The following is a 144179-nucleotide window of genomic DNA, read 5'->3' on the forward strand; positions in this document are numbered from 1 at the left end:
CCCCCCGGTTACACACTGTCTGATCTCACTGGGCCTACCCCCCGGTTACACACTGTCTGATCTCACTGGGCCCACCCCCGGGTTACACACGGTCTGAGCTCACTGGGCCCACCCCCGGGTTACACACTGTCTGATCTCACTGGGCCCATCCCCGGGTTACACACTGTCTGATCTCACTGGGCACCGGGTTACACACTGTCTGATCTCACTGGGCACACCCCCGGGTTACACACTGTCTGATCTCACTGGGCCCACCCCCGGGTTACACACTGTCTGATCTCACTGGGCCCACCTCCGGGTTACCCCCTGTCTGATCTCACTGGGCCCACCCCCGGGTTACACACTGTCTGATCTCACTGGGCCCCCGGGTTACACACTGTCTGATCTCACTGAGCCCCCGGGTTGCACACTGTCTTATCTCACTGGGCACACCTCCGGGTTACACACTGTCTGTTCTCATTGGACCCACCCCCGGGTTACACACTGTCTGATCTCACTGGGCTCCCGGGTTACACGCTGTCTGATCTCACTGGGCCCCCGGGTTACACTCTGTCTGATCTCACTGGGCACACCCCCGGGTTACACACTGTCTGATCTCACTGGGCCCACCCCCAGGTTACACACTGTCTGATCTCACTGTGCCCACCCCCGAGTTACACACTGTCTGATCTCACTGGGCCCACCCCCGGGTTACACACTGTTTGATCTCACTGCTCCCAACGCCCGGTGACACACTGTCTGATCTCACTGGGCCCACCCCCGGGTTACAAACTGTGTGATCTCACTTGGCCCACCACTAGGTTACACACTGTCTGATCTCACTGGGCCCACCCCCGGGTTACACACTGTCTGATCGCACTGGACCCACCCCCGGGTTACACACTGTCTGATGTCACTGGGCCCCCGGGTTACACGCTGTCTGATCTCACTGGGCCCACCCCCGGGTTACACACTGTGTGATCTCACTTGGCCCAACACCCGGGTTACACACTGTCTGATCTCACTGGGCCAGCCCCGGATTACACACTGTCTGATCTCACTGGGCCCACCCCCGGGTTACGCACTGTCTGATCTCACTGGGCCCACCCCCGAGTGACACACTGTCTGATCTCACTGGGCCCACTCTCGGGTTACACACTGTGTGATCTCACTGGGCCCACCCCCGGGTTACACACTGTCTGATCTCACTGGGCCCACACCCAGTTTACACACTGTTTGATCTCACTGGATCCACCCGCGAGTGACACACTGTCTGATCTCACTGGGCCCACCCCCGGGTTACACACTGTCTGATCTCACTGGGCCCACCCCCGGGTTACACACTGTCTGATCTCACTCAGCACCGGGTTACACACTGTCTGATCTCACTGGGCCCACCCCCTGGTTACACACTGTCTTATCTCACTGGGCCCACCACCGTGTTATACAATGTCTGATCTCACTGGGCCCACCCCCGGGTTACACACTGTCTGATTTCACTGGGCCCACCCCCAGGTTACACACTGTCTGAACTCACTGGGCCCACCCCCGGGTTACACACTGTCTGATGTCACTGGGCCCACAACCGGGTTACACACTGTCTGATCTCACTGGGCCCCCGGGTTACACACTGTCTGGTCTCACGGAGCCCCCGGGTTACACACTGCCTGATCTCACTGGGCCCACCCCCAGGTTACACACTGTCTGATCTCACTGGGCCCAACCCCGGGTTACACACTGTCTGATCTCACTGGGCCCACCCCCGGGTTACACACTGTCTGATCTCACTGGGCCCACCCCCGGGTTACACACTGTTTGATCTCACTGGATCCACCCCCGAGTGACACACTGTCTGATCTCACAGGGCCCACCCCCGGGTTACACACTGTCTGATCTCACTGGGCCCACCCCCGGTTACACACTGTCTGATCTCACTGGGCCCACCCCCTGGTTACACACTGTCTGATCTCACTGGGCCCAACCCCGGGTTACACTCTGTTTGATCTCACTGCACCCACCCCCGGGTGACACACTGTCTGATCTCACTGGGCCCACCCCCGGGTTATACACTGTGTGATCTCACTGGGCACGGGTTACACACTGTCTGACCTAACTGGGCCCCCGGGTTACACACTGTCTGATCTCACTGGGCCCCTGGGTTACACACTGTCTGATCTCACTGGGCCCACCCCCGGGTTACACACTGTCTGATCTCACTGGGCCCAACCCCGGGTTACACACTGTCTGATCTCACTGGGCCCACCCCCGGGTTACACACTGTCTGATCTCACTGGGCACCGGGTTACACACTGTCTGATCTCACTGGGCCCCCCCCCGGGTTACACACTGTTTGATCTCATTGGTTCCACCCCCGGATGACACACTGTCTGATCTTACTGGGCCCACCCCAGGGTTACACACTGTGTGATCTCACTTGGCCCAACACCCGGGTTACACACTGTCTGATCTCATTGGGCCAGCCCCGGGTTACACACTGTCTGATCTCACTGGGTCCACCCCCAAGTTACACACTGTCTGATCTCACTGGGCCCACCCCCGGGTTACACACTGTCTGATCTCACTGGGCCCACACCCAGGTTACACACTGTTTGATCTCACTGGATCCACCCCCGAGTGACACACTGTCTGATCTCACTGGGCCCACCCTCGGGTTACACACTGTGTGATCTCACTGGGCCCACCTCCGGGTTACACACTGTCTGATCTCACTGGGCCCCCCCCCGGGTTACACACTGTTTGATCTCATTGGTTCCACCCCCGGATGACACACTGTCTGATCTTACTGGGCCCACCCCAGGGTTACACACTGTGTGATCTCACTTGGCCCAACACCCGGGTTACACACTGTCTGATCTCATTGGGCCAGCCCCGGGTTACACACTGTCTGATCTCACTGGGTCCACCCCCAAGTTACACACTGTCTGATCTCACTGGGCCCACCCCCAAGTTACACACTGTTTGATCTCACTGGACCCACGCCCGGGTTACACACTGTCTGATCTCACTGGGCCCACTCCCAGGTTACACACTGTTTGATCTCACTGGATCCACCCCCGAGTGACACACTGTCTGATCTCACTGGGCCCACCCCCGGGTTACACACTGTCTGATCTCACTGGGCCCACCCCCGGGTTACACACTGTCTGATCTCACTGGGCCCACCCACGGGTTACACACTGTCTGATCTCACTCAGCACCGGGTTACACACAGTCTGATCTCACTGGGCCCACCCCCGGGTTACACACTGTCTGATCTCACTGGGACCACCCCCGGGTTACACACTGTCTGATCTCACTGGGCCCACGCCCGGGTTACACACTGACTGATCTCACTGAGCCCCCGGGTTACACACTGTCTTATCTCACTGGGCACACCCCCGGGTTACACACTGCCTGATCTCACTGGGCCCACCCCCGGGTTACACACAGTCTGATCTCACTGGGCACGGGTTACACACTGTCTGATCTCACTGAGCTCCCGGGTTACACACTGCCTGATCTCACTGGGTCCACCCCCGGGTTACACACTGTCTGATCTCACTAGGACCACCCCCGGGTTACACACTGTCTGGTCTCACTGGGCCCACCCCCGGGTTACACACTGTCTGATCTCACTGGGCCCACCCCCGGGTTACACACTGTCTTATCTCACTGGGCACGGGTTACACATTGTCTGACCTCACTGGGCCCCCGGGTTACACACTGTCTGATCTCACTGGGCCCCTGTGTTACACACTGTCTGATCTCACTGGGCCCACCTCCGGGTTACACACTCTCTGATCTCACTGGGCCCAACCCCGGGTTACACACTGTCTGATCTCACTGGGCCCACCCCCGGGTTACACACTGTCTGATCTCACTGGGCACCGGGTTACACACTCTCTGATCTCACTGGGCTCACCCCCGGGTTACACATTGTCTGATCTCACTGGGCCCACCCCCGGTTTACACACTGTCTGATCTCACTGGGCCCACCCGCGGGTTACACACTGTCTGATCTCACTGGGCTCACCCCCGGGTTACACACTGTCTGATCTCACTGGGCCCCCGGGTTACACACTGTCTGATCTCACTGATCCCCCGGATTACACACTGTCTGATCACTTGGTCACACCCCCGGGTTACACACTGTCTTATCTCACTGGACCCACCCCCGGGTTACACACTGTCTGATCTCACTGGGCCCAACCCCGGGTTACACACTGTCTGAACTCATTGGGCCCACCCCCGGGTTACACACTGTCTGATCTCACAAGCCCACCCCCGGGTTAGACACTGTCTGATCTCACTGGGCCCACCCCCGGGTTACACACTGTCTGATCTCACTGGGCCCACCCCCGGGTTACACACTGTCTGAACTCACTGGGCCCACCCCCGGGTTACACACTGTCTGATCTCACTGGGCCCCCGTGTTACACGCTGTCTGGTCTCACTGGGTCCACCCCCGGGTTACACACTGTTTGATCTCACTGGGCCCACCCCCGGGTTACACACTGCCTGATCTCACTGGGCCCACCCCCGGGTTACACACTGTCTGATCTCACTGGGCCCACCCCCGGGTTATAAACTGTCTGATCTCACTGGGCCCGCGGGTTTCACACTGTCCGATCTCACTGGGCCCCCGGGTTACACACTGTCCGATCTCACTGGGCCCCCGGGTTACACACTGTCTGATCTCACTGGGCCCTACCCGGGTTACACACTGTCTGATCTCACTGGACACAACCCCGGGTTACACACTGTCTGATCTCACTGGGCACCGGGTTACACACTGTCTGATCTTATTGGGCACACCCCCGGGTTACACACTGTCTGATCTCACTGGACCCACCCCCGGGTTACACACTGTCTGATCTCACTGGGCACCGGGTTATACACTGTCTGATCTCACTGGGCTCACCCCCGGGTTACACATTGTCTGATCTCACTGGGCCCACCCCCGGTTTACACACTGTCTGATCTCACTGGGCCCACCCGCGGGTTACACACTGTCTGATCTCACTGGGCCCACCCCCGGGTTACACACTGTCTGATCTCACTGGGCCCCCGGGTTACACACTGTATGATCTCACTGAGCCCCCGGATTACACACTGTCTGATCACTTGGTCACACCCCCGGGTTACACACTGTCTGATCTCACTGGACCCACCCCCGGGTTACACACTGTCTGATCTCACTGAGCCCAACCCCGGGTTACACACTGTCTGATCTCATTGGGCCCACCCCCGGGTTACACACTGTCTGATCTCACAAGCCCACCCCCGGGTTAGACACTGTCTGATCTCACTGGGCCCACCCCCGGGTTACACACTGTCTGATCTCACTGGGCCCACCCCCGGGTTACACACTGTCTGAACTCCCTGGGCCCACCCCCGGGTTACACACTGTCTGATCTCACTGGGCCCCCGTGTTACACGCTGTCTGGTCTCACTGGGTCCACCCCCGGGTTACACACTGTTTGATCTCACTGGGCCCACCCCCGGGTTACACACTGCCTGATGTCACTGGGCCCACCCCCGGATTACACACTGTCTGATCTCACTGGGCCCACCCCCGGGTTACAAACTGTCTGATCTCACTGGGCCCCCGGGTTTCACACTGTCCGATCTCACTGGGCCCCCGGGTTACACACTGTCCGATCTCACTGGGCCCCCGGGTTACACACTGTCTGATCTCACTGGGCCCTACCCGGGTTACACACTGTCTGATCTCACTGGACACACCCCCGGGTTACACACTGTCTGATCTCACTGGGCACCGGGTTACACACTGTCTGATCTTATTGGGCACACCCCCGGGTTACACACTGTCTGATCTCACTGGACCCACACCCGGGTTACACACTGTCCGATCTCACTGGGCCCAACCCCGGGTTACACACTGTTTGATCTCACTGGGCCCAACCCGGGTTACACACTGTTTGATCTCACTGGACCCACCCCCGGGTGACACACTGTCTGATCTCACTGGGCCCACCCCCGTGTTACACACTGTCTGATCTCACTGGGCCTCCGGGTTACACACTGTCTGAAAACACTGGGCCCACCCCCGGGTTACACACTGTCTGATCTCACTGGGCACCGGGTTACACACTGTCTGATCTCACTTGACCCACACCCGGGTTATACACTGTCTGATTTCACTGGGGCCCCGGGTTACACACTGTCAGATCTCACTGGGCCCACCCCCGGGTTACACACTGTCTGATCTCACTGGGCCCACCCCCGGGTTACACACTGTCTGATCTCACTGGGCCCACCACCGGGTTACACACTGTCTGATCTCACTGAGCCCCCGGGTTACACACTGCCTGATCTCACTGGGCCCACCCCCAGGTTACACACTGTCTGATCTCACTGGGCACACCCCCGGGTTACACACTGTCTGATCTCACTGGGCCAACCCCCGGGTTACACACTGTCTGATCACACTGGGCCCACCCCCGGGTTGCACACTGTTTGATCTCACTGGATCCAGCCCCGAGTGAAACCTGGTCTGACCTCACTGGGCCCAATCCCGGGTTACACACAGTCTGATCTCACTGGGCCCACCCCCGGGTTACACACTGTCTGATCTCACTGGGACCACCCCCGGGTTACACACTGTCTGATCTCACTGGGCCCATCCCCGGGATACACACTGTCTGATCTCACTGGGCACCGGGTTACACACTGTCTGATCTCACTGGGCCCACCCCCGGGTTACACACTGTCTGATCTCACTGGGCCCACGCCCGGGTTACACACTGACTGATCTCACTGAGCCCCCGGGTTACACACTGTCTTATCTCACTGGGCACACCCCTGGGTTACACACTGCCTGATCTCACTGGGCCCACCCCCGGGTTACACACTGTCCGATCTCACTGGGCCCCCGGGTTTCACACTGTCCGATCTCACTGGGCCCCCGGGTTACACACTGTCCGATCTCACTGGGCCCCCGGGTTACACACTGTCTGATCTCACTGGACACACCCCCGGGTTACACACTGTCTGATCTCACTGGGCAGCGGGTTACACACTGTCTGATCTTATTGGGCACACTCCCGGGTTACACACTGTCTGATCTCACTGGACCCACACCCGGGTTACACACTGTCCGATCTCACTGGGCCCACCCCCGGGTTACACACTGTTTGATCTCACTGGGCCCACCCCCGGGTTACACACTGTCTGATCTCACTGGGCACCGGGTTACACACTGTCTGATCTCACTGGGCTCACCCCCGGGTTACACATTGTCTGATCTCACTGGTCCCACCCCAGGTTTACACACTGTCTGATCTCACTGGGCCCACCCGCGGGTTACTCACTGTCTGATCTCACTGGGCCCACCCCCGGGTTACACACTGTCTGATCTCACTGGGCCCCCGGGTTACACACTGTCTGATCTCACTGAGCCCCCGGATTACACACTGTCTGATCACTTGGTCACACCCCCGGGTTACACACTGTCTGATCTCACTGGACCCACCCCCGGGTTACACACTGTCTGATCTCACTGGGCCCAACCCCGGGTTACACACTGTCTGATCTCATTGGGCCCACCCCCGGGTTACACACTGTCTGATCTCACAAGCCCACCCCCGGGTTAGACACTGTCTGATCTCACTGGGCCCACCCCCGGGTTACACACTGTCTGATCTCACTGGGCCCACCCCCGGGTTACACACTGTCTGAACTCCCTGGGCCCACCCCCGGGTTACACACTGTCTGATCTCACTGGGCCCCCGTGTTACACGCTGTCTGGTCTCACTGGGTAAACCCCCGGGTTACACACTGTTTGATCTCACTGGGCCCACCCCCGGGTTACACACTGCCTGATCTCACTGGGCCCACCCCCGGGTTACACACTGTCTGATCTCACTGGGCCCACCCCCGGGTTACAAACTGTCTGATCTCACTGGGCCCCCGGGTTTCACATTGTCCGATCTCACTGGGCCCCCGGGTTACACACTGTCCGATCTCACTGGGCCCCCGGGTTACACACTGTCTGATCTCACTGGGCCCTACCCGGGTTACACACTGTCTGATCTCACTGGACACACCCCCGGGTTACACACTGTCTGATCTCACTGGGCACCGGGTTACACACTGTCTGATCTTATTGGGCACACCCCCGGGTTACACACTGTCTGATCTCACTGGACCCACACCCGGGTTACACACTGTCCGATCTCACTGGGCCCACCCCCGGGTTACACACTGTTTGATCTCACTGGGCCCGCCCCCGGGTTACACACTGTTTGATCTCACTGGGCCCCCGGGTTACACACTGTCTGAAAACACTGGGCCCACCCCCGGGTTACACACTGTCTGATCTCACTGGGCACCGGGTTACACACTGTCTGATCTCACTTGACCCACACCCGGGTTATACACTGTCTGATTTCACTGGGGCCCCGGGTTACACACTGTCAGATCTCACTGGGGCCACCCCCGGGTTACACACTGTCTGATCTCACTGGGCCCACCCCCGGGTTACACACTGTCTGATCTCACTGGGCCCACCACCGGGTTACACATTGTCTGATCTCACTGGGCCCCCGGGTTACACACTGTCTGATCTCACTGAGCCCCCGGGTTATACACTGCCTGATCTCACTGGGCCCACCCCCAGGTTACACACTGTCTGATCTCACTGGGCACACCCCCGGGTTACACACTGTCTGATCTCACTGGGCCAACCCCCGGGTTACACACTGTCTGACCACACTGGGCCCACCCCCGGGTTACACACTGTGTGATCTCAGTGGGCCCACCCCCGGGTTACACACGGTCTGATCTCACTGGGCCCACCCCCCGGTTACACACTGTCTGACCTCACTGGGCCCAATCCCGGGTTACACACAGTCTGATCTCACTGGGCCCACCCCCGGGTTACACACTGTCTGATCTCACTGGGCCCACCCCCGGGTTACACACTGTCTGATCTCACTGGGCCCATCCCCGGGATACACACTGTCTGATCTCACTGGGCACCGGGTTACACACTGTCTGATCTCACTGGGCCCACCCCCGGGTTACACACTGTCTGATCTCACTGGGCCCACTCACGGGTGACACACTGTCTGATCTCACTGGGCCCACCCCCGGGTTACACACTGTTTGATCTCACTGGGCCCACCCCCGGGTTACACACTGTTTGATCTCACTGGGCCCACCCCCGGGTTACACACTGTTTGATCTCACTGGGCCCACCCCCGGGTTACACACTGTCTGATCTCACTGGGCACCGGGTTACACACTGTCTGATCTCACTGGGCTCACCCCCGGGTTACACATTGTCTGATCTCACTGGGCCCACCCCCGGTTTACACACTGTCTGATCTCACTGGGCCCACCCGCGGGTTACACACTGTCTGATCTCACTGGGCCCACCCCCGGGTTACACACTGTCTGATCTCACTGGGCCCCCGGGTTACACACTGTCTGATCTCACTGAGCCCCCGGATTACACACTGTCTGATCACTTGGTCACACCCCCGGGTTACACACTGTCTGATCTCACTGGACCCACCCCCGGGTTACACACTGTCTGATCTCACTGGGCCCAACCCCGGGTTACACACTGTCTGATCTCATTGGGCCCACCCCCGGGTTACACACTGTCTGATCTCACAAGCCCACCCCCGGGTTAGACACTGTCTGATCTCACTGGGCCCACCCCCGGGTTACACACTGTCTGATCTCACTGGGCCCACCCCCGGGTTACACGCTGTCTGAACTCCCTGGGCCCACCCCCGGGTTACACACTGTCTGATCTCACTGGGCCCCCGTGTTACACGCTGTCTGGTCTCACTGGGTCCACCCCCGGGTTACACACTGTTTGATCTCACTGGGCCCACCCCCGGGTTACACACTGCCTGAACTCACTGGGCCCACCCCCGGGTTACACACTGTCTGATCTCACTGGGCACCGGGTTACACACTGTCTGATCTCACTGGGCCCACCCCCGGGTTACACACTGTCTGATCTCACTGGGCCCATCCCCGGGATACACACTGTCTGATCTCACTGGGCACCGGGTTACACACTGTCTGATCTCACTGGGCCCACCCCCGGGTTACACACTGTCTGATCTCACTGGGCCCACTCACGGGTGACACACTGTCTGATCTAACTGGGCCCACCCCCGGGTTACACACTGTCTGATCTCACTGGGCCCACCCCCGGGTTACACACTGACTGATCTCACTGAGCCCCCGGGTTACACACTGTCTTATCTCACTGGGCACACCCCTGGGTTATAAACTGTCTGATCTCACTGGGCCCCCGGGTTTCACACTGTCCGATCTCACTGGGCCCCCGGGTTACACACTGCCCGATCTCACTGGGCCACCGGGTTACACACTGTCTGATCTCACTGGGCCCTACCCGGGTTACACACTGTCTGATCTCACTGGACACACCCCCGGGTTACACACTGTCTGATCTCACTGGGCACCGGGTTACACACTGTCTGATCTTATTGGGCACACCCCCGGGTTACACACTGTCTGATCTCACTGGACCCACACCCGGGTTACACACTGTCCGATCTCACTGGGCCCACTCCCGGGTTACACACTGTTTGATCTCACTGGGCCCACCCCCGGGTTACACACTGTCTGATCTCACTGGGCACCGGGTTACACACTGTCTGATCTCACTGGGCTCACCCCCGGGTTACACATTGTCTGATCTCACTGGGCCCACCCCCGGTTTACACACTGTCTGATCTCACTGGGCCCACCCGCGGGTTACACACTGTCTGATCTCACTGGGCCCACCCCCGGGTTACACACTGTCTGGTCTCACTGGGCCCCCGGGTTACACACTGTCTGATCTCACTGAGCCCCCGGATTACACACTGTCTGATCACTTGGTCACACCCCCGGGTTACACACTGTCTGATCTCACTGGACCCACCCCCGGGTTACACACTGTCTGATCTCACTGGGCCCAATCCCGGGTTACACACTGTCTGATCTCATTGGGCCCACCCCCGGGTTACACACTGTCTGATCTCACAAGCCCACCCCCGGGTTAGTCACTGTCTGATCTCACTGGGCCCACCCCCGGGTTACACACTGTCTGATCTCACTGGGCCCACCCCCGGGTTACACACTGTCTGATCTCACTGGGCACCGGGTTACACACTGTCTGATCTTATTGGGCACATCCCCGGCTTACACACTGTCTGATCTCACTGGACCCACACCCGGGTTACACACTGTCCGATCTCACTGGGCCCACCCCCGGGTTACACACTGTTTGATCTCACTGGGCCCACCCCCGGGTTACACACTGTCTGATCTCACTGGGCACCGGGTTACACACTGTCTGATCTCACTGGGCTCACCCCCGGGTTACACATTGTCTGATCTCACTGGGCCCACCCCCGGTTTACACACTGTCTGATCTCACTGGGCCCACCCGCGGGTTCCACACTGTCTGATCTCACTGGGACCACCCCCGGGTTACACACTGTCTGATCTCACTGGGCCCCCGGGTTACACACTGTCTGATCTCACTGAGCCCCCGGATTACACACTGTCTGATCACTTGGTCACACCCCCGGGTTACACACTGTCTGATCTCACTGGGCCCACCCCCGGGTTACACACTGTCTGAACTCCCTGGGCCCACCCCCGGGTTACACACTGTCTGATCTCACTGGGCCCCCGTGTTACACGCTGTCTGGTCTCACTGGGTCCACCCCCGGGTTACACACTGTTTGATCTCACTGGGCCCACCCCCGGGTTACACACTGCCTGATCTCACTGGGCCCACCACCGGGTTACACACTGTCTGATCTCACTGGGCCCACCCCCGGGTTACAAACTGTCTGATCTCACTGGGCCCCCGGGTTTCACACTGTCCGATCTCACTGGGCCCCCGGGTTACACACTGTACGATCTCACTGGGCCCCCGGGTTACACACTGTCTGATCTCACTGGGCCCTACCCGGGTTACACACTGTCTGATCTCACTGGACACACCCCCGGGTTACACACTGTCTGATCTCACTGGGCACCGGGTTACACACTGTCTGATCTTATTGGGCACACCCCCGGGTTACACACTGTCTGATCTCACTGGACCCACACCCGGGTTACACACTGTCCGATCTCACTGGTCCCACCCCCGGGTTACACACTGTTTGATCTCACTGGGCCCACCCCCGGGTTACACACTGTTTGATCTCACTGGACCCACCCCCGGGTGACACACTGTCTGATCTCACTGGGCCCACCCCCGTGTTACACACTGTCTGATCTCACTGGGCACCGGGTTACACACTGTCTGATCTTATTGGGCACACCCCCGGGTTACACACTGTCTGATCTCACTGGACCCACACCCGGGTTACACACTGTCCGATCTCACTGGGCCCACCCCCGGGTTACACACTGTTTGATCTCACTGGACCCACCCCCGGGTGACACACTGTCTGATCTCACTGGGCCCACCCCCGTGTTACACACTGTCTGATCTCACTGGGCCCCCGGGTTACACACTGTCTGAAAACACTGGGCCCACCCCCGGGTTACACACTGTCTGATCTCACTGGGCACCGGGTTACACACTGTCTGATCTCACTTGACCCACACCCGGGTTATACACTGTCTGATTTCACTGGGGCCCCGGGTTACACACTGTCAGATCTCACTGGGCCCACCCCCGGGTTACACACTGTCTGATCTCACTGGGCTCACCCCCGGGTTACACACTGTCTGATCTCACTGGGCCCACCACCGGGTAACACACTGTCTGATCTCACTGGGCCCCCGGGTTACACACTGTCTGATCTCACTGAGCCCCCGGGTTACACACTGCCTGATCTCACTGGGCCCACCCCCAGGTTACACACTGTCTGATCTCACTGGGCACACCCCCGGGTTACACACTGTCTGATCTCACTGGGCCAACCCCCGGGTTACACACTGTCTGATCACACTGGGCCCACCCCCGGGTTACACACTGTTTGATCTCACTGGATCCAGCCCCGAGTGACACCTGGTCTGATCTCACTGGGCCCACCCCCGGGTTACACACTGTGTGATCTCAGTGGGCCCACCCCCGGGTTACACACTGTCTGATCTCACTGGGCCCACCCCCCGGTTACACACTGTCTGACCTCACTGGGCCCAATCCCGGGTTACACACAGTCTGATCTCACTGGGCCCACCCCCGGGTTACACACTGTCTGATCTCACTGGGACCACCCCCGGGTTACACACTGTCTGATCTCACTGGGCCCATCCCCGGGATACACACTGTCTGATCTCACTGGGCACCGGGTTACACACTGTCTGATCTCACTGGGCACACCCCCGGGTTACACACTGCCTGATCTCACTGGGCCCACCCCCGGGTTACACACTGTCTGACCTCACTGGGCCCACCCCCCGGTTACACACTGTCTGACCTCACTGGGCCCAATCCCGGGTTACACACTGTCTGATCTCACTGGGCCCACTCACGGGTTACACACTGTCTGATCTCACTGGGCCCACGCCCGGGTTACACACTGACTGATCTCACTGAGCCCCTGGGTTACACACTGTCTTATCTCACTGGGCACACCCCCGGGTTACACACTGCCTGATCTCACTGGGCCCACCCCCGGGTTACACACTGTCCGATCTCACTGGGCCCCCGGGTTTCACACTGTCCGATCTCACTGGGCCCCCGGGTTACACACTGTCCGATCTCACTGGGCCCCCGGGTTACACACTGTCTGATCTCACTGGGCCCTACCCGGGTTACACACTGTCTGATCTCACTGGACACACCCCCGGGTTACACACTGTCTGATCTCACTGGGCAGCGGGTTACACACTGTCTGATCTTATTGGGCACACTCCCGGGTTACACACTGTCTGATCTCACTGGACCCACACCCGGGTTACACACTGTCCGATCTCACTGGGCCCACCCCCGGGTTACACACTGTTTGATCTCACTGGGCCCACCCCCGGGTTACACACTGTCTGATCTCACTGGGCACCGGGTTACACACTGTCTGATCTCACTGGGCTCACCCCCGGGTTACACATTGTCTGATCTCACTGGGCCCACCCCCGGTTTACACACTGTCTGATCTCACTGGGCCCACCCGCGGGTTACTCACTGTCTGATCTCACTGGGCCCACCCCCGGGTTACACACTGTCTGATCTCACTGGGCCCCCGGGTTACACACTGTCTGATCTCACTGAGCCCCCGGATTACACACTGTCTGATCACTTGGTCACACCCCCGGGTTACACACTGTCTGATCTCACTGGACCCATCCCCGGGTTACACACTGTCTGATCTCACTGAGCCCAACCCCGGGTTACACACTGTCTGATCTCATTGGGCCCACCCACGGGTTACACACTGTCATGATCTCACAAGCCCACCCCCGGGTTAGACACTGTCTGATCTCACTGGGCCCACCCCCGGGTTACACACTGTCTGATCTCACTGGGCCCACCCCCGGGTTACACACTGTCTGAACTCCCTGGGCCCACCCGCGGGTTACACACTGTCTGATCTCACTGGGCCCCCGTGTTACACGCTGTCTGGTCTCACTGGGTCCACCCCCGGGTTACACACTGTTTGATCTCACTGGGCCCATCCCCGGGTTACACACTGCCTGATCTCACTGGGCCCACCCCCGGTTTACACACTGTCTGATCTCACTGGACCCACCCCCGGGTTACAAACTGTCTGATCTCACTGGGCCCCCGGGTTTCACACTGTCCGATCTCACTGGGCCCCCGGGTTACACACTGTCCGATCTCACTGGGCCCCCGGGTTACACACTGTCTGATCTCACTGGGCCCTACCCGGGTTACACACTGTCTGATCTCACTGGACACACCCCCGGGTTACACACTGTTTGATCTCACTGGACCCACCCCCGGGTGACACACTGTCTGATCTCACTGGGCCCACCCCCGTGTAACACACTGTCTGATCTCACTGGGCCCCCGGGTTACACACTGTCTGAAAACACTGGGCCCACCCCCGGGTTACACACTGTCTGATCTCACTGGGCACCGGGTTACACACTGTCTGATCTCACTTGACCCACACCCGGGTTATACACTGTCTGATTTCACTGGGGCCCCGGGTTACACACTGTCAGATCTCACTGGGCCCACCCCCGGGTTACACACTGTCTGATCTCACTGGGCCCACCCCCGGGTTACACACTGTCTGATCTCACTGGGCCCACCACCGGGTTACACATTGTCTGATCTCACTGGGCCCCCGGGTTACACACTGTCTGATCTCACTGAGCCCCCGGGTTACACACTGCCTGATCTCACTGGGCCCACCCACAGGTTACACACTGTCTGATCTCACTGGGCACACCCCCGGGTTACACACTGTCTGATCTCACTGGGCCAACCCCCGGGTTACACACTGTCTGATCACACTGGGCCCACGCCCGGGTTACACACTGTTTGATCTCACTGGATCCAGCCCCGAGTGACACCTGGTCTGATCTGACTGGGCCCACCCCCGGGTTACACACTGTGTGATCTCAGTGGGCCCACCCCCGGGTTACACACTGTCTGATCTCACTGGGCCCACCCCCCGGTTACACACTGTCTGACCTCACTGGGCCCAAACCCGGGTTACACACAGTCTGATCTCACTGGGCCCACCCCCGGGTTACACACTGTCTGATCTCACTGGGCCCACCCCCGGGTTACACACTGTCTGATCTCACTGGGCCCATCCCCGTGATACACACTGTCTGATCTCACTGGGCACCGGGTTACACACTGTCTGATCTCACTGGGCCCACCCCCGGGTTACACACTGTCTGATCTCACTGGGCCCACTCACGGGTGACACACTGTCTGATCTCACTGGGCCCACCCCCGGTTTACACACTGTCTGATCTCACTGGACCCACCCCCGGGTTACAAACTGTCTGATCTCACTGGGCCCCCGGGTTTCACACTGTCCGATCTCACTGGGCCCCCGGGTTACACACTGTCCGATCTCACTGGGCCCCCGGGTTACACACTGTCTGATCTCACTGGGCCCTACCCGGGTTACACACTGTCTGATCTCACTGGACACACCCCCGGGTTACACACTGTTTGATCTCACTGGACCCACCCCCGGGTGACACACTGTCTGATCTCACTGGGCCCACCCCCGTGTAACACACTGTCTGATCTCACTGGGCCACCGGGTTACACACTGTCTGAAAACACTGGGCCCACCCCCGGGTTACACACTGTCTGATCTCACTGGGCACCGGGTTACACACTGTCTGATCTCACTTGACCCACACCCGGGTTATACACTGTCTGATTTCACTGGGGCCCCGGGTTACACACTGTCAGATCTCACTGGGCCCACCCCCGGGTTACACACTGTCTGATCTCACTGGGCCCACCCCCGGGTTACACACTGTCTGATCTCACTGGGCCCACCACCGGGTTACACATTGTCTGATCTCACTGGGCCCCCGGGTTACACACTGTCTGATCTCACTGGGCCAACCCCCGGGTTACACACTGTCTGATCACACTGGGCCCACGCCCGGGTTACACACTGTTTGATCTCACTGGATCCAGCCCCGAGTGACACCTGGTCTGATCTGACTGGGCCCACCCCCGGGTTACACACTGTGTGATCTCAGTGGGCCCACCCCCGGGTTACACACTGTCTGATCTCACTGGGCCCACCCCCCGGTTACACACTGTCTGACCTCACTGGGCCCAAACCCGGGTTACACACAGTCTGATCTCACTGGGCCCACCCCCGGGTTACACACTGTCTGATCTCACTGGGCCCACCCCCGGGTTACACACTGTCTGATCTCACTGGGCCCATCCCCGGGATACACACTGTCTGATCTCACTGGGCACCGGGTTACACACTGTCTGATCTTACTGGGCCCACCCCCGGGTTACACACTGTCTGATCTCACTGGGCCCACTCACGGGTGACACACTGTCTGATCTCACTGGGCCCACCCCCGGGTTACACACTGTCTGATCTCACTGGGCCCACCCCCGGGTTACACACTGACTGATCTCACTGAGCCCCCGGGTTACACACTGTCTTATCTCACTGGGCACACCCCCGGGTTACACACTGTCTGTTCTCACTGGACCCACCCCCGGGTTACACACTGTCTGATCTCACTGGGGCCAACCCCGGGTTACACACTGTGTGATCTCACTGGGCCCCCGGGTTACACACTGTCTGATCTCACTGGGCGCCTGGGTTACACACTGTCTGATCTCACTGGGCCCACCCCCGGGTTACACACTGTCTGATCTCACTGGGCCCAGCCCCGGATTGCACACTGTCTGATCTCAATGGACCCACCCCCGGGTTACACATTGTCTGATCTCACTGGGCCCACCCACGGGTTACACACTGTCTGATCTCACTGGGCCCACGCCCGGGTTACACACTGACTGACCTCACTGGGCCCACCCCCGGGTTACGCACTGTCTGATCTCACTGGGCCAACACCCGGGTTACACACTGTCTGATCTCACTGGACCCACCCCCGGGTTACACACTGTCTGATCTCACTGGGCCCAACCCCGGGTTATACACTGTCTGATCTCACTGGGCCCACACCCGGTTACACACTGTCTGATCTCACTGGGCCCACCCTCGGGTTACACACTGTCTGATCTCACTGGGCCCACCCCCGGGTTACACACTGTCTGATCTCACTGGGCCCACCCCCGGGTTACAAACTGTTTGATCTCACTGGACCCACCCCCGGGTGACACACTGTCTGATCTCACTGGGCCCACCCCAGTGTTACACACTGTGTGATCTCACTTGGCGCACCCCCTGGTTACACACTGTCTGATCTCACTGGGCCAGCCCGGGGTTACACACTGTCTGATCTCACTGGGCCGACCCCCAGATTACACACTGTCTGATCTCACTCGGCCCACCCACGGGTTACAAACTGTCTGATCTCTCTGGGCCCACCCCCAGGTGACACACTGTTTGATCTCACTGGACCCACCCCCGGGTGACAGACTGTCTGATCTCACTGGGCCCACCCCCGGGTTACACACTGTGTGATCTCACTGGGCACACCCCCGGGTTACACACTGTCTGATCTCACTGGGCCAACACCCGGGTTACACACTGTCTGATCTCACTGGACCCACCCCGGGTTACACACTGTCTGATCTCACTGGGCCCAACCCCGGGTTACACACTGTCTGGTCTCATTGGGCCCACCCCCCGGTTACACACTGTCTGATCTCACTGTGCCAGCCCCGGGTTACACACTGTCTGATCTCTCTGGGCCCACCCACGGGTTACACACTGTCTGATCTCACTGGGCCCACCCCCAGGGTGAAACACTGTTTGATCTCACTGGATCCGCCCCCGAGTGACACACTGTCTGATCTCACTGGGCCTACCCTCGGGTTACACACTGTGTGATCTCACTGGGCCCACCCCCGGGTTACACACTGTCTGATCTCACTGGGCCCACCCCCGGTTACACACTGTCTGATCTCACTGGGCCCACCCACGGGTTACACACTGTCTGATCTCACTGGGCCCACCCCCGGGTTACACACTGTCTGGTCTCACTGGGCCCACCCCCGGGTTACACACTGTCTGATCTCACTGGGCACCGGGTTACACACTGTCTGATCTCAGTGGGCACACCCCGGGTTACACAATGTCAGATCTCACTGGCCACCGGGTTACACACTGTCTGATCTCACTGGGCCCCCGGGTCACACACTGTCTGATCTCACTGGGCCCACCCCCGGGTTACACACTGTCTGATCTCACTGGGCCCACCCCCGGGTTACACACTGCCTGATCTCACTGGGCCCACCCCCGGGTTACACACTGTCTGATCGCACTGGGCACCGGGTAACACACTGTCTGATCTCACAGGGCCCAGCCCCGGGTTACACACTGTCTGATCTCACTGGGCCCACCCCCGGGTTACACACTGTCTGATCTCACTTGTCCCACCCCCGGGTTACACACTGTCTGAACTCACTGGGCCCCCGGGTTACACACTGTCTGATCTCACTGAGCCCCCGGGTTACACACTGTCTGATCTCACTGGTCACACCCCCGGGTTACATACTGTCTGATCTCACTGGACCCACCTACGGGTTATAAACTGTCTGATCTCACTGGGCCCACCCCCGTGTTACATACTGTCTGATCTCACTGGGCCCACCTCCGGGTTACACACTGTTTGATCTAACTTGACCCACCCCCGGGTGACACAAAGTCTGATCTCACTGGGCCAACCCCCGGGTTACACACTGTCTGATCTCACTGGGCCCTTCCCCGGGTTACACACTGTCTGATCTCACTGGGCCCACCCACGGGTTACACACTGTCTGATCTCACTGGGCCCACCCGCGGGTTACACACTGTCTGATCTCACTGGGCACGGGTTACACACTGTCTGACCTCACTGGGCCCCCGGGTTACACACTGTCTGATCTCACTGGGCCCCTGTGTTACACACTGTCTGATCTCACTGGGCCCACCCCCGGGTTACACACTCTCTGATCTCACTGGGCCCAACCCCGGGTTACACACTGTCTGATCTCACTGGGCTCACCCCCAGGTTACACACTGTCTGATCTCACTTGGCCCACCCCCGGCTTACACACTGTCTGATCTCACTGGGCCTACCCCCGGGTTACACACTGTCTGATCTCACTGGGCCCACCCCCGGGTTACAATCTGTTTGATCTCACTGGACCCACCCCCGGGTGACACACTGTCTGATCTCACTGGGCCCACCCCTGTGTTACACACTGTGTGATCTCACTTGGCGCACCCCCGGGTTACACACTGTCTGATCTCACTGGGCCAGCCCCGGGTTACACACTGTCTGATCTCACTGGGCCCACCCCAAGGTTACACACTGTCTGATCTCACTGGGCCCACCCCCAGGTGACACACTGTTTGATCTCACTGGACCCACCCCCGGGTGACAGACTGTCTGATCTCACTGGGCCCACCCCCGGGTTACACACTGTGTGATCTCACTGGGCACACCCCCAGGTTACACACTGTCTGATCTCACTGGGCCAGCCCCGGGTTACACACTGTCTGATCTCACTGGGCCCACCCCCAGGTTACACACTGTCTGATCTCTCTGGGCCCACGCACGGGTTACACACTGTCTGATCTCTCTGGGCCCACCCCCAGGTGACACACTGTTTGATCTCACTGGACACACCCCCGGGTTACACACTGTCTGATCTCACTGGGCACCGGGTTACACACTGTCTGATCTTATTGGGCACACCCCCGGGTTACACACTGTCTGATCTCACTGGACCCACCCCCGGGTTACACACTGCCTGATCTCTCTGGGCCCACCCCCAGGTGACACACTGTCTGATCTCACTGGGCCAACACCCGGGTTACACACTGTGTGATCTCACTGGACCCACCCCGGGTTACACACTGTCTGATCTCACTGGGCCCAACCCCGGGTTACACACTGTCTGGTCTCATTGGGCCCACCCCCCGGTTACACACTGTCTGATCTCACTGGGCCAGCCCCGGGTTACACACTGTCTGAACTCACTGGGCCCCCGGGTTACACACTGTCTGATCTCACTGAGCCCCCGGGTTACACACTGTCTGATCTCACTGGGCCCCCGGGTCACACACTGTCTGATCTCACTGGACCCACCCCAGGTGAAACACTGTTTGATCTCACTGGATCCGCCCCCGAGTGACACACTGTCTGATCTCACTGGGCCTACCCTCGGGTTACACACTGTGTGATCTCACTGGGCCCACCCCCGGGTTACACACTGTCTGATCTCACTGGGCCCACCCCCGGTTACACACTGTCTGATCTCACTGGGCCCACCCATGGGTTACACACTGTCTGATCTCACTGGGCCCACCCCCGGGTTACACACTGTCTGGTCTCACTGGGCCCACCCCCGGGTTACACACTGTCTGATCTCACTGGGCACCGGGTTACACACTGTCTGATCTCAGTGGGCACACCCCGGGTTACACAATGTCAGATCTCACTGGCCACCGGGTTACACACTGTCTGATCTCACTGGGCCCCCGGGTCACACACTGTCTGATCTCACTGGGCCCACCCCCGGGTTACACACTGTCTGATCTCACTGGGCCCACCCCCGGGTTATACACTGCCTGATCTCACTGGGCCCACCCCCGGGTTACACACTGTCTGATCGCACTGGGCACCGGGTAACACACTGTCTGATCTCACAGGGCCCACCCCCGGGTTACACACTGTCTGATCTCACTGGGCCCACCCCCGGGTTACACACTGTCTGATCTCACTTGTCCCACCCCCGGGTTACACACTGTCTGAACTCACTGGGCCCCCGGGTTACACACTGTCTGATCTCACTGAGCCCCCGGGTTACACACTGTCTGATCTCACTGGTCACACCCCCGGGTTACACACTGTCTGATCTCACTGGACCCACCTACGGGTTATACACTGTCTGATCTCACTGGGCCCACCCCCGTGTTACATACTGTCTGATCTCACTGGGCCCACCTCCGGGTTACACACTGTTTGATCTAACTGGACCCACCCCCGGGTGACACAAAGTCTGATCTCACTGGGCCAACCCCCGGGTTACACACTGTCTGATCTCACTGGGCCCTTCCCCGGGTTACACACTGTCTGATCTCACTGGGCCCACCCCCGGGTTACACACTGTCTGATCTCACTGGGCCCACCCCCGGGTTACACACTGTCTGATCTCACTGGGCACGGGTTACACACTGTCTGAACTCACTGGGCCCCCGGGTTACACACTGTCTGATCTCACTGGGCCCCTGTGTTACACACTGTCTGATCTCACTGGGCCCACCCCCGGGTTACACACTCTCTGATCTCACTGGGCCCAACCCCGGGTTACACACTGTCTGATCTCACTGGGCTCACCCCCAGGTTACACACTGTCTGATCTCACTTGGCCCACCCCCGGCTTACACACTGTCTGATCTCACTGGGCCTACCCCCGGGTTACACACTGTCTGATCTCACTGGGCCCACCCCCGGGTTACAATCTGTTTGATCTCACTGGACCCACCCCCGGGTGACACACTGTCTGATCTCACTGGGCCCACCCCAGTGTTACACACTGTGTGATCTCACTTGGCGCACCCCCGGGTTACACACTGTCTGATCTCACTGGGCCAGCCCCGGGTTACACACTGTCTGATCTCACTGGGCCCACCCCAAGGTTACACACTGTCTGATCTCACTGGGCCCACCCCCAGGTGACACACTGTTTGATCTCACTGGACCCACCCCCGGGTGACAGACTGTCTGATCTCACTGGGCCCACCCCCGGGTTACACACTGTGTGATCTCACTGGGCACACCCCCAGGTTACACACTGTCTGATCTCACTGGGCCAACACCCGGGTTACACACTGTCTGATCTCACTGGATCCACCCCCGGGTTACACACTGTCTGATCTCACTGGGCCCAACCCCGGGTTACACACTGTCTGATCTCACTGGGCCCACCCCCCGGTTACACACTGTCTGATCTCACTGGGCCAGCCCCGGGTTACACACTGTCTGATCTCACTGGGCCCACCCCCAGGTTACACACTGTCTGACCTCTCTGGGCCCACCCACGGGTTACACACTGTCTGATCTCACTGGGCCCACCCGCAGGTGACACACTGTTTGATCTCACTGGATCCACCCCCGAGTGACACACTGTCTGATCTCACTGGGCACACCCCGGGTTACACAATGTGAGATCTCACTGGCCACCGGGTTACACACTGTCTGATCTCACTGGGCCCCCGGGTCACACACTGTCTGATCTCACTGGGCCCACCCCCGGGTTACACACTGTCTGATCTCACTGGGCCCACCCCCGGGTTACACACTGCCTGATCTCACTGGGCCCACCCCCGGGTTACACACTGTCTGATCGCACTGGGCACCGGGTTACACACTGTCTGATCTCACAGGGCCCACCCCCGGGATACACACTGTCTGATCTCACTGGGCCCACCCCCGGGTTACACACTGTCTGATCTCACTGGGCCCACACCCGGGTTACACACTGTCTGAACTCACTGGGCCCCCGGGTTACACACTGTCTGATCTCACTGAGCCCCCGGGTTACACACTGTCTGATCTCACTGGTCACACCCCCGGGTTACACACTGTCTGATCTCACTGGACCCACCTCCGGGTTATAAACTGTCTGATCTCACTGGGCCCACCCCCGGGTTACATACTGTCTGATCTCACTGGGCCCACCTCCGGGTTACACACTGTTTGATCTCACTGGACCCACCCCTGGGTGACACAAAGTCTGATCTCACTGGGCCAACCCCCGGGTTACACACTGTCTGATCTCACTGGGCCCTTCCCCGGGTTACACACTGTCTGATCTCACAGGGCCCACCCCCGGGTTACACACTGTCTGATCTCACTGGGCCCACCCCCGGGTTACACACTGTCTGATCTCACTGGGCACGGGTTACACACTGTCTGACCTCACTGGGCCCCCGGGTTACACACTGTCTGATCTCACTGGGCCCCTGTGTTACACACTGTCTGATCTCACTGGGCCCACCCCCGGGTTACACACTCTCTGATCTCACTGGGCCCAACCCCGGGTTACACACTGTCTGATCTCACTGGGCCCACCCGCGGGTTACACACTGTCTGATCTCACTGGGCACCGGGTTACACACTGTCTGATCTCACTGGGCTCACCCCCGGGTTACACATTGTCTGATCTCACTGGGCCCACCCCCGGTTTACACACTGTCTGATCTCACTGGGCCCACCCGCGGGTTACACACTGTCTGATCTCACTGGGCCCACCCCCGGGTTACACACTGTCTGATCTCACTGGGCCCCCGGGTTACACACTGTCTGATCTCACTGAGCCCCCGGATTACACACTGTCTGATCACTTGGTCACACCCCCGGGTTACACACTGTCTGATCTCACTGGACCCACCCCCGGGTTACACACTGTCTGATCTCACTGGGCCCAACCCCGGGTTACACACTGTCTGATCTCATTGGGCCCACCCCCGGGTTACACACTGTCTGATCTCACAAGCCCACCCCCGGGTTAGACACTGTCTGATCTCACTGGGCCCACCCCCCGGTTACACACTGTCTGATCTCACTGGGCCCACCCCCGGGTTACACACTGTCTGATCTCACTGGGCCCACCCCCGGGTTACACACTGTCTGATCTCACTGGGCCCACCCCCGGGTTACAAACTGTTTGATCTCACTGGACCCACCCCCGGGTGACACACTGTCTGATCTCACTGGGCCCACCCCAGTGTTACACACTGTGTGATCTCACTTGGCGCACCCCCGGGTTACACACTGTCTGATCTCACTGGGCCAGCCCCGGGTTACACACTGTCTGATCTCACTGGGCCCACCCCCAGGTTACACACTGTCTGATCTCACTGGGCCCACCCACGGGTTACAAACTGTCTGATCTCACTGGGCCCACCCCCAGGTGACACACTGTTTGATCTCACTGGAGCCACCCCCGGGTGACAGACTGTCTGATCTCACTGGGCCCACCCCCGGTTTACACACTATGTGATCTCACTGGGCACACCCCCGGGTAACACACTGTCTGATCTCACTGGGCCAACACCCGGGTTACACACTGTCTGATCTCACTGGACCCACCCCCGGGTTACACACTGTCTGATCTCACTGGGCCCAACCCCGGGTTACACACTGTCTGATCTCATTGGGCCCACCCCCCGGTTACACACTGTCTAATCTCACTGGGCCAGCCCCGGGTTACACACTGTCTGATCTCACTGGGCCCACCCCCAGGTTACACACTGCCTGATCTCACTGGGCCCACCCCCGGGTTACACACTGTCTGATCGCACTGGGCACCGGGTTACACACTGTCTGATCTCACAGGGCCCACCCCCGGGTTACAAACTGTTTGATCTCACTGGACCCACCCCCGGGTGACACACTGTCTGATCTCACTGGGCCCACCCCAGTGTTACACACAGTGTGATCTCACTTGGCGCACCCCCGGGTTACACACTGTCTGATCTCACTGGGCCAGCCCCGGGTTACACACTGTCTGATCTCACTGGGCCCCCGGGTCACACACTGTCTGATCTCACTGGGCCCACCCCCGGGTTACACACTGCCTGATGTCACTGGGCCCACCCCCAGGTGACACACTGTTTGATCTCACTGGAGCCACCCCCGGGTGACAGACTGTCTGATCTCACTGGGCCCACCCCCGGTTTACACACTATGTGATCTCACAGGGCACACCCCCGGGTTACACACTGTCTGATCTCACTGGGCCAACACCCGGGTTACACACTGTCTGATCTCACTGGACCCACCCCCGGGTTACACACTGTCTGATCTCACTGGGCCCAACCCCGGGTTACACACTGTCTGATCTCATTGGGCCCACCCCCCGGGTACACACTGTCTGATCTCACTGGGCCAGCCCCGGGTTACACACTGTGTGATCTCACTGGGCCCACCCCCAGGTTACACACTGTCTGATCTCTCTGGGCCCACCCCCGGTTACACACTGTCTGATCTCACTGGGCCCACCCACGGGTTACACACTGTCTGATCTCACTGGGCCCACCCCCGGGTTACACACTGTCTGGTCTCACTGGGCCCACCCCCGGGTTACACACTGTCTGATCTCACTGGGCACCGGGTTACACACTGTCTGATCTCAGTGGGCACACCCCGGGTTACACAATGTCAGATCTCACTGGCCACCGGGTTACACACTGTCTGATCTCACTGGGCCCCCGGGTCACACACTGTCTGATCTCACTGGGCCCACCCCCGGGTTACACACTGTCTGATCTCACTGGGTCCACCCCCGGGTAACACACTGCCTGATCTCACTGGGCCCACCCCCGGGTTACACACTGTCTGATCGCACTGGGCACCGGGTTACACACTGTCTGATCTCACAGGGCCCACCCCCGGGTTACAAACTGTTTGATCTCACTGGACCCATCCCGGGTGACACACTGTCTGATCTCACTGGGCCCACCCCAGTGTTACACACTGTGTGATCTCACTTGGCGCACCCCCGGGTTACACACTGTCTGATCCCAGCCCCGGGTTACACACTGTCTGATCTCACTGCGCCCACCCCCAGGTTACACACTGTCTGATCTCACTCGGCCCACCCACGGGTTACAAACTGTCTGATCTCACTGGGCCCACCCCCAGGTGACACACTGTTTGATCTCACTGGAGCCACCCCCGGGTGACAGACTGTCTGATCTCACTGGGCCCACCCCCGGTTTACACACTGTCTGATCTCACTGGACCCACCCCCGGGTTACACACTGTCTTATCTCACTGGGCCCAACCCCGGGTTACACACTGTCTGATCTCACTGGGCCCAACCCCGGGTTACACACTGTCTGATCTCATTGGGCCCACCCCCCGGTTACACACTGTCTGATCTCACTGGGCCAGCCCCGGGTTACACACTGTCTGATCTCACTGGGCCCACCCCCAGGTTACACACTGTCTGATCTCTCTGGGCCCACCCACGGGTTACACACTGTCTGATCTCACTGGGCCCACCCCCGGGTTACACACTCTCTGATCTCACTGGGCCCAACCCCGGGTTACACACTGTCTGATCTCACTGGGCCCACCCCCGGGTTACAAACTGTCTGTTCTCACTGGGCCCTACCCGGGTTACACACTGTCTGATCTCACTGGACACACCCCCGGGTTACACACTGTCTGATCTCACTGGGCACCGGATTACACACTGTCTGATCTTATTGGGCACACCCCCGGGTTACACACTGTCTGATCTCACTGGACCCACACCCGGGTTACACACTGTCCGATCTCACTGGGCCCACCCCCGGGTTACACACTGTTTGATCTCACTGGGCCCACCCCCGGGTTACACACTGTTTGATCTCACTGGACCCACCCCCGGGTGACACACTGTCTGATCTCACTGGGCCCACCCCCGTGTTACACACTGTCTGATCTCACTGGGCCCCCTGGGTTACACACTGTCTGAAAACACTGGGCCCACCCCCGGGTTACACACTGTCTGATCTCACTGGGCACCGGGTTACACACTGTCTGATCTCACTTGACCCACACCCGGGTTATACACTGTCTGATCTCACTGGGCCCACCCCAGTGTTACACACTGTGTGATCTCACTTGGCGCACCCCCGGGTTACACACTGTCTGATCTCACTGGGCCAGCCCCGGGTTACGCACTGTCTGATCTCACTGGGCCCACCCCCAGGTAACACACTGTCTGATCTCACTCGGCCCACCCACGGGTTACAAACTGTCTGATCTCACTGGGCCCACCCCCAGGTGACACACTGTTTGATCTCACTGGAGCCACCCCCGGGTGACAGACTGTCTGATCTCACTGGGCCCACCCCCGGTTTACACACTATGTGATCTCACTGGGCACACCCCCGGGTTACACACTGTCTGATCTCACTGGGCCAAAACCCGGGTTACACACTGTCTGATCTCACTGGACCCACCCCCGGGTTACAGACTGTCTGATCTCACTGGGCCCAACCCCGGGTTACACACTGTCTGATCTCATTGGGCCCACCCCCCGGTTACACACTGTCTGATCTCACTCGGCCCACCCACGGGTTACACACTGTCTGATCTCACTGGGCACCGGGTTACACACTGTCTGATCTCAGTGGGCACACACCGGGTTACACAATGTCAGATCTCACTGGCCACCGGGTTACACACTGTCTGATCTCACTGGGCCCCCGGGTCACACACTGTCTGACCTCACTGGGCCCACCCCCGGGTTACACACTGTCTGATCTCACTGGGCCCACCCCCGGGTTACACACTGCCTGATCTCACTGGGCCCACCCCCGGGTTACACACTGTCTGATCGCACTGGGCACCGGGTTACACACTGTCTGATCTCACAGGGCCCACCCCCGGGTTACAAACTGTTTGATCTCACTGGACCCACCCCCGGGTGACACACTGTCTGATCTCACTGGGCCCACACCAGTGTTACACACTGTGTGATCTCACTTGGCGCACCCCCGGGTTACACACTGTCTGATTTCAGTGGGCAAACCCCGGGTTACACAATGTCAGATCTCACTGGCCACCGGGTTACACACTGTCTGATCTCACTGGACCCACCCCCGGGTTACACACTGTCTGATCTCACTGGGCCCACCCCCAGGTTACACACTGTCTGATCTCTCTGGGCCCACCCACGGGTTACACACTGTCTGATCTCACTGGGCCCACCCCCGGATTACACACTCTCTGATCTCACTGGGCCCAACCCCGGGTTACACACTGTCTGATCTCACTGGGCCCACCCCCGGGTTACAAACTGTCTGATCTCACTGGGCCCTACCCGGGTTACACACTGTCTGATCTCACTGGACACACCCCCGGGTTACACACTGTCTGATCTCACTGGGCACCGGATTACACACTGTCTGATCTTATTGGGCACACCCCCGGGTTACACACTGTCTGATCTCACTGGACCCACACCCGGGTTACACACTGTCCGATCTCACTGGGCCCACCCCCGGGTTACACACTGTTTGATCTCACTGGGCCCACCCCCGGGTTACACACTGTTTGATCTCACTGGACCCACCCCCGGGTGACACACTGTCTGATCTCACTGGGCCCACCCCCGTGTTACACACTGTCTGATCTCACTGGGCCCCCTGGGTTACACACTGTCTGAAAACACTGGGCCCACCCCCGGGTTACACACTGTCTGATCTCACTGGGCACCGGGTTACACACTGTCTGATCTCACTTGACCCACACCCGGGTTATACACTGTCTGATCTCACTGGGCCCACCCCAGTGTTACACACTGTGTGATCTCACTTGGCGCACCCCCGGGTTACACACTGTCTGATCTCACTGGGCCAGCCCCGGGTTACGCACTGTCTGATCTCACTGGGCCCACCCCCAGGTAACACACTGTCTGATCTCACTCGGCCCACCCACGGGTTACAAACTGTCTGATCTCACTGGGCCCACCCCCAGGTGACACACTGTTTGATCTCACTGGAGCCACCCCCGGGTGACAGACTGTCTGATCTCACTGGGCCCACCCCCGGTTTACACACTATGTGATCTCACTGGGCACACCCCCGGGTTACACACTGTCTGATCTCACTGGGCACCGGGTTACACACTGTCTGATCTCAGTGGGCACACACCGGGTTACACAATGTCAGATCTCACTGGCCACCGGGTTACACACTGTCTGATCTCACTGGGCCCCCGGGTCACACACTGTCTGATCTCACTGGGCCCACCCCCGGGTTACACACTGTCTGATCTCACTGGGCCCACCCCCGGGTTACACACTGCCTGATCTCACTGGGCCCACCCCCGGGTTACACACTGTCTGATCGCACTGGGCACCGGGTTACACACTGTCTGATCTCACAGGGCCCACCCCCGGGTTACAAACTGTTTGATCTCACTGGACCCACCCCCGGGTGACACACTGTCTGATCTCACTGGGCCCACACCAGTGTTACACACTGTGTGATCTCACTTGGCGCACCCCCGGGTTACACACTGTCTGATTTCACTGGGCAAACCCCGGGTTACACAATGTCAGATCTCACTGGCCACCGGGTTACACACTGTCTGATCTCACTGGACCCACCCCAGGGTCACACACTGTCTGATCTCACTGGGCCCAATCCCGGGTTACACACTGTCTGATCTCATTGGGCCCACCCCCGGGTTACACACTGTCTGATCTCACAAGCCCACCCCCGGGTTAGACACTGTCTGATCTCACTGGGCCCACCCCCGGGTTACACACTGTCTGATCTCACTGGGCCCACCCCCGGGTTACACACTGTCTGATCTCACTGGGCACCGGGTTACACACTGTCTGATCTTATTGGGCACACCCCCGGCTTACACACTGTCTGATCTCACTGGACCCACACCCGGGTTACACACTGTCCGATCTCACTGGGCCCACCCCCGGGTTACACACTGTTTGATCTCACTGGGCCCATCCCCGGGTTACACACTGTCTGATCTCACTGGGCACCGGGTTACACACTGTCTGATCTCACTGGGCTCACCCCCGGGTTACACATTGTCTGATCTCACTGGGCCCACCCCCGGTTTACACACTGTCTCATCTCATTGGGCCCACCCGCTGGTTCCACACTGTCTGATCTCACTGGGACCATCCCCGGGTTACACACTGTCTGATCTCACTGGGCCCCCGGGTTACACACTGTCTGATCTCACTGGGCCCACCCCCGGGTTACACACTGTTTGATCTCACTGGACCCACCCCCGGGTGACACACTGTCTGATCTCACTGGGCCCACCCCCGTGTTACACACTGTCTGATCTCACTGGGCCCCCTGGGTTACACACTGTCTGAAAACACTGGGCCCACCCCCGGGTTACACACTGTCTGATCTCACTGGGCACCGGGTTACACACTGTCTGATCTCACTTGACCCACACCCGGGTTATACACTGTCTGATCTCACTGGGCCCACCCCAGTGTTACACACTGTGTGATCTCACTTGGCGCACCCCCGGGTTACACACTGTCTGATCTCACTGGGCCAGCCCCGGGTTACGCACTGTCTGATCTCACTGGGCCCACCCCCAGGTTACACACTGTCTGATCTCACTCGGCCCACCCACGGGTTACAAACTGTCTGATCTCACTGGGCCCACCCCCGGGTTACACACTGCCTGATCTCACTGGGCCCACCCCCGGGTTACACACTGTCTGATCGCACTGGGCACCGGGTTACACACTGTCTGATCTCACTGGGCCCACCCCCGGGTTACACACTGTCTTATCTCACTGGGCACGGGTTACACATTGTCTGACCTCACTGGGCCCCCGGGTTACACACTGTCTGATCTCACTGGGCCCCTGTGTTACACACTGTCTGATCTCACTGGGCCCACCTCCGGGTTACACACTCTCTGATCTCACTGGGCCCAACCCCGGGTTACACACTGTCTGATCTCACTGGGCCCACCCCCGGGTTACACACTGTCTGATCTCACTGGGCACCGGGTTACACACTCTCTGATCTCACTGGGCTCACCCCCGGGTTACACATTGTCTGATCTCACTGGGCCCACCCCCGGTTTACACACTGTCTGATCTCACTGGGCCCACCCGCGGGTTACACACTGTCTGATCTCACTGGGCTCACCCCCGGGTTACACACTGTCTGATCTCACTGGGCCCCCGGGTTACACACTGTCTGATCTCACTGATCCCCCGGATTACACACTGTCTGATCACTTGGTCACACCCCCGGGTTACACACTGTCTTATCTCACTGGACCCACCCCCGGGTTACACACTGTCTGATCTCACTGGGCCCAACCCCGGGTTACACACTGTCTGAACTCATTGGGCCCACCCCCGGGTTACACACTGTCTGATCTCACAAGCCCACCCCCGGGTTAGACACTGTCTGATCTCACTGGGCCCACCCCCGGGTTACACACTGTCTGATCTCACTGGGCCCACCCCCGGGTTACACACTGTCTGAACTCACTGGGCCCACCCCCGGGTTACACACTGTCTGATCTCACTGGGCCCCCGTGTTACACGCTGTCTGGTCTCACTGGGTCCACCCCCGGGTTACACACTGTTTGATCTCACTGGGCCCACCCCCGGGTTACACACTGCCTGATCTCACTGGGCCCACCCCCGGGTTACACACTGTCTGATCTCACTGGGCCCACCCCCGGGTTATAAACTGTCTGATCTCACTGGGCCCGCGGGTTTCACACTGTCCGATCTCACTGGGGCCCCGGGTTACACACTGTCCGATCTCACTGGGCCCCCGGGTTACACACTGTCTGATCTCACTGGGCCCTACCCGGGTTACACACTGTCTGATCTCACTGGACACAACCCCGGGTTACACACTGTCTGATCTCACTGGGCACCGGGTTACACACTGTCTGATCTTATTGGGCACACCCCCGGGTTACACACTGTCTGATCTCACTGGACCCACCCCCGGGTTACACACTGTCTGATCTCACTGGGCACCGGGTTATACACTGTCTGATCTCACTGGGCTCACCCCCGGGTTACACATTGTCTGATCTCACTGGGCCCACCCCCGGTTTACACACTGTCTGATCTCACTGGGCCCACCCGCGGGTTACACACTGTCTGATCTCACTGGGCCCACCCCCGGGTTACACACTGTCTGATCTCACTGGGCCCCCGGGTTACACACTGTATGATCTCACTGAGCCCCCGGATTACACACTGTCTGATCACTTGGTCACACCCCCGGGTTACACACTGTCTGATCTCACTGGACCCACCCCCGGGTTACACACTGTCTGATCTCACTGAGCCCAACCCCGGGTTACACACTGTCTAATCTCATTGGGCCCACCCCCGGGTTACACACTGTCTGATCTCACAAGCCCACCCCCGGGTTAGACACTGTCTGATCTCACTGGGCCCACCCCCGGGTTACACACTGTCTGATCTCACTGGGCCCACCCCCGGGTTACACACTGTCTGAACTCCCTGGGCCCACCCCCGGGTTACACACTGTCTGATCTCACTGGGCCCCCGTGTTACACGCTGTCTGGTCTCACTGGGTCCACCCCCGGGTTACACACTGTTTGATCTCACTGGGCCCACCCCCGGGTTACACACTGCCTGATGTCACTGGGCCCACCCCCGGGTTACACACTGTCTGATCTCACTGGGCCCACCCCCGGGTTACAAACTGTCTGATCTCACTGGGCCCCCGGGTTTCACACTGTCCGATCTCACTGGGCCCCCGGGTTACACACTGTCCGATCTCACTGGGCCCCCGGGTTACACACTGTCTGATCTCACTGGGCCCACCCCCGGGTTACACACTGTCTGATCTCACTGGACACACCCCCGGGTTACACACTGTCTGATCTCACTGGGCACCGGGTTACACACTGTCTGATCTTATTGGGCACACCCCCGGGTTACACACTGTCTGATCTCACTGGACCCACACCCGGGTTACACACTGTCCGATCTCACTGGGCCCACCCCCGGGTTACACACTGTTTGATCTCACTGGGCCCAACCCGGGTTACACACTGTTTGATCTCACTGGACCCACCCCCGGGTGACACACTGTCTGATCTCACTGGGCCCACCCCCGTGTTACACACTGTCTGATCTCACTGGGCCCCCGGGTTACACACTGTCTGAAAACACTGGGCCCACCCCCGGGTTACACACTGTCTGATCTCACTGGGCACCGGGTTACACACTGTCTGATCTCACTTGACCCACACCCGGGTTATACACTGTCTGATTTCACTGGGGCCCCGGGTTACACACTGTCAGATCTCACTGGGCCCACCCCCGGGTTACACACTGTCTGATCTCACTGGGCCCACCCCCGGGTTACACACTGTCTGATCTCACTGGGCCCACCACCGGGTTACACACTGTCTGATCTCACTGAGCCCCCGGGTTACACACTGCCTGATCTCACTGGGCCCACCCCCAGGTTACACACTGTCTGATCTCACTGGGCACACCCCCGGGTTACACACTGTCTGATCTCACTGGGCCAACCCCCGGGTTACACACTGTCTGATCACACTGGGCCCACCCCCGGGTTGCACACTGTTTGATCTCACTGGATCCAGCCCCGAGTGACACCTGGTCTGATCTCACTGGGCCCACCCCCGGGTTACACACTGTGTGATCTCAGTGGGCCCACCCCCGGGTTACACACTGTCTGATCTCACTGGGCCCACCCTCCGGTTACACACTGTCTGACCTCACTGGGCCCAATCCCGGGTTACACACAGTCTGATCTCACTGGGCCCACCCCCGGGTTACACACTGTCTGATCTCACTGGGACCACCCCCGGGTTACACACTGTCTGATCTCACTGGGCCCATCCCCGGGATACACACTGTCTGATCTCACTGGGCACCGGGTTACACACTGTCTGATCTCACTGGGCCCACCCCCGGGTTACACACTGTCTGATCTCACTGGGCCCACGCCCGGGTTACACACTGACTGATCTCACTGAGCCCCCGGGTTACACACTGTCTTATCTCACTGGGCACACCCCTGGGTTACACACTGCCTGATCTCACTGGGCCCACCCCCGGGTTACACACTGTCCGATCTCACTGGGCCCCCGGGTTTCACACTGTCCGATCTCACTGGGCCCCCGGGTTACACACTGTCCGATCTCACTGGGCCCCCGGGTTACACACTGTCTGATCTCACTGGGCCCTACCCGGGTTACACACTGTCTGATCTCACTGGACACACCCCCGGGTTACACACTGTCTGATCTCACTGGGCAGCGGGTTACACACTGTCTGATCTTATTGGGCACACTCCCGGGTTACACACTGTCTGATCTCACTGGACCCACACCCGGGTTACACACTGTCCGATCTCACTGGGCCCACCCCCGGGTTACACACTGTTTGATCTCACTGGGCCCACCCCCGGGTTACACACTGTCTGATCTCACTGGGCACCGGGTTACACACTGTCTGATCTCACTGGGCTCACCCCCGGGTTACACATTGTCTGATCTCACTGGTCCCACCCCAGGTTTACACACTGTCTGATCTCACTGGGCCCACCCGCGGGTTACTCACTGTCTGATCTCACTGGGCCCACCCCCGGGTTACACACTGTCTGATCTCACTGGGCCCCCGGGTTACACACTGTCTGATCTCACTGAGCCCCCGGATTACACACTGTCTGATCACTTGGTCACACCCCCGGGTTACACACTGTCTGATCTCACTGGACCCACCCCCGGGTTACACACTGTCTGATCTCACTGGGCCCAACCCCGGGTTACACACTGTCTGATCTCATTGGGCCCACCCCCGGGTTACACACTGTCTGATCTCACAAGCCCACCCCCGGGTTAGACACTGTCTGATCTCACTGGGCCCACCCCCGGGTTACACACTGTCTGATCTCACTGGGCCCACCCCCGGGTTACACACTGTCTGAACTCCCTGGGCCCACCCCCGGGTTACACACTGTCTGATCTCACTGGGCCCCCGTGTTACACGCTGTCTGGTCTCACTGGGTAAACCCCCGGGTTACACACTGTTTGATCTCACTGGGCCCACCCCCGGGTTACACACTGCCTGATCTCACTGGGCCCACCCCCGGGTTACACACTGCCTGATCTCACTGGGCCCACCCCCGGGTTACAAACTGTCTGATCTCACTGGGCCCCCGGGTTTCACATTGTCCGATCTCACTGGGCCCCCGGGTTACACACTGTCCGATCTCACTGGGCCCCCGGGTTACACACTGTCTGATCTCACTGGGCCCTACCCGGGTTACACACTGTCTGATCTCACTGGACACACCCCCGGGTTACACACTGTCTGATCTCACTGGGCACCGGGTTACACACTGTCTGATCTTATTGGGCACACCCCCGGGTTACACACTGTCTGATCTCACTGGACCCACACCCTGGTTACACACTGTCCGATCTCACTGGGCCCACCCCCGGGTTACACACTGTTTGATCTCACTGGGCCCACCCCCGGGTTACACACTGTTTGATCTCACTGGACCCAGCCCCGGGTGACACACTGTCTGATCTCACTGGGCCCACCCCCGTGTTACACACTGTCTGATCTCACTGGGCCCCCGGGTTACACACTGTCTGAAAACACTGGGCCCACCCCCGGGTTACACACTGTCTGATCTCACTGGGCACCGGGTTACACACTGTCTGATCTCACTTGACCCACACCCGGGTTATACACTATCTGATTTCACTGGGGCCCCGGGTTACACACTGTCAGATCTCACTGGGGCCACCCCCGGGTTACACACTGTCTGATCTCACTGGGCCCACCCCCGGGTTACACACTGTCTGATCTCACTGGGCCCACCACCGGGTTACACATTGTCTGATCTCACTGGGCCCCCGGGTTACACACTGTCTGATCTCACTGAGCCCCCGGGTTATACACTGCCTGATCTCACTGGGCCCACCCCCAGGTTACACACTGTCTGATCTCACTGGGCACACCCCCGGGTTACACACTGTCTGATCTCACTGGGCCAACCCCCGGGTTACACACTGTCTGACCACACTGGGCCCACCCCCGGGTTACACACTGTCTGATCTCAGTGGGCCCACCCCCGGGTTACACACGGTCTGATCTCACTGGGCCCACCCCCCGGTTACACACTGTCTGACCTCACTGGGCCCAATCCCGGGTTACACACAGTCTGATCTCACTGGGCCCACCCCCGGGTTACACACTGTCTGATCTCACTGGGCCCACCCCCGGGTTACACACTGTCTGATCTCACTGGGCCCATCCCCGGGATACACACTGTCTGATCTCACTGGGCACCGGGTTACACACTGTCTGATCTCACTGGGCCCACCCCCGGGTTACACACTGTCTGATCTCACTGGGCCCACTCACGGGTGACACACTGTCTGATCTCACTGGGCCCACCCCCGGGTTACACACTGTTTGATCTCACTGGGCCCACCCCCGGGTTACACACTGTTTGATCTCACTGGGCCCACCCCCGGGTTACACACTGTTTGATCTCACTGGGCCCACCCCCGGGTTACACACTGTCTGATCTCACTGGGCACCGGGTTACACACTGTCTGATCTCACTGGGCTCACCCCCGGGTTACACATTGTCTGAACTCACTGGGCCCACCCCCGGTTTACACACTGTCTGATCTCACTGGGCCCACCCGCGGGTTACACACTGTCTGATCTCACTGGGCCCACCCCCGGGTTACACACTGTCTGATCTCACTGGGCCCCCGGGTTACACACTGTCTGATCTCACTGAGCCCCCGGATTACACACTGTCTGATCACTTGGTCACACCCCCGGGTTACACACTGTCTGATCTCACTGGACCCACCCCCGGGTTACACACTGTCTGATCTCACTGGGCCCAACCCCGGGTTACACACTGTCTGATCTCATTGGGCCCACCCCCGGGTTACACACTGTCTGATCTCACAAGCCCACCCCCGGGTTAGACACTGTCTGATCTCACTGGGCCCACCCCCGGGTTACACACTGTCTGATCTCACTGGGTCCACCCCCGGGTTACACACTGTCTGAACTCCCTGGGCCCACCCCCGGGTTACACACTGTCTGATCTCACTGGGCCCCCGTGTTACACGCTGTCTGGTCTCACTGGGTCCACCCCCGGGTTACACACTGTTTGATCTCACTGGGCCCACCCCCGGGTTACACACTGCCTGAACTCACTGGGCCCACCCCCGGGTTACACACTGTCTGATCTCACTGGGCACCGGGTTACACACTGTCTGATCTCACTGGGCCCACCCCCGGGTTACACACTGTCTGATCTCACTGGGCCCATCCCCGGGATACACACTGTCTGATCTCACTGGGCACCGGGTTACACACTGTCTGATCTCACTGGGCCCACCCCCGGGTTACACACTGTCTGATCTCACTGGGCCCACTCACGGGTGACACACTGTCTGATCTAACTGGGCCCACCCCCGGGTTACACACTGTCTGATCTCACTGGGCCCACCCCCGGGTTACACACTGACTGATCTCACTGAGCCCCCGGGTTACACACTGTCTTATCTCACTGGGCACACCCCTGGGTTATAAACTGTCTGATCTCACTGGGCCCCCGGGTTTCACACTGTCCGATCTCACTGGGCCCCCGGGTTACACACTGCCCGATCTCACTGGGCCACCGGGTTACACACTGTCTGATCTCACTGGGCCCTACCCGGGTTACACACTGTCTGATCTCACTGGACACACCCCCGGGTTACACACTGTCTGATCTCACTGGGCACCGGGTTACACACTGTCTGATCTTATTGGGCACACCCCCGGGTTACACACTGTCTGATCTCACTGGACCCACACCCGGGTTACACACTGTCCGATCTCACTGGGCCCACTCCCGGGTTACACACTGTTTGATCTCACTGGGCCCACCCCCGGGTTACACACTGTCTGATCTCACTGGGCACCGGGTTACACACTGTCTGATCTCACTGGGCTCACCCCCGGGTTACACATTGTCTGATCTCACTGGGCCCACCCCCGGTTTACACACTGTCTGATCTCACTGGGCCCACCCGCGGGTTACACACTGTCTGGTCTCACTGGGCCCCCGGGTTACACACTGTCTGATCTCACTGAGCCCCCGGATTACACACTGTCTGATCACTTGGTCACACCCCCGGGTTACACACTGTCTGATCTCACTGGACCCACCCCCGGGTTACACACTGTCTGATCTCACTGGGCCCAATCCCGGGTTACACACTGTCTGATCTCATTGGGCCCACCCCCGGGTTACACACTGTCTGATCTCACAAGCCCACCCCCGGGTTAGTCACTGTCTGATCTCACTGGGCCCACCCCCGGGTTACACACTGTCTGATCTCACTGGGCCCACCCCCGGGTTACACACTGTCTGATCTCACTGGGCACCGGGTTACACACTGTCTGATCTTATTGGGCACACCCCCGGCTTACACACTGTCTGATCTCACTGGACCCACACCCGGGTTACACACTGTCCGATCTCACTGGGCCCACCCCCGGGTTACACACTGTTTGATCTCACTGGGCCCACCCCCGGGTTACACACTGTCTGATCTCACTGGGCACCGGGTTACACACTGTCTGATCTCACTGGGCTCACCCCCGGGTTACACATTGTCTGATCTCACTGGGCCCACCCCCGGTTTACACACTGTCTGATCTCACTGGGCCCACCCGCGGGTTCCACACTGTCTGATCTCACTGGGACCACCCCCGGGTTACACACTGTCTGATCTCACTGGGCCCCCGGGTTACACACTGTCTGATCTCACTGAGCCCCCGGATTACACACTGTCTGATCACTTGGTCACACCCCCGGGTTACACACTGTCTGATCTCACTGGGCCCACCCCCGGGTTACACACTGTCTGAACTCCCTGGGCCCACCCCCGGGTTACACACTGTCTGATCTCACTGGGCCCCCGTGTTACACGCTGTCTGGTCTCACTGGGTCCACCCCCGGGTTACACACTGTTTCATCTCACTGGGCCCACCCCCGGGTTACACACTGCCTGATCTCACTGGGCCCACCACCGGGTTACACACTGTCTGATCTCACTGGGCCCACCCCCGGGTTACAAACTGTCTGATCTCACTGGGCCCCCGGGTTTCACACTGTCCGATCTCACTGGGCCCCCGGGTTACACACTGTACGATCTCACTGGGCCCCCGGGTTACACACTGTCTGATCTCACTGGGCCCTACCCGGGTTACACACTGTCTGATCTCACTGGACACACCCCCGGGTTACACACTGTCTGATCTCACTGGGCACCGGGTTACACACTGTCTGATCTTATTGGGCACACCCCCGGGTTACACACTGTCTGATCTCACTGGACCCACACCCGGGTTACACACTGTCCGATCTCACTGGTCCCACCCCCGGGTTACACACTGTTTGATCTCACTGGGCCCACCCCCGGGTTACACACTGTTTGATCTCACTGGACCCACCCCCGGGTGACACACTGTCTGATCTCACTGGGCCCACCCCCGTGTTACACACTGTCTGATCTCACTGGGCACCGGGTTACACACTGTCTGATCTTATTGGGCACACCCCCGGGTTACACACTGTCTGATCTCACTGGACCCACACCCGGGTTACACACTGTCCGATCTCACTGGGCCCACCCCCGGGTTACACACTGTTTGATCTCACTGGACCCACCCCCGGGTGACACACTGTCTGATCTCACTGGGCCCACCCCCGTGTTACACACTGTCTGATCTCACTGGGCCCCCGGGTTACACACTGTCTGAAAACACTGGGCCCACCCCCGGGTTACACACTGTCTGATCTCACTGGGCACCGGGTTACACACTGTCTGATCTCACTTGACCCACACCCGGGTTATACACTGTCTGATTTCACTGGGGCCCCGGGTTACACACTGTCAGATCTCACTGGGCCCACCCCCGGGTTACACACTGTCTGATCTCACTGGGCCCACCCCCGGGTTACACACTGTCTGATCTCACTGGGCCCACCACCGGGTAACACACTGTCTGATCTCACTGGGCCCCCGGGTTACACACTGTCTGATCTCACTGAGCCCCCGGGTTACACACTGCCTGATCTCACTGGGCCCACCCCCAGGTTACACACTGTCTGATCTCACTGGGCACACCCCCGGGTTACACACTGTCTGATCTCACTGGGCCAACCCCCGGGTTACACACTGTCTGATCACACTGGGCCCACCCCCGGGTTACACACTGTTTGATCTCACTGGATCCAGCCCCGAGTGACACCTGGTCTGATCTCACTGGGCCCACCCCCGGGTTACACACTGTGTGATCTCAGTGGGCCCACCCCCGGGTTACACACTGTCTGATCTCACTGGGCCCACCCCCCGGTTACACACTGTCTGACCTCACTGGGCCCAATCCCGGGTTACACACAGTCTGATCTCACTGGGCCCACCCCCGGGTTACACACTGTCTGATCTCACTGGGACCACCCCCGGGTTACACACTGTCTGATCTCACTGGGCCCATCCCCGGGATACACACTGTCTGATCTCACTGGGCACCGGGTTACACACTGTCTGATCTCACTGGGCACACCCCCGGGTTACACACAGCCTGATCTCACTGGGCCCACCCCCGGGTTACACACTGTCTGACCTCACTGGGCCCACCCCCCGGTTACACACTGTCTGACCTCACTGGGCCCAATCCCGGGTTACACACTGTCTGATCTCACTGGGCCCACTCACGGGTGACACACTGTCTGATCTCACTGGGCCCACTCCCGGGTTACACACTGTCTGATCTCACTGGGCCCACGCCCGGGTTACACACTGACTGATCTCACTGAGCCCCTGGGTTACACACTGTCTTATCTCACTGGGCACACCCCCGGGTTACACACTGCCTGATCTCACTGGGCCCACCCCCGGGTTACACACTGTCCGATCTCACTGGGCCCCCGGGTTTCACACTGTCCGATCTCACTGGGCCCCCGGGTTACACACTGTCCGATCTCACTGGGCCCCCGGGTTACACACTGTCTGATCTCACTGGGCCCTACCCGGGTTACACACTGTCTGATCTCACTGGACACACCCCCGGGTTACACACTGTCTGATCTCACTGGGCAGCGGGTTACACACTGTCTGATCTTATTGGGCACACTCCCGGGTTACACACTGTCTGATCTCACTGGACCCACACCCGGGTTACACACTGTCCGATCTCACTGGGCCCACCCCCGGGTTACACACTGTTTGATCTCACTGGGCACACCCCCGGGTTACACACTGTCTGATCTCACTGGGCACCGGGTTACACACTGTCTGATCTCACTGGGCTCACCCCCGGGTTACACATTGTCTGATCTCACTGGGCCCACCCCCGGTTTACACACTGTCTGATCTCACTGGGCCCACCCGCGGGTTACTCACTGTCTGATCTCACTGGGCCCACCCCCGGGTTACACACTGTCTGATCTCACTGGGCCCCCGGGTTACACACTGTCTGATCTCACTGAGCCCCCGGATTACACACTGTCTGATCACTTGGTCACACCCCCGGGTTACACACTGTCTGATCTCACTGGACCCATCCCCGGGTTACACACTGTCTGATCTCACTGAGCCCAACCCCGGGTTACACACTGTCTGATCTCATTGGGCCCACCCACGGGTTACACACTGTCATGATCTCACAAGCCCACCCCCGGGTTAGACACTGTCTGATCTCACTGGGCCCACCCCCGGGTTACACACTGTCTGATCTCACTGGGCCCACCCCCGGGTTACACACTGTCTGAACTCCCTGGGCCCACCCGCGGGTTACACACTGTCTGATCTCACTGGGCCCCCGTGTTACACGCTGTCTGGTCTCACTGGGTCCACCCCCGGGTTACACACTGTTTGATCTCACTGGGCCCATCCCCGGGTTACACACTGCCTGATCTCACTGGGCCCACCCCCGGTTTACACACTGTCTGATCTCACTGGACCCACCCCCGGGTTACAAACTGTCTGATCTCACTGGGCCCCCGGGTTTCACACTGTCCGATCTCACTGGGCCCACGGGTTACACACTGTCCGATCTCACTGGGCCCCCGGGTTACACACTGTCTGATCTCACTGGGCCCTACCCGGGTTACACACTGTCTGATCTCACTGGACACACCCCCGGGTTACACACTGTTTGATCTCACTGGACCCACCCCCGGGTGACACACTGTCTGATCTCACTGGGCCCACCCCCGTGTAACACACTGTCTGATCTCACTGGGCCCCCGGGTTACACACTGTCTGAAAACACTGGGCCCACCCCCGGGTTACACACTGTCTGATCTCACTGGGCACCGGGTTACACACTGTCTGATCTCACTTGACCCACACCCGGGTTATACACTGTCTGATTTCACTGGGGCCCCGGGTTACACACTGTCAGATCTCACTGGGCCCACCCCCGGGTTACACACTGTCTGATCTCACTGGGCCCACCCCCGGGTTACACACTGTCTGATCTCACTGGGCCCACCACCGGGTTACACATTGTCTGATCTCACTGGGCCCCCGGGTTACACACTGTCTGATCTCACTGAGCCCCCGGGTTACACACTGCCTGATCTCACTGGGCCCACCCACAGGTTACACACTGTCTGATCTCACTGGGCACACCCCCGGGTTACACACTGTCTGATCTCACTGGGCCAACCCCCGGGTTACACACTGTCTGATCACACTGGGCCCACGCCCGGGTTACACACTGTTTGATCTCACTGGATCCAGCCCCGAGTGACACCTGGTCTGATCTGACTGGGCCCACCCCCGGGTTACACACTGTGTGATCTCAGTGGGCCCACCCCCGGGTTACACACTGTCTGATCTCACTGGGCCCACCCCCCGGTTACACACTGTCTGACCTCACTGGGCCCAAACCCGGGTTACACACAGTCTGATCTCACTGGGCCCACCCCCGGGTTACACACTGTCTGATCTCACTGGGCCCACCCCCGGGTTACACACTGTCTGATCTCACTGGGCCCATCCCCGGGATACACACTGTCTGATCTCACTGGGCACCGGGTTACACACTGTCTGATCTCACTGGGCCCACCCCCGGGTTACACACTGTCTGATCTCACTGGGCCCACTCACGGGTGACACACTGTCTGATCTCACTGGGCCCACCCCCGGTTTACACACTGTCTGATCTCACTGGACCCACCCCCGGGTTACAAACTGTCTGATCTCACTGGGCCCCCGGGTTACACACTGTCTGATCTCACTGGGCCCTACCCGGGTTACACACTGTCTGATCTCACTGGACACACCCCCGGGTTACACACTGTTTGATCTCACTGGACCCACCCCCGGGTGACACACTGTCTGATCTCACTGGGCCCACCCCCGTGTAACACACTGTCTGATCTCACTGGGCCCCCGGGTTACACACTGTCTGAAAACACTGGGCCCACCCCCGGGTTACACACTGTCTGATCTCACTGGGCACCGGGTTACACACTGTCTGATCTCACTTGACCCACACCCGGGTTATACACTGTCTGATTTCACTGGGGCCCCGGGTTACACACTGTCAGATCTCACTGGGCCCACCCCCGGGTTACACACTGTCTGATCTCACTGGGCCCACCCCCGGGTTACACACTGTCTGATCTCACTGGGCCCACCACCGGGTTACACATTGTCTGATCTCACTGGGCCCCCGGGTTACACACTGTCTGATCTCACTGAGCCCCCGGGTTACACACTGCCTGATCTCACTGGGCCCACCCACAGGTTACACACTGTCTGATCTCACTGGGCACACCCCCGGGTTACACACTGTCTGATCTCACTGGGCCAACCCCCGGGTTACACACTGTCTGATCACACTGGGCCCACGCCCGGGTTACACACTGTTTGATCTCACTGGATCCAGCCCCGAGTGACACCTGGTCTGATCTGACTGGGCCCACCCCCGGGTTACACACTGTGTGATCTCAGTGGGCCCACCCCCGGGTTACACACTGTCTGATCTCACTGGGCCCACCCCCCGGTTACACACTGTCTGACCTCACTGGGCCCAAACCCGGGTTACACACAGTCTGATCTCACTGGGCCCACCCCCGGGTTACACACTGTCTGATCTCACTGGGCCCACCCCCGGGTTACACACTGTCTGATCTCACTGGGCCCATCCCCGGGATACACACTGTCTGATCTCACTGGGCACCGGGTTACACACTGTCTGATCTCACTGGGCCCACCCCCGGGTTACACACTGTCTGATCTCACTGGGCCCACTCACGTGTGACACACTGTCTGATCTCACTGGGCCCACCCCCGGTTTACACACTGTCTGATCTCACTGGACCCACCCCCGGGTTACAAACTGTCTGATCTCACTGGGCCCCCGGGTTTCACACTGTCCGATCTCACTGGGCCCCCGGGTTACACACTGTCCGATCTCACTGGGCCCCCGGGTTACACACTGTCTGATCTCACTGGGCCCTACCCGGGTTACACACTGTCTGATCTCACTGGACACACCCCCGGGTTACACACTGTTTGATCTCACTGGACCCACCCCCGGGTGACACACTGTCTGATCTCACTGGGCCCACCCCCGTGTAACACACTGTCTGATCTCACTGGGCCCCCGGGTTACACACTGTCTGAAAACACTGGGCCCACCCCCGGGTTACACACTGTCTGATCTCACTGGGCACCGGGTTACACACTGTCTGATCTCACTTGAACCACACCCGGGTTATACACTGTCTGATTTCACTGGGGCCCCGGGTTACACACTGTCAGATCTCACTGGGCCCACCCCCGGGTTACACACTGTCTGATCTCACTGGGCCCACCCCCGGGTTACACACTGTCTGAACTCACTGGGCCCACCACCGGGTTACACATTGTCTGATCTCACTGGGCCCCCGGGTTACACACTGTCTGATCTCACTGGGCCAACCCCCGGGTTACACACTGTCTGATCACACTGGGCCCACGCCCGGGTTACACACTGTTTGATCTCACTGGATCCAGCCCCGAGTGACACCTGGTCTGATCTGACTGGGCCCACCCCCGGGTTACACACTGTGTGATCTCAGTGGGCCCACCCCCGGGTTACACACTGTCTGATCTCACTGGGCCCACCCCCCGGTTACACACTGTCTGACCTCACTGGGCCCAAACCCGGGTTACACACAGTCTGATCTCACTGGGCCCACCCCCGGGTTACACACTGTCTGATCTCACTGGGCCCACCCCCGGGTTACACACTGTCTGATCTCACTGGGCCCATCCCCGGGATACACACTGTCTGATCTCACTGGGCACCGGGTTACACACTGTCTGATCTCACTGGGCCCACCCCCGGGTTACACACTGTCTGATCTCACTGGGCCCACTCACGGGTGACACACTGTCTGATCTCACTGGGCCCACCCCCGGGTTACACACTGTCTGATCTCACTGGGCCCACCCCCGGGTTACACACTGACTGATCTCACTGAGCCCCCGGGTTACACACTGTCTTATCTCACTGGGCACACCCCCGGGTTACACACTGTCTGTTCTCACTGGACCCACCCCCGGGTTACACACTGTCTGATCTCACTGGGGCCAACCCCGGGTTACACACTGTGTGATCTCACTGGGCCCCCGGGTTACACACTGTCTGATCTCACTGGGCGCCTGGGTTACACACTGTCTGATCTCACTGGGCCCACCCCCGGGTTACACACTGTCTGATCTCACTGGGCCCAGCCCCGGATTGCACACTGTCTGATCTCAATGGACCCACCCCCGGGTTACACATTGTCTGATCTCACTGGGCCCACCCACGGGTTACACACTGTCTGATCTCACTGGGCCCACGCCCGGGTTACACACTGACTGACCTCACTGGGCCCACCCCCGGGTTACGCACTGTCTGATCTCACTGGGCCAACACCCGGGTTACACACTGTCTGATCTCACTGGACCCACCCCCGGGTTACACACTGTCTGATCTCACTGGGCCCAACCCCGGGTTATACACTGTCTGATCTCACTGGGCCCACACCCGGTTACACACTGTCTGATCTCACTGGGCCCACCCTCGGGTTACACACTGTCTGATCTCACTGGGCCCACCCCCGGGTTACACACTGTCTGATCTCACTGGGCCCACCCCCGGGTTACAAACTGTTTGATCTCACTGGACCCACCCCCGGGTGACACACTGTCTGATCTCACTGGGCCCACCCCAGTGTTACACACTGTGTGATCTCACTTGGCGCACCCCCTGGTTACACACTGTCTGATCTCACTGGGCCAGCCCGGGGTTACACACTGTCTGATCTCACTGGGCCGACCCCCAGATTACACACTGTCTGATCTCACTCGGCCCACCCACGGGTTACAAACTGTCTGATCTCTCTGGGCCCACCCCCAGGTGACACACTGTTTGATCTCACTGGACCCACCCCCGGGTGACAGACTGTCTGATCTCACTGGGCCCACCCCCGGGTTACACACTGTGTGATCTCACTGGGCACACCCCCGGGTTACACACTGTCTGATCTCACTGGGCCAACACCCGGGTTACACACTGTCTGATCTCACTGGACCCACCCCGGGTTACACACTGTCTGATCTCACTGGGCCCAACCCCGGGTTACACACTGTCTGGTCTCATTGGGCCCACCCCCCGGTTACACACTGTCTGATCTCACTGGGCCAGCCCCGGGTTACACACTGTCTGATCTCTCTGGGCCCACCCACGGGTTACACACTGTCTGATCTCACTGGGCCCACCCCCAGGGTGAAACACTGTTTGATCTCACTGGATCCGCCCCCGAGTGACACACTGTCTGATCTCACTGGGCCTACCCTCGGGTTACACACTGTGTGATCTCACTGGGCCCACCCCCGGGTTACACACTGTCTGATCTCACTGGGCCCACCCCCGGTTACACACTGTCTGATCTCACTGGGCCCACCCACGGGTTACACACTGTCTGATCTCACTGGGCCCACCCCCGGGTTACACACTGTCTGGTCTCACTGGGCCCACCCCCGGGTTACACACTGTCTGATCTCACTGGGCACCGGGTTACACACTGTCTGATCTCAGTGGGCACACCCCGGGTTACACAATGTCAGATCTCACTGGCCACCGGGTTACACACTGTCTGATCTCACTGGGCCCCCGGGTCACACACTGTCTGATCTCACTGGGCCCACCCCCGGGTTACACACTGTCTGATCTCACTGGGCCCACCCCCGGGTTACACACTGCCTGATCTCACTGGGCCCACCCCCGGGTTACACACTGTCTGATCGCACTGGGCACCGGGTAACACACTGTCTGATCTCACAGGGCCCAGCCCCGGGTTACACACTGTCTGATCTCACTGGGCCCACCCCCGGGTTACACACTGTCTGATCTCACTTGTCCCACCCCCGGGTTACACACTGTCTGAACTCACTGGGCCCCCGGGTTACACACTGTCTGATCTCACTGAGCCCCCGGGTTACACACTGTCTGATCTCACTGGTCACACCCCCGGGTTACATACTGTCTGATCTCACTGGACCCACCTACGGGTTATAAACTGTCTGATCTCACTGGGCCCACCCCCGTGTTACATACTGTCTGATCTCACTGGGCCCACCTCCGGGTTACACACTGTTTGATCTAACTGGACCCACCCCCGGGTGACACAAAGTCTGATCTCACTGGGCCAACCCCCGGGTTACACACTGTCTGATCTCACTGGGCCCTTCCCCGGGTTACACACTGTCTGATCTCACTGGGCCCACCCACGGGTTACACACTGTCTGATCTCACTGGGCCCACCCGCGGGTTACACACTGTCTGATCTCACTGGGCACGGGTTACACACTGTCTGACCTCACTGGGCCCCCGGGTTACACACTGTCTGATCTCACTGGGCACGGGTTACACACTGTCTGACCTCACTGGGCCCCCGGGTTACACACTGTCTGATCTCACTGGGCCCCTGTGTTACACACTGTCTGATCTCACTGGGCCCACCCCCGGGTTACACACTCTCTGATCTCACTGGGCCCAACCCCGGGTTACACACTGTCTGATCTCACTGGGCTCACCCCCAGGTTACACACTGTCTGATCTCACTTGGCCCACCCCCGGCTTACACACTGTCTGATCTCACTGGGCCTACCCCCGGGTTACACACTGTCTGATCTCACTGGGCCCACCCCCGGGTTACAATCTGTTTGATCTCACTGGACCCACCCCCGGGTGACACACTGTCTGATCTCACTGGGCCCACCCCAGTGTTACACACTGTCTGATCTCACTGGGCCAGCCCCGGGTTACACACTGTCTGATCTCACTGGGCCCACCCCAAGGTTACACACTGTCTGATCTCACTGGGCCCACCCCCAGGTGACACACTGTTTGATCTCACTGGACCCACCCCCGGGTGACAGACTGTCTGATCTCACTGGGCCCACCCCCGGGTTACACACTGTGTGATCTCACTGGGCACACCCCCAGGTTACACACTGTCTGATCTCACTGGGCCAACACCCGGGTTACACACTGTCTGATCTCACTGGATCCACCCCCGGGTTACACACTGTCTGATCTCACTGGGCCCAACCCCGGGTTACACACTGTCTGATCTCACTGGGCCCACCCCCCGGTTACACACTGTCTGATCTCACTGGGCCAGCCCCGGGTTACACACTGTCTGATCTCACTGGGCCCACCCCCAGGTTACACACTGTCTGATCTCTCTGGGCCCACCCACGGGTTACACACTGTCTGATCTCTCTGGGCCCACCCCCAGGTGACACACTGTTTGATCTCACTGGACACACCCCCGGGTTACACACTGTCTGATCTCACTGGGCACCGGGTTACACACTGTCTGATCTTATTGGGCACACCCCCGGGTTACACACTGTCTGATCTCACTGGACCCACCCCCGGGTTACACACTGCCTGATCTCTCTGGGCCCACCCCCAGGTGACACACTGTCTGATCTCACTGGGCCAACACCCGGGTTACACACTGTGTGATCTCACTGGACCCACCCCGGGTTACACACTGTCTGATCTCACTGGGACCAACCCCGGGTTACACACTGTCTGGTCTCATTGGGCCCACCCCCCGGTTACACACTGTCTGATCTCACTGGGCCAGCCCCGGGTTACACACTGTCTGAACTCACTGGGCCCCCGGGTTACACACTGTCTGATCTCACTGAGCCCCCGGGTTACACACTGTCTGATCTCACTGGGCCCCCGGGTCACACACTGTCTGATCTCACTGGACCCACCCCAGGTGAAACACTGTTTGATCTCACTGGATCCGCCCCCGAGTGACACACTGTCTGATCTCACTGGGCCTACCCTCGGGTTACACACTGTGTGATCTCACTGGGCCCACCCCCGGGTTACACACTGTCTGATCTCACTGGGCCCACCCCCGGTTACACACTGTCTGATCTCACTGGGCCCACCCACGGGTTACACACTGTCTGATCTCACTGGGCCCACCCCCGGGTTACACACTGTCTGGTCTCACTGGGCCCACCCCCGGGTTACACACTGTCTGATCTCACTGGGCACCGGGTTACACACTGTCTGATCTCAGTGGGCACACCCCGGGTTACACAATGTCAGATCTCACTGGCCACCGGGTTACACACTGTCTGATCTCACTGGGCCCCCGGGTCACACACTGTCTGATCTCACTGGGCCCACCCCCGGGTTACACACTGTCTGATCTCACTGGGCCCACCCCCGGGTTACACACTGCCTGATCTCACTGGGCCCACCCCCGGGTTACACACTGTCTGATCGCACTGGGCACCGGGTAACACACTGTCTGATCTCACAGGGCCCACCCCCGGGTTACACACTGTCTGATCTCACTGGGCCCACCCCCGGGTTACACACTGTCTGATCTCACTTGTCCCACCCCCGGGTTACACACTGTCTGAACTCACTAGGCCCCCGGGTTACACACTGTCTGATCTCACTGAGCCCCCGGGTTACACACTGTCTGATCTCACTGGTCACACCCCCGGGTTACACACTGTCTGATCTCACTGGACCCACCTACGGGTTATACACTGTCTGATCTCACTGGGCCCACCCCCGTGTTACATACTGTCTGATCTCACTGGGCCCACCTCCGGGTTACACACTGTTTGATCTAACTGGACCCACCCCCGGGTGACACAAAGTCTGATCTCACTGGGCCAACCCCCGGGTTACACACTGTCTGATCTCACTGGGCCCTTCCCCGGGTTACACACTGTCTGATCTCACTGGGCCCACCCCCGGGTTACACACTGTCTGATCTCACTGGGCCCACCCCCGGGTTACACACTGTCTGATCTCACTGGGCACGGGTTACACACTGTCTGACCTCACTGGGCCCCCGGGTTACACACTGTCTGATCTCACTGGGCCCCTGTGTTACACACTGTCTGATCTCACTGGGCCCACCCCCGGGTTACACACTCTCTGATCTCACTGGGCCCAACCCCGGGTTACACACTGTCTGATCTCACTGGGCTCACCCCCAGGTTACACACTGTCTGATCTCACTTGGCCCACCCCCGGCTTACACACTGTCTGATCTCACTGGGCCTACCCCCGGGTTACACACTGTCTGATCTCACTGGGCCCACCCCCGGGTTACAATCTGTTTGATCTCACTGGACCCACCCCCGGGTGACACACTGTCTGATCTCACTGGGCCCACCCCAGTGTTACACACTGTGTGATCTCACTTGGCGCACCCCCGGGTTACACACTGTCTGATCTCACTGGGCCAGCCCCGGGTTACACACTGTCTGATCTCACTGGGCCCACCCCAAGGTTACACACTGTCTGATCTCACTGGGCCCACCCCCAGGTGACACACTGTTTGATCTCACTGGACCCACCCCCGGGTGACAGACTGTCTGATCTCACTGGGCCCACCCCCGGGTTACACACTGTGTGATCTCACTGGGCACACCCCCAGGTTACACACTGTCTGATCTCACTGGGCCAACACCCGGGTTACACACTGTCTGATCTCACTGGATCCACCCCCGGGTTACACACTGTCTGATCTCACTGGGCCCAACCCCGGGTTACACACTGTCTGATCTCACTGGGCCCACCCCCCGGTTACACACTGTCTGATCTCACTGGGCCAGCCCCGGGTTACACACTGTCTGATCTCACTGGGCCCACCCCCAGGTTACACACTGTCTGACCTCTCTGGGCCCACCCACGGGTTACACACTGTCTGATCTCACTGGGCCCACCCGCAGGTGACACACTGTTTGATCTCACTGGATCCACCCCCGAGTGACACACTGTCTGATCTCACTGGGCACACCCCGGGTTACACAATGTGAGATCTCACTGGCCACCGGGTTACACACTGTCTGATCTCACTGGGCCCCCGGGTCACACACTGTCTGATCTCACTGGGCCCACCCCCGGGTTACACACTGTCTGATCTCACTGGGCCCACCGCCGGGTTACACACTGCCTGATCTCACTGGGCCCACCCCCGGGTTACACACTGTCTGATCGCACTGGGCACCGGGTTACACACTGTCTGATCTCACAGGGCCCACCCCCGGGATACACACTGTCTGATCTCACTGGGCCCACCCCCGGGTTACACACTGTCTGATCTCACTGGGCCCACACCCGGGTTACACACTGTCTGAACTCACTGGGCCCCCGGGTTACACACTGTCTGATCTCACTGAGCCCCCGGGTTACACACTGTCTGATCTCACTGGTCACACCCCCGGGTTACACACTGTCTGATCTCACTGGACCCACCTCCGGGTTATAAACTGTCTGATCTCACTGGGCCCACCCCCGGGTTACATACTGTCTGATCTCACTGGGCACCGGGTTACACACTGTCTGATCTCAGTGGGCACAACCCGGGTTACACAATGTCAGATCTCACTGGCCACCGGGTTACACACTGTCTGATCTCACTGGGCCCCCGGGTCACACACTGTCTGATCTCACTGGGCCCACCCCCGGGTTACACACTGTCTGATCTCACTGGGCCCACCCCCGGGTTACACACTGCCTGATCTCACTGGGCCCACCCCCGGGTTACACACTGTCTGATCGCACTGGGCACCGGGTTACACACTGTCTGATCTCACAGGGCCCACCCCCGGGATACACACTGTCTGATCTCACTGGGCCCACCCCCGGGTTACACACTGTCTGATCTCACTGGGCCCACACCCGGGTTACACACTGTCTGAACTCACTGGGCCCCCGGGTTACACACTGTCTGATCTCACTGAGCCCCCGGGTTACACACTGTCTGATCTCACTGGTCACACCCCCGGGTTACACACTGTCTGATCTCACTGGACCCACCTCCGGGTTATAAACTGTCTGATCTCACTGGGCCCACCCCCGGGTTACATACTGTCTGATCTCACTGGGCACCGGGTTACACACTGTCTGATCTCAGTGGGCACACCCCGGGTTACACAATGTCAGATCTCACTGGCCACCGGGTTACACACTGTCTGATCTCACTGGGCCCCCGGGTCACACACTGTCTGATCTCACTGGGCCCACCCCCGGGTTACACACTGTCTGATCTCACTGGGCCCACCCCCGGGTTACACACTGCCTGATCTCACTGGGCCCACCCCCGGGTTACACACTGTCTGATCGCACTGGGCACCGGGTAACACACTGTCTGATCTCACAGGGCCCACCCCCGGGTTACACACTGTCTGATCTCACTGGGCCCACCCCCGGGTTACACACTGTCTGATCTCACTTGTCCCACCCCCGGGTTACACACTGTCTGAACTCACTGGGCCCCCGGGTTACACACTGTCTGATCTCACTGAGCCCCCGGGTTACACACTGTCTGATCTCACTGGTCACACCCCCGGGTTACACACTGTCTGATCTCACTGGACCCACCTACGGGTTATACACTGTCTGATCTCACTGGGCCCACCCCCGGGTTACATACTGTCTGATCTCACTGGGCACCGGGTTACACACTGTCTGATCTCAGTGGGCACAACCCGGGTTACACAATGTCAGATCTCACTGGCCACCGGGTTACACACTGTCTGATCTCACTGGGCCCCCGGGTCACACACTGTCTGATCTCACTGGGCCCACCCCCGGGTTACACACTGTCTGATCTCACTGGGCCCACCCCCGGGTTACACACTGCCTGATCTCACTGGGCCCACCCCCGGGTTACACACTGTCTGATCGCACTGGGCACCGGGTTACACACTGTCTGATCTCACAGGGCCCACCCCCGGGATACACACTGTCTGATCTCACTGGGCCCACCCCCGGGTTACACACTGTCTGATCTCACTGGGCCCACACCCGGGTTACACACTGTCTGAACTCACTGGGCCCCCGGGTTACACACTGTCTGATCTCACTGAGCCCCCGGGTTACACACTGTCTGATCTCACTGGTCACACCCCCGGGTTACACACTGTCTGATCTCACTGGACCCACCTCCGGGTTATAAACTGTCTGATCTCACTGGGCCCACCCCCGGGTTACATACTGTCTGATCTCACTGGGCACCGGGTTACACACTGTCTGATCTCAGTGGGCACACCCCGGGTTACACAATGTCAGATCTCACTGGCCACCGGGTTACACACTGTCTGATCTCACTGGGCCCCCGGGTCACACACTGTCTGATCTCACTGGGCCCACCCCCGGGTTACACACTGTCTGATCTCACTGGGCCCACCCCCGGGTTACACACTGCCTGATCTCACTGGGCCCACCCCCGGGTTACACACTGTCTGATCGCACTGGGCACCGGGTAACACACTGTCTGATCTCACAGGGCCCACCCCCGGGTTACACACTGTCTGATCTCACTGGGCCCACCCCCGGGTTACACACTGTCTGATCTCACTTGTCCCACCCCCGGGTTACACACTGTCTGAACTCACTGGGCCCCCGGGTTACACACTGTCTGATCTCACTGAGCCCCCGGGTTACACACTGTCTGATCTCACTGGTCACACCCCCGGGTTACACACTGTCTGATCTCACTGGACCCACCTACGGGTTATACACTGTCTGATCTCACTGGGCCCACCCCCGTGTTACATACTGTCTGATCTCACTGGGCCCACCTCCGGGTTACACACTGTTTGATCTAACTGGACCCACCCCCGGGTGACACAAAGTCTGATCTCACTGGGCCAACCCCCGGGTTACACACTGTCTGATCTCACTGGGCCCTTCCCCGGGTTACACACTGTCTGATCTCACTGGGCCCACCCCCGGGTTACACACTGTCTGATCTCACTGGGCCCACCCCCGGGTTACACACTGTCTGATCTCACTGGGCACGGGTTACACACTGTCTGACCTCACTGGGCCCCCGGGTTACACACTGTCTGATCTCACTGGGCCCCTGTGTTACACACTGTCTGATCTGACTGGGCCCACCCCCGGGTTACACACTCTCTGATCTCACTGGGCCCAACCCCGGGTTACACACTGTCTGATCTCACTGGGCTCACCCCCAGGTTACACACTGTCTGATCTCACTTGGCCCACCCCCGGCTTACACACTGTCTGATCTCACTGGGCCTACCCCCGGGTTACACACTGTCTGATCTCACTGGGCCCACCCCCGGGTTACAATCTGTTTGATCTCACTGGACCCACCCCCGGGTGACACACTGTCTGATCTCACTGGGCCCACCCCAGTGTTACACACTGTGTGATCTCACTTGGCGCACCCCCGGGTTACACACTGTCTGATCTCACTGGGCCAGCCCCGGGTTACACACTGTCTGATCTCACTGGGCCCACCCCAAGGTTACACACTGTCTGATCTCACTGGGCCCACCCCCAGGTGACACACTGTTTGATCTCACTGGACCCACCCCCGGGTGACAGACTGTCTGATCTCACTGGGCCCACCCCCGGGTTACACACTGTGTGATCTCACTGGGCACACCCCCAGGTTACACACTGTCTGATCTCACTGGGCCAACACCCGGGTTACACACTGTCTGATCTCACTGGATCCACCCCCGGTTACACACTGTCTGATCTCACTGGGCCCAACCCCGGGTTACACACTGTCTGATCTCACTGGGCCCACCCCGCGGTTACACACTGTCTGATCTCACTGGGCCAGCCCCGGGTTACACACTGTCTGATCTCACTGGGCCCACCCCCAGGTTACACACTGTCTGACCTCTCTGGGCCCACCCACGGGTTACACACTGTCTGATCTCACTGGGCCCACCCGCAGGTGACACACTGTTTGATCTCACTGGATCCACCCCCGAGTGACACACTGTCTGATCTCACTGGGCACACCCCGGGTTACACAATGTGAGATCTCACTGGCCACCGGGTTACACACTGTCTGATCTCACTGGGCCCCCGGGTCACACACTGTCTGATCTCACTGGGCCCACCCCCGGGTTACACACTGTCTGATCTCACTGGGCCCACCCCCGGGTTACACACTGCCTGATCTCACTGGGCCCACCCCCGGGTTACACACTGTCTGATCGCACTGGGCACCGGGTTACACACTGTCTGATCTCACAGGGCCCACCCCCGGGATACACACTGTCTGATCTCACTGGGCCCACCCCCGGGTTACACACTGTCTGATCTCACTGGGCCCACACCCGGGTTACACACTGTCTGAACTCACTGGGCCCCCGGGTTACACACTGTCTGATCTCACTGAGCCCCCGGGTTACACACTGTCTGATCTCACTGGTCACACCCCCGGGTTACACACTGTCTGATCTCACTGGACCCACCTCCGGGTTATAAACTGTCTGATCTCACTGGGCCCACCCCCGGGTTACATACTGTCTGATCTCACTGGGCCCACCTCCGGGTTACACACTGTTTGATCTCACTGGACGCACCCCTGGGTGACACAAAGTCTGATCTCACTGGGCCAACCCCCGGGTTACACACTGTCTGATCTCACTGGGCCCTTCCCCGGGTTACACACTGTCTGATCTCACAGGGCCCACCCCCGGGTTACACACTGTCTGATCTCACTGGGCCCACCCCCGGGTTACACACTGTCTGATCTCACTGGGCACGGGTTACACACTGTCTGACCTCACTGGGCCCCCGGGTTACACACTGTCTGATCTCACTGGGCCCCTGTGTTACACACTGTCTGATCTCACTGGGCCCACCCCCGGGTTACACACTCTCTGATCTCACTGGGCCCAACCCCGGGTTACACACTGTCTGATCTCACTGGGCCCACCCGCGGGTTACACACTGTCTGATCTCACTGGGCACCGGGTTACACACTGTCTGATCTCACTGGGCTCACCCCCGGGTTACACATTGTCTGATCTCACTGGGCCCACCCCCGGTTTACACACTGTCTGATCTCACTGGGCCCACCCGCGGGTTACACACTGTCTGATCTCACTGGGCCCACCCCCGGGTTACACACTGTCTGATCTCACTGGGCCCCCGGGTTACACACTGTCTGATCTCACTGAGCCCCCGGATTACACACTGTCTGATCACTTGGTCATACCCCCGGGTTACACACTGTCTGATCTCACTGGACCCACCCCCGGGTTACACACTGTCTGATCTCACTGGGCCCAACCCCGGGTTACACACTGTCTGATCTCATTGGGCCCACCCCCGGGTTACACACTGTCTGATCTCACAAGCCCACCCCCGGGTTAGACACTGTCTGATCTCACTGGGCCCACCCCCCGGTTACACACTGTCTGATCTCACTGGGCCCACCCCCGGGTTACACACTGTCTGATCTCACTGGGCCCACCCCCGGGTTACACACTGTCTGATCTCACTGGGCCCACCCCCGGGTTACAAACTGTTTGATCTCACTGGACCCACCCCCGGGTGACACACTGTCTGATCTCACTGGGCCCACCCCAGTGTTACACACTGTGTGATCTCACTTGGCGCACCCCCGGGTTACACACTGTCTGATCTCACTGGGCCAGCCCCGGGTTACACACTGTCTGATCTCACTGGGCCCACCCCCAGGTTACACACTGTCTGATCTCACTGGGCCCACCCACGGGTTACAAACTGTCTGATCTCACTGGGCCCACCCCCAGGTGACACACTGTTTGATCTCACTGGAGCCACCCCCGGGTGACAGACTGTCTGATCTCACTGGGCCCACCCCCGGTTTACACACTATGTGATCTCACTGGGCACACCCCCGGGTAACACACTGTCTGATCTCACTGGGCCAACACCCGGGTTACACACTGTCTGATCTCACTGGACCCACCCCCGGGTTACACACTGTCTGATCTCACTGGGCCCAACCCCGGGTTACACACTGTCTGATCTCATTGGGCCCACCCCCCGGTTACACACTGTCTGATCTCACTGGGCCAGCCCCGGGTTACACACTGTCTGATCTCACTGGGCCCACCCCCAGGTTACACACTGCCTGATCTCACTGGGCCCACCCCCGGGTTACACACTGTCTGATCGCACTGGGCACCGGGTTACACACTGTCTGATCTCACAGGGCCCACCCCCGGGTTACAAACTGTTTGATCTCACTGGACCCACCCCCGGGTGACACACTGTCTGATCTCACTGGGCCCACCCCAGTGTTACACACAGTGTGATCTCACTTGGCGCACCCCCGGGTTACACACTGTCTGATCTCACTGGGCCAGCCCCGGGTTACACACTGTCTGATCTCACTGGGCCCCCGGGTCACACACTGTCTGATCTCACTGGGCCCACCCCCGGGTTACACACTGCCTGATGTCACTGGGCCCACCCCCAGGTGACACACTGTTTGATCTCACTGGAGCCACCCCCGGGTGACAGACTGTCTGATCTCACTGGGCCCACCCCCGGTTTACACACTATGTGATCTCACAGGGCACACCCCCGGGTTACACACTGTCTGATCTCACTGGGCCAACACCCGAGTTACACACTGTCTGATCTCACTGGACCCACCCCCGGGTTACACACTGTCTGATCTCACTGGGCCCAACCCCGGGTTACACACTGTCTGATCTCATTGGGCCCACCCCCCGGGTACACACTGTCTGATCTCACTGGGCCAGCCCCGGGTTACACACTGTGTGATCTCACTGGGCCCACCCCCAGGTTACACACTGTCTGATCTCTCTGGGCCCACCCCCGGTTACACACTGTCTGATCTCACTGGGCCCACCCACGGGTTACACACTGTCTGATCTCACTGGGCCCACCCCCGGGTTACACACTGTCTGGTCTCACTGGGCCCACCCCCGGGTTACACACTGTCTGATCTCACTGGGCACCGGGTTACACACTGTCTGATCTCAGTGGGCACAGCCCGGGTTACACAATGTCAGATCTCACTGGCCACCGGGTTACACACTGTCTGATCTCACTGGGCCCCCGGGTCACACACTGTCTGATCTCACTGGGCCCACCCCCGGGTTACACACTGTCTGATCTCACTGGGTCCACCCCCGGGTAACACACTGCCTGATCTCACTGGGCCCACCCCCGGGTTGCACACTGTCTGATCGCACTGGGCACCGGGTTACACACTGTCTGATCTCACAGGGCCCACCCCCGGGTTACAAACTGTTTGATCTCACTGGACCCATCCCGGGTGACACACTGTCTGATCTCACTGGGCCCACCCCAGTGTTACACACTGTGTGATCTCACTTGGCGCACCCCCGGGTTACACACTGTCTGATCCCAGCCCCGGGTTACACACTGTCTGATCTCACTGCGCCCACCCCCAGGTTACACACTGTCTGATCTCACTCGGCCCACCCACGGGTTACAAACTGTCTGATCTCACTGGGCCCACCCCCAGGTGACACACTGTTTGATCTCACTGGAGCCACCCCCGGGTGACAGACTGTCTGATCTCACTGGGCCCACCCCCGGTTTACACACTGTCTGATCTCACTGGACCCACCCCCGGGTTACACACTGTCTTATCTCACTGGGCCCAACCCCGGGTTACACACTGTCTGATCTCACTGGGCCCAACCCCGGGTTACACACTGTCTGATCTCATTGGGCCCACCCCCCGGTTACACACTGTCTGATCTCACTGGGCCAGCCCCGGGTTACACACTGTCTGATCTCACTGGGCCCACCCCCAGGTTACACACTGTCTGATCTCTCTGGGCCCACCCACGGGTTACACACTGTCTGATCTCACTGGGCCCACCCCCGGGTTACACACTCTCTGATCTCACTGGGCCCAACCCCGGGTTACACACTGTCTGATCTCACTGGGCCCACCCCCGGGTTACAAACTGTCTGTTCTCACTGGGCCCTACCCGGGTTACACACTGTCTGATCTCACTGGACACACCCCCGGGTTACACACTGTCTGATCTCACTGGGCACCGGATTACACACTGTCTGATCTTATTGGGCACACCCCCGGGTTACACACTGTCTGATCTCACTGGACCCACACCCGGGTTACACACTGTCCGATCTCACTGGGCCCACCCCCGGGTTACACACTGTTTTATCTCACTGGGCCCACCCCCGGGTTACACACTGTTTGATCTCACTGGACCCACCCCCGGGTGACACACTGTCTGATCTCACTGGGCCCACCCCCGTGTTACACACTGTCTGATCTCACTGGGCCCCCTGGGTTACACACTGTCTGAAAACACTGGGCCCACCCCCGGGTTACACACTGTCTGATCTCACTGGGCACCGGGTTACACACTGTCTGATCTCACTTGACCCACACCCGGGTTATACACTGTCTGATCTCACTGGGCCCACCCCAGTGTTACACACTGTGTGATCTCACTTGGCGCACCCCCGGGTTACACACTGTCTGATCTCACTGGGCCCACCCCCAGGTAACACACTGTCTGATCTCACTCGGCCCACCCACGGGTTACAAACTGTCTGATCTCACTGGGCCCACCCCCAGGTGACACACTGTTTGATCTCACTGGAGCCACCCCCGGGTGACAGACTGTCTGATCTCACTGGGCCCACCCCCGGTTTACACACTATGTGATCTCACTGGGCACACCCCCGGGTTACACACTGTCTGATCTCACTGGGCCAAAACCCGGGTTACACACTGTCTGATCTCACTGGACCCACCCCCGGGTTACAGACTGTCTGATCTCACTGGGCCCAACCCCGGGTTACACACTGTCTGATCTCATTGGGCCCACCCCCCGGTTACACACTGTCTGATCTCACTCGGCCCACCCACGGGTTACACACTGTCTGGTCTCACTGGGCCCACCCCCGGGTTACACACTGTCTGATCTCACTGGGCACCGGGTTACACACTGTCTGATCTCAGTGGGCACACACCGGGTTACACAATGTCAGATCTCACTGGCCACCGGGTTACACACTGTCTGATCTCACTGGGCCCCCGGGTCACACACTGTCTGACCTCACTGGGCCCACCCCCGGGTTACACACTGTCTGATCTCACTGGGCCCACCCCCGGGTTACACACTGCCTGATCTCACTGGGCCCACCCCCGGGTTACACACTGTCTGATCGCACTGGGCACCGGGTTACACACTGTCTGATCTCACAGGGCCCACCCCCGGGTTACAAACTGTTTGATCTCACTGGACCCACCCCCGCGTGACACACTGTCTGATCTCACTGGGCCCACACCAGTGTTACACACTGTGTGATCTCACTTGGCGCACCCCCGGGTTACACACTCTCTGATTTCAGTGGGCAAACCCCGGGTTACACAATGTCAGATCTCACTGGCCACCGGGTTACACACTGTCTGATCTCACTGGACCCACCCCCGGGTTACACACTGTCTGATCTCACTGGGCCCACCCCCAGGTTACACACTGTCTGATCTCTCTGGGCCCACCCACGGGTTACACACTGTCTGATCTCACTGGGCCCACCCCCGGATTACACACTCTCTGATCTCACTGGGCCCAACCCCGGGTTACACACTGTCTGATCTCACTGGGCCCACCCCCGGGTTACAAACTGTCTGATCTCACTGGGCCCTACCCGGGTTACACACTGTCTGATCTCACTGGACACACCCCCGGGTTACACACTGTCTGATCTCACTGGGCACCGGATTACACACTGTCTGATCTTATTGGGCACACCCCCGGGTTACACACTGTCTGATCTCACTGGACCCACACCCGGGTTACACACTGTCCGATCTCACTGGGCCCACCCCCGGGTTACACACTGTTTGATCTCACTGGGCCCACCCCCGGGTTACACACTGTTTGATCTCACTGGACCCACCCCCGGGTGACACACTGTCTGATCTCACTGGGCCCACCCCCGTGTTACACACTGTCTGATCTCACTGGGCCCCCTGGGTTACACACTGTCTGAAAACACTGGGCCCACCCCCGGGTTACACACTGTCTGATCTCACTGGGCACCGGGTTACACACTGTCTGATCTCACTTGACCCACACCCGGGTTATACACTGTCTGATCTCACTGGGCCCACCCCAGTGTTACACACTGTGTGATCTCACTGGGCCCACCCCCGGGTTACACACTGTCTGATCTCACTGGGCACCGGGTTACACACTGTCTGATCTCACTTGACCCACACCCGGGTTATACACTGTCTGATCTCACTGGGCCCACCCCAGTGTTACACACTGTGTGATCTCACTTGGCGCACCCCCGGGTTACACACTGTCTGATCTCACTGGGCCAGCCCCGGGTTACGCACTGTCTGATCTCACTGGGCCCACCCCCAGGTAACACACTGTCTGATCTCACTCGGCCCACCCACGGGTTACAAACTGTCTGATCTCACTGGGCCCACCCCCAGGTGACACACTGTTTGATCTCACTGGAGCCACCCCCGGGTGACAGACTGTCTGATCTCACTGGGCCCACCCCCGGTTTACACACTATGTGATCTCACTGGGCACACCCCCGGGTTACACACTGTCTGATCTCACTGGGCACCGGGTTACACACTGTCTGATCTCAGTGGGCACACACCGGGTTACACAATGTCAGATCTCACTGGCCACCGGGTTACACACTGTCTGATCTCACTGGGCCCCCGGGTCACACACTGTCTGATCTCACTGGGCCCACCCCCGGGTTACACACTGTCTGATCTCACTGGGCCCACCCCCGGGTTACACACTGCCTGATCTCACTGGGCCCACCCCCGGGTTACACACTGTCTGATCGCACTGGGCACCGGGTTACACACTGTCTGATCTCACAGGGCCCACCCCCGGGTTACAAACTGTTTGATCTCACTGGACCCACCCCCGGGTGACACACTGTCTGATCTCACTGGGCCCACACCAGTGTTACACACTGTGTGATCTCACTTGGCGCACCCCCGGGTTACACACTGTCTGATTTCAGTGGGCAAACCCCGGGTTACACAATGTCAGATCTCACTGGCCACCGGGTTACACACTGTCTGATCTCACTGGACCCACCCCCGGGTCACACACTGTCTGATCTCACTGGGCCCAATCCCGGGTTACACACTGTCTGATCTCATTGGGCCCACCCCCGGGTTACACACTGTCTGATCTCACAAGCCCACCCCCGGGTTAGACACTGTCTGATCTCACTGGGCCCACCCCCGGGTTACACACTGTCTGATCTCACTGGGCCCACCCCCGGGTTACACACTGTCTGATCTCACTGGGCACCGGGTTACACACTGTCTGATCTTATTGGGCACACCCCCGGCTTACACACTGTCTGATCTCACTGGACCCACACCCGGGTTACACACTGTCCGATCTCACTGGGCCCACCCCCGGGTTACACACTGTTTGATCTCACTGGGCCCACCCCCGGGTTACACACTGTCTGATCTCACTGGGCACCGGGTTACACACTGTCTGATCTCACTGGGCTCACCCCCGGGTTACACATTGTCTGATCTCACTGGGCCCACCCCCGGTTTACACACTGTCTCATCTCATTGGGCCCACCCGCTGGTTCCACACTGTCTGATCTCACTGGGACCACCCCCGGGTTACACACTGTCTGATCTCACTGGGCCCCCGGGTTACACACTGTCTGATCTCACTGGGCCCACCCCCGGGTTACACACTGTTTGATCTCACTGGACCCACCCCCGGGTGACACACTGTCTGATCTCACTGGGCCCACCCCCGTGTTACACACTGTCTGATCTCACTGGGCCCCCTGGGTTACACACTGTCTGAAAACACTGGGCCCACCCCCGGGTTACACACTGTCTGATCTCACTGGGCACCGGGTTACACACTGTCTGATCTCACTTGACCCACACCCGGGTTATACACTGTCTGATCTCACTGGGCCCACCCCAGTGTTACACACTGTGTGATCTCACTTGGCGCACCCCCGGGTTACACACTGTCTGATCTCACTGGGCCAGCCCCGGGTTACGCACTGTCTGATCTCACTGGGCCCACCCCCAGGTTACACACTGTCTGATCTCACTCGGCCCACCCACGGGTTACGAACTGTCTGATCTCACTGGGCCCACCCCCAGGTGACACACTGTTTGATCTCACTGGAGCCACCCCCGGGTAACAGACTGTCTGATCTCACTGGGCCCACCCCCGGTTTACACACTATGTGATCTCACTGGGCACACCCCCGGGTTACACACTGTCTGATCTCACTGGGCCAAAACCCGGGTTACACACTGTCTGATCTCACTGGACCCACCCCCGGGTTACACACTGTCTGATCTCACTGGGCCCAACCCCGGTTTACACACTGTCTGATCTCATTGGGCCCACCCCCCGGTTACACACTGTCTGATCTCACTCGGCCCACCCACGGGTTACACACTGTCTGGTCTCACTGGGCCCACCCCCGGGTTACACACTGTCTGATCTCACTGGGCACCGGGTTACACACTGTCTGATCTCAGTGGGCACACACCGGGTTACACAATGTCAGATCTCACTGGCCACCGGGTTACACACTGTCTGATCTCACTGGGCCCCCGGGTCACACACTGTCTGATCTCACTGGGCCCACCCCCGGTTTACACACTGTCTGATCTCACTGGGCCCACCCCCGGGTTACAGACTGTCTGATCTCACTGGGCCCAACCCCGGGTTACACACTGTCTGATCTCATTGGGCCCACCCCCCGGTTACACACTGTCTGATCTCACTCGGCCCACCCACGGGTTACACACTGTCTGGTCTCACTGGGCCCACCCCCGGGTTACACACTGTCTGATCTCACTGGGCACCGGGTTACACACTGTCTGATCTCAGTGGGCACACACCGGGTTACACAATGTCAGATCTCACTGGCCACCGGGTTACACACTGTCTGATCTCACTGGGCCCCCGGGTCACACACTGTCTGACCTCACTGGGCCCACCCCCGGGTTACACACTGTCTGATCTCACTGGGCCCACCCCCGGGTTACACACTGCCTGATCTCACTGGGCCCACCCCCGGGTTACACACTGTCTGATCGCACTGGGCACCGGGTTACACACTGTCTGATCTCACAGGGCCCACCCCCGGGTTACAAACTGTTTGATCTCACTGGACCCACCCCCGGGTGACACACTGTCTGATCTCACTGGGCCCACACCAGTGTTACACACTGTGTGATCTCACTTGGCGCACCCCCGGGTTACACACTGTCTGATTTCAGTGGGCAAACCCCGGGTTACACAATGTCAGATCTCACTGGCCACCGGGTTACACACTGTCTGATCTCACTGGACCCACCCCCGGGTTACACACTGTCTGATCTCACTGGGCCCACCCCCAGGTTACACACTGTCTGATCTCTCTGGGCCCACCCACGGGTTACACACTGTCTGATCTCACTGGGCCCACCCCCGGATTACACACTCTCTGATCTCACTGGGCCCAACCCCGGGTTACACACTGTCTGATCTCACTGGGCCCACCCCCGGGTTACAAACTGTCTGATCTCACTGGGCCCTACCCGGGTTACACACTGTCTGATCTCACTGGACACACCCCCGGGTTACACACTGTCTGATCTCACTGGGCACCGGATTACACACTGTCTGATCTTATTGGGCACACCCCCGGGTTACACACTGTCTGATCTCACTGGACCCACACCCGGGTTACACACTGTCCGATCTCACTGGGCCCACCCCCGGGTTACACACTGTTTGATCTCACTGGGCCCACCCCCGGGTTACACACTGTTTGATCTCACTGGACCCACCCCCGGGTGACACACTGTCTGATCTCACTGGGCCCACCCCCGTGTTACACACTGTCTGATCTCACTGGGCCCCCTGGGTTACACACTGTCTGAAAACACTGGGCCCACCCCCGGGTTACACACTGTCTGATCTCACTGGGCACCGGGTTACACACTGTCTGATCTCACTTGACCCACACCCGGGTTATACACTGTCTGATCTCACTGGGCCCACCCCAGTGTTACACACTGTGTGATCTCACTTGGCGCACCCCCGGGTTACACACTGTCTGATCTCACTGGGCCAGCCCCGGGTTACGCACTGTCTGATCTCACTGGGCCCACCCCCAGGTAACACACTGTCTGATCTCACTCGGCCCACCCACGGGTTACAAACTGTCTGATCTCACTGGGCCCACCCCCAGGTGACACACTGTTTGATCTCACTGGAGCCACCCCCGGGTGACAGACTGTCTGATCTCACTGGGCCCACCCCCGGTTTACACACTATGTGATCTCACTGGGCACACCCCCGGGTTACACACTGTCTGATCTCACTGGGCACCGGGTTACACACTGTCTGATCTCAGTGGGCACACACCGGGTTACACAATGTCAGATCTCACTGGCCACCGGGTTACACACTGTCTGATCTCACTGGGCCCCCGGGTCACACACTGTCTGATCTCACTGGGCCCACCCCCGGGTTACACACTGTCTGATCTCACTGGGCCCACCCCCGGGTTACACACTGCCTGATCTCACTGGGCCCACCCCCGGGTTACACACTGTCTGATCGCACTGGGCACCGGGTTACACACTGTCTGATCTCACAGGGCCCACCCCCGGGTTACAAACTGTTTGATCTCAGTGGACCCACCCCCGGGTGACACACTGTCTGATCTCACTGGGCCCACACCAGTGTTACACACTGTGTGATCTCACTTGGCGCACCCCCGGGTTACACACTGTCTGATTTCAGTGGGCAAACCCCGGGTTACACAATGTCAGATCTCACTGGCCACCGGGTTACACACTGTCTGATCTCACTGGACCCACCCCCGGGTCACACACTGTCTGATCTCACTGGGCCCAATCCCGGGTTACACACTGTCTGATCTCATTGGGCCCACCCCCGGGTTACACACTGTCTGATCTCACAAGCCCACCCCCGGGTTAGACACTGTCTGATCTCACTGGGCCCACCCCCGGGTTACACACTGTCTGATCTCACTGGGCCCACCCCCGGGTTACACACTGTCTGATCTCACTGGGCACCGGGTTACACACTGTCTGATCTTATTGGGCACACCCCCGGCTTACACACTGTCTGATCTCACTGGACCCACACCCGGGTTACACACTGTCCGATCTCACTGGGCCCACCCCCGGGTTACACACTGTTTGATCTCACTGGGCCCACCCCCGGGTTACACACTGTCTGATCTCACTGGGCACCGGGTTACACACTGTCTGATCTCACTGGGCTCACCCCCGGGTTACACATTGTCTGATCTCACTGGGCCCACCCCCGGTTTACACACTGTCTCATCTCATTGGGCCCACCCGCTGGTTCCACACTGTCTGATCTCACTGGGACCACCCCCGGGTTACACACTGTCTGATCTCACTGGGCCCCCGGGTTACACACTGTCTGATCTCACTGGGCCCACCCCCGGGTTACACACTGTTTGATCTCACTGGACCCACCCCCGGGTGACACACTGTCTGATCTCACTGGGCCCACCCCCGTGTTACACACTGTCTGATCTCACTGGGCCCCCTGGGTTACACACTGTCTGAAAACACTGGGCCCACCCCCGGGTTACACACTGTCTGATCTCACTGGGCACCGGGTTACACACTGTCTGATCTCACTTGACCCACACCCGGGTTATACACTGTCTGATCTCACTGGGCCCACCCCAGTGTTACACACTGTGTGATCTCACTTGGCGCACCCCCGGGTTACACACTGTCTGATCTCACTGGGCCAGCCCCGGGTTACGCACTGTCTGATCTCACTGGGCCCACCCCCAGGTTACACACTGTCTGATCTCACTCGGCCCACCCACGGGTTACAAACTGTCTGATCTCACTGGGCCCACCCCCAGGTGACACACTGTTTGATCTCACTGGAGCCACCCCCGGGTGACAGACTGTCTGATCTCACTGGGCCCACCCCCGGTTTACACACTATGTGATCTCACTGGGCACACCCCCGGGTTACACACTGTCTGATCTCACTGGGCCAAAACCCGGGTTACACACTGTCTGATCTCACTGGACCCACCCCCGGGTTACACACTGTCTGATCTCACTGGGCCCAACCCCGGGTTACACACTGTCTGATCTCATTGGGCCCACCCCCCGGTTACACACTGTCTGATCTCACTCGGCCCACCCACGGGTTACACACTGTCTGGTCTCACTGGGCCCACCCCCGGGTTACACACTGTCTGATCTCACTGGGCACCGGGTTACACACTGTCTGATCTCAGTGGGCACACACCGGGTTACACAATGTCAGATCTCACTGGCCACCGGGTTACACACTGTCTGATCTCACTGGGCCCCCGGGTCACACACTGTCTGATCTCACTGGGCCCACCCCCGGTTTACACACTGTCTGATCTCACTGGGCCCACCCCCGGGTTACACACTGCCTGATCTCACTGGGCCCACCCCCGGGTTACACACTGTCTGATCGCACTGGGCACCGGGTTACACACTGTCTGATCTCACAGGGCCCACCCCCGGGTTACAAACTGTTTGATCTCACTGGACCCACCCCCGGGTGACACACTGTCTGATCTCACTGGGCCCACACCAGTGTTACACACTGTGTGATCTCACTTGGCGCACCCCCGGGTTACACACTGTCTGATTTCAGTGGGCAAACCCCGGGTTACACAATGTCAGATCTCACTGGCCACCGGGTTACACACTGTCTGATCTCACTGGACCCACCCCCGGGTTACACACTGTCTGATCTCACTGGGCCCAATCCCGGGTTACACACTGTCTGATCTCATTGGGCCCACCCCCGGGTTACACACTGTCTGATCTCACAAGCCCACCCCCGGGTTAGACACTGTCTGATCTCACTGGGCCCACCCCCGGGTTACACACTGTCTGATCTCACTGGGCCCACCCCCGGGTTACACACTGTCTGATCTCACTGGGCACCGGGTTACACACTGTCTGATCTTATTGGGCACACCCCCGGCTTACACACTGTCTGATCTCACTGGACCCACACCCGGGTTACACACTGTCCGATCTCACTGGGCCCACCCCCGGGTTACACACTGTCTGATCTCACTGGGCTCACCCCCGGGTTACACATTGTCTGATCTCACTGGGCCCACCCCCGGTTTACACACTGTCTGATCTCACTGGGCCCACCCGCGGGTTCCACACTGTCTGATCTCACTGGGACCACCCCCGGGTTACACACTGTCTGATCTCACTGGGCCCCCGGGTTACACACTGTCTGATCTCACTGAGCCCCCGGATTACACACTGTCTGATCACTTGGTCACACCCCCGGGTTACACACTGTCTGATCTCACTGGGCCCAACCCCGGGTTACACACTGTCTGATCTCATTGGGCCCACCCCCGGGTTACACACTGTCTGATCTCACAAGCCCACCCCCGGGTTAGACACTGTCTGATCTCACTGGGCCCACCCCCGGGTTACACACTGTCTGATCTCACTGGGCCCACCCCCGGGTTACACACTGTCTGAACTCCCTGGGACCACCCCCGGGTTACACACTGTCTGATCTCACTGGGCCCCCGTGTTACACGCTGTCTGGTCTCACTGGGTCCACCCCCGGGTTACACACTGTTTGATCTCACTGGGCCCACCCCCGGGTTACACACTGCCTGATCTCACTGGGCCCACCACCGGGATACACACTGTCTGATCTCACTGGGCCCACCCCCGGGTTACAAACTGTCTGATCTCACTGGGCCCCCGGGTTTCACACTGTCCGATCTCACTGGGCCCCCGGGTTACACACTGTCCGATCTCACTGGGCCCCCGGGTTACACACTGTCTGATCTCACTGGGCCCTACCCGGGTTACACACTGTCTGATCTCACTGGACACACCCCCGGGTTACACACTGTCTGATCTCACTGGGCACCGGGTTACACACTGTCTGATCTTATTGGGCACACCCCCGGGTTACACACTGTCTGATCTCACTGGACTCACACCCGGGTTACACACTGTCCGATCTCACTGGGCCCACCCCCGGGTTACACACTGTTTGATCTCACTGGGCCCACCCCCGGGTTACACACTGTTTGATCTCACTGGACCCACCCCCGGGTGACACACTGTCTGATCTCACTGGGCCCACCCCCGTGTTACACACTGTCTGATCTCACTGGGCACCGGGTTACACACTGTCTGATCTTATTGGGCACACCCCCGGGTTACACACTGTCTGATCTCACTGGACCCACACCCGGGTTACACACTGTCCGATCTCACTGGGCCCACCCCCGGGTTACACACTGTTTGATCTCACTGGACCCACCCCCGGGTGACACACTGTCTGATCTCACTGGGCCCACCCCCGTGTTACACACTGTCTGATCTCACTGGGCCCCCGGGTTACACACTGTCTGAAAACACTGGGCCCACCCCCGGGTTACACACTGTCTGATCTCACTGGGCACCGGGTTACACACTGTCTGATCTCACTTGACCCACACCCGGGTTATACACTGTCTGATTTCACTGGGGCCCCGGGTTACACACTGTCAGATCTCACTGGGCCCACCCGCGGGTTACACACTGTCTGATCTCACTGGGCCCACCCCCGGGTTACACACTGTCTGATCTCACTGGGCCCACCACCGGGTTACACACTGTCTGATCTCACTGGGCCCCCGGGTTACACACTGTCTGATCTCACTGAGCCCCCGGGTTACACACTGCCTGATCTCACTGGGCCCACCCCCAGGTTACACACTGTCTGATCTCACTGGGCACACCCCCGGGTTACACACTGTCTGATCTCACTGGGCCAACCCCCGGGTTACACACTGTCTGATCACACTGGGCCCACCCCCCGGTTACACACTGTTTGATCTCACTGGATCCAGCCCCGAGTGACACCTGGTCTGATCTCACTGGGCCCACCCCCGGGTTACACACTGTGTGATCTCAGTGGGCCCACCCCCGGGTTACACACTGTCTGATCTCACTGGGCCCACCCCCCGGTTACACACTGTCTGACCTCACTGTGCCCAATCCCGGGTTACACACAGTCTGATCTCACTGGGCCCACCCCCGGGTTACACACTGTCTGATCTCACTGGGACCACCCCCGGGTTACACACTGTCTGATCTCACTGGGCACATCCCCGGGATACACACTGTCTGATCTCACTGGGCACCGGGTTACACACTGTCTGATCTCACTGGGCCCACTCACGGGTGACACACTGTCTGATCTCACTGGGCCCACTCCCGGGTTACACACTGTCTGATCTCACTGGGCCCACGCCCGGGTTACACACTGACTGATCTCACTGAGCCCCCGGGTTACACACTGTCTTATCTCACTGGGCACACCCCCGGGTTACACACTGCCTGATCTCACTGGGCCCACCCGCGGGTTACACACTGTCCGATCTCACTGGGCCCCCGGGTTTCACACTGTCCGATCTCACTGGGCCCCCGGGTTACACACTGTCCGATCTCACTGGGCCCCCGGGTTACACACTGTCTGATCTCACTGGGCCCTACCCGGGTTACACACTGTCTGATCTCACTGGACACACCCCCGGGTTACACACTGTCTGATCTCACTGGGCAGCGGGTTACACACTGTCTGATCTTATTGGGCACACTCCCGGGTTACACACTGTCTGATCTCACTGGGCCCACCCCCGGGTTACACACTGTTTGATCTCACTGGGCCCACCCCCGGGTTACACACTGTCTGATCTCACTGGGCACCGGGTTACACACTGTCTGATCTCACTGGGCTCACCCCCGGGTTTCCACATTGTCTGATCTCACTGGGCCCACCCCCGGTTTACACACTGTCTGATCTCACTGGGCCCACCCGCGGGTTACTCACTGTCTGATCTCACTGGGCCCACCCCCGGGTTACACACTGTCTGATCTCACTGGGCCCCCGGGTTACACACTGTCTGATCTCACTGAGCCCCCGGATTACACACTGTCTGATCACTTGGTCACACCCCCGGGTTACACACTGTCTGATCTCACTGGACACACCCCCGGGTTACACACTGTCTGATCTCACTGGGCACCGGGTTACACACTGTCTGATCTTATTGGGCACACCCACGGGTTACACACTGTCTGATCTCACTGGACCCACACCCGGGTTACACACTGTCCGATCTCACTGGGCCCACCCCCGGGTTACACACTGTTTGATCTCACTGGGCCCACCCCCGGGTTACACACTGTTTGATCTCACTGGACCCACCCCCGGGTGAAACACTGTCTGATCTCACTGGGCCCACCCCCGTGTTACACACTGTCTGATCTCACTGGGCCCCCGGGTTACACACTGTCTGAAAACACTGGGCCCACCCCCGGGTTACACACTGTCTGATCTCACTGGGCACCGGGTTACACAATGTCTGATCTCACTTGACCCACACCCGGGTTATACACTGTCTGATTTCACTGGGGCCCCGGGTTACACACTGTCAGATCTCACTGGGCCCACCCCCGGGTTACACACTGTCTGATCTCACTGGGCCCACCCCCGGGTTACACACTGTCTGATCTCACTGGGCCCACCACCGGGTTACACATTGTCTGATCTCACTGGGCCCCCGGGTTACACACTGTCTGATCTCACTGAGCCCCCGGGTTACACACTGCCTGATCTCACTGGGCCCACCCACAGGTTACACACTGTCTGATCTCACTGGGCACACCCCCGGGTTACACACTGTCTGATCTCACTGGGCCAACCCCCGGGTTACACACTGTCTGATCACACTGGGCCCACCCCCGGGTTACACACTGTTTGATCTCACTGGATCCAGCCCCGAGTGACACCTGGTCTGATCTGTCTGGGCCCACCCCCGGGTTACACACTGTGTGATCTCAGTGGGCCCACCCCCGGGTTACACACTGTCTGATCTCACTGGGCCCACCCCCCGGTTACACACTGTCTGACCTCACTGGGCCCAAACCCGGGTTACACACAGTCTGATCTCACTGGGCCCACCCCCGGGTTACACACTGTCTGATCTCACTGGGCCCACCCCCGGGTTACACACTGTCTGATCTCACTGGGCCCATCCCCGGGATACACACTGTCTGATCTCACTGGGCACCGGGTTACACACTGTCTGATCTCACTGGGCCCACCCCCGGGTTACACACTGTCTGATCTCACTGGGCCCACTCACGGGTGACACACTGTCTGATCTCACTGGGCCCACCCCCGGATTACACACTGTCTGATCTCACTGGGCCCACCCCCGGGTTACACACTGACTGATCTCACTGAGCCCCCGGGTTACACACTGTCTTATCTCACTGGGCACACCCCCGGGTTACACACTGTCTGTTCTCACTGGACCCTCCCCCGGGTTACACACTGTCTGATCTCACTGGGGCCAACTCCGGGTTACACACTGTGTGATCTCACTGGGTCCCCGGGTTAAACACTGTCTGATCTCACTGGGCGCCTGGGTTACACACTGTCTGATCTCACTGGGCCCACCCCCGGGTTACAAACTGTTTGATCTCACTGGACCCACCCCCGGGTGACACACTGTCTGATCTCAATGGACCCACCCCCGGGTTACACATTGTCTGATCTCACTTGGCCAACACCCGGGTTACACACTGTCTGATCTCACTGGACCCACCCCCGGGTTACACACTGTCTGATCTCACTGGGCCCAACCCCGGGTTATACACTGTCTGATCTCACTGGGCCCACCCCCCGGTTACACACTGTCTGATCTCACTGGGCCCACCCTCGGGTTACACACTGTCTGATCTCACTGGGCCCACCCCCGGGTTACACACTGTCTGATCTCACTGGGCCCACCCCGGGTTACAAACTGTTTGATCTCACTGGACCCACCCCCGGGTGACACACTGTCTGATCTCACTGGGCCCACCCCAGTGTTACACACTGTGTGATCTCACTTGGCGCACCCCCTGGTTACACACTGTCTGATCTCACTGGGCCTTCCCCGGGTTACACACTGTCTGATCTCACTGGGCCCATCCCCAGGTTACACACTGTCTGATCTCACTCGGCCCACCCACGGGTTACAAACTGTCTGATCTCTCTGGGCCCACCCCCAGGTGACACACTGTCTGATCTCACTGGGCCAGCCCCGGGTTACACACTGTCTGATCTCTCTGGGCCCACCCACGGGTTACACACTGTCTGATCTCACTGGGCCCACCCCCAGGTGAAATACTGTTTGATCTCACTGGATCCGCCCCCGAGTGACAAACTGTCTGATCTCACTGGGCCTACCCTCGGGTTACACACTGTGTGATCTCACTGGGCCCACCCCCGGGTTACACACTGTCTGATCTCACTGGGCCCACCCCCGGTTACACACTGTCTGATCTCACTGGGCCCACCCACGGGTTACACACTGTCTGATCTCACTGGGCCCACCCCCGGGTTACACACTGTCTGGTCTCACTGGGCCCACCCCCGGGTTACACACTGTCTGATCTCACTGGGCACCGGGTTACACACTGTCTGATCTCAGTGGGCACACCCCGGGTTACACAATGTCAGATCTCACTGGCCACCGGGTTACACACTGTCTGATCTCACTGGGCCCCCGGGTCACACACTGTCTGATCTCACTGGGCCCACCCCCGGGTTACACACTGTCTGATCTCACTGGGCCAACCCCCGGGTTACACACTGCCTGATCTCACTGGGCCCACCCCCGGGTTACACACTGTCTGATCGCACTGGGCACCGGGTAACACACTGTCTGATCTCACAGGGCCCACCCCCGGGTTACACACTGTCTGATCTCACTGGGCCCACCCCCGGGTTACACACTGTCTGATCTCACTTGTCCCACCCCCGGGTTACACACTGTCTGAACTCACTGGGCCCCCGGGTTACACACTGTCTGATCTCACTGAGCCCCCGGGTTACACACTGTCTGATCTCACTGGTCACACCCCCGGGTTACACACTGTCTGATCTCACTGGACCCACCTACGGGTTATAAACTGTCTGATCTCACTGGGCCCACCCCCGTGTTACATACTGTCTGATCTCACTGGGCCCACCTCCGGGTTACACACTGTTTGATCTAACTGGCCCCACCCCCGGGTGACACAAAGTCTGATCTCACTGGGCCAACCCCCGGGTTACAGACTGTCTGATCTCACTGGGACCTTGCCCGGGTTACACACTGTCTGATCTCACTGGGCCCACCCCCGGGTTACACACTGTCTGATCTCACTGGGCCCACCCCCGGGTTACACACTGTCTGATCTCACTGGGCACGGGTTACACACTGTCTGACCTCACTGGGCCCCCGGGTTACACACTGTCTGATCTCACTGGGCCCCTGTGTTACACACTGTCTGATCTCACTGGGCCCACCCCCGGGTTACACACTCTCTGATCTCACTGGGCCCAACCCCGGGTTACACACTGTCTGATCTCACTGGGCTCACCCCCAGGTTACACACTGTCTGATCTCACTTGGCCCACCCCCGGCTTACACACTGTCTGATCTCACTGGGCCTACCCCCGGGTTACACACTGTCTGATCTCACTGGGCCCACCCCCGGGATACAATCTGTTTGATCTCACTGGACCCACCCCGTGTGACACACTGTCTGATCTCACTGGGCCCACCCCAGTGTTACACACTGTGTGATCTCACTTGGCGCACCCCCGGGTTACACACTGTCTGATCTCACTGGGCCAGCCCCGGGTTACACACTGTCTGATCTCACTGGGCCCACCCCCAGGTTACACACTGTCTGATCTCACTGGGCCCACCCCCAGGTGACACACTGTTTGATCTCACTGGACCCACCCCCGGGTGACAGACTGTCTGATCTCACTGGGCCCACCCCCGGGTTACACACTGTGTGATCTCACTGTGCACACCCCCAGGTTACACACTGTCTGATCTCACTGGGCCAACACCCGGGTTACACACTGTCTGATCTCACTGGATCCACCCCCGGGTTACACACTGTCTGATCTCACTGGGCCCAACCCCGGGTTACACACTGTCTGATCTCACTGGGCCCACCCCCCGGTTACACACTGTCTGATCTCACTGAGCCAGCCCCGGGTTACACACTGTCTGATCTCACTGGGCCCACCCCCAGGTTACACACTGTCTGATCTCTCTGGGCCCACCCACGGGTTACACACTGTCTGATCTCACTGGGCCCACCCGCAGGTGACACACTGTTTGATCTCACTGGATCCACCCCCGAGTGACACACTGTCTGATCTCACTGGGCACACCCCGGGTTACACAATGTGAGATCTCACTGGCCACCGGGTTACACACTGTCTGATCTCACTGGGCCCCCGGGTCACACACTGTCTGATCTCACTGGGCCCACCCCCGGGTTACACACTGTCTGATCTCACTGGGCCCACCCCCGGGTTACACACTGCCTGATCTCACTGGGCCCACCCCCGGGTTACACACTGTCTGATCGCACTGGGCACCGGGTTACACACTGTCTGATCTCACAGGGCCCACCCCCGGGATACACACTGTCTGATCTCACTGGGCCCACCCCCGGGTTACACACTGTCTGATCTCACTGGGCCCACACCCGGGTTCCACACTGTCTGAACTCACTGGGCCCCCGGGTTACACACTGTCTGATCTCACTGAGCCCCCGGGTTACACACTGTCTGATCTCACTGGGCCCACCCCCGGGTTACACACTGTCTGATCTCACTGGGCACCGGGTTACACACTGTCTGATCTCACTGGGCTCACCCCCGGGTTACACATTGTCTGATCTCACTGGGCCCACCCCCGGTTTACACACTGTCTGATCTCACTGGGCCCACCCGCGGGTTACACACTGTCTGATCTCACTGGGCCCACCCCCGGGTTACACACTGTCTGATCTCACTGGGCCCCCGGGTTACACACTGTCTGATCTCACTGAGCCCCCGGATTACACACTGTCTGATCACTTGGTCACACCCCCGGGTTACACACTGTCTGATCTCACTGGACCCATCCCCGGGTTACACACTGTCTGATCTCACTGGGCCCAACCCCGGGTTACACACTGTCTGATCTCATTGGGCCCACCCCCGGGTTACACACTGTCTGATCTCACAAGCCCACCCCCGGGTTAGACACTGTCTGATCTCACTGGGCCCACCCCCCGGTTACACACTGTCTGATCTCACTGGGCCCACCCCCGGGTTACACACTGTCTGATCTCACTGGGCCCACCCCCGGGTTACACACTGTCTGATCTCACTGGGCCCACCCCCGGGTTACAAACTGTTTGATCTCACTGGACCCACCCCCGGGTGACACACTGTCTGATCTCACTGGGCCCACCCCAGTGTTACACACTGTGTGATCTCACTTGGCGCACCCCCGGGTTACACACTGTCTGATCTCACTGGGCCAGCCCCGGGTTACACACTGTCTGATCTCACTGGGCCCACCCCCAGGTTACACACTGTCTGATCTCACTCGGCCCACCCACGGGTTACAAACTGTCTGATCTCACTGGGCCCACCCCCAGGTGACACACTGTTTGATCTCACTGGAGCCACCTCCGGGTGACAGACTGTCTGATCTCACTGGGCCCACCCCCGGTTTACACACTATGTGATCTCACTGGGCACACCCCCGGGTAACACACTGTCTGATCTCACTGGGCCAACACCCGGGTTACACACTGTCTGATCTCACTGGACCCACCCCCGGGTTACACACTGTCTGATCTCACTGGGCCCAACCCCGGGTTACACACTGTCTGATCTCATTGGGCCCACCCCCCGGTTACACACTGTCTGATCTCACTGGGCCAGCCCCGGGTTACACACTGTCTGATTTCACTGGGCCCACCCCCAGGTTACACACTGCCTGATCTCACTGGGCCCACCCCCGGGTTACACACTGTCTGATCGCACTGGGCACCGGGTTACACACTGTCTGATCTCACAGGGCCCACCCCCGGGTTACAAACTGTTTGATCTCACTGGACCCACCCCCGGGTGACACACTGTCTGATCTCACTGGGCCCACCCCAGTGTTACACACTGTGTGATCTCACTTGGCGCACCCCCGGGTTACACACTGTCTGATCTCACTGGGCCAGCCCCGGGTTACACACTGTCTGATCTCACTGGGCCCCCGGGTCACACACTGTCTGATCTCACTGGGCCCACCCCCGGGTTACACACTGTCTGATCTCACTGGGCCCACCCCCGGGTTACACACTGCCTGATCTCACTGGGCCCACCCCCAGGTGACACACTGTTTGATCTCACTGGAGCCACCCCCGGGTGAAAGACTGTCTGATCTCACTGGGCCCACCCCCGGTTTACACACTATGTGATCTCACTGGGCACACCCCCGGGTTACACACTGTCTGATCTCACTGGGCCAACACCCGGGTTACACACTGTCTGATCTCACTGGACCCACCCCCGGGTTACACACTGTCTGATCTCACTGGGCCCAACCCCGGGTTACACACTGTCTGATCTCATTGGGCCCACCCCCCGGGTACACACTGTCTGATCTCACTGGGCCAGCCCCGGGTTACACACTGTGTGATCTCACTGGGCCCACCCCCAGGTTACACACTGTCTGATCTCTCTGGGCCCACCCCCGGTTACACACTGTCTGATCTCACTGGGCCCACCCACGGGTTACACACTGTCTGATCTCACTGGGCCCACCCCCGGGTTACACACTGTCTGGTCTCACTGGGCCCACCCCCGGGTTACACACTGTCTGATCTCACTGGGCACCGGGTTACACACTGTCTGATCTCAGTGGGCACACCCCGGGTTACAGAATGTCAGATCTCACTGGCCACCGGGTTACACACTGTCTGATCTCACTGGGCCCCCGGGTCACACACTGTCTGATCTCACTGGGCCCACCCCCGGGTTACACACTGTCTGATCTCACTGGGTCCACCCCCGGGAAACACACTGCCTGATCTCACTGGGCCCACCCCCGGGTTACACACTGTCTGATCGCACTGGGCACCGGGTTACACACTGTCTGATCTCACAGGGCCCACCCCCGGGTTACAAACTGTTTGATCTCACTGGACCCACCCCCGGGTGACACACTGTCTGATCTCACTGGGCCCACCCCAGTGTTACACACTGTGTGATCTCACTTGGCGCACCCCCGGGTTACACACTGTCTGATCTCACTGGGCCAGCCCCGGGTTACACACTGTCTGATCTCACTGGGCCCACCCCCAGGTTACACACTGTCTGATCTCACTCGGCCCACCCACGGGTTACAAACTGTCTGATCTCACTGGGCCCACCCCCAGGTGACACACTGTTTGATCTCACTGGAGCCACCCCCGGGTGACAGACTGTCTGATCTCACTGGGCCCACCCCCGGTTTACACACTATGTGATCTCACTGGGCCAACCCCCGGGTTACACACTGTCTGATCTCACTGGACTCACCCCCGGGTTACACACTGTCTTATCTCACTGGGCCCAACCCCGGGTTACACACTGTCTGATCTCATTGGGCCCACCCCCCGGTTACACACTGTCTGATCTCACTGGGCCAGCCCCGGGTTACACACTGTCTGATCTCTCTGGGCCCACCCCCGGGTTACACACTGTCTGATCTCACTGGGCCCACCCCCGGGTTACAAACTGTTTGATCTCACTGGACCCACCCCCGGGTGACACACTGTCTGATCTCACTGGGCCCACCCCAGTGTTACACACTGTGTGATCTCACTTGGCGCACCCCCGGGTTACACACTGTCTGATCTCACTGGGCCAGCCCCGGGTTACACACTGTCTGATCTCACTGGGCCCACCCCCAGGTTACACACTGTCTGATCTCAATCGGCCCACCCACGGGTTACAAACTGTGTGATCTCACTGGGCCCACCCCCAGGTGACACACTGTTTGATCTCACTGGAGCCACCTCCGGGTGACAGACTGTCTGATCTCACTGGGCCCACCCCCGGTTTACACACTATGTGATCTCACTGGGCACACCCCCGGGTAACACACTGTCTGATCTCACTGGGCCAACACCCGGGTTACACACTGTCTGATCTCACTGGACCCACCCCCGGGTTACACACTGTCTGATCTCACTGGGCCCAACCCCGGGTTACACACTGTCTGATCTCATTGGGCCCACCCCCCGGTTACACACTGTCTGATCTCACTGGGCCAGCCCCGGGTTACACACTGTCTGATTTCACTGGGCCCACCCCCAGGTTACACACTGCCTGATCTCACTGGGCCCACCCCCGGGTTACACACTGTCTGATCGCACTGGGCACCGGGTTACACACTGTCTGATCTCACAGGGCCCACCCCCGGGTTACAAACTGTTTGATCTCACTGGACCCACCCCCGGGTGACACACTGTCTGATCTCACTGGGCCCACCCCAGTGTTACACACTGTGTGATCTCACTTGGCGCACCCCCGGGTTACACACTGTCTGATCTCACTGGGCCAGCCCCGGGTTACACACTGTCTGATCTCACTGGGCCCCCGGGTCACACACTGTCTGATCTCACTGGGCCCACCCCCTGGTTACACACTGTCTGATCTCACTGGGCCCACCCCCGGGTTACACACTGCCTGATCTCACTGGGCCCACCCCCAGGTGACACACTGTTTGATCTCACTGGAGCCACCCCCGGGTGAAAGACTGTCTGATCTCACTGGGCCCACCCCCGGTTTACACACTATGTGATCTCACTGGGCACACCCCCGGGTTACACACTGTCTGATCTCACTGGGCCAACACCCGGGTTACACACTGTCTGATCTCACTGGACCCACCCCCGGGTTACACACTGTCTGATCTCACTGGGCCCAACCCCGGGTTACACACTGTCTGATCTCATTGGGCCCACCCCCCGGGTACACACTGTCTGATCTCACTGGGCCAGCCCCGGGTTACACACTGTGTGATCTCACTGGGCCCACCCCCAGGTTACACACTGTCAGATCTCTCTGGGCCCACCCCCGGTTACACACTGTCTGATCTCACTTGGCCCAGCCACGGGTTACACACTGTCTGATCTCACTGGGCCCACCCCCGGGTTACACACTGTCTGGTCTCACTGGGCCCACCCCCGGGTTACACACTGTCTGATCTCACTGGGCACCGGGTTACACACTGTCTGATCTCAGTGGGCACACCCCGGGTTACACAATGTCAGATCTCACTGGCCACCGGGTTACACACTGTCTGATCTCACTGGGCCCCCGGGTCACACACTGTCTGATCTCACTGGGCCCACCCCCGGGTTACACACTGTCTGATCTCACTGGGTCCACCCCCGGGAAACACACTGCCTGATCTCACTGGGCCCACCCCCGGGTTACACACTGTCTGATCGCACTGGGCACCGGGTTACACACTGTCTGATCTCACAGGGCCCACCCCCGGGTTACAAACTGTTTGATCTCACTGGACCCACCCCCGGGTGACACACTGTCTGATCTCACTGGGCCCACCCCAGTGTTACACACTGTGTGATCTCACTTGGCGCACCCCCGGGTTACACACTGTCTGATCTCACTGGGCCAGCCCCGGGTTACACACTGTCTGATCTCACTGGGCCCACCCCCAGGTTACACACTGTCTGATCTCACTCGGCCCACCCACGGGTTACAAACTGTCTGATCTCACTGGGCCCACCCCCAGGTGACACACTGTTTGATCTCACTGGAGCCACCCCCGGGTGACAGACTGTCTGATCTCACTGGGCCCACCCCCGGTTTACACACTATGTGATCTCACTGGGCACACCCCCGGGTTACACACTGTCTGATCTCACTGGGCCAACCCCCGGGTTACACACTGTCTGATCTCACTGGACTCACCCCCGGGTTACACACTGTCTTATCTCACTGGGCCCAACCCCGGGTTACACACTGTCTGATCTCATTGGGCCCACCCCCCGGTTACACACTGTCTGATCTCACTGGGCCAGCCCCGGGTTACACACTGTCTGATCTCACTGGGCCCACCCCCAGGTTACACACTGTCTGATCTCTCTGGGCCCACCCACGGGTTACACACTGCCTGATCTCACTGGGCCCACCCCCGGGTTACACACTGTTTGATCTCACTGGGCCCACCCCCGGGTTACACACTGTTTGATCTCACTGGACCCACCCCCGGGTGACACACTGTCTGATCTCACTGGGCCCACCCCCGTGTTACACACTGTCTGATCTCACTGGGCCCCCTGGGTTACACACTGTCTGAAAACACTGGGCCCACCCCCGGGTTACACACTGTCTGATCTCACTGGGCACCGGGTTACACACTGTCTGATCTCACTTGACCCACACCCGGGTTATACACTGTCTGATCTCACTGGGCCCACCCCAGTGTTACACACTGTGTGATCTCACTTGGCGCACCCCCGGGTCACACACTGTCTGATCTCACTGGGCCCAACCCCGGGTTACACACTGTCTGATCTCATTGGGCCCACCCCCCGGGTACACACTGTCTGATCTCACTCGGCCAGCCCCGGGTTACACACTGTGTGATCTCACTGGGCCCACCCCCAGGTTACACACTGTCTGATCTCTCTGGGCCCACCCCCGGTTACACACTGTCTGATCTCACTGGGCCCACCCACGGGTTACACACTGTCTGATCTCACTGGGCCCACCCCCGGGTTACACACTGTCTGGTCTCACTGGGCCCACCCCCGGGTTACACACTGTCTGATCTCACTGGGCACCGGGTTACACACTGTCTGATCTCAGTGGGCACACCCCGGGTTACACAATGTCAGATCTCACTGGCCACCGAGTTACACACTGTCTGATCTCACTGGGCCCCCGGGTCACACACTGTCTGATCTCACTGGGCCCACCCCCGGGTTACACACTGTCTGATCTCACTGGGTCCACCCCCGGGAAACACACTGCCTGATCTCACTGGGCCCACCCCCGGGTTACACACTGTCTGATCGCACTGGGCACCGGGTTACACACTGTCTGAACTCACAGGGCCCACCCCCGGGTTACAAACTGTTTGATCTCACTGGACCCACCCCCGGGTGACACACTGTCTGATCTCACTGGGCCCACCCCAGTGTTACACACTGTGTGATCTCACTTGGCGCACCCCCGGGTTACACACTGTCTGATCTCACTGGGCCAGCCCCGGGTTACACACTGTCTGATCTCACTGGGCCCACCCCCAGGTTACACACTGTCTGATCTCACTCGGCCCACCCACGGGTTACAAACTGTCTGATCTCACTGGGCCCACCCCCAGGTGACACACTGTTTGATCTCACTGGAGCCACCCGCGGGTGACAGACTGTCTGATCTCACTGGGCCCACCCCCGGTTTACACACTATGTGATCTCACTGGGCACACCCCCGGGTTACACACTGTCTGATCTCACTGGGCCAACCCCCGGGTTACACACTGTCTGATCTCACTGGACTCACCCCCGGGTTACACACTGTCTTATCTCACTGGGCCCAACCCCGGGTTACACACTGTCTGATCTCATTGGGCCCACCCCCCGGTTACACACTGTCTGATCTCTCTGGGCCCACCCACGGGTTACACACTGTCTGATCTCACTGGGCCCACCCCCGGGTTACACACTGTTTGATCTCACTGGACCCACCCCCGGGTGACACACTGTCTGATCTCACTGGGCCCACCCCCGTGTTACACACTGTCTGATCTCACTGGGCCCCCTGGGTTACACACTGTCTGAAAACACTGGGCCCACCCCCGGGTTACACACTGTCTGATCTCACTGGGCACCGGGTTACACACTGTCTGATCTCACTTGACCCACACCCGGGTTATACACTGTCTGATCTCACTGGGCCCACCCCAGTGTTACACACTGTGTGATCTCACTTGGCGCACCCCCGGGTTACACACTGTCTGATCTCACTGGGCCAGCCCCGGGTTACACACTGTCTGATCTCACTGGGCCCACCCCCAGGTTACACACTGTCTTATCTCACTCGGCCCACCCACGGGTTACAAACTGTCTGATCTCACTGGGCCCACCCCCAGGTGACACACTGTTTGATCTCACTGGAGCCACCCCCGGGTGACAGACTGTCTGATCTCACTGGGCCCACCCCCGGTTTACACACTATGTGATCTCACTGGGCACACCCCCGGGTTATACACTGTCTGATCTCACTGGGCCAAAACCCGGGTTACACACTGTCTGATCTCACTGGACCCACCCCCGGGTTACACACTGTCTGATCTCACTGGGCCCAACCCCGGGTTACACACTGTCTGATCTCATTGGGCCCACCCCCCGGTTACACACTGTCTGATCTCACTCGGCCCACCCACGGGTTACACACTGTCTGGTCTCACTGGGCCCACCCCCGGGTTACACACTGTCTGATCTCACTGGGCACCGGGTTACACACTGTCTGATCTCAGTGGGCACACACCGGGTTACACAATGTCAGATCTCACTGGCCACCGGGTTACACACTGTCTGATCTCACTGGGCCCCCGGGTCACACACTGTCTGATCTCACTGGGCCCACCCCCGGGTTACACACTGTCTGATCTCACTGGGCCCACCCCCGGGTTACACACTGCCTGATCTCACTGGGCCCACCCCCGGGTTACACACTGTCTGATCGCACTGGGCACCGGGTTACACACTGTCTGATCTCACAGGGCCCACCCCCGGGTTACAAACTGTTTGATCTCACTGGAATGACCCCCGGGTGACACACTGTCTGATCTCACTGGGCCCACACCAGTGTTACACACTGTGTGATCTCACTTGGCGCACCCCCGGGTTACACACTGTCTGATTTCAGTGGGCAAACCCCGGGTTACACAATGTCAGATCTCACTGGCCACCGGGTTACACACTATCTGATCTCACTGGGCCCCCGGGTCACACACTGTCTGATCTCACTGGGCCCACCCCTGGGTTACACACTGTCTGATCTCACTGGGCCCACCCCCGGGTTACACACTGCCTGATCTCACTGGGCCCACCCCCGGGTTACACACTGTCTGATCGCACTGGGCACCGGGTTACACACTGTCTGATCTCACAGGGCCCACCCCCGGGTTACAAACTGTTTGATCTCACTGGACCCACCCCCGGGTGACACACTGTCTGATCTCACTGGGCCCACCCCAGTGTTACACACTGTGTGATCTCACTTGGCGCACCCCCGGGTTACACACTGTCTGATCTCACTGGGCCAGCCCCGGGTTACACACTGTCTGATCTCACTGGGCCCACCCCCAGGTTACACACTGTCTGATCTCACTCGGCCCACCCACGGGTTACAAACTGTCTGATCTCACTGGGCCCACCCCCAGGTGACACACTGTTTGATCTCACTGGAGCCACCACCGGGTGACAGACTGCCTGATCTCACTGGGCCCACCCCCGGTTTACACACTATGTGATCTCACTGGACCCACCCCCGGGTTACACACTGTATGATCTCACTGGGCCCAACCCCGGGTTACACACTCTCTGATCTCATTCGGCCCACCCCCCGGTTACACACTGTCTGATCTCACTGGGCCAGCCCCGGGTTACACACTGTCTGATCTCACTGGGCCCACCCCCAGGTTACACACTGTCTGATCTCTCTGGGCCCACCCACGGGTTACACACTGTCTGATCTCACTGGGCCCACCCCCGGGTTACACACTCTCTGATCTCACTGGGCCCAACCCCGGGTTACACACTGTCTGATCTCACTGGGCCCACCCCCGGGTTACAAACTGTCTGATCTCACTGGGCCCCCGGGTTTCACACTGTCCGATCTCACTGGGCCCCCGGGTTACACACTGTCCGATCTCACTGGGCCCCCGGGTTACACACTGTCTGATCTCACTGGGCCCTACCCGGGTTACACACTGTCTGATCTCACTGGACACACCCCCGGGTTACACACTGTCTGATCTCACTGGGCACCGGGTTACACACTGTCTGATCTTATTGGGCACACCCCCGTGTTACACACTGTTTGATCTCACTGGGCCCACCCCCGGGTTACACACTGTTTGATCTCACTGGACCCAGCCCCGGGTGACACACTGTCTGATCTCACTGGGCCCACCCCCGTGTTACACACTGTCTGATCTCACTGGGCCCCCGGGTTACACACTGTCTGAAAACACTGGGCCCACCCCCGGGTTACACACTGTCTGATCTCACTGGGCACCGGGTTACACACTGTCTGATCTCACTTGACCCACACCCGGGTTATACACTGTCTGATTTCACTGGGGCCCCGGGTTACACACTGTCAGATCTCACTGGGCCCACCCCCGGGTTACACACTGTCTGATCTCACTGGGCCCACCCCCGGGTTACACACTGTCTGATCTCACTGGGCCCACGACCGGGTTACACACTGTCTGATCTCACTGGGCCCCCGGGTTACACGCTGTCTGATCTCACTGAGCCCCCGGGTTACACACTGCCTGATCTCACTGGGCCCACCCCCAGGTTACACACTGTCTGATCTCACTGGGCACACCACCGGGTTTCACACTGTCTGATCTCACGGGGCCAACCCCCGGCTTACACGCTGTCTGATCACACTGGGCCCACCCCCGGGTTACACACTGTTTGATCTCACTGGATCCAGCCCCGAGTGACACCTGGTCTGATCTCACTGGGCCCACCCCCGGGTTACACACTGTGTGATCTCAGTGGGCCCACCCCCGGGTTACACACTGTCTGATCTCACTGGGCCCACCCCCTGGTTACACACGGTCTGACCTCACTGGGCCCAATCCCGGGTTACACACTGTCTTATCTCACTGGGCACACCCCCGGGTTACACACTGTCTGTTCTCACTGGACCCACCCCCGGGTTACACACTGTCTGATCTCACTGGGGCCAACCCCGGGTTACACACTGTTTGATCTCACTGGACCCACCACCGGGTGACAGACTGTCTGATCTCACTGGGCCCACCCCCGGGTTACACACTGTGTGATCTCACTGGGCCCCCGGGTTACACACTGTCTGATCTCACTGGGCGCCTGGGTTACACACTGTCTGATCTCACTGGGCCCACCCCCGGGTTACACACTGTCTGATCTCACTGGGCCCAGCCCCGGATTGCACACTGTCTGATCTCACTGGACCCACCCCCGGGTTACACATTGTCTGATCTCACTGGGCCCACCCACGGGTTACACACTGTCTGATCTCACTGGGCCCACGCCCGGGTTACACACTGACTGACCACACTGGGCCCACCCCCGGGTTACACACTGTCTGATCTCACTGGGCCAACACCCGGGTTACACACTGTCTGATCGCACTGGACCCACCCCCGGGTTACACGCTGTCTGATCTCACTGGGCCCAACCCCGGGTTATACACTGTCTGATCTCACTGGGCCCAACCCCCGGTTACACACTGTCTGATCTCACTGGGCCCACCCTCGGGTTACACACTGTCTGATCTCACTGGGCCCACCCCCGGGTTACAAACTGTCTGATCTCACTGGGCCCACCCCCAGGTTACACACTGTCTGATCTCTCTGGGCCCACCCACGGGTTACACACTGTCTGATCTCACTGGGCCCACCCCCGGGTTACACACTGTTTGATCTCACTGGGCCCACCCCCGGGTTACACACTGTTTGATCTCACTGGACCCACCCCCGGGTGACACACTGTCTGATCTCACTGGGCCCACCCCCGTGTTACACACTGTCTGATCTCACTGGGCCCCCTGGGTTACACACTGTCTGAAAACACTGGGCCCACCCCCGGGTTACACACTGTCTGATCTCACTGGGCACCGGGTTACACACTGTCTGATCTCACTTGACCCACACCCGGGTTATACACTGTCTGATCTCACTGGGCCCACCCCAGTGTTACACACTGTGTGATCTCACTTGGCGCACCCCCGGGTTACACACTGTCTGATCTCACTGGGCCAGCCCCGGGTTACACACTGTCTGATCTCACTGGGCCCACCCCCAGGTTACACACTGTCTGATCTCACTCGGCCCACCCACGGGTTACAAACTGTCTGATCTCACTGGGCCCACCCCCAGGTGACACACTGTTTGATCTCACTGGAGCCACCCCCGGGTGACAGACTGTCTGATCTCACTGGGCCCACCCCCGGTTTACACACTATGTGATCTCACTGGGCACACCCCCGGGTTATACACTGTCTGATCTCACTGGGCCAAAACCCGGGTTACACACTGTCTGATCTCACTGGACCCACCCCCGGGTTACACACTGTCTGATCTCACTGGGCCCAACCCCGGGTTACACACTGTCTGATCTCACTGGGCCCACCCCCCGGTTACACACTGTCTGATCTCACTCGGCCCACCCACGGGTTACACACTGTCTGGTCTCACTGGGCCCACCCCCGGGTTACACACTGTCTGATCTCACTGGGCACCGGGTTACACACTGTCTGATCTCAGTGGGCACACACCGGGTTACACAATGTCAGATCTCACTGGCCACCGGGTTACACACTGTCTGATCTCACTGGGCCCCCGGGTCACACACTGTCTGATCTCACTGGGCCCACCCCCGGGTTACACACTGTCTGATCTCACTGGGCCCACCCCCGGGTTACACACTGCCTGATCTCACTGGGCCCACCCCCGGGTTACACACTGTCTGATCGCACTGGGCACCGGGTTACACACTGTCTGATCTCACAGGGCCCACCCCCGGGTTACAAACTGTTTGATCTCACTGGAATGACCCCCGGGTGACACACTGTCTGATCTCACTGGGCCCACACCAGTGTTACACACTGTGTGATCTCACTTGGCGCACCCCCGGGTTACACACTGTCTGATTTCAGTGGGCAAACCCCGGGTTACACAATGTCAGATCTCACTGGCCACCGGGTTACACACTATCTGATCTCACTGGGCCCCCGGGTCACACACTGTCTGATCTCACTGGGCCCACCCCTGGGTTACACACTGTCTGATCTCACTGGGCCCACCCCCGGGTTACACACTGCCTGATCTCACTGGGCCCACCCCCGGGTTACACACTGTCTGATCGCACTGGGCACCGGGTTACACACTGTCTGATCTCACAGGGCCCACCCCCGGGTTACAAACTGTTTGATCTCACTGGACCCACCCCCGGGTGACACACTGTCTGATCTCACTGGGCCCACCCCAGTGTTACACACTGTGTGATCTCACTTGGCGCACCCCCGGGTTACACACTGTCTGATCTCACTGGGCCAGCCCCGGGTTACACACTGTCTGATCTCACTGGGCCCACCCCCAGGTTACACACTGTCTGATCTCACTCGGCCCACCCACGGGTTACAAACTGTCTGATCTCACTGGGCCCACCCCCAGGTGACACACTGTTTGATCTCACTGGAGCCACCACCGGGTGACAGACTGCCTGATCTCACTGGGCCCACCCCCGGTTTACACACTATGTGATCTCACTGGACCCACCCCCGGGTTACACACTGTATGATCTCACTGGGCCCAACCCCGGGTTACACACTCTCTGATCTCATTCGGCCCACCCCCCGGTTACACACTGTCTGATCTCACTGGGCCAGCCCCGGGTTACACACTGTCTGATCTCACTGGGCCCACCCCCAGGTTACACACTGTCTGATCTCTCTGGGCCCACCCACGGGTTACACACTGTCTGATCTCACTGGGCCCACCCCCGGGTTACACACTCTCTGATCTCACTGGGCCCAACCCCGGGTTACACACTGTCTGATCTCACTGGGCCCACCCCCGGGTTACAAACTGTCTGATCTCACTGGGCCCCCGGGTTTCACACTGTCCGATCTCACTGGGCCCCCGGGTTACACACTGTCCGATCTCACTGGGCCCCCGGGTTACACACTGTCTGATCTCACTGGGCCCTACCCGGGTTACACACTGTCTGATCTCACTGGACACACCCCCGGGTTACACACTGTCTGATCTCACTGGGCACCGGGTTACACACTGTCTGATCTTATTGGGCACACCCCCGTGTTACACACTGTTTGATCTCACTGGGCCCACCCCCGGGTTACACACTGTTTGATCTCACTGGACCCAGCCCCGGGTGACACACTGTCTGATCTCACTGGGCCCACCCCCGTGTTACACACTGTCTGATCTCACTGGGCCCCCGGGTTACACACTGTCTGAAAACACTGGGCCCACCCCCGGGTTACACACTGTCTGATCTCACTGGGCACCGGGTTACACACTGTCTGATCTCACTTGACCCACACCCGGGTTATACACTGTCTGATTTCACTGGGGCCCCGGGTTACACACTGTCAGATCTCACTGGGCCCACCCCCGGGTTACACACTGTCTGATCTCACTGGGCCCACCCCCGGGTTACACACTGTCTGATCTCACTGGGCCCACGACCGGGTTACACACTGTCTGATCTCACTGGGCCCCCGGGTTACACGCTGTCTGATCTCACTGAGCCCCCGGGTTACACACTGCCTGATCTCACTGGGCCCACCCCCAGGTTACACACTGTCTGATCTCACTGGGCACACCACCGGGTTTCACACTGTCTGATCTCACGGGGCCAACCCCCGGCTTACACGCTGTCTGATCACACTGGGCCCACCCCCGGGTTACACACTGTTTGATCTCACTGGATCCAGCCCCGAGTGACACCTGGTCTGATCTCACTGGGCCCACCCCCGGGTTACACACTGTGTGATCTCAGTGGGCCCACCCCCGGGTTACACACTGTCTGATCTCACTGGGCCCACCCCCTGGTTACACACGGTCTGACCTCACTGGGCCCAATCCCGGGTTACACACTGTCTTATCTCACTGGGCACACCCCCGGGTTACACACTGTCTGTTCTCACTGGACCCACCCCCGGGTTACACACTGTCTGATCTCACTGGGGCCAACCCCGGGTTACACACTGTTTGATCTCACTGGACCCACCACCGGGTGACAGACTGTCTGATCTCACTGGGCCCACCCCCGGGTTACACACTGTGTGATCTCACTGGGCCCCCGGGTTACACACTGTCTGATCTCACTGGGCGCCTGGGTTACACACTGTCTGATCTCACTGGGCCCACCCCCGGGTTACACACTGTCTGATCTCACTGGGCCCAGCCCCGGATTGCACACTGTCTGATCTCCTGGACCCACCCCCGGGTTACACATTGTCTGATCTCACTGGGCCCACCCACGGGTTACACACTGTCTGATCTCACTGGGCCCACGCCCGGGTTACACACTGACTGACCACACTGGGCCCACCCCCGGGTTACACACTGTCTGATCTCACTGGGCCAACACCCGGGTTACACACTGTCTGATCGCACTGGACCCACCCCCGGGTTACACGCTGTCTGATCTCACTGGGCCCAACCCCGGGTTATACACTGTCTGATCTCACTGGGCCCAACCCCCGGTTACACACTGTCTGATCTCACTGGGCCCACCCTCGGGTTACACACTGTCTGATCTCACTGGGCCCACCCCCGGGTTACAAACTGTCTGATCTCACTGGGCCCACCCCCGGGTTACAAACTGTTTGATCTCACTGGACCCACCCCCGGGTGACACACTGTCTGATCTCACTGGGCCCACCCCAGTGTTACACACTGTGTGATCTCACTTGGCGCACCCCCTGGCTACACACTGTCTGATCTCACTGGGCCAGCCCCGGGTTACACACTGTCTGATCTCACTGGGCCCACCCCCAGGTTACACACTGTCTGATCTCACTGGGCCCACCCACGGGTTACAAACTGTCTGATCTCACTGGGCCCACCCCCAGGTGACGCTCTGTTTGATCTCACTGGACCCACCACCGGGTGACAGACTGTCTGATCTCACTGGGCCCACCCCCGGGTTACACACTGTCTGATCTCACTGGGCACACCCCCGGGTTACACACTGTCTGATCTATCTGGGCCAACACCCGGGTTACACACTGTCTGATCTCACTGGACCCACCCCGGGTTACACACTGTCTGATCTCACTGGGCCCAACCCCGGGTTACACACTGTCTGATCTCATTGGGCCCACCCCCCGGTTCCACACTGTCTGATCTCACTGGGCCAGCCCCGGGTTACACACTGTCTGATCTCACTGGGCCCACCCCCAGGTTACACACTGTCTGATCTCTCTGGGCCCACCCACGGGTTACACACTGTCTGATCTCACTGGGCCCACCCCCAGGTGAAACACTGTTTGATCTCACTGGATCCGCCCCCGAGTGACACACTGTCTGATCTCACTGGGCCTACCCTCGGGTTACACACTGTGTGATCTCACTGGGCCCACCCCCGGGTTACACACTGTCTGATCTCACTGAGCCCACCCCCGGTTACACACTGTCTGATCTCACTGGGCCCGCCCCCGGTTACACACTGTCTGATCTCACTGGGCCCACCCCCGGGCTACACACTGTCTGATCTCACTGGGCCCACCCCCGGGTTACACACTGCCTGATCTCACTGGGCCCACCCCCGGGTTACACACTGTCTGATCGCACTGGGCACCGGGTTACACACTGTCTGATCTCACTGGGCCCACCCCCGGGTTACAAACTGTTTGATCTCACTGGACCCACCCCCGGGTGACCCACTGTCTGATCTCACTGGGCCCACCCCAGTGTTACACACTGTGTGATCTCACTTGGCGCACCCCCGGGTTACACACTGTCTGATCTCACTGGGCCAGCCCCGGGTTACACACTGTCTGATCTCACTGGGCCCACCCCCAGGTTACACACTGTCTGATCTCACTCGGCCCACCCACGGGTTACAAACTGTCTGATCTCACTGGGCCCACCCCCAGGTGACACACTGTTTGATCTCACTGGAGCCACCCCCGGGTGACAGACTGTCTGATCTCACTGGGCCCACCCCCGGTTTACACACTATGTGATCTCACTGGGCACACCCCCGGGTTACACACTGTCTGATCTCACTGGGCCAACACCCGGGTTACACACTGTCTGATCTCACTGGACCCACCCCCGGGTTACACACTGTCTGATCTCACTGGGCCCAACCCCGGGTTACACACTGTCTGATCTCATTGGGCCCACCCCCCGGTTACACACTGTCTGATCTCACTGGGCCAGCCCCGGGTTACACACTGTCTGATCTCACTGGGTCCACCCCCAGGTTACACACTGTCTGATCTCTCTGGGCCCACCCACGGGTTACACACTATCTGATCTCACTGGGCCCACCCTCGGGTTACACACTCTCTGATCTCACTGGGCCCAACCCCGGGTTTCACACTGTCTGATCTCACTGGGCCCACCCCCGGGTTACACACTGTCTGATCTCACTGGGCACCGGGTTACACACTGTCTGATCTCACTGGGCTCACCCCCGGGTTACACATTGTCTGATCTCACTGGGCCCACCCCCGGTTTACACACTGTCTGATCTCACTGGGCCCACCCGCGGGTTACACACTGTCTGATCTCACTGGGCCCACCCCCGGGTTACACACTGTCTGATCTCACTGGGCCCAACCCCGGGTTACACACTGTCTGATCTCACTGGGCCCACCCCCCGGTTACACACTGTCTGATCTCACTGGGCCCACCACCGGGTTACACACTGTCTGATCTCACTGGGCCCACCCCCGGGTTACACACTGCCTGATCTCACTGGGCCCACCCCCCGGTTACACACTGTCTGATCTCACTGGGCCCACCCTCGGGTTACACACTGTCTGATCTCACTGGGCCCACCCCCGGGTTACAAACTGTCTGATCTCACTGGGCCCACCCCCGGGTTACAAACTGTTTGATCTCACTGGACCCACCCCCGGGTGACACACTGTCTGATCTCACTGGGCCCACCCCAGTGTTACACACTGTGTGATCTCACTTCGCGCACCCCCTGGTTACACACTGTCTGATCTCACTGGGCCAGCCCCGGGTTACACACTGTCTGATCTCACTGGGCCCACCCCCAGGTTACACACTGTCTGATCTCACTGGGCCCACCCACGGGTTACAAACTGTCTGATCTCACTGGGCCCACCCCCAGGTGACGCTCTGTTTGATCTCACTGGACCCACCACCGGGTGACAGACTGTCTGATCTCACTGGGCCCACCCCCGGGTTACACACTGTCTGATCTCACTGGGCACACCCCCGGGTTACACACTGTCTGATCTATCTGGGCCAACACCCGGGTTACACACTGTCTGATCTCACTGGACCCACCCCGGGTTACACACTGTCTGATCTCACTGGGCCCAATCCCGGGTTACACACTGTCTGATCTCATTGGGCCCACCCCCCGGTTCCACACTGTCTGATCTCACTGGGCCAGCCCCGGGTTACACACTGTCTGATCTCACTGGGCCCACCCCCAGGTTACACACTGTCTGATCTCTCTGGGCCCACCCACGGGTTACACACTGTCTGATCTCACTGGGCCCACCCCCAGGTGAAACACTGTTTGATCTCACTGGATCCGCCCCCGAGTGACACACTGTCTGATATCACTGGGCCTACCCTCGGGTTACACACTGTGTGATCTCACTGGGCCCACCCCCGGGTTACACACTGTCTGATCTCACTGGGCCCACCCCCGGTTACACACTGTCTGATCTCACTGGGCCCACCCCCGGTTACACACTGTCTGATCTCACTGGGCCCACCCCCGGGTTACACACTGACTGATCTCACTGGGCCCACCCCCGGGTTACACACTGCCTGATCTCACTGGGCCCACCCCCGGGTTACACACTGTCTGATCGCACTGGGCACCGGGTTACACACTGTCTGATCTCACTTGGCCCACCCCCGGGTTACAAACTGTTTGATCTCACTGGACCCACCCCCGGGTGACACACTGTCTGATCTCACTGGGCCCACCCCAGTGTTACACACTGTGTGATCTCACTTGGCGCACCCCCGGGTTACACACTGTCTGATCTCACTGGGCCAGCCCCGGGTTACACACTGTCTGATCTCACTGGGCCCACCCCCAGGTTACACACTGTCTGATCTCACTCGGCCCACCCACGGGTTACAAACTGTCTGATCTCACTGGGCCCACCCCCAGGTGACACACTGTTTGATCTCACTGGAGCCACCCCCGGGTGACAGACTGTCTGATCTCACTGGGCCCACCCCCGGTTTACACACTATGTGATCTCACTGGGCACACCCCCGGGTTACACACTGTCTGATCTCACTGGGCCAACACCCGGGTTACACACTGTCTGATCTCACTGGACCCACCCCCGGGTTACACACTGTCTGATCTCACTGGGCCCAACCCCGGGTTACACACTGTCTGATCTCATTGGGTCCACCCCCCGGTTACACACTGTCTGATCTCACTGGGCCAGCCCCGGGTTACACACTGTCTGATCTCACTGGGCCCACACCCAGGTTACACACTGTCTGATCTCTCTGGGCCCACCCACGGGTTACACACTGTCTGATCTCACTGGGCCCACCCTCGGGTTACACACTCTCTGATCTCACTGGGCCCAACCCCGGGTTTCACACTGTCTGATCTCACTGGGCCCACCCCCGGGTTACACACTGTCTGATCTCACTGGGCACCGGGTTACACACTGTCTGATCTCACTGGGCTCACCCCCGGGTTACACATTGTCTGATCTCACTGGGCCCACCCCCGGTTTACACACTGTCTGATCTCACTGGGCCCACCCGCGGGTTGCACACTGTCTGATCTCACTGGGCCCACCCCCGGGTTACACATTGTCTGATCTCACTGGGCCCAACCCAGGGTTACACACTGTCTGATCTCACTGGGCCCACCCCACGGTTACACACTGTCTGATCTCACTGGGCCCACCACCGGGTTACACACTGTCTGATCTCACTGGGCCCACCCCCGGGTTACACACTGTCTGATCTCACTGGGCCCACCCCCGGGTTACAAACTGTTTGATCTCACTGGACCCACCCCCGGGTGACACACTGTCTAATCTCACTGGGCCCACCCCAGTGTTACACACTGTGTGATCTCACTTGGCGCACCCCCGGGTTACACACTGTCTGATCTCACTGGGCCAGCCCCGGGTTACACACTGTCTGATCTCACTGGGCCCACCCCCAGGTTACACACTGTCTGATCTCACTGGGCCCACCCACGGGTTACAAACTGTCTGATCTCACTGGGCCCACCCCCAGGTGACACACTGTTTGATCTCACTGGACCCACCCCCGGGTGACAGACTGTCTGATCTCACTGGGCCCACCCCCGGGTTACACACTGTGTGATCTCACTGGGCCAACACCCGGGTTACACACTGTCTGATCTCACTGGACCCACCCCCGGGTTACACACTGTCTGATCTCACTGGGCCCAACCCCGGGTTACACACTGTCTGATCTCATTGCGCCCACCCTCCGGTTACACACTGTCTGATCTCACTGGGCCAGCCCCGGGATACACACTGTCTGATCTCACTGGGCCCACCCCAGGTTACACACTGTCTGATCTCTCTGGGCCCACCCACGGGTTAGACACTGTCTGATCTCACTGGGCCCACCCCCGGGTTACACACTGTCTGATCTCACTGGGCCCACCCCCGGTTACACACTGTCTGATCTCACTGGGCCCACCCACGGGTTACACACTGTCTGATCTCACTGGGCCCACCCTCGGGTTACACACTCTCTGGTCTCACTGGGCCCACCCCCGGGTTACACACTGTCTGATCTCACTGGGGACCGGGTTACACACTGTCTGATCTCAGTGGGCACACCCCGGGTTACACAATGTGAGATCTCACTGGCCACCGGGTTACACACTCTCTGATCTCACTGGGCCCCCGGTTCACACACTGTCTGATCTCACTGGGCCCACCCCCGGGTTACACATTGTCTGATCTCACTGGGCCCACCCCCGGGTTACACACTGCCTGATCTCACTGGGCCCTCCCCCGGGTTACACACTGTCTGATCGCACTGGGCACCGGGTAACACACTGTCTGATCTCACAGGGCCCACCCCCGGGTTACACACTGTCTGATCTCACTGGGCCCACGCCCGGGTTACACACTGTCTGATCTCACTGGGCCCACCCCCGGGTTACACACTGTCTGAACTCACTGGGCCCCCGGGTTACACACTGTCTGATCTCACTGAGCCCCCGGGTTACACACTGTCTGATCTCACTGGTCACACCCCCGGGTTACACACTGTCTGACCTCACTGGACCCAACCCCGGGTTATAAACTGTCTGATCTCACTGGGCCCACCCCCGGGTTACATACTGTCTGATCTCACTGGGCCCACCTCCGGGTTACACACTGTTTGATCTCACTGGACCCACCCCCGGGTGACACAAAGTCTGATCTCACTGGGCCAACCCCCGGTTTACACACTGTCTGATCTCACTGGGCCCTTCCCCGGGTTACACACTGTCTGATCTCACTGGGCCCACCCCCGGGTTACACACTGTCTGATCTCACTGGGCCCACCCCCGGGTTACACACTGTCTGATCTCACTGGGCACGGGTTAAACACTGTCTGACCTCACTGGGCCCCCGGGTTACACACTGTCTGATCTCACTGGGCCCCTGTGTTACACACTGTCTGCTCTCACGGGGCCCACCCCCGGGTTACACACTCTCTGATCTCACTGGGCCCAACCCCGGGTTACACACTGTCTGATCTCACTGGGCTCACCCCCAGGTTACACACTGTCGGATCTCACTTGGCCCACCCCCGGGTTACACACTGTCTGATCTCACTGGGCCTACCCCCGGGTTACACACTGTCTGATCTCACTGGGCCCACCCCCGGGTTACAAACTGTTTGATCTCACTGGACCCACCCCCGGGTGACACACTGTCTGATCTCACTGGGCCCACCCCAGTGTTACACACTGTGTGATCTCACTTGGCGCACCCCCGGGTTACACACTGTCTGATCTCACTGGGCCAGCCCCGGGTTACACACTGTCTGATCTCACTGGGCCCACCCCCAGGTTACACACTATCTGATCTCACTGGGCCCACCCACGGGTTACAAACTGTCTGATCTCACTGGGCCCACCTCCAGGTGACACACTGTTTGATCTCACTGGACCCACCCCCGGGTGACAGACTGTCTGATCTCACTGGGCCCACCCGCGGGTTACACACTGTGTGATCTCACTGGGCACACCCCCAGGTTACACACTGTCTGATCTCACTGGGCCAACACCCGGGTTACACACTGTCTGATCTCACTGGAACCACCCCCGGGTTACAAACTGTCTGATCTCACTGTGCCCAACCCCGGGTTACACACTGTCTGGTCTCACTGGGCCCACCCCCGGGTTACACACTGTCTGATCTCACTGGGAACCGGGTTACACACTGTCTGATCTCAGTGGGCACACCCCGGGTTACACAATGTGAGATCTCATTGGCCACCGGGTTACACACTGTCTGATCTCACTGGGCCCCCGGGTCACACACTGTCTGATCTCACTGGGCCCACCCCCGGGTTACACACTGTCTGATCTCACTGGGCCCACCCCCGGGTTACACACTGCCTGATCTCACTGGGCCCACCCCCGGGTTACACACTGTCTGATCGCACTGGGCACCGGGTTACACACTGTCTGATCTCACAGGGCCCACCCCCGGGTTACACACTGTCTGATCTCACTGGGCCCACCCCCGGGTTACACACTGTCTGATCTCACTGGGCCCACCCCCGGGTTACACACTGTCTGAACTCACTGGCCCCCGGGTTACACACTGTCTGATGTCACTGAGCCCCCGGGTTACACACTGTCTGATCTCACTGGTCACACTCCGGGTTACACACTGTCTGATCTCACTGGACCCACCCCCGGGTTATAAACTGTCTGATCTCACTGGGCCCACCCCCGGGTTACATACTGTCTGATCTCACTGGGCCCACCTCCGGGTTACTCACTGTTTGATCTCACTGGACCCACCCCCGGGTGACACAAAGTCTGATCTCACTGGACCAACCCCCGGGTTACACACTGTCTGATCTCACTGGGCCCTTCCCCGGGTTACACACTGTCTGATCTCACTGGGCCCACCCCCGGGTTACACACTGTCTGATCTCACTGGGCCCACCCCCGGGTTACACACTATCTGATCTCACTGGGCACGGGTTACAAACTGTCTGACCTCACTGGGCCCCCGGGTTACACACTGTCTGATCTAACTGGGCCCCTGTGTTACACACTGTCTGATCTCACTGGGCCCACCCCCGGGTTACACACTCTCTGATCTCACTGGGCCCAACCCCGGGTTACACACTGTCTGATCACACTGGGCACCGGGTTACACACTGTCTGATCTCACTGGGCTCACACCCGGGTTACATATTGTCTGATCTCACTGGGCCCACCCCCGGTTTACACACTGTCTGATCTCACTGGGCCCACCCGCGGGTTACACAGAGTCTGATCTCACTGGGCCCACCCCCGGGTTACACACTGTCTGATCTCACTGGGCCCCCGGGTTACACACTGTCTGATCTCACTGAGCCCCCGGATTACACACTGTCTGATCACTTGGTCACACCCCCGGGTTACACACTGTCTGATCTCACTGGACCCACCCCCGGGTTACACACTGTCTGATCTCACTGGGCCCAACCCCGGGTTACACACTGTCTGATCTCATATGGGCCCACCCCCGGGTTACACACTGTCTGATCTCACAAGCCCACCCCCGGGTTAGACACTGTCTGATCTCACTGGGCCCACCCCCGGGTTACACACTGTCTGATCTCACTGGGCCCACCCCCGGGTTACACACTGTCTGAACTCACTGGGCCCACCCCCGGGTTACACACTGTCTGATCTCACTGGGCCCCCGTGTTACACGCTGTCTGGTCTCACTGGGTCCGTCCCCGGGTTACACACTGTTTGATCTCACTGGGCCCACCCCCGTGTTACACACTGCCTGATCTCACTGGGCCCACCGCCGGGTTGCATCTTGTCTGATCTCACTCGACCCACCCCCGGTTTACACCCTGACTGCTCTCACTGGGACCACCCCGTGTTACACAGTGTCTGATCTCACTGGGCCCACCTCCGGGTTACACACTGTCTGACCTCACTGGGCCCACCCCCGGGTTACACACTGTCTGATCTCACTGGGCCCCCGGGTTACACACTGTCCGATCTCACTGGGCCCCCGGGTTACACACTGTCTGATCTCACTGGGCCCACCCCCGGGTTACACACTGTCTGATCTCACTGGACACACCCCCGGGTTACACACTGTCTGATCTCACTGGGCACCGGGTTACACACTGTCTGATCTTATTGGGCACACCCCCGGGTTACACACTGTCTGATCTCACTGGACCCACACCCGGGTTACACACTGTTTGATCTCACTGGGCCCACCCCCGGGTTACACACTGTCCGATCTCACTGGGCCCACCCCCGGGTTACACACTGTTTGATCTCACTGGGCCCACCCCCGGGTTACACACTGTTTGATCTCACTGGACCCACCCCCGGGTGACACACTGTCTGATCTCACTGGGCCCACCCCCGTGTTACACACTGTCTGATCTCACTGGGCCCCCGGGTTACACACTGTCTGAAAACACTGGGCCCACCCCCGGGTTACACACTGTCTGATCTCACTGGGCAACGGGTTACACACTGTCTGATCTCACTTGACCCACACCCGGGTTATACACTGTCTGATTTCACTGGTGCCCCGGGTTACACACTGTCTGATCTCACTGGGCCCACGCCCGGGTTACACACTGTGTGATCTCATTGGGCCCTCCCCCGGGTTACACACTGTCTGATCTCACTGGGCCCCCGGGTTACACACTGTCTGATCTCACTGAGACCCCGGGTTACACACTGCCTGATCTCACTGGGCCCACCCCCAGGTTACACACTGTCTGATCTCACTGGTCACACCCCCGGGTTACACACTGTCTGATCTCACTGGGCCAGCCCCGGGTTACACACTGTCTGATCTCACTGGGCCCAGCCCCAGGTTACACACTGTCTCATCTCACTGGGCCCACCCCCGGGTTACACACTGTCTGATCTCACTGGGCCCCCGGGTTACACACTGTCTGATCTCACTGAGCCCCCGGATTACACACTGTCTGATCACTTGGTCACACCCCCGGGTTACACACTGTCTGATCTCACTGGACCCACCCCCGGGTTACACACTGTCTGATCTCACTGGGCCCAACCCCGGGTTACACACTGTCTGATCTCATATGGGCCCACCCCCGGGTTACACACTGTCTGATCTCACAAGCCCACCCCCGGGTTAGACACTGTCTGATCTCACTGGGCCCACCCCCGGGTTACACACTGTCTGATCTCACTGGGCCCACCCCCGGGTTACACACTGTCTGAACTCACTGGGCCCACCCCCGGGTTACACACTGTCTGATCTCACTGGGCCCCCGTGTTACACGCTGTCTGGTCTCACTGGGTCCGTCCCCGGGTTACACACTGTTTGATCTCACTGGGCCCACCCCCGTGTTACACACTGCCTGATCTCACTGGGCCCACCGCCGGGTTGCATCTTGTCTGATCTCACTCGACCCACCCCCGGTTTACACCCTGACTGCTCTCACTGGGACCACCCCGTGTTACACAGTGTCTGATCTCACTGGGCCCACCTCCGGGTTACACACTGTCTGACCTCACTGGGCCCACCCCCGGGTTACACACTGTCTGATCTCACTGGGCCCCCGGGTTACACACTGTCCGATCTCACTGGGCCCCCGGGTTACACACTGTCTGATCTCACTGGGCCCACCCCCGGGTTACACACTGTCTGATCTCACTGGACACACCCCCGGGTTACACACTGTCTGATCTCACTGGGCACCGGGTTACACACTGTCTGATCTTATTGGGCACACCCCCGGGTTACACACTGTCTGATCTCACTGGACCCACACCCGGGTTACACACTGTTTGATCTCACTGGGCCCACCCCCGGGTTACACACTGTCCGATCTCACTGGGCCCACCCCCGGGTTACACACTGTTTGATCTCACTGGGCCCACCCCCGGGTTACACACTGTTTGATCTCACTGGACCCACCCCCGGGTGACACACTGTCTGATCTCACTGGGCCCACCCCCGTGTTACACACTGTCTGATCTCACTGGGCCCCCGGGTTACACACTGTCTGAAAACACTGGGCCCACCCCCGGGTTACACACTGTCTGATCTCACTGGGCAACGGGTTACACACTGTCTGATCTCACTTGACCCACACCCGGGTTATACACTGTCTGATTTCACTGGTGCCCCGGGTTACACACTGTCTGATCTCACTGGGCCCACGCCCGGGTTACACACTGTGTGATCTCATTGGGCCCTCCCCCGGGTTACACACTGTCTGATCTCACTGGGCCCCCGGGTTACACACTGTCTGATCTCACTGAGACCCCGGGTTACACACTGCCTGATCTCACTGGGCCCACCCCCAGGTTACACACTGTCTGATCTCACTGGGCACACCCCCGGGTTACACACTGTCTGATCTCACTGGGCCAGCCCCGGGTTACACACTGTCTGATCTCACTGGGCCCAGCCCCAGGTTACACACTGTCTCATCTCACTGGGCCCACCCACGGGTTACAAACTGTCTGATCTCACTGGGCCCACCCCCAGGTGACACACTGTTTGATCTCACTGGGCCCACCCCCGGGTGACAGACTGTCTGATCTCACTGGGCCCACCCCCGGGTTACACACTGTGTGATCTCACTGGGCACACCCCCAGGTTACACACTGTCTGATCTCACTGGTCCAACACCCGGGTTACACACAGTCTGATCTCACTGGACCCACCCCCGGGTTACGCACTGTATGGAATGACGTGCGGACTGATGTGTGGAATAATGTGTGGAATGAGATGTGTAATGATGCGTGAAATGATATCTGGAATGAGGTGTGGAAAGATATTTGGAATGCTGTGTGGAATGATGTGTGCAATGATGTGTGGAATGATGTGTGAAATGCGGTGTGGAATGATGTGTGGAATGATGTGTGCAATGCTGTGTGGAATGCTTGTGGAATGGTGTGTGGAATGATGTGTGGAATTATATGTGGAATGATGTATTGAATGATGTGTGGAATGATGTGTGGAATGAGGTGAGGAATGGTGTGTGAAATGAAGTGTGGAATGATGTGTGGAATGATGTGTGGAATGTTATGTGGAATGAGGTGTGGAATGATATTTGGAATGAAGTTTGGAATGATGTGTGGAATGATGTGTGGAATGATGTGTGTAATGTTGAGGAATGTTGTGGAATGATGACTGGAATGAAGTGTGGAATGATGGGCGGAATGAGGTGTGGAATGATGTGTGGAATGATGTTTGGCATGAGATGTGGAATGATGCGTGGAATGATGCGTGGAATGATATGTGGATTGAGGTGTGGAATGAGGCGTGGAATGAAGTGTGGAATGATGTGTGGAATGATGTGTGGAATTAAGGATGTAATGATGTTTGGAATGATGTGTGGAATGATGCGTGGAATATGGTGTGGAATGATGTGGAATGTATTGTGTAATGATGTTTGGAATGATGTGTGGAATGATTTGTGGAATGAGGTGTGGAATGGGGTGTGGAATGATATGTGGAATGATATGTGTAATGAGGTTTTCAAGGAGGTGTGGATGAGGGGTGGAATGAAGTTTGGATTGATGTGTGGAATTATGTGTTGAATGTTGTGGAATGATACGTGGAATGAGGTGTGGAATGGCGTGTGGAATGATGTGTGGAATGATATGTGCAATGATGTATGCAATGATGTGTGGAATGAGGTGTGGAATGAGGTCTGGAATGAGGTGTGGAATGAGGGATGGACTGATGTGTGGAATGAAATGTGGAATGATATGTGGAATGATGTGTGGAATGACGTGTAGAATGATGTGTGGAATGATGCGTGGAATGATATGTAGAATGAGGTGTGGAATGGTGTTTGGAATAATGTGTGGAATGATGTGTGGAATGATGTGTGGAATGATGTGCGGAATGATGTGTTGAATGAGTTGTGGAATGAGGTGTGGAACGAGGCGTGGAATGATGAGTAGAATGAGGTGTTTAAATGACGTGTGGAATGAATTGTGGAATGATGTATGGAATGATGTTTGGAATGATGTGTGGAATGATGTCTGGAATGATGTGTGGAATGAGGTGTGGAATGAGGTGTGGAATGTGGTGTGAATTGATGTGAAGAATGATGTGTGTAATGCTGTGTGGAATGACGCGTGGAATTACGTGTAGAATGATGTGTGGAATGAGGTGTGGAATGAGGTGTGGAATGATATTTGGAATGCTGTGTGGAATGATGTATGGAATGATGTGTGGAATGACGTGTGGAATGAGGTGTGGAATGATGCGTGGAATGACGTGTGGAATGAGATGTGGAATGATGCGTGGAATGATATGAGGAATGAGGATTGGATGATATTTGGAATGATGTGTGCAATGATGTGTGGAATGCTGTGTGGAATTATGTGTGGAATGATGTGTGGAATGATGTGTGGAATGTTATGTGGAATGATGTATTGAATGATGTGTGGAATGATGTGTGGAATGAGGTGTGGAATGATGTGTGGAGTGATGTGTGGAATGATGTGTGGATTCATGTGTGGAATGATGTTTGGCATGATGTGTGGAATGATGTGTGGAATGATGCGTGGAATGATATGTGGATTGAGGTGTGGAATGAGGCGTGGAATGAGGTGTGGAATGATGTGTGGAATGATGTGTGGAATGATGGATGTAATGATGTTTGGAATAATGTGTGGAATGATGCGTGGAATATGGTATGGAATGATGTGGAATGTAATGTGGAATGATGTTTGGAATAATGTGTGGAATGATGTGTGAAATGATGTGTGCAATGTTGTGTAATGATGTGTGGAATGATGTTTGGAATGAGGTGTGGAATGAGGTGTGGAATGAGGTGTGGAATGAAGTGTGGAATGAGGTGTGGAATGATGTGTGGAATGATGTGTGGAATGATGCGTGGAATGAGGTGTGGAATGATATGTGGAATGAGGTGTGGAATGATGTGTGGACTGATGTGTGAAATGCTGTGTGGAATTAGATTTGGAATGATGCGTGGAGTGATATGTGGAATGAGGAGTGGATGATATTTGGAATGTTGTGTGGAATGATGTGTTGAATGATGTGTGGAATGAGGTGTGGAATGATGTGTGCAATGATGTGTGGAATGTTGTGTGGAATGATGTGTGGAATGATGTGTGGAATGGTATGTGGAATGATATATTGAATGATGTGTGGAATGAGGTGAGGAATGATGTGTGGAATGAAGTGTGGAAAGATGTGTGGAATGATGTGCCGAATGACATTTGGAATGATTTATGGAATGATGTGTGGAATGATGTTTGGAATGATGTGTGGAATGATGTGTGGAATGATGTGTGGAATGAGGTGTGGAATGAAAATTGGAATGATGTGTGGAATGATGTGTGGAATGATAAGTGGAATGAGGTTTGGAATGATGTTTGGAATAATGTGTGGAATGATGTGTGGAATGATGTGTGGAATGATGTGTGGAATGATGTGTTGAATCAGTTGTGGAATGAGGTGTTTAATGATGCGTGGAATGATGAGTGGAATGAGGTGTTTAAATGACGCGTGGAATGATTTGTGGAATGATGTATGGAAAGATGTTTGGAATGATGTGTGCAATGAAGTGTGGAATGATGTGTGGAATGAGGTGTGGAATGAGGTGTGGAATGAGGTGTGAATTGATGTGAAGAATGATGTGTGTAATGCTGTGTGGAATGACGCGTGGAATTACGTTTGGAATGATGTGTGGAATGAGGTGTGGAATGAGGTGTAGAATGATATTTGGAATGCTGTGTGGAATGATGTGTGGAATGATGTGTGGAATGACGTGTGGAATGAGGTGATGAATGATGTGTGGAATGATGTCTGGAACGAGATGTGGAATGATGCGTGGAATGATATGAGGAATCATGATTGGATGATATTTGGAATGTTGTGTGGAATGATGTGTGGAATGCTGTATGGAATGATGTGTGGAATGAGGTGTGGAATGAGGTGTGGAATGATGTGTGCAATGATGTGTGGAATGCTGTGTGGAATGCTGTGTGGAATGATGTGTGGAATGATGTGTGGAATGATATGTGGAATGATGTATTGAATGATGTGTGGAATGATGTGTGGAATGAGGTGTGGAATGATGTGTGGAATGATGTGTGGAATGATGTGTGGATTTTTGTGTGGAATGATGTGTGAAATGTTGTGGAATGATGTGTGCAATGAGGTGTGAAATGATGTTTGGAATGATGTGTGGAATGATATGTGGAATGATGTCTCAATGATGTGTGGAATAATGTGTGGAATGTTGAGTGGAATGTTAAGGAATGATGCGTGGAATGAGGTATGCAATGATGTGTCAATGATGTGTGGAATGATGTGTTGAATGATGTATGGAATGACGTGTGGAATAATGTGTGGAATGATGTGTGGAATGATGTGTGGAATGATGTTTGGAATGAGGTATGGAATGATGTGTCAATGATGTGTGGAATGCTGTGTGTAATGATGTGTGGAATGTTATGGAATGATGTGTGGAATGAGGTTTGGAATGATGTGTAAATGAAATGTGGAATGAGGTGTGGAATGATGTGTGGAATGTTGTGTGCAATGATGTGTGGAATGCTGTGTGGAATGATGTGTGGAATGCTGTGTGGAATGATGTGTGGAATGATGTTTGGAATGACGTGCGGAATGAAGTGTGGAATGATGTGTGGAATTATATGTGGAATGATGCGTGGAATGATATGTGGAATGAGGTATGGAATGAGGTATGCAATGATGTGTCAATGATGTGTGGAATTATGTGTTGAATGATGTATGAAATGAGGTGTGTAATAATGTGTGGAATGATGTGTGGAATGATGTGTGGAATGATGTTTGGAATGAGGTGTGGAATGATGTGTCAATGATGTGTGGAATGATGTGTGTAATGATGTGTGGAATGTTATGGAATGATGTGTGGAATGAGGTGTGGAATGATGTGTAAATGATATGTGGAGGATGTTGGAATGATGTGTGGAATGATGTGTGGAATGATGCGTGGAATGAGGTGTGGAATGATATGTGGAATGAGGTGTGGAATGATGTGTGGATTGATGTGTGAAATGCTGTGTGGAATGAGATTTGGAATGATGCGTGGAATGATATGTGGAATGAGGAGTGGATGATATTTGGATGTTGTGTGGAATGATGTGTTGAATGATTTGTGGAATGGTATGTGGAATGATGTATTGAATGATGTGTGGAATGAGGTGAGGAATGATATGTGGAATGAAGTGTGGAAAGATGTGTGGAATGATGTGTCGACTGACATTTGGAATGATATATGGAATGATGTGTGGAATGATGTTTGGAATGCTGTATGGAATGATGTGTGGAATGAGGTGTGGAATGAGGTGTGGAATGATGTGTGCAATGATGTGTGGAATGCTGTGTGGAATGCTGTGTGGAATGATGTGTGGAATGATGTGTGGAATGATATGTGGAATGATGTATTGAATGATGTGTGGAATGATGTGTGGAATGAGGTGTGGAATGATGTGTGGAATGATGTGTGGAATGATGTGTGGATTTTTGTGTGGAATGATGTGTGAAATGTTGTGGAATGATGTGTGCAATGAGGTGTGAAATGATGTTTGGAATGATGTGTGGAATGATATGTGGAATGATGTCTCAATGATGTGTGGAATAATGTGTGGAATGTTGAGTGGAATGTTAAGGAATGATGCGTGGAATGAGGTATGCAATGATGTGTCAATGATGTGTGGAATGATGTGTTGAATGATGTATGGAATGACGTGTGGAATAATGTGTGGAATGATGTGTGGAATGATGTGTGGAATGATGTTTGGAATGAGGTATGGAATGATGTGTCAATGATGTGTGGAATGCTGTGTGTAATGATGTGTGGAATGTTATGGAATGATGTGTGGAATGAGGTTTGGAATGATGTGTAAATGAAATGTGGAATGAGGTGTGGAATGATGTGTGGAATGTTGTGTGCAATGATGTGTGGAATGCTGTGTGGAATGATGTGTGGAATGCTGTGTGGAATGATGTGTGGAATGATGTTTGGAATGACGTGCGGAATGAAGTGTGGAATGATGTGTGGAATTATATGTGGAATGATGCGTGGAATGATATGTGGAATGAGGTATGGAATGAGGTATGCAATGATGTGTCAATGATGTGTGGAATTATGTGTTGAATGATGTATGAAATGAGGTGTGTAATAATGTGTGGAATGATGTGTGGAATGATGTGTGGAATGATGTTTGGAATGAGGTGTGGAATGATGTGTCAATGATGTGTGGAATGATGTGTGTAATGATGTGTGGAATGTTATGGAATGATGTGTGGAATGAGGTGTGGAATGATGTGTAAATGATATGTGGAGGATGTTGGAATGATGTGTGGAATGATGTGTGGAATGATGCGTGGAATGAGGTGTGGAATGATATGTGGAATGAGGTGTGGAATGATGTGTGGATTGATGTGTGAAATGCTGTGTGGAATGAGATTTGGAATGATGCGTGGAATGATATGTGGAATGAGGAGTGGATGATATTTGGATGTTGTGTGGAATGATGTGTTGAATGATGTGTGGAATGAGGTGTGGAATGAAGTGTGCAATGATGTGTGGAATGTTGTGTGGAATTATGAGTGGAATGATTTGTGGAATGGTATGTGGAATGATGTATTGAATGATGTGTGGAATGAGGTGAGGAATGATATGTGGAATGAAGTGTGGAAAGATGTGTGGAATGATGTGTCGACTGACATTTGGAATGATATATGGAATGATGTGTGGAATGATGTTTGGAATGATGTGTAGAATGATGCGTGGAATGTTATGTGGAATGTGATGTAGAATGAAAATTGGAATGATGTGTGGAATGATGTGTGGAATGATGTGTGGAATGAGGTTTGGAATGAGGTAGGACTGATGTGTGGAATGATGTGTGGAATGATGTGTGGAATGATGTGTGGAATGATGTGTGGAATGAGTTGTTCAATGACGTGTGGAATAAGGGATGGACTGATGTGTGGAATGATGTGTGGCATGATGTGTGGCATGATGTGTGGAATGAGTTGTTCAATGACGTGTGGAATGAGGGATGGAATGATGTGTGGATTGATGTGTGGAATGATGTGTTGAATGTTGTGGAATGATTTGTGGAATGAGGTGTGGAATGATGTGTGGAATGATGTGTGGAATGATGTGTGTAATGAGGTTTTCAAGGAGGTGTGGAATGAGGGATGGAATGAAGTTTGGATTGATGTGTGGAATTATGTGTTGAATGTTGTGGAATGATACGTGGAATGAGGTGTGGAATGGCGTGTGGAATGATGTGTGGAATGATATGTGCAATGATGTATGCAATGATGTGTGGAATGAGGTGTGGAATGAGGTCTGGAATGAGCTGTGGAATGAGGGATGGACTGATGTGTGGAATGATATGTGGAATGATATGTGGAATGATGTGTGGAATGATGTATGGAATGATGTGTGGAATGATGCGAGGAATGATATGTGGAATGAGGTGTGGAATGATGTTTGGAATAATGAGTGGAATGAGGTGTTTAAATGACGTGTGGAATGATTTGTGGAATGATGTATGGAATGATGTTTGGAATGATGTGTGCAATGATGTGTGGAATGATGTATGGAATGAGGTGTGGAATGAGGTGTGGAATGAGGTGTGAATTGATGTGAAGAATGATGTGTGTAATGCTGTGTGGAATGACACGTGGAATTAAGTGTGGAATGATGTGTGGAATGAGGTGTGGAATGATGTGTCGAATGATATTTGGAATGCTGTGTGGAATGATGTGTGGAATGATGTGTGGAATGACGTGAGGAATGAGGTGTGGAATGATGTGTGGAATGATGTGTGGAATGAGATGTGGAATGATGTGTGGAATGAAATGAGGAATGAGGATTGGATGATATTTTGAATGTTGTGTGGAATGATGTGTGGAATGCTGTGTGGAATGAGGTGTGGAATGAGGTGTGGAATGAGGTGTGGAATGATGTGTGCAATGATGTGTGGAATGCCGTGTGAAATTATGTGTGGAATGATGTGTGGAATGATATGTGGAATGATGTATTGAATGATGTGTGGAATGATGTGTGGAATGAGGTGTGGAATGATGTGTGGAATGATGTGTGGAATGATGTGTGGATTGATGTGTGGAATGATGTATGAAATGTCGTGGAATAATGTGTGGAATGATGTCTCTATGATGTGTGGAATAATGTGTGGAATGTTGAGTGGAATGTAATGGAATGATGTGTGGAATGAGGTATGCAATGATGTGTCAATGATGTGTGGAATGATGTGTTGAATGATGTATGGAATGAGGTGTGGAATAATGTGTGGAATGATGTGTGGAATGATGTGTGGAATGATGTGTGGAATGATGTGTTGAATGAGTTGTGGAATGAGGTGTGGAATGATGCGTGGAATGATGAGTGGAATGAGGTGTTTAAATGACGTGTGGAATGATTTTTGGAATGATGTATTGAATGATGTTTGGAATGTCGTGCGGAATGATGTGTGGAATGATGTGTGGAATTAGATGTGGAATGATGCGTGGAATGATATGTGGAATGAGGTGTGGAATGAGGTATGCAATGATGTGTCAATGATGTGTGGAATGATGTGTTGAATGATGTATGGAATGAGGTGTGGAATAATGTGTGGAATGATGTGTGGAATGATGTGTGGAATGATGTTTGGAATGAGGTATGGAATGATGTTTCAATGATGTGTGGAATGATGTGTGTAATGATGTGTGGATTGTTATGGAATGATGTGTGGAATGAGGTGTGGAATGATGTGTAAATGATATGTGGAATGATGTTTGGAATGATGTGTGGAATGATGTGTGGAATGAGGTGAAGAATGAGTTATGGACTGATGTGTGGAATGAAGTGTGGAGTGTTGTGGAATGATGTGTGGAATGATGTGTGGAATGAGGTGTGGAATGAGGTGTGGAATGAGGTGTGGAATGAGGTGTGGAATGATGTGTGGAATGATGTGTGGAATGATGCGTGGAATGAGGTGTGGAATGATATGTGGAATGAGGTGTGGAATTATGTGTGGACTGATGTGTGAAATGCTGTGTGGAATGAGATTTGGAATGATGCGTGGAATGATATGTGGAATGAGGAGTGGATGATATTTGGTATGTTGTATGGAATGATGTGTTGAATGATGTGTGGAATGAGGTGTGGAATGATGTGTGCAATGATGTGTGGAATGTTGTGTGGAATGATGTGTGGAATGATGTGTGGAATGGTATGTGGAATGATGTATTGAATGATGTGTGGAATGAGGTGAGGAATGATGTGTGGAATGAAGTGTGGAAAGATGTGTGGAATGATGTGTCGAATGACATTTGGAATGATATATGGAATGATGTGTGGAATGATGTGTGGAATGTTGCGTGGAATGTTATGTGGAATGTGATGTAGAATGAAAATTGGAATGATGTGTGGAATGATGTGTGGAATGATGTGTGGAATGAGTTGTTCAATGACGTGTGGAATTAGGGATGGAATGATGTGTGGATTGATGTGTGGAATGATGTGTTGAATCTTATGGAATGATTTGTGGAATGAGGTGTGGAATGCGGTGTGGAATGATGTGTGTGGAATGATGTGTGTAATGAGGTTTTCAAGGAAGTGTGGAATGAGGGATGGAATGAAGTTTGGATTATGTGTGGAATTATGTGTTGAATGTTGTGGAATGATACGTGGAATGAAGTGTGGAATGGCTTGTGGAATGATGTGTGGAATGATATGTGCAATGATGTCTGCAATGATGTGTGGAATGTGGTGTGGAATGAGGTCTGGAATGAGGTGTGGAATGATGTGTGGAATGATGTGTGGAATGATGTGTGGAATGATGTGTTGAATGAGTTGTGGAATGAGGTGTGGAATGATGCGTGGAATGATGAGTGGAATGAGGTGTGGAATGTTGTTTGGAATAATGTGTGGAATGATGTGTGGAATGATGTGTGGAATGATGTCTGGAATGATGTGTTGCATGAGTTGTGGAATGAGGTGTGGAATGATGCGTGGAATGATGAGTGGAATGAGGTGTTTAAATGACGTGTGGAATGATTTGTGGAATGATGTATGGAATGATGTTTGGAATGATGTGTGCAATGATGTGTGGAATGATGTGTGGAATGAGGTGTGGAATGAGGTGTGGAATGAGGTGTGAATTGATGTGAAGAATGATGTGTGTAATGCTGTGTGGAATGATGCGTGGAATTACGTGTGGAATGATGTTTGGAATGAGGTGTGGAATGAGTTGTGGAATGATATTTGGAATGCTGTGTGGAATGATGTGTGGAATGATGTGTGGAATGACGTGTGGAATGAGGTGTGGAATGATGTGTTGAATGATGTCTGGAATGAGATGTGGAATGATGCGTGGAATGATATAAGGAATGATGATTGGATGATATTTGGAATTTTGTGTGGAATGATGTGTGGAATGCTGTGTGGAATGATGTGTGGAATGAGTTGTGGAATGAGGTGTGGAATGATGTGTGCAATGATGTGTTGAATGCTGTGTGGAATGCTGTGTGGAATGATGTGTGGAATGACGTGTGGAATGAGATGTGGAATGATGCGTGGAATGATATGAGGAATGAGGATTGGATGATATTTTGAATGTTGTGTGGAATGATGTGTGGAATGCTGTGTGGAATGATGTGTGGAATGAGGTGTGGAATGAGGCGTGGAATGATGTGTGCAATGATGTGTGGAATGCTGTGTGGAATTATGTGTGTATTGATGTGTGGAATGATGTGTGGAATGATGTCGCTATGATGTGTGGAATAATGTGTGGAATGTTGATTGGAATGTGATGGAATGATGTGTGGAATGAGGTATGCAATGATGTGTCAATGATGTGTGGAATGATATGTTGAATGATGTATGGAATGATGTGTGGAATGATGTGTGGAATGCTGGGTGGAATGAGGTGTGGAATGATGTGTGGAAAGATGTGTGGAATGATGTGTGGATTGATGTGTGGAATGATGTATGAAATGTTGTGGAATGATGTGTGGAATGATGTGTGGAATGATGTCGCTATGATGTGTGGAATAATGTGTGGAATGTTGATTGGAATGTGATGGAATGATGTGTGGAATGAGGTATGCAATGATGTGTCAATGATGTGTGGAATGATATGTTGAATGATGTATGGAATGATGTGTGGAATGATGTGTGGAATGATGTGTGGAATGATGTGTGGAATGATGTTTGGAATGAGGTATGGAATGATGTGTTAATGATGTGTGGTATGATGTGTGTAATGATGTGTGGAATGATATGGAATGATGTGTGGAATGATGTTTGGAATGTTGTGTGCAATGATGTGTGGAATGCTGTGTGGAATGATGTGTGGAATGCTGTGTGGAATGATGTGTGGAATGATGTATGGAATGACGTGCGGAATGATGTGTGGAATGATGTGTGGAATTAGATGTGGAATGATGCGTGGAATGATAAGTGGGATGAGGTGTGGAATGAGGTATGCAATGATGTGTCAATGATGTGTGGAATGATGTGTTGAATGATGTATGGAATGAGGTGAAGAATAATGTGTGGAATGATGTGTGGAATGATGTGTGGAATGATGTTTGGAATGAGGTATGGAATAATGTGTCAATGATGTGTGAATGATGTGTGTAATGATGTGTGGAATGTTATGGAATGATGTGTGGAATGAGGTGTGTAATGATGTGTAAATGATATGTGGAATGATGTTTGGAATGATGTGTGGAATGATGTGTGGAATGACGTGAAGAATGAGGTATGGACTGATGTGTGGAATGAAGTGTGGAATGTTGTGGAATGATGTGTGGAATGATGTGTGGAATGAGGTGTGGAATGAGGTGTGGAATGAGGTGTGGAATGAGGTGTGGAATGATGTGTGGAATGATGTGTGGAATGATGCGTAGAATGAGGTGTGGAATGATATGTGGAATGAGGTGTGGAATGTTGTGTGGAATGATGTGTGGAATGATGTGTGGAATGTTATGTGGAATGGTGTATTGAATGATGTGTGGAATGAGGTGAGGAATGATGTGTGGAATGAAGTGTGGAAAGATGTGTGGAATGATGTGTCGAATGACATTTGGAATGATATATGGAATGATGTGTGGAATGATGTGTGGAATGATGTCGCTATGATGTGTGGAATAATGTGTGGAATGTTGATTGGAATGTGATGGAATGATGTGTGGAATGAGGTATGCAATGATGTGTCAATGATGTGTGGAATGATATGTTGAATGATGTATGGAATGATGTGTGGAATGATGTGTGGAATGATGTGTGGAATGATGTGTGGAATGATGTTTGGAATGAGGTATGGAATGATGTGTTAATGATGTGTGGTATGATGTGTGTAATGATGTGTGGAATGATATGGAATGATGTGTGGAATGATGTTTGGAATGTTGTGTGCAATGATGTGTGGAATGCTGTGTGGAATGATGTGTGGAATGCTGTGTGGAATGATGTGTGGAATGATGTATGGAATGACGTGCGGAATGATGTGTGGAATGATGTGTGGAATTAGATGTGGAATGATGCGTGGAATGATAAGTGGGATGAGGTGTGGAATGAGGTATGCAATGATGTGTCAATGATGTGTGGAATGATGTGTTGAATGATGTATGGAATGAGGTGAAGAATAATGTGTGGAATGATGTGTGGAATGATGTGTGGAATGATGTTTGGAATGAGGTATGGAATAATGTGTCAATGATGTGTGAATGATGTGTGTAATGATGTGTGGAATGTTATGGAATGATGTGTGGAATGAGGTGTGTAATGATGTGTAAATGATATGTGGAATGATGTTTGGAATGATGTGTGGAATGATGTGTGGAATGACGTGAAGAATGAGGTATGGACTGATGTGTGGAATGAAGTGTGGAATGTTGTGGAATGATGTGTGGAATGATGTGTGGAATGAGGTGTGGAATGAGGTGTGGAATGAGGTGTGGAATGAGGTGTGGAATGATGTGTGGAATGATGTGTGGAATGATGCGTAGAATGAGGTGTGGAATGATATGTGGAATGAGGTGTGGAATGTTGTGTGGAATGATGTGTGGAATGATGTGTGGAATGTTATGTGGAATGGTGTATTGAATGATGTGTGGAATGAGGTGAGGAATGATGTGTGGAATGAAGTGTGGAAAGATGTGTGGAATGATGTGTCGAATGACATTTGGAATGATATATGGATTGATGTGTGGAATGATGTGTGGAATGTTGCGTGGAATGTTATGTGGAATGTGATGTAGAATGAAAATTGGAATGATGTGTGGAATGATGTGTGGAATGAGTTGTTCAATGACGTGTGGAATGAGGGATGGAATAATGTGTGGATTGATGTGTGGAATGATGTGTTGAATGTTATGGAATGATTTGTGGAATGAGGTGTGGAATGGGGTGTGGAATGATGTGTGTGGAATGATGAGTGTAATGAGGTTTTCAAGAAATGAGGGATGGAATGAAGTTTGGATTGATGTGTGGAATTATGTGTTGAATGTTGTGGAATGATACGTGGAATGATGTGTGGAATGGCGTGTGGAATGATGTGTGGAATGATATGTGCAATGATGTATGCAATGATGTGTGTAATGAGGTGTGGAATGAGGTCTGGAATGAGGTGTGGAATGATATGTGGAATGATGTGTGGAATGATGTGTGGAATGATGTGTTGAATGAGTTGTGGAATGAGGTGTGGAATGATGCGTGGAATGATGAGTGGAATGAGGTGTGAAATGATGTTTGGAATAAAGTGTGGTATGATGTATGGAATGATGTTTGGAATGATGTGTGCAATGATGTGTGGAATGATGTGTGGAATGAGGTGTGGAATGAGGTGTGGAATGAGGTGTGAATTGATGTAAAGAATGATGTGTGTAATGCTGTGTGGAATGACGCGTGGAATTACGTGTGGAATGATGTGTGGAATGAGGTGTGGAATTAGGTGTGGAATGATGTGTGGAATGATGTCTCAATGATGTGTGGAATAATGTGTGGAATGTTGAGTGGAATGTTAAGGAATGATGTGTGGAATGAGGTATGCAATGATGTGCCAATGATGTGTGGAATGATGTGTGGAATGATGTTTGGAATGAGGTGTGGAATGAGGTGTGGAATGATGTGTGCAATGATGTGTGGAAAGCTGTGTGGAATGAGGTGTGGAATGAGGTGTGGAATGAGGTGTGAATTGATGTAAAGAATGATGTGTGTAATGCTGTGTGGAATGACGCGTGGAATTACGTGTGGAATGATGTGTGGAATGAGGTGTGGAATGAGGTGTGGAATGATATTTGGAAAGCTGTGTGGAATGATGTGTGTAATGATGTGTGGAATGACGTGTGGAATGAGGTGTGGAATGATGTGTGGAATGATGTCTGGAATGAGATGTGGAATGATGCGTGGAATGATATGAGGAATGATGATTGGATGATATTTGGAATGTTGTGTGGAATGATGTGTGGAATGCTGTGTGGAATGCTGTGTGGAATGATGTGTGGAATGAGGTGTGGAATGAGGTGTGGAATGTTGTGTGCAATGAAGTGTTGAATGCTGTTTGGAATGCTGTGTGGAATGATGTGTGGAATGAAGTGTTGAATGATATGTGGAATGATGCATTGAATGATGTGTGGAATGATGTGTGGAATGAGGTGTGGAATGATGTGTGGAATGATGTGTGGAATGATGTGTGGATTGATGTGTGGAATGATGTGTGAAATGTTGTGGAATGGTATGTGCAATGAGGTGTGAAATGATGTGTGGAATGATGTGTGGAATGATGTTTGGAATGATGTCTCAATGATGTGTGGAATAACGTGTGGAATGTTGAGTGGAATGTTAAGGAATGATGTTTGGAATGAGGTATGCAATGATGTGTCAATGATGTGTGGAATGATGTGTTGAATGATGTATGGAATGACGTGTGGAATAATGTGTGGAATGATGTGTGGAATGATGTGTGGAATGATGTTTGGAATGAGGTATGGAATGATGTATCAATGATGTGTGGAATGCTGTGTGTAATGATGTGTGGAATGTTATGGAAAGATGTGTGCAATGAGGTGTGGAATGATGTGTAAATGAAATGTGGAATGAGGTGTGGAATGATGTGTGGAATGTTGTGTGCAATTATGTGTGGAATGCTGTGTGGAATGATGTGTGGAATGCTGTGTTGAATGATGTGTGCAATGATGTTTGGAATGACGTGCGGAATGAAGTGTGGAATGATGTGTGGAATTAGATGTGGAATGATGCGTGGAATGATATGTGGAATGAGGTATGGAATGAGGTATGCAATGATGTGTCAATGATGTGTGGAATTATGTGATGAATGATGTATGAAATGAGGTGTGGAATAATGTGTGGAATGATGTGTGGAATGATGTGTGGAATGATGTTTGGAATGAGGTATGGAATGATGTGTCAATGATGTGTGGAATGATGTGTGTAATGATGTGTGGAATGTTATGGAATGATGTGTGGAATGAGGTGTGGAATGAAGTGTAAATGATATGTGGATGATGTTGGAATGATGTGTGGAATGATGTGTGGAATGAGGTGAAGAATGAGGTATGGACTGATGTGTGGAATGAACTGTGGAATGTTGTGGAATGATGTGTAGAATGATGTGTGGAATGAGGTGTGGAATGAGGTGTGGAATGTTGTGTGGAATGATGTGTGGAATGATGTGTGGAATGGTATGTGGAATGATGTATTGAATGATGTGTGGAATGAGGTGAGGAATGATGTGTGGAATGAAGTGTGGAAAGATGTGTGGAATGATGTGTCGAATGACATTTGGAATGATATATGGAATGATGTGTGGAATGATGTGTGGAATGTTGCGTGGAATGTTATGTGGAATGTGATGTAGAATGAAAATTGGAATGATGTGTGGAATGATGTGTGGAATGATGTGTGGAATGAGTTGTTCAATGACGTGTGGAATGAGGGATGGAATGATGTGTGGATTGACGTGTGGAATGATGTGTTGAATGTTATGGAATGATTTGTGGAATGAAGTGTGGAATGGGGTGTGGAATGATGTGTGTGGAATGATGAGTGTAATGAGGTTTTCAAGGAATGAGGGATGGAATGAAGTTTGGATTGATGTGTGGAATTATGTGTTGAATGCTGTGGAATGATACGTGGAATGATGTGTGGAATGGCGTGTGGAATGATGTGTGGAATGATATGTGCAATGATATATGCAATGATGTGTGGAATGAGGTGTGGAATGAGGTCTGGAATGAGGTGTGGAATGATGTGTGGAATGATGTGTGGAATGATGTGTGGAATGATGTGTTGAATGAGTTGTGGAATGAGGTGTGGAATGATGCGTGGAATGATGAGTGGAATGAGGTGTGAAAAGATGTTTGGAATAAAGTGTGGTATGATGTATGGAATGATGTTTGGAATGATGTGTGCAATGATGTGTGGAATGATGTGTGGAATGAGGTGTGGAATGAGGTGTGGAATGAGGTGTGAATTGATGTAAAGAATTATGTGTGTAATTATGTGTGGAATGACGCGTGGAATTACGTGTGGAATGATGTGTGGAATGAGGTGTGGAATTAGGTGTGGAATGATATTTGGAATGCTGTGTGGAATGATGTGTGGAATGATGTGTGGAATGACGTGTGGAATGATGTGTGGAAGGATGTCTGGAATGAGATGTGGAATGATGCGTGGAATGATATGAGGAATGATGATTGGATGATATTTGGAATGTTGTGTGGAATGATATGTGGAATGCTGTGTGGAATGATGTGTGGAATGAGGTGTGGAATGAGGTGTGGCATGTTGTGTGCAATGATGTGTTGAATGCTGTGTGGAATGCTGTGTGGAATGAAGTGTGGAATGATATGTGGAATGATGCATTGAATGATGTGTGGAATGATGTGTGGAATGAGGTGTGGAATGATGTGTGGATTGATGTGTGGAATGATGTGTGAAATGTTGTGGAATGATGTGTGCAATGAGGTGTGAAATGATGTGTGGAATGATGTGTGGAATGATGTGTGGAATGATGTCTCAATGATGTGTGGAATAATGTGTGGAATGTTGAGTGGAATGTTAAGGAATGATGTGTGGAATGAGGTATGCAATGATGTGCCAATGATGTGTGGAATGATGTGTTGAATGATGTATGAAATGACGTGTGGAATAATGTGTGGTATTATGTGTGGAATGATGTGTGGAATGATGTTTGGAATGAGGTGTGGAATGAGGTGTGGAATGATGTGTGCAATGATGTGTGGAATGCTGTGTGGAATGAGGTGTGGAATGAGGTGTGGAATGAGATGTGAATTGATGTAAAGAATGATGTGTGTAATGCTGTGTGGAATGACGCGTGGAATTACGTGTGGAATGATGTGTGGAATGAGGTGTGGAATGAGGTGTGGAATGATATTTGGAATGCTGTGTGGAATGATGTGTGTAATGATGTGTGGAATGACGTGTGGAATGAGGTGTGGAATGATGTGTGGAATGATGTCTGGAATGAGATGTGGAATGATGCGTGGAATGATATGAGGAATGGTGATTGGATGATATTTGGAATGTTGTGTGGAATGATGTGTGGAATGCTGTGTGGAATGCTGTGTGGAATGATGTGTGGAATGAGGTGTGGAATGAGGTGTGGAATGTTGTGTGCAATGATGTGTTGAATGCTGTTTGGAATGCTGTGTGGAATGATGTGTGGAATGAAGTGTGGAATGATATGTGGAATGATGCATTGAATGATGTGTGGAATGATGTGTGGAATGAGGTGTGGAATGATGTGTGGAATGATGTGTGGAATGATGTGTGGATTGATGTGTGGAATGATGTGTGAAATGTTGTGGAATGATGTGTGCAATGAGGTGTGAAATGATGTGTGGAATGATGTGTGGAATGATGTTTGGAATGATGTCTCAATGATGTGTGGAATAATGTGTGGAATGTTGAGTGGAATGTTAAGGAATGATGTGTGGAATGAGGTATGCAATGATGTGTCAATGATGTGTGGAATGATGTGTTGAATGATGTATGGAATGACGTGTGGAATAATGTGTGGAATGATGTGTGGAATGATGTGTGGAATGATGTTTGGAATGAGGTAAGGAATGATGTGTCAATGATGTGTGGAATGCTGTGTGTAATGATGTGTGGAAAGTTATGGAATGATGTGTGGAATGAGGTGTGGAATGATGTGTAAATGAAATGTGGAATGAGGTGTGGAATGTGTGTGGAATGTTGTGTGCAATTATGTGACAATGCTGTGTGGAATGATGTCTGGAATGCTGTGTTGAATGATGTGTGGAATGATGTTTGGAATGACGTGCGGAATGAAGTGTGGAATGATGTGTGGAATTAGATGTGGAATGATGCGTGGAATGATATGTGGAATGAGGTATGGAATAAGGTATGCAATGATGTGTCAATGATGTGTGGAATTATGTGATGAATGATGTATGAAATGAGGTGTGGAATAATGTGTGGAATGATGTGTGGAATGATGTGTGGAATGATTTTTGGAATGAGGTATGGAATGATGTGTCATTGATGTGTGGAATGATGTGTGTAATGATGTGTGGAATGTTATGGAATGAGGTGTGGAATGAGGTGTGAATTGATGCAAAGAATGATGTGTGTAATGCTGTGTGGAGTGACGCGAGGAATTACGTGTGGAATGATGTGTGGAATGAGGTGTGGAATGAGGTGTGGAATGATATTTGGAATGCTGTGTGGAATGATGTGTGGAATGATGTGTGGAATGACGTGTGGAAGGGGATGTGGAATGATGTGTGGAATGATGTCTGGAATGAGATGTGGAATGATGCGTGGAATGATATGAGGAATGATGATTGGATGATATTTGGAATGTTGTGTGGAATGATGTGTGGAATGCTGTGTGGAATGATGTGTGGAATGAGGTGTGGAATGAGGTGTGGAATGAGGTGTGAATTGATGCAAAGAATGTTATGTGTAATGCTGTGTGGAGTGACGCGTGGAATTACGTGTGGAATGATGTGTGGAATGAGGTGTGGAATGAGGTGTGGAATGATATTTGGAATGCTGTGTGGAATGATGTGTGGAATGATGTGTGGAATGACGAGTGGAAGGGGATGTGGAATGATGTGTGGAATGATGTCTGGAATGAGATGTGGAATGATGCGTGGAAAGATATGAGGAATGATGATTGGATGATATTTGGAATGTTGTGTGGAATGATGTGTGGAATGCTGTGTGGAATGATGTGTGGAATGAGGTGTGGAATGAGGTGTGGAATGTTGTGTGCAATGATGTGTTGAATGTTGTGTGGAATGCTGTGTGGAATGATGTGTGGAATGAAGTGTGGAATGATATGTGGAATGATGCATTGAATGATGTGTGGAATGATGTGTGGAATGAGGTGTGGAATGATGTGTGGAATGTTATGGAATGATGTGTGGAATGAGGTGTGGAATGATGTGTAAATGATATGTGGATGATGTTGGAATGATGTGTGTAATGATGTGTGGAATGAGGTGAAGAATGAGGTATGGACTAATGTGTGGAATGAACTGTGGAATATTGTGGAATGATGTGTAGAATGATGTGTGGAATTAGGTGTGGAATGAGGTGTGGAATGAGGTGTGGAATGAGGTGTGGAATTAGGTGTGGAATGATGTGTGGAATGATGTGTGGAATGATACGTGTTATGAGGTGTGGAATGATATGTGGAATGAGGTGCGGAATGATGTGTGGATTGATGTGTGAAATGCTGTGTGGAATGAGATTTGGAATGATGCGTGGAATGATATGTGGAATGAGGAGTGGATGATATTTGGAATGTTGTGTGGAATGATGTGTGGAATGCTGTGTGGAATGATGTGTGGAATGAGGTGTGGAATGAGGTGTGGAATGATGTGTGCAATGATGTGTGGAATGCTGTGTGGAATGAGGTGTGGAATGAGGTGTGGAATGAGGTGTGAATTGATGTAAAGAATGCTGTGTGGAATGATGTGTGGAATGACGTGTGGAATGAGGTGTGGAATGATGTGTGGAATGATGTCTGGAATGAGATGTGGAATGATGCGTGGAATGATATGAGGAATGATGATTGGATGATATTTGGAATGTTGTGTGGAATGATGTGTGGAATGCTGTGTGGAATGATGTGTGGAATGAGATGTGGAGTGAGGTGTGGAATGTTTTGTGCAATGATGTGTTGAATGCTGTGTGGAATGCTGTGTGGAATGATGTGTGGAATGAGGTGTGGAATGAGGTGTGGAATGGTATGTGCAATGAGGTGTGAAATGATGTGTGGAATGATGTGTGGAATGATGTTTGGAATGATGTCTCAATGATGTGTGGAATAACGTGTGGAATGTTGAGTGGAATGTTAAGGAATGATGTTTGGAATGAGGTATGCAATGATGTGTCAATGATGTGTGGAATGATGTGTTGAATGATGTATGGAATGACGTGTGGAATAATGTGTGGAATGATGTGTGGAATGATGTGTGGAATGATGTTTGGAATGAGGTATGGAATGATGTATCAATGATGTGTGGAATGCTGTGTGTAATGATGTGTGGAATGTTATGGAATGATGTGTGGAATGAGGTGTGGAATGATGTGTAAATGAAATGTGGAATGAGGTGTGGAATGATGTGTGGAATGTTGTGTGCAATTATGTGTGGAATGCTGTGTGGAATGATGTGTGGAATGCTGTGTTGAATGATGTTTGCAATGATGTTTGGAATGACGTGCGGAATGAAGTGTGGAATGATGTGTGGAATTAGATGTGGAATGATGCGTGGAATGATATGTGGAATGAGGTATGGAATGAGGTATGCAATGATGTGTCAATGATGTGTGGAATTATGTGATGAATGATGTATGAAATGAGGTGTGGAATAATGTGTGGAATGATGTGTGGAATGATGTGTGGAATGATGTTTGGAATGAGGTATGGAATGATGTGTCAATGATGTGTGGAATGATGTGTGTAATGATGTGTGGAATGTTATGGAATGATGTGTGGAATGAGGTGTGGAATGATGTGTAAATGATATGTGGATGATGTTGGAATGATGTGTGGAATGATGTGTGGAATGAGGTGAAGAATGAGGTATGGACTGATGTGTGGAATGAACTGTGGAATGTTGTGAAATGATGTGTAGAATGATGTGTGGAATGAGGTGTGGAATGAGGTGTGGAATGTTGTGTGGAATGATGTGTGGAATGATGTGTGGAATGGTATGTGGAATGATGTATTGAATGATGTGTGGAATGAGGTGAGGAATGATGTGTGGAATGAAGTGTGGAAAGATGTGTGGAATGATGTGTCGAATGACATTTGGAATGATATATGGAATGATGTGTGGAATGATGTGTGGAATGTTGCGTGGAATGTTATGTGGAATGTGATGTAGAATGAAAATTGGAATGATGTGTGGAATGATGTGTGGAATGATGTGTGGAATGAGTTGTTCAATGACGTGTGGAATGAGGGATGGAATGATGTGTGGATTGACGTGTGGAATGATGTGTTGAATGTTATGGAATGATTTGTGGAATGAAGTGTGGAATGGGGTGTGGAATGATGTGTGTGGAATGATGAGTGTAATGAGGTTTTCAAGGAATGAGGGATGGAATGAAGTTTGGATTGATGTGTGGAATTATGTGTTGAATGCTGTGGAATGATACGTGGAATGATGTGTGGAATGGCGTGTGGAATGATGTGTGGAATGATATGTGCAATGATATATGCAATGATGTGTGGAATGAGGTGTGGAATGAGGTCTGGAATGAGGTGTGGAATGATGTGTGGAATGATGTGTGGAATGATGTGTGGAATGATGTGTTGAATGAGTTGTGGAATGAGGTGTGGAATGATGCGTGGAATGATGAGTGGAATGAGGTGTGAAAAGATGTTTGGAATAAAGTGTGGTATGATGTATGGAATGATGTTTGGAATGATGTGTGCAATGATGTGTGGAATGATGTGTGGAATGAGGTGTGGAATGAGGTGTGGAATGAGGTGTGAATTGATGTAAAGAATTATGTGTGTAATTATGTGTGGAATGACGCGTGGAATTACGTGTGGAATGATGTGTGGAATGAGGTGTGGAATTAGGTGTGGAATGATATTTGGAATGCTGTGTGGAATGAGGTGTGGAATGATGTGTGGAATGATGTCTGGAATGAGATGTGGAATGATGCGTGGAATGATATGAGGAATGATGATTGGATGATATTTGGAATGTTGTGTGGAATGATGTGTGGAATGCTGTGTGGAATGATGTGTGGAATGAGATGTGGAGTGAGGTGTGGAATGTTTTGTGCAATGATGTGTTGAATGCTGTGTGGAATGCTGTGTGGAATGATGTGTGGAATGAGGTGTGGAATGAGGTGTGGAATGGTATGTGCAATGAGGTGTGAAATGATGTGTGGAATGATGTGTGGAATGATGTTTGGAATGATGTCTCAATGATGTGTGGAATAACGTGTGGAATGTTGAGTGGAATGTTAAGGAATGATGTTTGGAATGAGGTATGCAATGATGTGTCAATGATGTGTGGAATGATGTGTTGAATGATGTATGGAATGACGTGTGGAATAATGTGTGGAATGATGTGTGGAATGATGTGTGGAATGATGTTTGGAATGAGGTATGGAATGATGTATCAATGATGTGTGGAATGCTGTGTGTAATGATGTGTGGAATGTTATGGAATGATGTGTGGAATGAGGTGTGGAATGATGTGTAAATGAAATGTGGAATGAGGTGTGGAATGATGTGTGGAATGTTGTGTGCAATTATGTGTGGAATGCTGTGTGGAATGATGTGTGGAATGCTGTGTTGAATGATGTTTGCAATGATGTTTGGAATGACGTGCGGAATGAAGTGTGGAATGATGTGTGGAATTAGATGTGGAATGATGCGTGGAATGATATGTGGAATGAGGTATGGAATGAGGTATGCAATGATGTGTCAATGATGTGTGGAATTATGTGATGAATGATGTATGAAATGAGGTGTGGAATAATGTGTGGAATGATGTGTGGAATGATGTGTGGAATGATGTTTGGAATGAGGTATGGAATGATGTGTCAATGATGTGTGGAATGATGTGTGTAATGATGTGTGGAATGTTATGGAATGATGTGTGGAATGAGGTGTGGAATGATGTGTAAATGATATGTGGATGATGTTGGAATGATGTGTGGAATGATGTGTGGAATGAGGTGAAGAATGAGGTATGGACTGATGTGTGGAATGAACTGTGGAATGTTGTGAAATGATGTGTAGAATGATGTGTGGAATGAGGTGTGGAATGAGGTGTGGAATGTTGTGTGGAATGATGTGTGGAATGATGTGTGGAATGGTATGTGGAATGATGTATTGAATGATGTGTGGAATGAGGTGAGGAATGATGTGTGGAATGAAGTGTGGAAAGATGTGTGGAATGATGTGTCGAATGACATTTGGAATGATATATGGAATGATGTGTGGAATGATGTGTGGAATGTTGCGTGGAATGTTATGTGGAATGTGATGTAGAATGAAAATTGGAATGATGTGTGGAATGATGTGTGGAATGATGTGTGGAATGAGTTGTTCAATGACGTGTGGAATGAGGGATGGAATGATGTGTGGATTGACGTGTGGAATGATGTGTTGAATGTTATGGAATGATTTGTGGAATGAAGTGTGGAATGGGGTGTGGAATGATGTGTGTGGAATGATGAGTGTAATGAGGTTTTCAAGGAATGAGGGATGGAATGAAGTTTGGATTGATGTGTGGAATTATGTGTTGAATGCTGTGGAATGATACGTGGAATGATGTGTGGAATGGCGTGTGGAATGATGTGTGGAATGATATGTGCAATGATATATGCAATGATGTGTGGAATGAGGTGTGGAATGAGGTCTGGAATGAGGTGTGGAATGATGTGTGGAATGATGTGTGGAATGATGTGTGGAATGATGTGTTGAATGAGTTGTGGAATGAGGTGTGGAATGATGCGTGGAATGATGAGTGGAATGAGGTGTGAAAAGATGTTTGGAATAAAGTGTGGTATGATGTATGGAATGATGTTTGGAATGATGTGTGCAATGATGTGTGGAATGATGTGTGGAATGAGGTGTGGAATGAGGTGTGGAATGAGGTGTGAATTGATGTAAAGAATTATGTGTGTAATTATGTGTGGAATGACGCGTGGAATTACGTGTGGAATGATGTGTGGAATGAGGTGTGGAATTAGGTGTGGAATGATATTTGGAATGCTGTGTGGAATGATGTGTGGAATGATGTGTGGAATGACGTGTGGAATGATGTGTGGAAGGATGTCTGGAATGAGATGTGGAATGATGCGTGGAATGATATGAGGAATGATGATTGGATGATATTTGGAATGTTGTGTGGAATGATATGTGGAATGCTGTGTGGAATGATGTGTGGAATGAGGTGTGGAATGAGGTGTGGCATGTTGTGTGCAATGATGTGTTGAATGCTGTGTGGAATGCTGTGTGGAATGAAGTGTGGAATGATATGTGGAATGATGCATTGAATGATGTGTGGAATGATGTGTGGAATGAGGTGTGGAATGATGTGTGGATTGATGTGTGGAATGATGTGTGAAATGTTGTGGAATGATGTGTGCAATGAGGTGTGAAATGATGTGTGGAATGATGTGTGGAATGATGTGTGGAATGATGTCTCAATGATGTGTGGAATAATGTGTGGAATGTTGAGTGGAATGTTAAGGAATGATGTGTGGAATGATGTATGCAATGATGTGCCAATGATGTGTGGAATGATGTGTTGAATGATGTATGAAATGACGTGTGGAATAATGTGTGGTATTATGTGTGGAATGATGTGTGGAATGATGTTTGGAATGAGGTGTGGAATGAGGTGTGGAATGATGTGTGCAATGATGTGTGGAATGCTGTGTGGAATGAGGTGTGGAATGAGGTGTGGAATGAGATGTGAATTGATGTAAAGAATGATGTGTGTAATGCTGTGTGGAATGACGCGTGGAATTACGTGTGGAATGATGTGTGGAATGAGGTGTGGAATGAGGTGTGGAATGATATTTGGAATGCTGTGTGGAATGATGTGTGTAATGATGTGTGGAATGACGTGTGGAATGAGGTGTGGAATGATGTGTGGAATGATGTCTGGAATGAGATGTGGAATGATGCGTGGAATGATATGAGGAATGGTGATTGGATGATATTTGGAATGTTGTGTGGAATGATGTGTGGAATGCTGTGTGGAATGCTGTGTGGAATGATGTGTGGAATGAGGTGTGGAATGAGGTGTGGAATGTTGTGTGCAATGATTTGTTGAATGCTGTTTGGAATGCTGTGTGGAATGATGTGTGGAATGAAGTGTGGAATGATATGTGGAATGATGCATTGAATGATGTGTGGAATGATGTGTGGAATGAGGTGTGGAATGATGTGTGGAATGATGTGTGGAATGATGTGTGGATTGATGTGTGGAATGATGTGTGAAATGTTGTGGAATGATGTGTGCAATGAGGTGTGAAATGATGTGTGGAATGATGTGTGGAATGATGTTTGGAATGATGTCTCAATGATGTGTGGAATAATGTGTGGAATGTTGAGTGGAATGTTAAGGAATGATGTGTGGAATGAGGTATGCAATGATGTGTCAATGATGTGTGGAATGATGTGTTGAATGATGTATGGAATGACGTGTGGAATAATGTGTGGAATGATGTGTGGAATGATGTGTGGAATGATGTTTGGAATGAGGTAAGGAATGATGTGTCAATGATGTGTGGAATGCTGTGTGTAATGATGTTTGGAAAGTTATGGAATGATGTGTGGAATGAGGTGTGGAATGATGTGTAAATGAAATGTGGAATGAGGTGTGGAATGTGTGTGGAATGTTGTGTGCAATTATGTGACAATGCTGTGTGGAATGATGTCTGGAATGCTGTGTTGAATGATGTGTGGAATGATGTTTGGAATGACGTGCGGAATGAAGTGTGGAATGATGTGTGGAATTAGATGTGGAATGATGCGTGGAATGATATGTGGAATGAGGTATGGAATGAGGTATGCAATGATGTGTCAATGATGTGTGGAATTATGTGATGAATGATGTATGAAATGAGGTGTGGAATAATGTGTGGAATGATGTGTGGAATGATGTATGGAATGATGTTTGGAATGAGGTATGGAATGATGTGTCATTGATGTGTGGAATGATGTGTGTAATGATGTGTGGAATGTTATGGAATGAGGTGTGGAATGAGGTGTGAATTGATGCAAAGAATGATGTGTGTAATGCTGTGTGGAGTGACGCGAGGAATTACGTGTGGAATGATGTGTGGAATGAGGTGTGGAATGAGGTGTGGAATGATATTTGGAATGCTGTGTGGAATGATGTGTGGAATGATGTGTGGAATGACGTGTGGAAGGGGATGTGGAATGATGTGTGGAATGATGTCTGGAATGAGATGTGGAATGATGCGTGGAATGATATGAGGAATGATGATTGGATGATATTTGGAATGTTGTGTGGAATGATGTGTGGAATGCTGTGTGGAATGATGTGTGGAATGAGGTGTGGAATGAGGTGTGGAATGAGGTGTGAATTGATGCAAAGAATGTTATGTGTAATGCTGTGTGGAGTGACGCGTGGAATTACGTGTGGAATGATGTGTGGAATGAGGTGTGGAATGAGGTGTGGAATGATATTTGGAATGCTGTGTGGAATGATGTGTGGAATGATGTGTGGAATGACGAGTGGAAGGGGATGTGGAATGATGTGTGGAATGATGTCTGGAATGAGATGTGGAATGATGCGTGGAAAGATATGAGGAATGATGATTGGATGATATTTGGAATGTTGTGTGGAATGATGTGTGGAATGCTGTGTGGAATGATGTGTGGAATGAGGTGTGGAATGAGGTGTGGAATGTTGTGTGCAATGATGTGTTGAATGTTGTGTGGAATGCTGTGTGGAATGATGTGTGGAATGAAGTGTGGAATGATATGTGGAATGATGCATTGAATGATGTGTGGAATGATGTGTGGAATGAGGTGTGGAATGATGTGTGGAATGTTATGGAATGATGTGTGGAATGAGGTGTGGAATGATGTGTAAATGATATGTGGATGATGTTGGAATGATGTGTGTAATGATGTGTGGAATGAGGTGAAGAATGAGGTATGGACTAATGTGTGGAATGAACTGTGGAATATTGTGGAATGATGTGTAGAATGATGTGTGGAATTAGGTGTGGAATGAGGTGTGGAATGAGGTGTGGAATGAGGTGTGGAATTAGGTGTGGAATGATGTGTGGAATGATGTGTGGAATGATACGTGTTATGAGGTGTGGAATGATATGTGGAATGAGGTGCGGAATGATGTGTGGATTGATGTGTGAAATGCTGTGTGGAATGAGATTTGGAATGATGCGTGGAATGATATGTGGAATGAGGAGTGGATGATATTTGGAATGTTGTGTGGAATGATGTGTGGAATGCTGTGTGGAATGATGTGTGGAATGAGGTGTGGAATGAGGTGTGGAATGATGTGTGCAATGATGTGTGGAATGCTGTGTGGAATGAGGTGTGGAATGAGGTGTGGAATGAGGTGTGAATTGATGTAAAGAATGCTGTGTGGAATGATGTGTGGAATGACGTGTGGAATGAGGTGTGGAATGATGTGTGGAATGATGTCTGGAATGAGATGTGGAATGATGCGTGGAATGATATGAGGAATGATGATTGGATGATATTTCGAATGTTGTGTGGAATGATGTGTGGAATGCTGTGTGGAATGATGTGTGGAATGAGATGTGGAGTGAGGTGTGGAATGTTTTGTGCAATGATGTGTTGAATGCTGTGTGGAATGCTGTGTGGAATGATGTGTGGAATGAGGTGTGGAATGAGGTGTGGAATGATGTGTGCAATGATGTGTGGAATGCTGCGTGGAATTATGTGTGGAATGATGTGTGGAATGATGTGTGGAATGATATGTGGCATGATGTATTGAATGATGTGTGGAATGATGTGTGGAATGAGGTGTGGAATGATGTGAAGAAAGATGAGTGGAATGATGTGTGGATTGATGTGTGGAATGATGTATGAAATGTTGTGGAATGATGTGTGGAATGATGTGTGGAATGATGTCTCTACGATGTGTGGAATAAAGTGTGGAATGTTGAGTGGAATGTGATGGAATGATGTTTGGCATGAGGTGTGGAATGATGTGTAAATGAAATGTGGAATGAGGTGTGGAATGATGTGTGGAATGTTGTGTGCAATGTTGTGTGGAATGCTGTGTGGAATGATGTGTGGAATGCTGTGTGGAATGATATTTGTAATGATGTATGGAATGACGTGCGGAATGATGTGTGGAATGATGTGTGGAATTAGATGTGGAATGATGCGTGGAATGATGTCTGGAATGAGATGTGGAATGATGCGTGGAATGATATGAGGAATGATGATTGGATGATATTTGGAATGTTGTGTGGAATGATGTGTGGAATGCTGTGTGGAATGATGTGTGGAATGAGATGTGGAGTGAGGTGTGGAATGTTTTGTGCAATGATGTGTTGAATGCTGTGTGGAATGCTGTGTGGAATGATGTGTGGAATGAAGTGTGCAATGATATGTGGAATGATGCATTGAATGATGTGTGGAATGATGTGTGGAATGAGGTGTGGAATGATGTTTGGAATGATGTGTGGAATGAGGTGTGGAATGAGGTGTGGAATGAGGTGTGGAATGAGGTGTGGAATGATGTGTGGAATGATGTGTGGAATGATACGTGTTATGAGGTGTGGAATGATATGTGGAATGAGGTGTGGAATGATGTGTGGATTGATGTGAGAAATGCTGTGTGGAATGAGATTTGGAATGATGCGTGGAATGATACGTGGAATGAGGAGTGGATGATATTTGGAATGTTGTGTGGAATGATGTGTGGAATGCTGTGTGGAATGATGTGTGGAATGAGGTGTGGAATGAGGTGTGGAATGATGTGTGCAATGATGTGTGGAATGCTGCGTGGAATTATGTGTGGAATGATGTGTGGAATGATGTGTGGAATGATATGTGGCATGATGTATTGAATGATGTGTGGAATGATGTGTGGAATGAGGTGTGGAATGATGTGAAGAAAGATGAGTGGAATGATGTGTGGATTGATGTGTGGAATGATGTATGAAATGTTGTGGAATGATGTGTGGAATGATGTGTGGAATGATGTGTAAATGAAATGTGGAATGAGGTGTGGAATGATGTGTGGAATGTTGTGTGCAATGTTGTGTGGAATGCTGTGTGGAATGATGTGTGGAATGCTGTGTGGAATGATATTTGTAATGATGTATGGAATGACGTGCGGAATGATGTGTGGAATGATGTGTGGAATTAGATGTGGAATGATGCGTGGAATGATATGTGGAATGAGGTGTGGAATGAGGTATGCAATGATGTGTCAATGTTGTGTGGAATGATGTGTTGAATGATGTATGGAATGAGGTATGGAATAATGTGTGGAATGATGTCTGGAATGATGTGTGGAATGATGTTTGGAATGAGGTATGGAATGAGGTGTGGAATGATGTGTGCAATGATGTGGAATGAGGTGTGGAATGATGTGTAAATGATATGTGGAATGATGTTTGGAATGATTTGTGTAATGATGTGTGGAATGAGGTGAAGAATGAGGTATGGACTGATGTGTGGAATGAAGTGTGGAATGTTGTGGAATGATGTGTGGAATGATGTGTGGAATGAGGTGTGGAATGAGGTGTGGAATGAGGTGTGGAATGAGGTGTGGAATGATGTGTGGAATGATGTGTGGAATGATGCGTGGAATGAGGTGTGGAATGATATGTGGAATGAGGTGTGGAATTATGTGTGGAGTGATGTGTGAAATGCTGTGTGGAATGAGATTTTGAATGATGCGTGGAATGATATGTGGAATGAGGAGTGGATGATATTTGGAATTTTGTATGGAATGATGTGTTGAATGATGTGTGGAATGAGGTGTGGAATGATGTGTGCAATGATATGTGGAATGTTGTGTGGAATGATGTGTGGAATGATGTGTGGAATTGTATGTGGAATGATGTATTGAATGATGTGTGGAATGAGGTGAGGAATGATGTGTGGAATGAAGTGTGGAAAGATGTGTGGAATGATGTGTCGAATGGCATTTGGAATGATATATAGAATGATGTGTGGAATGATGTGTGGAATGTTGCGTGGAATGAGTTGTTCAATTACGTGTGGAATGAGGGATGGAATGATGTGTGGATTGATGTGTGGAATGATGCGTGGAATGATGAGTGGAATGAGGTGTGGAATGAGGTCTGGAATGAGGTGTGGAATGATGTGTGGAATGATGTGTGGAATGATGTGTGGAATGATGTGTTGAATGAGTTGTGGAATGAGGTGTGGAATGATGCGTGGGATGATATGAGGAATGAGGTGTCGAATGATGTTTGGAATAATGTGTGGAATGATGTGTGGAATGATGTGCGGAATGATGTGTGGAATGATGTGTGGAATGAGGTGTGGAATGAGGTGTGAATTGATGTGAAGAATGATGTGTGTAATGCTGTGTGGAATGACACGTGGAATTACGTGTGGAATGATGTTTGGAATGAGGTGTGGAATGAGGTGTGGAATGATATTTGGAATGCTGTGTGGAATGATGTGTGGAATGATGTGTGGAATGACGTGTGGAATGAGGTGTGGAATGATGTGTGGAATGATGTCTGGAATGAGATGTGGAATGATGCGTGGAATGATATGAGGAATGATGATTGGATGATATTTGGAATGTTGTGTGGAATGAGGTGTGGAATGCTGTGTGGAATGATGTGTGGAATGAGGTGTGGAATGAGGTGTGGAATGATGTGTGGAATGATATGTGGAATGATGTATTGAATGATGTGTGGAATGAGGTGAGGAATGATGTGTGGAATGAAGTGTGGAAAGATGTGTGGAATGATGTGTCGACTGACATTTGGAATGATATATGGAATGATGTTTGGAATGATGTTTGGAATGATGTGTGGAATGATGCGTGGAATATTATGTGGAATGTGATGTAGAATGAAAATTGGAATGATGTGTGGAATGATGTGTGGAATGATGTGTGGAATGGTGTGTGGAATGAGGTGTGGAATGAGGTGTGGATTGAGGTGTGGAATGAGGTGTGGAATGATGTGTGGAATGATGTGTGGAATGATGCGTGGAATGATGTGTGGAATGATATGTGGAATGAGGTGTGGAATGAGGTGTGGAATGAGGTGTGGAATGAGGTGTGGAATGATGTGTGGAATGATGTGTGGAATGATGCGTGGAATGAGGTGTGGAATGATATGTGGAATGAGGTATGGAATTATGTGTGGACTGATGTGTGAAATGCTGTGTGGAATGAGATTTGGAATGATGCGTGGAATGATATGTGGAATGAGGAGTGGATGATATTTGGAATGTTGTGTGGAATGATGTGTTGAATGATGTGTGGAATGAGGTGTGGAATGATGTGTGCAATGATGTGTGGAATGTTGTGTGGAATGATGTGTGGAATGATGTGTGGAATGGTATGTGGAATGATGTATTGAATGATGTGTGGAATGAGGTGAGGAATGATATGTGGAATGAAGTGTGGAAAGATGTGTGGAATGATGTGTCGAATGACATTTGGAATGATATATGGAATGATGTGTGGAATGATGTGTGGAATGAGTTGTTCAATGACGTGTGGAATGAGGGATGGAATGATGTGTGGATTGATGTGTGGAATGATGTGTTGAATGTTGTGGAATGATTTGTGGAAAGAGGTGTGGAATGGGGTGTGGAATGATGTATGGAATGATGTGTGTAATGAGGTTTTCAAGGAGGTGTGGAATGAGGGATGGAATGAAGTTTGGATTGATGTGTGGAAGTATGTGTTGAATGTTGTGGAATGATGCGTGGAATGATATGTGGAATGAGGAGAGGATGATATTTGGAATGTTGTGTTGAATGATGTGTTGAATGATGTGTGGAATGAGGTGTGGAATGATGTGTGGAATGAAGTGTGGAAAGATGTGTGGAATGATGTGTCGACTGACATTTGGAATGATATATGGAATGATGTGTGGAATGATGATTGGAATGATGGGTGGAATGATGCGTGGAATGTTATGTGGAATGTGATGTAGAATGAAAATTGGAATGATGTGTGGAATGATGTGTGGAATGATGTGTGGAATGAGGTGTGGAATGAGGTGTGGAATGAGGTTTGGAATGAGGTATGGACTGATGTGTGGAATGATGTGTGGAATGATGTGTGGAATGATGTGTGGAATGATGTGTGGAATGATGTGTGGAATGAGTTGTTCAATGACGTGTGGAATAAGGGATGGACTGATGTGTGGAATGATGTGTGGCATGATGTGTGGAATGAGTTGTTCAATGACGTGTGGAATGAGGGATGGAATGACGTGTGGATTGATTTGTGGAATGATGTGTTGAATGTTGTGGAATGATTTGTGGAATGAGGTGAGGAATTGGGTGTGGAATGATGTGTGGAATGATGTGTGTAATGAGGTTTTCAAGGAGGTGTGGAATGAGGGATGGAATGAAGTTTGGATTGATGTGTGGAATTATGTATTGAATGTTGTGGAATGATACGTGGAATGATGTGTGGAATGATATGTGCAATGATGTATGCAATGATGTGTGGAATGAGGTGTGGAATGAGGTCTGGAATGAGGTGTGGAATGAGGGATGGACTGGTGTGTGGAATGATATGTGGAATGATATGTGGAATGATGTGTGGAATGATGTGTGGAATGATGTGTGTAATGATGCGTGGAATGATATGTGGAATGAGGTGTGGAATGATGTTTGGAATAATGTGTGGAATGATGTGTGGAATGATGTGTGGAATGATGTGTGGAATGATGTGTTGAATGAGTTGTAGAATGAGGTGTGGAATGTTGCGTAGAATGATGAGTGGAATGAGGTGTTTAAATGAAGTGTGGAATGATTGGTGGAATGGTGTATGGAATGATGTTTGGAATGATGTGTGCAATGATGTGTGGAATGATGTGTGGAATGAGGTGTGGAATGAGGCGTGGAATGAGGTGTGAATTGATGTGAAGAATGATGTGTGTAATGCTGTGTGGAACGACGCGTGGAATTACATGTGGAATGATGTGTGGAATGAGGTGTGGAATGAGGTGTGGAATGATATTTGGAATGCTGTGTGGAATGATGTGTGGAATGATGTGTGGAATGACGTGTGGAATGAGGTGTGGAATGATGTGTGGAATGATTTGTGGTATGAGATGTGGAATGATGCGTGAAATGATATGAGGAATGAGGATTGGATGATATTTGGAATGTTGTGTGGAATGATGTGTGGAATGCTGTGTGGAATGATGTGTGGAATGAGGTGTGGAATGAGGTGTGGAATGATGTGTGCAATAATGTGCGGAATGCTGTGTGGAATTATGTGTCGAATGATGTGTGGAATGATGTGTGGAATGATATTTGGAATGATGTATTGAATGATGTGTGGAATGATGTGTGGAATGATGTGTGGAATGATGCGTGGAATGAGGTGTGGAATGATATGTGGAATGAGGTGTGGAATTATGTGTGGACTGATGTGTGAAATGCTGTGTGGAATGAGATTTGGAATGATGCGTGGAATGATATGTGGAATGAGGAGTGGATGATATTTGGAATATTGTATGGAATGATGTGTTGAATGATGTGTGGAATGAGGTGTGGAATGATGTGTGCAATGATGTGTGGAATGTTGTGTGGAATGATGTGTGGAATGATGTGTGGAATTGTATGTGGAATGATGTATTGAATGATGTGTGGAATGAGGTGAGGAATGATGTGTGGAATGAAGTGTGGAAAGATGTGTGGAATGATGTGTCGAATGGCATATGGAATGATATATAGAATGATGTGTGGAATGATGTGTGGAATGTTGCGTGGAATGACTTGTTCAATTACGTGTGGAATGAGGGATGGAATGATGTGTGGATTGATGTGTGGAATTATGTGTTGAATGTTGTGGAATGATTTGTGGAATGAGGTGTGGAATGGGGAGTGGAATGATGTGTGTGGAATGATGTGTGTAATGAGGTTTTCAAGGAGTTGTGGAATGAGGGATGGAATGAAGTTTGGATTGATGTGTGGAATTATGTGTTGAATGAGTTGTACAATGAGGTGTGGAATGATGCGTGGAATGATGAGTGGAATGAGGTGTGGAATGAGGTCTGGAATGAGGTGTGGAATGATGTGTGGAATGATGTGTGGAATGATGTGTGGAATGATGTGTTGAATGAGTTGTGGAATGAGGTGTGGAATGATGCGTGGAATGATGAGTGGAATGAGGTGTGGAAAGATGTTTGGAATAATGTGTGGAATGATGTGTGGAATAATGTGTGGAATGATGTGTGGAATGATGTGTTGAATGAGTTGTGGAATGAGGTGTGGAATGATGCGTGGAATGATGAGTGGAATGAGGTGTTTAAATGACGTGTGGCATTATTTGTGGCATGATGTATGGAATTATGTTTGGAATGATGTGTGCAATGATGTGAGGAATGATGTGTGGAATGAGGTGTGGAATGAGGTGTGGAATGAGGTGTGAATTGATGTGAAGAATGATGTGTGTAATGCTGTGTGGAATGACACGTGAAATTACGTGTGGAATGATGTTTGGAATGAGGTGTCGAATGAGGTGTGGAATGATATTTGGAATGCTGTGTGGAATGATGTGTGGAATGATGTGTGGAATGACGTGTGGAATGAGGTGTGGAATGATGTGTGGAATGATGTCTGGAATGAGATGTGGAATGATGCGTGGAATGATATGAGGAATGATGATTGGATGATATTTGGAATGTTGTGTGGAATGAGGTGTGGAATGCTGTGTGGAATGATGTGTGGAATGAGGTGTGGAATGAGGTGTGGAATGATGTGTGGAATGGTATGTGGAATGATGTATTGAATGATGTGTGGAATGAGGTGAGGAATGATGTGTGGAATGAAGTGTGGAAAGATGTGTGGAATGATGTGTCGACTGACATTTGGAATGATATATGGAATGATGTGTGGAATGATGTTTGGAATGATGTGTGGAATGATGCGTGGAATATTATGTGGAATGTGATGTAGAATGAAAATTGGAATGATGTGTGGAATGATGTATGGAATGATGTGTGGAATGATGTGTGGAATGAGGTGTGGAATGAGGTGTGGAATCAGGTGTGGAATGAGGTGTGGAATGATGTGTGGAATGATGTGTGGAATGATGCGTGGAATGAGGTGTGGAATGATGTGTGGAATGATGTGTGGAATGAGTTGTTCAATGACGTGTGGAATGAGGGATGGAATGATGTGTGGATTGATGGGTGGAATGATGTGTGGAATGATGTGTGGAATGATGTGTGGAATGATGTGTGGAATGATGTGTGGAATGAGTTGTTCAATGACGTGTGGAATAAGGGATGGACTGATGTGTGGAATGATGTGTGGCATGATGTGTGGAATGAGTTGTTCAATGACGTGTGGAATGAGGGATGGAATGGCGTGTGGATTGATGTGTGGAATGATGTGTTGAATGTTGTGGAATGATTTGTGGAATGAGGTGAGGAATTGGGTGTGGAATGATGTGTGGAATGATGTGTGTAATGAGGTTTTCAAGGAGGTGTGGAATGAAGGATGGAATGAAGTTTGGATTGATGTGTGGAATTATGTGTTGAATGTTGTGGAATGATACGTGGAATGAGGTGTGGAATGGCGTGTGGAATGATGTGTGGAATGATATGTGCAATGATGTATGCAATGATGTGTGGAATGAGGTGTGGAATGAGGTCTGGAATGAGGTGTGGAATGAGGGATGGACTGATGTGTGGAATGATATGTGGAATGTTATGTGGAATGATGTGTGGAATGATGTGTGGAATGAAGTGTGGAATGATGCGTGGAATGATATGTGGAATGAGGTGTGGAATGATGTTTGGAATAATGTGTGGAATGATGTGTGGAATGATGTGTGGAATGATGTGTGGAATGATGTGTTGAATGAGTTGTGGAATGAGGTGTGGAATGTTGCGTAGAATGATGAGTGGAATGAGGTGTTTAAATGACGTGTGGAATGATTTGTGGAATGATGTATGGAATGATGTTTGGAATGATGTGTGCAATGATGTGTGGAATGATGTGTGGAAAGAGGTGTGGAATGAGGTGTGAATTGATGTGAAGAATGATGTGTGTAATGCTGTGCGGAACGACGCGTGGAATTACATGTGGAATGATGTGTGTAATGATATTTGGAATGCTGTGTGGAATGATGTGTGGAATGATGTGTGGAATGAGGTGTGGAATGAGGTGTGGAATGATGTGTGCAATGATGTGCGGAATGCTGTGTGGAATTATGTGTCGAATGATGTGTGGAATGATGTGTGGAATGATATTTGGAATGATGTATTGAATGATGTGTGGAATGATGTGTGGAATGAGGTGTGGAATGTGGTGTGGAATGATGTATGGAATGATGTGTGGAATGAGTTGTTCAATGACGTGTGGAATAAGGGATGGACTGATGTGTGGAATGATGTGTGGCATGATGTGTGGAATGAGTTGTTCAATGAAGTGTGGAATGAGGGATGGAATGATGTGTGGATTGATGTGTGGAATGATGTGTTGAATGTTGTGGAATGATTTGTGGAATGAGGTGTGGAATGGGGTGTGGAATGATGTGTGGAATGATGTGTGTAATGAGGTTTTCAAGGAGGTGTGGAATGAGGGATGGAATTAAGTTTGGATTGATGTGTGGAATTATGTGTTGAATGTTGTGGAATGATACGTGGAATGAGGTGTGGAATGGCGTGTGGAATGATGTGTGGAATGATATGTGGAATGATGTGTGGAATGATGTGTGGAATGATGTGTGGAATGATGCGTGGAATGATATGTGGAATGAGGTTTGGAATGATGTTTGGAATAATGTGTGGAATGATGTGTGGAATGATGTGTGGAATGATGTGTGGAATGATGTGTTGAATGAGTTGTGGAATGATGTGTGGAATGATGCGTGGAATGATGAGTGGAATGAGGTGTTTAAATGACTTGTGGAATGATTTGTGGAATGATGTATGGAATGATGTTTGGAATGATGTGTGCAATGATGTGTGAAATGATGTGTGGAATGAGGTGTGGAATGAGGTGTGGAATGAGGTGTGAATTGATGTGACGAATGATGTGTGTAATGCTGTGTGGAATGACGCGTGGAAGTACGTGTGGAATGATGTGTGGAATGTTATGGAATGATGTGTGGAATGAGGTGTGGAATGATGTGTAAATGAAATGTGGAATGAGGTGTGGAATGATGTGTGGAATGTTGTGTGCAATGATGTGTGGAATGCTGTGTGGAATGATGTGTGGAATGCTGTGTGGAATGATGTGTGGAATGATGTATGGAATAACGTGCGGAATGATGTGTGGAATGATGTTTGGAATTAGGTGTGGAATGATGCGTGGAATGTTATGTGGAATGAGGTGTGGAATGAGGTATGCAATGATGTTTCAATGATGTGTGGAATGATGTGTTGAATGATGTATGGAATGAGGTGTGGAATAATGTGTGCAATGATGTGTGGAATGATGTGTGGAATGATGTGTGGAATGATGTTTGGAATGAGGTATGGAATGATGTGTCAATGATGTGTGGAATGATGTGTGTAATGATGTGTGGAATGTTATGGAATGATGTGTGGAATGAGGTGTGGAATGATGTGTAAATGATATGTGGAATTATGTTGGAATAATGTTTAGAATGATGTGTGGAATGAGGTGAAGAATGAGGTATGGACTGACGTGTGGAATGAAGTGTGGAATGTTGTGGAATGATGTGTGGAATGATGTGTGGAATGAGGTGTGGAAAGAGGTGTGGAATGAGATGTGGAATGAGGTGTGGAATGAGGTGTGGAATGTTGTGTGGAATGATATGTGGAATGAGGTGTGGAATGATATTTGGACTGATGTGTGAAATCTGTGTGGAATGAGATTTGGAATGATGCGTGGAATGATATGTGGAATGAGGAGTGGATGATATTTGGAATGTTGTGTGGAATGATGTGTTGAATGATGTGTGGAATGAGGTGTGGAATGTAGTGTGCAATGATGTGTGGAATGTTGTGCGGAATGGTGTGTGGAATGATGTGTGGAATGGTATGTGGAATGATGTATTGAATGATGTGTGGAATGAGGTGAGGAATGATGTGTGGAATGAAGTGTGGAAAGATGTGTGGAATGATGTGTCGAATGATATTTGGAATGATATGTAGAATGAAAATTGGAATGATGTGTGGAATGATGTGTGGAATGATGTGTGGAATGATGTGTGGAATGAGGTGTGGAATGATGTGTGGAATGATGTGTGGAATGATGTGTGGAATGATGTGTGGAATGATGTGTGGAATGAGTTGTTCAATGAGGTGTGGAATAAGGGATGGACTGATGTGTGGAATGATGTGTGGCATGATGTGTGGCATGATCTGTGGAATGAGTTGCTCAATGACGTGTGGAATGAGGCATGGAATGACGTGTGGATTGATGTGTGGAATTATGTGTTGAATGTTGTGGAATGATTTGTGGATAAGGTGTGGAATGGGGTGTGGAATGATGTGTGGAATGATGTGTGTAATGAGGTTTTCAAGGAGGTGTGGAATGAGGGATGGAATGAAGTTCGGATTGATGTGTGGAATTATGTGTTGAATGTTGTGGAATGATACGTGGAATGAGGTGTGGAATGGCGTGTGGAATGATGTGTGGAATGATATGTGCAATGATGTATGCAATGATGTGTGGAATGAGGTGTGGAAAGTTGTGTGGAATGAGGTGTGAATTGATGTGAAGAATGATGTGTGTAATGCTGTGTGGAATGCTGTGTGGAATGATGTGTGGAATGAGGTGTGGAATGAGGTGTGGAATGATGTGTGCAATGATGTGTGGAATGCTGTGTGGAATTATGTGTGGAATGATGTGTGGAATGATGTGTGGAATGATATGTGGAATGATGTATTGAATGATGTGTGGAATGATGCGTGGATTGAGGTGTGGAATGATATGTGGAATGAAGTGTGTAATGATGTGTGGAATGTTATGGAATGATGTGTGGAATGAGGTGTGGAATGATGTGTAAATGATATGTGGAAAGATGTTTGGGATGATGTGTGGAATGATGTGTGGAATGAGGTGAAGAATGAGGTATGGACTGATGTGTGGAATGAAGTGTGGAATGTTGTGGAATGATGTGTGGAATGATGTGTGGAATGAGGTGTGGAATGAGGTGTGGAATGAGGTGTGAAATGAATTGTGGAATGAGGTGTGGAATGATGTGTGGACTGATGTGTGAAATGCTGTGTGGAATGAGATTTTGAATGATGCGTGGAATGATATGTGGAATGAGGAGTGGATGATATTTGGAATGTTGTGTGGAATGATGTTTTGAATGATGTGTTGAATGAGGTGTGGAATGATGTGTGCAATGATGTGTGGAATGTTGTGTGGAATGATGTGTGGAATGATGTGTGGAATGGTATGTGGAATGATGTACTGAATGATGTGTGGAATGAGGTGAGGAATGATGTATGGAATGAAGTGTGGAAAGATGTGTGGAATGATGTCTCGAATGATATTTGGAATGAAAATTGGAATGATGTGTGGAATGATGTGTGGAATGATGTGTGGAATGATGTGTGTAATGAGTTGTTCAATGACGTGTGGAATAAGTGATGGACTGATGTGTGGAATGGTGTGTGGCATGATGTGTGGCATGATGTGTGGAATGAGTTGTTCAATGACGTGTGGAATGAGGGATGGAATGATGTGTGGATTAATGTGTGGAATGATGTGTTGAATGTTGTGGAAAGATTTGTGGAATGAGGTGTGGAATGGGTTGTGGAATGATGCGTGGAATGATGTGTGTAATGAGGTTTTCAAGGAGGGGTGAAATGAGGAATAGAATGAAGTTTGGATTGATGTGTGGAATTATGTGTTGAATGTTGTGGAATGATACGTGGAATGAAGTGTGGAATGGCGTGTGGAATGATGTGTGGAATGATATGTGCAATGATGTATGCAATGATGTGTGGAATGAGGTGTGGAATGATATTTGGAATGCTGTGTGGAATGATGTGTGGAATGATATGTGCAATGATGTATGCAATGATGTGTGGAATGAGGTGTGGAAAGATGTGTGGAATGAGGTGTGGAATGAGGTGTGGAATGAGGTGTGAATTGATGTGAAGAATGATGTGTGTAATGCTGTGTGGAATGACGCGTGGAATTACGTGTGGAATGAGGTGTGGAATGAGGTGTGGAATGATATTTGGAATGCTGTGTGGAATGATGTGTGGAATGATGTGTGGAATGACGTGTGGAATGAGGTGTGGAATGATGTGTGGAATAAATTGTGGAATGAGATGTGAAATGATGCGTGGAATGATATGAGGAATGAGGATTGGATGATATTTGGAATGTCGTGTGAAATGATGTGTGGAATACTGTGTGGAATGATGTGTGGAATGAGGTGTGGAATGAGGTGTGGAATGATGTGTGCAATGATGTGTGGAATGCTGTGTGGAATTATGTGTGGAATGATCTGTGGAATGATGTGTGGAATGATATGTGGAATGAAGTATTGAATGATGTGTGGAATGATGCTTGGAATGAGGTGTGGAATGATGTGTGGAATGATGTGTAGAATGATGTGTGGATTGATGTGTGGAATGATGTGTGAAATGTTGTGGAATGATGTGTGGTATGAGGTGTGAAATGATGTGTGGAATGATGTGTGGAATGATGTGTGGAATGATGTCTCGATGATGTGTGGAATAATGTGTGGAATGTTGAGTGGAATGTGATGGAATGATGTGTGCAATGATGTTTGGAATGAGGTATGGAATGATGTGTCAATGATGTGTGGAATGCTGTGTGTAATGATGTGTGGAATGTTGTGTGCAATGATGTGTGGAATGTTGTGTGGAATGATGTGTGGAATGCTGTGTGGAATGATGTGTGGAATGATGTATGGAATGACTTGCGGAATGATGTGTGGAATGATGTGTGGAATTAGATGTGGAATGATGCGTGGAATGATATGTGAAATGAGGTGCGGAATGACGTATGCAATGATGTGTCAATGATGTGTGGAATGATGTGTTGAATGATGTATGGAATAAGGTGTTGATTAATGTGTGGAATTATGTGTGGAATGATTTGTGGAATGATGTTTGGAATGAGGTATGGAATGATGTGTCGAATGAGGTGTGGAATGATGTGTAAATGATAGGTGGAATGATGTTTGGAATGATGTGTGGAATGATGTGTGGAATGAGGTGAAGTATGAGGTATGGACTGATGTGTGGAATGAAGTGTGGAATGTTGTGGAATGATGTGTGGAATGCTGTGTGGAATGACGCGTGGAAGTACGTGTGGAATGATGTATGAAATGTTGTGGAATGATGTGTGGAATGATGTGTGGAATGATGTCTCTATGATGTGTGGAATAATGTGTGGAATGTTGAGTGGAATGTGATGGAATGATGTGTGGAATGAGGTATGCAATGATGTGTCAATGATGTGTGGAATGATGTGTTGAATGATGTATGGAATGAGGTGTGGAATGATGTGTGGAATGATTTGTGGAATGAGGTGTGGAATGGGGTGTGGAATGATGTGTGGAATGATGTGTGTAATGAGGTTTTCAAGGAGGTGTGAAATGAGGAATGGAATGAAGTTTGGATTGATGTGTGGAATTATATGTTGAATGTTGTAGAATGATACGTGGAATGAAGTGTGGAATGGCGTGTGGAATGATGTGTGGAATGATATGTGCAATTATGTATGCAATGATGTGTGGAATGAGGTGTGGAATGAGGTCTGGAATGAGCTGTGGAATGAGGGATGGACTGATATGTGGAATGATATGTGGAATGATATGTAGAATGATGTGTGGAATGATGTGTGGAATGATGTGTGGAATGATGCGTGGAATGATATGTGGAATGAAGTGTGGAATGATGTTTGGAATAATGTGTGGAATGATGTGTGGAATGATGTGTGGAATGATGTGTGTAATGATGTGTTGAATGAGTTGTGGAATGAGGTATGGAATGATGCGTGGAATGATGAGTGGAATGAGGTGTTTAAATGACGTGTGGAATGATTTGTGGAATGATGTATGGAATGATGTTTGGAATGATGTGTGCAATGATGTATGGAATGGTGTGTGGAATGAGGTGTGGAATGAGGTGTGGAATGAGGTGTGAATTGATGTGAAGAATGATGTGTGTAATGCTGTGTGGAATGACGCATGGAATTATGTGTGGAATAATGTGTGGAATAAGGTGTGGAATGCTGTGTGGAATGATATGAGGAATGAGGATTGGATGATATTTGGAATGTTGT

The sequence above is a fragment of the Pristiophorus japonicus genome, chromosome 25 (genome assembly GCF_044704955.1).
Source record: "Pristiophorus japonicus isolate sPriJap1 chromosome 25, sPriJap1.hap1, whole genome shotgun sequence".
Taxonomy (NCBI): domain Eukaryota; kingdom Metazoa; phylum Chordata; class Chondrichthyes; family Pristiophoridae; genus Pristiophorus; species Pristiophorus japonicus.